This window comes from Eublepharis macularius, chromosome 2 (assembly GCF_028583425.1).
Source record: "Eublepharis macularius isolate TG4126 chromosome 2, MPM_Emac_v1.0, whole genome shotgun sequence".
Classification (NCBI taxonomy): Eukaryota; Metazoa; Chordata; class Lepidosauria; order Squamata; family Eublepharidae; genus Eublepharis; species Eublepharis macularius.
Window position 1 is genome coordinate 39,770,796 of NC_072791.1, and position 144,179 is coordinate 39,914,974.

Sequence of the window (144,179 nt, forward strand, 5' to 3'; positions counted from 1 at the left end):
TGGATCTTTCTTGTACAGCACTTTGTAGGGAATATTGTTTATTGCCCTACTCCAAACCCTGTTGCTGACATAACAGGCTGCCCCTAAAGCTTCAGCCAAATAAGTCACTGGCAAATTGGCATCTGTCAGCATGGCTTTCATGATTGTTTGCATTTTTCCACCACTGCGTTCCACCACACCATTCTCACTTGGGACCCCTGGGTTTGCCATTCTGTGAACAATGCCCTTTTTATTTAACCATGTAGAGAATTCATTTGTTTGGAACTCTCCACCCATGTCAGTTTGAATGGCATGTACCTTTTCACCTAGCTGTAATTCAGCTCTTTTGCACCAGTATTTTACTGTTTGAAACGTGTCTGATTTGTGCATCAGCACATATGCCCAGAGAAAACGGCTTTTATCATCACAGATAAGCAAAGCAAAACGTTTTCCTGAATGACTCTGAGGATATGGCCCTATCAGATCCATATGGACCAACTCTAAGGGCTTGTTTGACACACGGCTACTTGACTTAGCCACAGGATAAGCATGACTTTTCATTTGTTTGCAGACCTGACAGTCTAGAAAATGCTTACATGGTTTTACACTCTCCCCTGGTAACAGAGCCAATGTTTTTCTCAATGCTTCAAACCCAATGTGACCAAGCCGGTGATGTAAAAGATGCACATACCCCTCAAGGTCACACCTGTTGGACACAACTTGTGCTCCTGCCTGGCCATTCTCAACTGAATATACATTGTTATGCAATTTACCTTGCAGCAGATTCTTTCCCCCTTTAGAGACTGTACACCCATTCTGGGAAAAAGAAATGCTAAATCCTGCTTTTGTTAGAGCACACACATTTAAACAGGTTGCTTTCTAATGAAGGCGCACATAAAACGACTCTGAAGGTATAACCTAGGGAAGAAAAAGTTAGCTGCCCCTGGCAAGTCACCTTGGCACACCTTCCGTCAGCTAGCCTGACGTGAGGCAATGATGACTCATGGGCTTCCTCCAACATGGATTCCTCCCGACAAATGATTTGGGAAGCTCCGGAATCAAGAAGCCAGGAACCCCCGGCGACAGCTGACACCACAAGCCTTGCTTCACCGCTCCTGGTATCACCCCAGCTGTTGCTGGTTACTGGCTTTCTTCCTTTCCTTCGATGTGGGCATTCTCTGCGGAAATGGGATTCGCTTCCACAGGTCCAACATTTCCTTGTTGCCAACACGACTGGAGACGACTGTACAGCTTGCCTGTAGTCTGTTTGAAGCTTGCTGTCGGCCCCCTCAGAACACGCTATAGACTTGGCTGCATTCCCAGACTTGGCTGCATGCCCAGACTTGGCTGCATGCCCAGACTCAGATAACTGCTTGTCTTTTTGCCTCCTCTCTGTGTCCAGTAATTTTGCTATAACATAACTCCAAGTTAAATTATCAGTTTTCACCATCTCTAGTGTAGTTAGAAGAACCTTGTAATATGGCACAAGGCTAGAGAGCAAAATATACACAAGGTCTTGTTCAGAGAAAATCTTCCCTCGTAGCTCCAGGTCCCTGAAGCTCTGCGTCAATGCGGCTATGTGGTCTTGCACTGGTTCTCCAGGCTGCTGAACCCTCCGGTACAGGGCTCTCGTCAAGGCTATCAGGACTCCTGCCAAATCTTGCAGGTGCACAGCCTTGAGTGCACCTCAAGCTTGAGCTGTGGTTTCGTGTGCTATATGGTTTAGATGGCAGTCGGCTATACTCAACACGATTGCAGCCAGCGCTCTCTCATCTCTTGTCTCCTCTGCCAGCGTGGGGACGTCTGGAGGGTTGTCAACACAGACCCAAAGACCTTCCCTCTTCAAATAATGCTGCATGCGGAGGGACCACACCTGGTAATTCTCACCCGTGAGTTTCTCCACCGGCAGGGCTGTTTGGACTTGAGCCATCTCTGTTATCTGGACTGGCCCCGGGAGAATATCTTCCTTCTCCTCCTCCTCCACACTGCTTCCCTGCGAGGACAGCTTGCCGGGCACTCCTCCTCACTAACGCAGAACAGTCACTCCTGGACTTCACCGTCCACAGCCTCCAGCTCCAAGCCACAAAGGACTTCACAGCTCACAGTCCCTCGAACCTGCAACGCCCGCCACACGGTTCTGGGCCCATAACCCTGTTGGCGCAGCGTGGTGAGAACTGTAGCTGAGCTATAAATAAGGCTTCCACACACTTATAGCATTCAAGTGTATGTACAGTTTATTTACAGTGACTTATATACAGAATCTTGTTCTCAGTGTCAAAGTGCTTCGCCAAGCACCTAATGGAACAAGCTCCACTCCAGCACAAGACACTGCTGGCTTATATCCTCCCATAGCACCCCCCAGTGTCCAATCACAGCACATCAGGTGAGGTGACGTAGGTTTTTTCTCTGCTCTTGCATCATCCAAGGACCTGTCAAATAGATCTTTTACATCAGTAGTGACATGACAGATACAAACAGCAAGACATAAACATGCTTCTTGGCTCACTATGTCAACAGAGCCCTGCTCAGCATCTCCCTTTTGTCTTCTGCTCTGGCTAAGAGGCTAGGGCGCAGGTGCCTCCTCTGGGCCTGATTGCATTGCCTCGCTTTCAGAGTTCAATTTCACCCTGTGATGGGCTTGTAATCATGCACTCTGCCGCCATTCCCAAACCTCAACCCTCACCCAGTTCCTCTTTCTTGCAGCTGGCTCAGGCAGCTCAGTCCTCCCTGATGATGGTGTTGGACATGTATAACATACGTTCTGGTTGTTGTGGATTTTCCAGGCTGTATAGCCGTGGTCTTGGCATTGTAGTTCCTGACGTTTCGCCAGCAGCTATGGCTGGCATCTTCAGAGGTGTAGCACCAAAAGACACACTGTGTCACACTGTGGAACTTAGTCCAAAAATATTATTGTCTTTTTCAAAGAGGTATGTGCATTTCTAAAATGACTAATCTGGGTTGGCCTCACATATTCCTCATCTCATAGATGAAATGTGTGTCACAGGCATAGCTAGAACTATAAGCGAACAGTTGCTGGATATGATCAAGAAAGTCAGAGAAGATGCCTTTGCACGCAGAAAAGGGGCCAGACCAGCTCCATAACTAGACATGTCACAAAGAGAGTCTAGAGGCCTAGAAAAGAACAACCTTGGAGAGGAGTAGGAAACAGTTTAGATGTCCTTGTTTAAATTTAAAGAGCCGTCTAACTTGCATCACTATATAGAATGCATTAAGGCCCAGGTGCAGAGAGCATCTGAGAATGGCAGTAATGTCTAACTTGACAGAAATTGGCAATATTATTCAAGGATAGATGTTTTAGTTGAAGGCCAAAAGATACTCGTATGTATGAGAAACTTGTAATCACTAATTTTACATAGACTTTGTTAAGTTATAAGGAAACAAGAATGAACTAATTATTATTTTTATGTATTTTTAGAAGATGTTTCAAATATGGATAATTTTGTCTGGTGTTTGAAATTGTAAGATAATAAATTAGCCAAGAATGTGACCCTTTGAAGTGGGACAGACAGTTATTGTTAAGAGAAGGTTCTGAAAACCTGTAAATATGACAGGCTAAATTGATAGGGAGCGTCTTCCTAGAAGGGGCTTATTTACCTGTGACCTTCATATCTTTGGGTAAGATACTTTTTTGGATACGTCATCACTCTCCTTAAATGATCTGTGTAGTTATAATGGATGGCATGATTTTCTATTGAGTGAGCTCATATTAAGAATATTGAATAATTATGTTGTAATAATAAAGGCTTAGCATGAAAGCAGAGACTCCATAATTGTACTACTTGTGTACAATACCTGATAACGAACCTAAAATGTTATCTGTTGTCTACCTCTTGCCAGGAGTTAAATATAGGAAAGCTAACTAGACACTCCTATATCTGAATCAGGCCTGACCAGAGTCATCCAAGTTATGAGCACCCCATCCCTTCCAGTGGGTCTCAGAAGTGCAGAAGAGGAAGTGTGAGTTATTCTAGACACTTTTATGGGATGTCTAAGTACTGTCAAATTAGAGACTTGTGGGGTGGGGGACTTTGTACAAAGTCTACATGATCCTTTTCAGTGGTAAACCACTGATTTCAGTTAAGTAAATATGCTTAAGCTTGTAAATCAAGAATATTTTACATGGCACACCAAGTCATCTGAAGGGAAAGGGAGGCCTCCTAGCTCCAACTTCAAGCTAACTGTATTCAATAAATTGGCATTAAGGGAATAGTCAGTTGGTAGACAGGTGTGGAACTATCTAATTTGTTTACACCCAAAGAATCGCCTCAAATTCAATCTTTTTAATAGTCTAACAGTGCTATTTTTCATTTTTTAATCTAAAGGAAGGCAGATGGTTGTTAAATTATTGGTGGAGAGTCATTTCATTATTCAGAATAAAAATTGTTTGAAGGAATACATGAAGGGCAAAGGAACAGTTCTGTCAAGATGTTTATGTCTGCCTCTAATTTTACAAAATAGAACCAGCTAAATTTGAATTAAAAAAATGTTTCTACCTTTACGTGCAGAGCTAACAATCATTGGCACTGCATGGAATAGGGAAGTAGCAATTGAAACTTGACCCTGTATACCAACATTCTGAAAAATCCGTATGACAAAACTGTTTTTGTTAGTGTGAATTAATGAATTCTCGTGTAATGACAATATGCCTGTATGATACAAGAGACTTGTACATATAAAACTGCTTGAGAGCCCAGTTCACCTGTTGCAGTTAAAACACACACACTGTGCTTGTACACCCATAAGAACAAGCCAACGTGTTCATTTTTACAAATGAAATTGGGGGCCATTGCCTGGGTAAATATGGGGTTTGAGTCAAATGTTTATGTGATGAACGTAAAGAAGATGAAGTTCCCAGTTCCTTAGTCACAATTCCTAGTTCTTTATTCATAAATTCAAACACAAATATTGAGGAAAATTGAAAAAGCTCTGCACCCAAAAATAAGGTTTGGAGGAGCACGTATCATATGGCTCAATGTTCAGAGGACTCTGACCTCTAGGTGGATCTTTTCTGCTTCCTGCTTGAAAGCCCAGTTCTTGTGCTAGCGCCTTCGAAGTACCATTAGGACAAATGCACCATTAGGACAAATGCACAGGCAGAAATGGGGAGAAGGTGCACCCCCCAACAATCTTTGGATCATTCCCAGTCACACAGCCCTGCACTCCAGAGAATGTCCCCTACAAGAAGACATGCACTGGTATCCAATCCAAGTGCTAGTTCTGGTGCAAAGAGTTCTGGAACCGGAACATCTACATATCTTCTACATCCTGCCACATCTGAAGTCGTTGCTCTACCGCTGAGCCACAGCCCTCCCCTCCCCCGATCAAATTTCTATGAAACTTCTACTATAAATGGTTTCAAACAGAATGAATGGGGAAGCAAGAAACATTGTATGCTTGATTTGTATAGTCTGAAATAGAAGTTTTGTACCTTCTCCTATAATGAGACGGATAAATGACAACATGGAAGAGGATGCAGAGCGGTGTGAAGAACAAATACATCCAAGGTACTCGTACCTCATGTTTCCTCCACCCACCTGCAATTCACACCTTTCCTAGTGGTTCTAAGTGAAAAATGAAGTCTCTCCATTATGAATACATGTTATTTTAATGACTCATTCTAAAATTCAGATACACATAACCATACTTTGCATGTGGTGATTCCATGAAATTCCCATCATGTATTATGTGTGTCAGTGTTTTTTAAAAATGCATGTTTGGTGAAATTTAGTCCAAAAATGGTCTCTTCCAGGCCACTGGAAATTTCCTAATAGAGTTTCCCATAGGAAACAATGGCTGAATTTTACCAAATTTGCTCTGTATTACTGAACCGAATTGGAAAATGAATTTGGTATTTGGGGATTACTGATTTTTTTTTCCAGTTCATATTACTGAACCCAAATCAACCAATTTTTTTTTTCCTGTGCACACCCCTACACTGGACCGAATGCTGTCCAGGCACTTAATATATTTGTCCTAATTCATTGATTTCCATGGGAAACACATTTCTGATTGTAACTTCTTTTCTAATTTGGATGAAATTTTCAAGAACGGTGCCCTTTTCCCAGGGAATCTGTTCTGCTCAGTCTCAGACAGTTAGTTTTATAAACATTTCCAGGCAGAGGATGTGACAATAAAAGGCAAAACACAGATGAATGAAAGAAATGAATGGGATTTCTTCTATTTGTTTTTGTTCTTATCATTTTCATTTCCCTAACAAACAAATGAATGTTCCATGTTGTTCATTTTTTAATTGTTTGGAAAACAAATGTGCATCTTAAATCTTCACAACAAAACTTAAAATTGTTCAAATTCAGCTGGATCCTACCCCAATTACATATTGTAAAAATAGAGCAGTATCAAAAACAATTTTAAATCCCAATGTACAGTTGTTTCTCCCGTCTAGCTCCCTACCTGTAGGTATGACAAAAGTCAAGGACAATACCAGTGGGTAATTTCTAAAAGAAAAAGAGCTGAGTCAGAAAACAGTAAACACTAAAACCACTTATTTGAGGGCATGCTGTTATACAGTGGAGAAAGAAATAATCCGTACATACTCAGAGGTACACTTTCATTAGTTATTACCGCAGATAAAGTAAGGTTGTGTCTTCAATGGAATTTCAGTGGCTGCGTCTTAGTGATTCCTAAGGAATCAAAACAAGGTCTAAAATTAGAATTAATCTAATATGTACAGGAAGGAGGAAGGATCTTACTCTAAAATCTCAATACTAGTGCTTTTTGTGTGGGATTAGTTGGATGAATGACATTATTAGACAATATGATGGTATATTATTTTCTCTCTCAAGAGAGTTCATCACTTCATAAAACTGTCTTCCAAAGTAATTTACAAGACACTGTTTTCAACCCCCAGCCCCCTAATCCCACTTGAAGTTTAAAAAGAAAAGAAAATCTAGCAGTAACTTGACATTTCAGTGATTTATTGTCGAAGGCTTTCACGGCCAGAGAACGTTAGTTGTTGTAGATTTTCTGGGCTGTATGGCCGTCTTCTTGGCATTGTAGTTCCAGACGTTTCGCCAGCAGCTGTGACTGGCATCTTCAGAGGTGTAGCACCAAAAGACAGAAATCTCTCAGTGTCAATCTTTCAGTGACAATGCGAAGACCATGGCCGGAAAATCTACAACAACTAAAATTTCAGTGATTGTTTGAGAAGAAAAAGGATGGAACAAAAAAGATAAACTTGAATCAGTTGCTTCATTGTTGATGTGCATTAGACTAAGATGATAGCACAAACAGGTTGGCGGGGGGGAAGGATGTTCTCCCAGCCAATGTTCTGCTGATTGGGTGAAATTCTTATTCTAAAATAATCAACTAAAAATCTGAATCAGAACTTTAGCAACACAATATTTTTAGAGAGACAAAATTAGATTTAAAAAATCTAAATGAAAATCTTAATTTCCTTTCTACATTACCAAAAGCCAGATCAAAATTGCTTTGTTTTTTTTGGAAAGCGAAAACTTTATTGCATATGGCCAAATATTGTTACAGTAAAAAGGACTCTGTGTGTGTGTGTGTGTGTGTGAGTGAGTGTAAATACGGGAATTATCAGAGATTACCCCCTCTTGGGTGCACACCTTAACAGGGTGAGGAAACCATTAAAATATGAAAATATTAATAGAAAAGCCTAGCCCAAAGACACAAAACTATGATATACTACAATGTGAGGCCTTAAGCATGGCTCTAGCTCTAATTTTCATGATTGCCAGGGCATACCATTATACCCAGTAAGGAACAAACAGACTTACGTCAGCCTAGGAGAAAAGTAATTTTCTCCAACTCTGGACACAGGTTAAGACTAGGGTTGTTTTGGTGTGAAGAAATAATTTTTTTTGAAATTCACTTTATTAGATAAAGCCATTGATTCCTCTTATTCTTATTTTTCTCTTTTAAGAGCAAGATTTAACTTTGAAGAGAAATCAAGGTGCCCTTTTGTAGCTTCAGCCCTTGTAGTTGGTTTATGTTATACACTTCAGGGTATTGCTCTAGCAGGAAGACACAAAGGCTTGGGAAGATGTTGCCTGCTTACAGTGAAATTCTGAAATTTTCGCAGAACCCCTCCCCTCTTCAGATTTCTCTTTGATCAAAAGGAAATGATAACACACCTGAAAAAAAATCCCGGTGTGAGCAGAAAAATCTAAAATCGAGGGCGGGGGGGATTTTTTAAAAAATCCCAGATGATAAAAGGAGCACCAGTAGCTTTGACCCAATGCTTTCACTAACTGTTGCTACCCAACCATAACAGTTCACCCTGTATCCCAGGCTTGGTTGCTGTCAGGAAAAGGCAGATGGAGGGGGCAGGGCTCACCAGAACCAGGCCCACCAGCAACTACTGGGCGACTTCATACAATATGACACGTGTGACTCATCCAGCCCTGGCGGCATGCTATTGTTCAACAGCAGCCCCCCACACACACACACACACATACCCAAGCCAGTGTAGTGTAGTGGTTAGAGTTTCAGGCTAGAATGTTAGAGACCCAGGTTTGAATCACCAATCTGCTGTGGAAGCTCACTGGGTGACTTTGAACCAGTCACATACTCACTCCCTAACCTTCTTCTCAGGGTTGTGAGGATAATATGGAGGCAAGGAGAATGATGTAAGCTGTTATAGGTCCCTATCATGGAGAAGGATGATATATAAATGGAGTAAATTAAGAAATATATATGAAGATGAGCGGCAAATAAATGGTAAGTTGTTTGGTGAGTTTGAAGGAGAGAAGGATGTAGGGAAGGTTGGTCATATGGAGGGTGCCAGGAGGAGGGAAAGAGGACATAGTGTGAGGAAGGGGATACAGGGAAAAGTGCACCCCACACATGCCCTACGTGGCTCAGCTCAGCTGGCACCAGGCAACTGGGCCATAGAGGAGAGGCTGCCAGTGTGGTGGGAAAAGGGAGAAATGTGAAAATGGGTGCAAAGGTGAGTGGGGAGAAGAGAATGAAGCAGGAAAGGGGGGAGAGGCTATGGGAGCAAGGAAGAGGAAAAGGATGTGGTGGGGGGGAATGAGATGTCCCCTGCAAGAACTTGTGGGTCTCCACTTTTAGAATATAATGAGGAATGGCCTCAGGATCTAAGGCTCTACAGTGATACACATTGGGTCACAGGCTTGCAGAGGTAGCAGCCTATTAATATGGCCATTGGCATAGGTTGAAGGAAGTTAGCCGTGAAGGATATGTTTATGAAAGGTGCTGTTGGAGAGGTACAAAGCTCTATTGTGGTCCCTTTTAATTCAGCCAAACTATCAGGAGAAATTGGAGCTGGATATGATTCATGTGTCAAATACAGCATCAGAGTTGAAGACCCAGTCACAGAGTTTGAAGCTGACACCCGGGGATTGGCTGATTCTTATTCTTAATGTGCTGAAGGATTTAGTTATAAGCAGCAATTCAGGTAGTATTTCTCTACAGTATAGCTTTGCCTTGAGTGTTGACTAGATGGAAGATTCCTCAGCTTGCTCAAGTAATTGATCAAGGCAATGTGTGCAAGAGCGCCTCCCTGCTTTGATTTTTTGGTAGGGACGGCACTCCAAATTGCTCACAATATGATCTGCTGTTAGGGAAGGATTAAATTAATTTTCCAGACATTCAACCTGTGGAACATCTGAAAAAACAATTCATACTCTGAGCTATGTCTAGTTTGACCCCTGGCATTGGTAAGGCATATGCTGCAGCCTGTAAAGTAGATGCTGGTGTCCTGTTCTCAGACAGTAACATAGCCTTATGATCAGGATCTCAGGTGCCCACTGGTGGCAAGCAATCTCCCGGCAGTTTATCTGCTTGCCTGCTGGTCACTGGGACTGCATGTGCTCCCAGCGGATGCAATGATGTCACTTCCAGAAGTAGCAATATTGCACCATCCACAAGAGTGCATGTTCCTGTGCTTTGTTTGGCACTCGGAGCATACTCACGCAAAGTGCGTGCATGAAGAACACATCCCTGGTAAGTACCAAATCCTCTGCCCTTCCAGGAAGGTATAAACACCTGGAAACCCTACCTTACGAACACAAATTAAGCTATCCTGAGTTCCTGTCCTGACTTCCCCTTCAACAGGGTTGCCAACATCCATGTGGAACCTAGCATTTATCTAGAATTACAACTGATCTCTGGCTCAGATCATTTTCCTGTAGGAAATGGCAGTTTCAGAGGGCAAACTCTATAGCATCACATCCCCACTAAGCTTCCACCTGCCCCAAACCTCACTGCTCCTGCTGTTGCTCAGTGGAGCAGCAAAAGTCAAAGGGGGAATTGCCATTTCACAAATGGCACAATGGCCTCCATGGCATGAACCTGGAAATTATAGCACCTCATTGACAGGACTCTCTAGGATTCATCCTAAATTCCGTGATTTTACCAGGCCTATGTTGAAAGTAGTGTCACAGCACTGGCATGATACTATTGTCACAACTTTGCTCCACCCCCCATCTCTTCCAAGGGTTGCTAATGCTGGTTGTATTATTTTTCTTTTTTTAAAAAAATTTTTTTATTGGAATTAGAATAATATAATTTCACATTACAATCAATTCCCGTTTCCCAATTTCTAACCCCCTCCCTTTCCCCCCTTTTCTTTTGACTTCCAACAGTTTTCCAACCCTTTGCCCCTTTTCTCTTACTCATTTTAAATTCATCTATCTAACAAACATATACTTTCCCTTTAATCTAAGCAATAATTCTTTAACTATTTTTTATTACTCTATACCTTATCTTGGAATCCTTTTTTCCATATTAGACAAACAATTTGTCACTTTTTAACATAATTTCATAATTTCCTGGTTTCAAATATTTCTATAAACCATATACCATATAAACCCTATAACCCATACATTTATATAAGTCAACCAATTTAACTTATATTCCGTATATTACTTTGTATAACTATCCTCAAAGGTTATCAATCAATTTAATCCATATATTTCTTCACGTAGGTTCATTCAGTTTAACATATTACACGTTTATACCAGGAACGATGTTAATTAGTCGGTCCTTATAATTATTTTCTATCCATTTTCTATATATTTTTCTATATATAACATGCTGGTTGTATTATTTTTCATTGGTAAACTCTTAATATATTAAGGTAGACTCAGCATTTTCTGGGGTTTCAAGCCAAGAAAGATCTCTCCCAATTACTACGCAAGATCTTTTCCCCCAAGGGTTCAACCTAGGAACGTCTACTTGATCTATGGAATGTCCTTCATATTCCAGAGGTATAAGATGTTCTGTTATTAGCCTACTAGAGATGCATGCTTGCGATAATTTAGGAAGAAGAAGTGCAGTGAACCTTAGTTCCCCTGTGGGTGAACTTTGGGAGAGATGATCTCTGAGGTGACCAGACTTTGAACTGTTCAGGGCCTATGAAGAAGGATCTCTACTGTTCAGTTGAAAATGAAATACAATTCCTTACCATTAAGGCTACTGGATAGTTTTGCTTGAGCTCTACAAGTGGCCAATTATACAATACAAGTCAGTATAAAAGATTATGGTAGATAAACTGTACTTGAAAATGATTTTGAAAAGGATAAATTATTTCCTCCCCAGTACTGAATACAGCAAGCTGACATACAGAAACCCTTGTTAACCATTTGTATACAATTAGGCAATCACCAAATGAGATGTCAAGGAGGAAGGGTTAGCTAATTTGTTTTCTCAAAAATATTTCAGTGTACTGCAAAGCCATAACTTAGTTCAGAACTGCTTTCTGTGTCTGGAAAAAAGAGAGAGAGGCTATTTTACTGGTGTCTTTAATTCTCTTGAGGAAATGAATTGCCAAAATGGTAATGTTATTCTAACAATACAAGAGAGCCTGTGTGACCCACAAGACAGATACAATTAACAGAATAGAATGCCTTATCTTCCGTAAAGCTAGCTTCAGGTAGAAAGCCATGTTGCTCTGCAGTAGAACAGCAGGATTTGAATCCAGTGGCACCTTAGAGACCAACAAGATTTTCAGAATATAAGCTTTTGAGAGTCAAAGCTCCTTACACCAGCATAATGGAATTAAGTATTATGTAAGCATCTGGCAGAGGTGGAAGTAGGGAAGATCCTACTAGATGGCTAGCAGGAACTGGGAAGGTTCTAGTTGAGTTTGTTCCTCCTCTGCCCATAGGAACTTCAGGATTCTGGCACATAAGGAAAAGGAGTGTCCATGGGGAACACGTGAACTTTATAACATGTGAATCGGCACAATATGTCAAAGTCTACAGGCATTTCCACCTGTGCTCTTTGCCCTTGCAAGGTGCATTCTGTACACATTTCTATTATGTGGCCAGTGAATTGACTGAGAACAGATGGCAAAGAGGTCTGTGATGGTATTGTGTTAGGTAATGAATTTATAGCATTTACTGGAAGGACACTCAGGCATACGGAAGATGCAGATGGCCAGCCATCATTTTTTAATCCAACTTTTTCCCCCCTCCCCAGGAAGTTGTACAATTACACACAGGCAATCATTTAGCAGTTTTCAATATTAGGTGGGGAGAAAGCATCCCAGACAAGACAAGCTGCAAATAAGTCAGCATGTCCTGAATGGTTCTGTCATGATTATCATTGTGTGAGTAGATAAATGATTAATAAGCAGGTCTAGGTGGTGGTGGGTGTTAATTACAGTCCTAGCATGTGATAATGAGATTCTAATATCATGCAGTGCCAAGATCCTATAGCCACTAAGCCGTGTGTCAAGATGAAACAGTGGACAAAACAAAGGGTCATCAAATTGTGGTTATTGTTGTTGATACTATTATTTTTAAAGAAAAACTTGTCTTTCTTGACTACATGGGCTGTCTGTGTGCACGAGAAGGGGGGTGACTTCTACCAGTTCTTCCTTCTACTTGCAACTCTTTCCAGCCACAGATCCTTTTTTATTACTTTGATTATGCCTTTTTAGGTATATATAATCCCTTATAGAGTAACATAAGCAAGACGGACAGATCCCTTCTGAGAAGCCTACAATTTAAACAGGAGAAAATTGGGGGACGGTATGTGGAGATTATGTAATATAAAGTGAGCTTGAGTTTACACCACAGAATCAAAAGGATTCTTTCTCTGGATTGTACTGTGTGTTGGATTGCTTGTTTCAATGTATCCCTTTTCACACACCATTCACCCATCCCCAACTGCACACAGAAGACCTATGTAAGAGCTAGTAGGTGAAGTTCATGCCTTCTTTCTCACATATTGATTTTGCCATTTATATGGGAGAAGATTGAAATATCCAATCCACCTACAACATGAAGTAGTACAGAACAGGGAAACTTTATGACTTGACATTGAACTCACCCTCAGCCTCCATTTTCAGCTGAGGTAAGAGTGAAAGAATATAGAGGGAGTCAAAGCTGTTCATGGAATTGGACAAGGGGAGGAACAGAGTTATATGGATTACTGAAATGAGGACTGAGCATCATATGAGCAGTTTTGCCCTTTTCTTGAATGCTTTTTAAAAATAAATAAATAATTCCTTCCCACTCTTCTAGGCAGCAGGCTGAAAGGTTTTTTTTTTATAATAAGAGAGAATACACACCCATTTTTCCCTAATTTTTGAAGTTATTTAACCATGAATAAGACAAGTATATCGCAAAAGTGAAGAAATCACTAGTATGGAAAATTAACCAAGAAATACAAGAGAATTGCCTTTCAGTCTCCACTGATCTCACCAACTTCATCTGGAGAGTTTCCTACCCAGCAACACTTTCTTATTCAATGAATCTTCATCTGCAATGTGATAACTTACCATAACCCTTGGGCTGCTTTAACTATTCACATTTATTCAGGTGTTTCTCAAAGCTGTAGAGTGTGGAAGTCAGTATCCTGGAAAAGTTCTCCTTGATAGGATAGTGATAGGTGTGGAATGTTAACTATTACTTAGCGGCATATCTTTCACTATGAATAACCACTAGGCATTTCTGTGACGGAAAGCCCAATGTAGTGCATTGGGCAATGTTGTTTAGTAGAAATTGCAACTGCTAATGAAGAACACAAGTTGGCCCAACCAGTTTTTTTTCTTTTTTAATCTCAGCACTAAACAAGATGATAGGAAGGAATGGCATTCATGTCACATATGTTTTAGCCATAAAAACAGAAAACTGAGAAATCACCACTGTCATTCACTCCTTGGTATCATTTTCCTTTGCTCTGACAGATCTGTTAATATGTGTCATTTTTGTGGCATATTTATTATGATATGTTAAAAATATTGGACTGACAAGTGAGTAGGAGGGAAAGTATTCAACTGGAAAGTGACGGCAAGGAAGTGTAGAAAACTAGAGATGTTGCTTTGTCTCAGACTCTCTTTCAGCCAAAATGGATAGGAGTTTCCTCTGGTCAGCATGTTAACGATGGTCAGTCAGATATTTGTGGAACCTCACAAGGAGATACTAAGGCAATGACCTCCCTCTTTTGCTTGTTTCCAGCAATCAGAGAGGTATACTGTATCAAGCTGGGACTTCTATTTCACTGCAATGGTAGGCCTGCCCTTCATGAATTGGTTAACTGATAGACTAGTGTAGGTTATTAGTATGAGTGTTATATAGTGGTAGCAATGTGCATGGCTCATATGTGAAGGCACATATCTACCATGAGGAACTTACTCTCTAAAATTAGACAGAGAAGCAATAACAAAAGGAGGAGGGGGTGATGGCAGTGAGGATAAAGAGGAAAAATATGCATCCAGTTCTGTTAGACTTAATTAGGCTGGTTTCAGTAGGGAATGGGACTGAGGTACTGTGCCAAAGCTTTCATGTAAAAGATCAGGTTTGGAGGCAGGTTTAAAGGAAGTGAGAAAGGCAGTGGTTCCGGGAAGTCATCCCAGACTTCAAGAGCAGGACAGGATTAATGATGTGATAATCTGAAGGACAGAAGACCTTTGGATGGCTGAGGGCAGTGCAGCTGGGGGAGGTAGGGTTGTTGAGTCGAATTCACTTAATTCTCCTGCCAAATGTCTTCCTGAAATTCAACAATCCATTTCTATTCCTCTTTGTAGGAATTTGAGTCAGTTTCTAATAAATTCTTCTTTTGTAAAAAGGAAGATTCGATCAGACCTCAAAAAAGTCATGCAATGGTATGACTACACCACAATGGTATGACTACACCACAATTTCTCTGATAGCTCAGGGAGTTCTTACCTCCCCCACCGATTTATGTAAAAGATGGGATATTTTTCATCCTCTTTCTCACTGCTGCCTTTCCCTCCAGCAGTTTATATCTGTCTTCTCCTTCATTTTATCCTCACAACAACCCTGTGAGGTCAGTTAGGCTGAAAGTGTGTTACTAGCCGAAGGTCACACAGGAAGCTTCCATGGCAGAGGTGGGAGTCAATCAGTTCAGCATCATAACCACTACATCATACTGTCTCCATTCCCTACAACAACCCTGTGAGGTAGGTAAGGCTGAAAGGGCTGAAGGGCACATAGAGCACCATTGTGTGCTATAAACAGAAACTAAACTATCATGTGCTAAAAAAAACACTCCAAAATTTAATGAGAAGTCTTTTGAAAGAGGGGGAAAAATAAAAGGGGCCAATTGGTATATCTAAAAAGAATTTTTGGAAAAGAAAATCCCACCCCCCAACCTAGGAGGACAAAAGATCACAGGCAGGAATTTGTATGGTGTATAAGTACAGAGGGGCAAAGCCTTGGAGAATTTTGAAGGTAAGGACAAGAAACTTGTGCTGAATTCAGCAAAACATCTAGCTGTCTCAATCTGGACTCTTGTTTGTACATTTTTATCCCACTTTTCTTTCAAGGAGACAGATGAAGTTAAGAAGGAGCAACTGGCCCAATATCACCTAGTAGGTTTTATTGTAAACAGGGATTTGAAACCAGGACTAGACAATCACACTAATCTCTATAACACACACTCTCTCTGTCCAGTTAGACTGTGATAGACAGGCAGACATGGGAGAAAAAGTGGGTCAGTCCTGAACACATTGATGCTGGGACAGCACTGCACCATCCTATAAAACAGTCAATTAGAGAGAATCAAGCAATCAGTTGGAGGAGTGGAATTGGATTAGGGTTGGATAAGGGAAATGCTTAGTGGTACAGAGGTCAGGGATGCTATCAACAACAGTAGAATTGAAAGTCATGTAGTTTGATAAGATCATCAGAGACAGCTTGCACAGAAATGACAGAAGATATTCAAGGAGAGTTTCATGGAGAAAACCTAAAGGAAGAAGGGAAACCTGAGGAAGAGATTCCTCAAATGGAAAGCAAAATGGAATTTTACTTAGAAAGAGCAATTCAAAACAGTAAAATAGGGTACCCCAGATAAATTATGGTAGTTCCAGTATGAAATGATGTCATAATGGAAGGATGAGCTTTGTGGTCAGATTATGGTCAGGTGGTTACTAAGCCTTATTCTTGAGAGTGAGGGCCAAGCTACACATGACGAATGACACTTGAACAGCAAGTGTATTTCTCCCTGTTCACTTGCCCTCCACTCAGTCCACTTGCCGTTCAAGTGTCATTCGTCATGTGTAGCTTGGCCCTAAGAGCAACTACAGTATTAAACTAAGATCCAGAGGAGTTAGCCGTGTTAGTCTGTAGTAGCAAAATCAAAAAGAGTCCAGTAGCACCTTTAAGACTAACCAATTTTATTGTAGCATAAGCTTTCAAGAATCAAGTTCTCTTCATCAGATGCCTGATCCAAACTGGCCACATACAGAAGAGGAGGGGAGAGAGGGAAAGAAGGGGACATATATCACAAGGGGACAGGATGCAATTAGCGTGGAGGCAACCCAAACATTCCTTTGCTAGTAAATGTAAACATCTCCTTTTGGTGTGAAGTCAGTTTGCCGTGTTTGTTTGGAAAGTATCCAATTCCTATGTAGTATAAGCCTTCGATAACCACAGCTCTCCCTGCCAGATGCATCTGACAAAGAGAACTGTGGTCCCCGAAAGCCCACACCAGGCGACACTGGGCTCCCCCAGACCACACCTCTGTAAAGGAAATCTGTTACCTGTGATAATGTGATAACCATTCATAGTCTCTATTCAGTCCCATCTTGACAGAGTCAAATTTGCATATGAATTCCAATTCAGCAGCCTCCCGTTGGATTTTGTTTTTGAAAGGTTTCTGTTGAACCACAGCGACCTTTAAGTCTTTGGTGGAATGTCCTGGTAGATTGAAGTGTTCTCCCACTGGTTTCTGGACGTTTCCATTTCTAATGTCAGATTTGTGTCCATTTATTCTTTTGCGTAGAGGTTGGCTGGTTTGTCCAATGTACAGAGCAGAAGGACATTGTTGGCACATGAGGGCATATATCAGATTGGAGGATGAGCAGCTGTAAGACCCAGAGACAGTGTAGTTGATGCCATTGGGTCCTGTAATTGTATTCCCTGGGTAGATATAGGGGCAGAGCTGGCATCTGGGTCTGTTGCAGGGCCTGGTACCTGTGCTGGTGACTCTGCTGGCTGATTCATGATGGTAAGTGAGAAGTCGTTTAAGATTGGGGGGCTGTCTGTAGGCAAGGAAAGGTCTTCCACCCCGGGCTTCTGAGAGAGAGGTATCATTTTCCAGGATGGGTTGTAGCTCACTGATGATACGTTGGATGGGTTTGAGCTGGGAGCTATAGTTGACAACCAGTGGTGTTCTGTTGTTAGTTCCTTTAGGTTTGTCCTGGAGCAGACTGTTTCTGGGTACTAAGACACACACTTTGAATGCTTGCATCCTTTTAGATTACTAGTTTGTCCTACAAGAGATATCAGTTCTTTGGCTCAATATATATTTTTCATTCAGTGTTGAGTCAAATCCTCTAATCTACAAAGTACATGATAATTATAGATGCCATAAGAAGAATATAAGAACCAGTATTTAAAACAGCAACCCTCCCAAGGTCATACAAAAAAACCAGCAATGGGAACAGGATCCATTTGGCCATCATCCTACCTAAGAACCAATCCTGCCTTGCCTTGAAGAGTGCTAAACTGTGGAGCAGGTTCCTAGCAAATGGAGAAAATTACACTGCAGAGATAAAGGGACTTTTCAGAGTTTGAATTGCAAAATAACGATCAAAGCAGAAAGCTTTACCTGGGAATTGATGACTAGTAGCTGGGAGACTTCATTGCCGGAAGCTTTGCCTCAGGCCATTAACCTCCTCCAGTCATTATTTCCCACAGGAAATGTCTTATGCCAAAAGATGTCATTGCTAGATCCCATTTGGGTCTGATTTTTTTCTCTATACAACAAAATTTTATTACAAGTGTTTCTGCCTTAGCAATATGAGTGACCCAAACTCCATTTCAAGATATGGAGCTTTTAACAAGAACGATTAGATGTTTCACGATGACTAAGAAAATATAATTTGCATTTGTTAAAAGAAAGGTAGACATGTACCATTGCAAACAGCACATGTTTAAAGCTTAACTGTGTTCCCAATTGCACCCGTTTATTGGAACAGAAGTTAAAGTAAAAACGGTTGGAACATAAATGTTGGTAATTTAGATGCAATTTACTAGGCGCTCCAGCTCCAACAGAAATGAATGGCAATTGTTGTGCAAGAGTTCATCCTGCTAGACTTGCTACCTTAGGGACAAAGTAGATGTATACTAAATATTCAGATTCTGGTGGAAAAGGTTCTGGTGGAAAAGGCACTTTAAGGTTCTGTCTCCCTCTAATAAAGCTTACATTGTCACAATGTTTGATGCTCCACTAGGGCTGTGCACCAAGAAAAAAATTCAGTATAATTTCAGATCTGGACTTCAAGGTGGTGTGTGTGTGACTGACTATTTCCAGGTAGAATATTACCTGTTTGGGAGCCAAATCCTTGTGATTTTTCGAGTTCCCGAGGACTGGAATTATTATTTTCAATGGGGAATCTATTCAAGGGTCAGGGACAGCTGTATATAAAGATAATAGCAACTAGCACCAAATTTGCACCAAACTCAGTCCTCCCTCTAATCTAAGGACCTCCTATATTTCAAGCAGATTGGACAAAGGGGGTTGATTTTACAAATCCCTAAATAAGGTCCATCTCTCTGCACCACACACTTTTCTCTCTCCTGCCTAACATGGCAGCAGCCTATTATGAGAGCTCAAGCCAGCCAGCATCGTTTTTTTAAAAAGCCTGTCTGAATTCATTCCATTTTCCTACTCTTACAGTGACTGACAATAACAAATTTTTACCTTTCTAGGGAAAACTGTGTTTGCTATGCTTCCTTGTTGTGTCTGTTTAACAAAATGACAAAGGAGATTGGCAGTTTTTAAATTATTCCCTTTGGGGAGTTCAAGGGGGAAGGGTCTGGAGATGCTGTTCTTCAATCATATGACACCAAACCTGTATGGGAGCAACTACTGCTTATCCACTAAAGATCAACCAATTTTCAAGTGAATTGGATGAAGTGTTTGAACAAGGTTCCCTCAAACTTTCTACTTTCAGAGGGAAAACCCCACAGCGGAGGGCAGGAAGGAGAAGATAGCTCTCTGCAGCTTGTAGTTGGCTGCAAGTGCTGTGTTCTCCTCCCTTGCAAAGATCTGACTAGAAGGGAGAAATGTTTTTCAGAAAATCAATTGAATAAAAGAAAAACGTAAGCTCATGCTGCATGGCTGGTGTTACCATTCTAAAAAATCATAACAAACCAAAACAGGCATTTCCATGTATATCTTCAACTCAAGTGTTCTTCTTGAGTTTGCCCTTGAAGACCATCCAGAAGCTACAGTTTGTGCAGAATACTGTGGCCAGAAAGTTGACCGCAGTGGGTTGTAAAGACCATACCACCCAGTCTTGTTCTATCTACACTGGCTCCCAAGTTGCTTTTGGGCTCAATCCAAGGCACTGGTGTTGATCTTTATATGACTTGGGGCCAACATATCTTAAGCATGCCTTCTCTCATATGAAGCTTATCTTTGCAGGTCCTGATTTGGGTGCCCCCCACCAACAGTTAGAAAAGGCCTTCCCAGTTGTGGCACCAAAATTTTGTAACTCCCACCCCAGGGAGATTCATCTGTTTTCCTCTATCATTGTCTTTGCGGCCAGCGACTGAAGACTTTTTTTATTTTGCTTGGCATACCCCCCAAACTGTTATTGGCCCTCCTCCCTGTTTGGGGTGTTATGTATCTTTATAAGTTTTATCATTTTTATTAATTTATTAATAATTTTTATTAATTTATATATATGTATGTGTGTGTATTGAAATGTTTTAATGTTGAATGTTTGAATATTTTGATGATCTCCACCTTGTTTGGGTGGAAAGGTGGCATAGAAATGTATTAAATAAATTAATAAATAATGACCTACAGCTCCTGGGAACACACCTGAGCCCCTATTTTCTCATGTGTTCAAAGATGTAAAATAGAGCAGATTGTTCATGTTCTTTGAAATAGCTTCTGAATCGGAAGACACTCTGGGTTAAACCAATATATATTTTAATTCCAGAGACTGTGTTTTGTGTAACTTTCTTCTATAGAAAATATATGGGGTGAGGGCAGAGTTCAGTGGAAGACCATCTGCTTGGCATACAGAAAGTCCTGTAGCCCCTGAAATCCTCACTTCATGGGGATCCCTATTTTGATCCCTCATCTTGGTTGTACTGGAGTCTGCATCCTGTTGAAGTTAAGCTAACAGTAGTGGCTCATTATGCAGCAGCCATGCCAAGGACAAGGTGGTGAGTTGTGAAACAGCAATGGAATGCAGACCTGGTCCTCTCTAAAGCCCACCTCAAGCTGATTAGACTGGATGGCCATTCTCCCCAAGGAAACCTCCTCCCTGAATAATCTGACCCTAATGAATGACCCAGGTCTCCAAGACAATGAGCAATGGACTGACCCCAGCAAGTTCCTCCCTTTATCTTAGTGACTGTACAGGAAGGTTTCTGCCCTTTCCTTAATCTTGTTATGCACCCAGCCTTAGGTGTTTCTCCAAACCTCTTCCAAGGAGTATTTTTAACTTTCATGCAAACAATGAAAACTCTCTTTTTCAATATCAGCTTCCTCCCCACTTTAGACAGAATTAGGGCCAAACTACAAGTGACGAATGACACTTGAACGGCAAGTGTATTCCTCCCTGTTCACTTGCCCTCCACTTGCTCTCCACTCGATCCACTTGCCGTTCAAGTGTCATTTGTCACTAGTAGCTTGGCCCTTAGGTTAATGCAAGGCAAGATCTATCACCTTATCATAGACGCATCATCCTCCCAGACACAGCCATTAGTCCCTCCCAGTCTTTTGTTCACTTATCATTGCCCCAACTTATGACAAGCACATTCCAGATCATGAACATTTGTATTTTAAGTATAGCCCACAAAATCCCCAATATTTCACAGCAGTTTTCCCACCTACTTTCCCTATGTGGCACAGGTTCCTTGGAGATATGAGCCAATTTCTGTCTCTACATTCTGTTTTTCTACTCTCCACATCAGGACTGTACAGGATTCCCACCATCTGTAGGATAGGTAATATGCTTTCATTTGCCCACATCCTTTGTTTATTGTTTAGGTGTTAAGTTTAGCCTTTTTACTTTGTGTGTGCATGTGTGTGTTTGCAGGAATGTTTGGATTCTTGTGTCTCTCTCGCTGTTCCCCTGCTTGATCAGTTTCTTAATACTTTTATTCTGTCTTCCACCTGCTTATATCTGGGAACCTCTCCACTCAGGTATGAGGCTCTGTCCAGATCTGAGACCCTGGTATACATAGACAAGATCCCATAATTTGCCCAGCTACACGTGTCTGTAATTGCCACACTAAAAAGGAGGACAATCCAGTAGTCAAGGAGCAGACATGTGTAGACTATTTGGGTAGCAGGTCCCAGATTTTATCCCTGGCATTTCCAGTTACAAGGATCAGATAACAGGTGATGTGAAAGACCTCTACATGAGACCCTGGAAAGCTGCTGCCAATCTGAGTAGACAGTACTGACCTTGATAGATTGATGGTTTGATTCAGTATAAGGCAACTTACAGTTCTTAGAGTTTCAAGCTGACCAGACCTTAGAAACTATGTTAACTATAGGCCCAGTTCATCACGTAAACATTCTCAGGGCCAAGCAACAAGTGATGAATGACACAGGTTGGACACTTGTCAGCTTCCCTCAACTGCATCCTGGTCTTGCAGTTTGGCTCTCCAACTGCTGTCCAATGGACTTTTCAACTGTCACTTGTCCAACATTCTGCCAAGCTGCCTACATTTCCATTCAAAACTTGAGGGAAGCTGACAAGTGTCCAACCTGTGTCATTCATCACTTGTAGTTTGGCCCTCAGTCCAATTACTGTAATACTGTTAAGGAGAAAAGTACATGTGTAGATAAAAATAATTCTTCCTCCTGTTTGCTCAGCCATCTTGGTATTCCTAAGATATGCAATAAATTCTACAGAACTTCTATTTGAATGTTTCCAGTAATAATCCACAAAAGTACAGTATAGATCACTTAAGGTTTTTATGCACTGAACACTTATATAAGTTTTTTATGCACTTATATAAGGTTTTTATGCACTGAACACTTATATAAGTTATATATTTAAAGTGCTATTCTGTAAGTGCATGTGTATGTGTGTGTGTAGCCTTTTAAATAGCAGTCTTGTCTAAAGCTCTTCTTTTAACATTTCTTGTCTTCATTTCCAACAACTCCTGTGACAGCAGTTATTTAGCAGTTAGCATTTTACAACTGACAACCATCTTTTCATTGGTTATGAGGTATAATTAGCTTTTTAGCAGTGCTCCATTTAAAGATCTTTGTCAAAGGGTATTATGCATCAATGGTATTTTCAAATTCAGTTCAGACCCTGACAGTGCCCAGCAAAGCAGAGTTATGCCCTTCTAAGTTTATTGAAATCAATGCATTTAGAAGACTGTAACTCTATTTATGCACTGGGAAGTGCTTGATATAGAGTGTTGGACCACTGTAACACAAGGCAAATTTAAAATCCGTATAACTATGTCACCTGTTAATTGTAAGTAGACATTTATTATCATGCTATATGATACTCTTATGAGGATGAAAATCGTTTCTAGCAAGTGTTTGGGCCAGTGAAAACCTTCAAAACATCTGTTGGCAAGAATGGCATTAGAACAAACCCCCTATAATAAGAGATGAGTAAGATCTCTTTACCCTGACCTGGATTGTAAGCAGTCAGCCCAGCCTTCGCCAGTTGTACAGCAGTTGTCATATAGCTGCATGCCATATTAAAAGTGTACAAGCCTCTGGAGTTTAAAATGGTTCCTGCATAGCCACCAGAGAGCCTCTGCCATTACTACATCCCGCCTGGGAGAACCAGGCATGCATGGAATGCTGCCTTGGAATGCGAAGTGACCGCAGCTTGATTGGATCTACTATCTCGCCGGCCCCACCGGTGCCCAGAGCAACAAAGGACTCGCAGAGTCACCCCCACTTAGCACATTCCTTTCCCTCCTTCCGTGAAGAGATCTCCTGTCCATGATTGAGGAGCGAATCAAATGACATTCATAAGTATAGACAGTCATTCCTGGCACAATGTATTCCCTCCCTAAAAACACTTAACCTAGCTCCGGTGTACCTCATCAGCAAACTATCCTTTTTGTGCAGCTCTAGAACTAGTTTTACATTTGTATTTGCACACCCCGGCAGCTATCAATCAAAGTACTCAAGCCTTTGTTTAACCCAGGAACTGACCATTGGAGTCTTTGTCCTAACTGCTAGGAGGACTCTCCTCCACCTCAGGGCACATTTTACCTATAAAGGTAGAGCCCTGGCTTCATTCAAATCATGCTAGCTTCCAGGATGCTGCTCCCTTAGGGTCTCTTCCCTAAGCCTCTGTTCCTTGGAACACATTTCCGGATCCACAAGCGCATGCCTTGAGGTTTGCTCTAAGCCACTTGCCTTGCTGAGGACGCTGGATGTTTGAAGCTTCTCTCTCTCTCCTCACCGTGGACTGGACCCCCTTCTCCAGGATAGGTAGATATATTTACCCCTTCTCACTATTCCCAATTTCTGGCTACATTTCCTAGGACTGTGTGTGTGTGTGTGTGTAATTATTTTCCCCAGTAATTTGTGTGTATGTGCATGAAATTCTTGCGTTCAATAAAAGTTACTGTTTTATATTAAGCACCAGACTCGCTGTTCCATTGTAGGAAGGGACCTGGTACACAAAGGTGACAGATCCCAGTTACCGCCTCTTGTATAGCCATCTTCCTTGCTTGCTAATTCCCCCATAAATCATATTTATTGCAAGGAGACCACTTCAGGTAACAGGACGGCCCAGGCTAGCCTGATTGCATCAGATCTCAGAAGCTAAGCAGGGATGGCCTTGGTTAGTACTTGGGGTGGGAGAGCATCAAGAGATCCCAAGTTGCTATGCTGAGGCAGGCAATGGCAAATCAACTTTGTTTGTCTCTTACCTTGAAAACCCTTTTGAGGTTGTCATGGGTTGGCTATTACTTGACAGCACTTCACAAACACACACAAGATCCCCTCAGCTTGCCTTGAATTCATACTCAGACAGACCATTTTTTTTAGTAGAAATCATCAAAAATGTTTTATTTGAGCTCTTTTTCCAGTTCACGGATTGCTTAGAATATTCTGGCAATCCGATGATGTCATCTGGAGTACCACAGAATTCTAGTTGTAGCCCAGAGAACCTCATCTCTTCTTCCACTCCACTCAACTTATCTGCCCTTCTGATGCCGAGTGAGTTGGTGACAGCAAAGACAGCCAAGGGGAGGAAAAATTCTTCCAACATTCTAATTCTATCTCTTTTCCTTGCCCCTCTCCCAAAGGGCTGGAATAGATAGCACTGGAGGTGTCTGGTACCTTCTTGATTTCAGAAGTTCTAGGAACTACATTTTCCAGGAAACACAACCTACCTCAGATGGCTTGCATCCATAGTACCATGTTAATTCTGGAGGAAATGACTTGCAGAATGTACCAGGCTATATGGACACTATCCATTCCAGTCACTTTATGTAAAACAAGCAAAATGAGGACAGAAGAAGTAAGAAGGAACATTCTCACCCTCATTATTGGAACCTCAACAGAAAGGTTTAGAAAGCTACTTGGGTAAAAGCTTAGAGGCTATGGTCTATTTACTATTGTGTATAGCTTGTATTGCCTATGGCTGTAAATAGGATTCTACTGTGTAATTTTTGCATTATTTAACACGTTGTGTTAATACTTATGTTTTGCTTCAGTTCTGTTCTCAGATTCCTGGTTGGATCCAAATATCTACTATACAAATATTATTGTATAGTAGATACAATTGACTTACTTTGTGTGATCTGCACTTACTTTGTGTGATCTGCACTGAGTCCTAGTGAGAAAGATGACATATAAATAATGTAAATAATTAAAAACAGACTAAGACTAAAATATTGTGCATGAATTGTGAGGGGTCACAGTTGCATGATGATATTTTATTGATAAAAACATTTGGATCAGTTGGTCTTTATGGCTAGTTTGTTGTTGTTGTTGTTGTTGTTATGGATCTGCATCTTCTACATAGTTTTATGATTGCGAAATATTCCACAAATATGGATTATGATAACATTATAGCACATTATCTAAATCATTTCCTTGTATCACTAATAAAAAATACTGGACTTATTTGAGAGCTGAAGTTGGCAACTTTCAAAACTCCAAGAATGCTTGTTTAATTATTATTTGTTAATTCAAGTCAATCAACTAAGAAATGATCATGACATCTGTATAGAGCCATAAAGCCAACTACAGAAAGCCATCTAGATATCAAAACTTGACAGCTTGTATCCAAAATAATTTACTGGGTCATCCATCTCCCTTAACAATGTACTGATTCAGCTATTTCCTTTAGGTAAAACTCTTTCTGTTTCTCTTAGGAAAATGGAAGGAAGCCTGCCATTACAACAGCTTTTTGTCATACCTTTCTCTTTGTTTTCCTCCTGGTTAAATTGTGAAGATTAATAGCTGTACACCACCGACAGATCTTTTAAAGTGTTAAGCATCAGTGATAAGCTAGCCATCAGAGGATTAGAACAAGCTAGTGGGGGAAAAGTGTTCTCTTCTTGTCACAGACCAGTGATCCAGGAGATATGCAGATTGTGGTGCATGGCAGCTCCTCATACAGCTGCCAGGGCTGTCTCAGGAAAGAAAACGATCTGCAATAAATGACATCTTTACTTCTTAAGCTGTTTCAGTGGAAACCTGGAAATGGATCCTTAACCTAGCCAAAACAAACAGAAAATGATTGCTTGAGGATAATCAATGGCACCAAAAATGGCATGTTTTAGCTTTTGAAATACCCATCTTGGTAATTTCTATCTGTATTTCTCTATTTTGGACAAAATAACAGTGAGAAATTCTGCTCATAATAATTAACAATAGGCACATGAATAGTGATTTGTGAATTTGTAAATTTCAGGTGCTTTTAGGGTTTACCTGTGTTCAAGAAATCCCAATTCCTCCTGTCTAAATTCTTTTCTTAAATGAATGAGTTGGGTGGTGGCACAGAATTGGGCAACCCTATCCCACACATATTTTATACCGGCTATATATATGTCATTTTTAACATGTTCTAGCTAATTATAATGTTTCCTGAAGTGAAAATGGTAACAGTGATATTTGCAGATGACAATGGAAGACAGAAAATCCCAAACCAACTGGAAAAAAGCTCACTTTAATATTTCCAGTCTATGGTGCTCTTCTTTTTAGGGTTGCCAGGTTGGAAAATTCCTGGAGATTTCGGGGGTGGTGCTTGGAGAGGGTGAGGTTTGGGGAGGGGAGGGGCCTCAGAATGGTATAATGCCATAGAGTCCATCCTCCAAATCCACCATTTTCTCCAGGGGAATTGGTCTCTGTTGCCTGGAGATCAGTTGTAATTCTAGGAGATCTCCAGCTACCAGGCTGGCAACCCTACCTCCAGTTGGTACAGAATACCAGAGCTAGGTGGAGCATGCATGCCATACCAGTCACTCCATTGGCTACCAATCAGTTCCCAGGTTCAATCCATGGTGCCAGTTATCACCTATAAAGCCCTTCATGGCCTTGGACCTGCAGGAAAGAATGCCTCTCCCACCATGCTCCACCATGTCCGCTTCACTCATCTGAGCAAAGCCGATTTGATCTCTGTCACCTGGAGATCAGTTGTAATTCCGGGAGATCCCCAGCTACCACCTGGAGGTTGGTAACCCTACTTCTTTTGCTGAAACCTCTAGCAGTTTCCAACATGACTATAGAAACTTCACAGAAATTAGGAGTTTATCTCTGCTAATATTAATGGAAAAACATTACTAGAACATTTCTGAATAATCAGCACTACAAAAGAATGATCTGCCAGCAGCTGCAAGTTAGAAAAAAATGTAACCCCACCTCTTTAACAAGTATTAACATCGAGTTGACACTTCTGCCACCAATAATGTTCAAAGAGAAAGAACTCTGGGAAGCTTCTAAGTGTGGCAGAATAATGATAGCTATTTCTGGGTGTTTGCCTCCAGTTTCTGGCATTCTCTGAAGTCTGGAACTGATGACCTGCCTTCTGGCCTTCTATTAAAAAAAGAAAACATTTCTATTCTGGAAGGCTTTTCAATTGACTGATGGACTTTTACTGCGTTTTTATTGTTCTGCTTTTGACTATTTAAAACTGTTTTAAAAGTTTTGCAAGCCTCTAGTTAGGGCCAAAAGATGGCAGACCAAACAAGAAAAGGATTTATTGAGACACACAGAGCGGCCACTGCTTTGTATCTTTCTATCACTTCTCCCTCATATTGTCTGGGTAAACACAAAGCATCATATGACACTATCACATGGCACTCCATCCCCATATCATATCAGTGACTGTCAGCTGTGAGGGTGTAACAATGATTAAAGCAATGGTGTCATGTTGTGCATTGTGTTTATCTAGACATTAAAAAGGAAAGGGGGGCAGAGACACCTATCAATGACACATCTATGTGTCTAACAAGACTTTAGTCAAATCCTGCACATTCCTGTCTCGTATAATGTCTTTCAAAAGAAATGCTTATATCCTAGCTTTGTTGAAGAGAGAATTCCCTTTTTCTGGATGGCCTCCCTGTTTTCTTGAAAGATGCTTAGTGTATTTAATGAGGATTAGCAGGATCCCTGTATGGCATTTGCATGAAAAGTACAAATTTAACAGAAGCCCATAGGGTGTAAAAAGGACATTTTGGTAACTCCACGTGCTGGCGTTCATCACTAGTTCATTTTTCTGTTATTTCGATTACTATTCTTGTCACCTTTGACAAACTGTGGATTGCCCTGCTATGTTCTTCAAATGTTGCTACCTAGGACAAAGAACATACTAATCATTTGATGTGGGACTGAAGTATTGTTTTATGCTGAATACACAGATCCAGCAACTGATATGTGTAGACTTTCAGCTAACCTGGAAGAAATAATGGAGGCTTTTAAATAGAGGCATAATGCATAGAAAGGGGAAGCTGAAGCTTTTCATGGCATGGAGGTAAATAACATCACCTGGTATATCACATCCCATTAAGCATCTGTTAAAGGGATAGGACATATTTCCAAGCTAACTGACAACCCTAGATAAGCAATTTGAGCTGCCAAAGCAGTATCTTCACAGCAAAAAAGAACATTTCTGCTTCACTTCAAATCATTCAGATCCAAACTTGATGTGATGGAGACAAAGGCTCAGATCCAGATTAGTGTTTTCTCAGGCACAAGGATTTCTGTCTACTGAGCATGAACTTCCTACTTCCCTCTCTCATGGTAGTTCTCCACCCCCCTGACCCTGGGTCTCCAATAGGAACAGATTTTTGGGAGCATTTTGGGCTGCCCTGGGAGGGAGAAAGCAAGAATGCCATGTTCCACAGCTGAAAGACCTGTGGAAACGTTAGTCAGGATTCAAACTAAATTTCAGGTGCACAGGCCTGTTTCAGATAATGGATAACCTTTCTGCTCAAGTAAGTTTTCACTCATTGAATTTGGCCTTTAAAAGGAGAAAAAGTTGGGTACTTAGATTGTGTCCATTATTCTTTTAAGGGCACTAGCAGGGACATATGTCATTTACTTTCCCTGCTTCTGACCTAAATCCCTCCACCTCCACAGTGGGCCAGTAAGGAGGAGAAAGACAGTGTCTGGCTTTGCCCTGTTGGCCTGAGCATGGTGTAGCCAGCAGGGAGGAGAACAACAGCACCCATAGTGGTCTTGCAAGGAGGAGCATGGGCACAGTTGTTCCTGGCTTTGCCCTGCCAGCTCAGAAGTGGTGCAGCCAGCGAGGAGGAGCATAGGCACACTAGTGCCTGCTTTGTGCAGTGAGGAAGAGCACAGGCACAGCAGCTCCTGGGTTCACCCTGCAGGAGGGAGCAGGAGCATGGTAGTGCTTGATTTTGCTCTGGCAGTTCAGCGAGCAGCCAGTAGGCTTACTACTATTGCAGCCAGTAGGCTTACTACTATTGCCCCCTATTGCTGGCCAGTGTAGAAGCAGAAGAAAAATGGGGGATGTCATTGCAGTGATGCTGCATTAGATGATGCTCTAGCAATCCCCAAAATATCTATGGTAAAATGGCAACATGTGACATCATTTCCAGTGACTTGCTGTCTTGAGCAACACAACACGATACCTAGCCTCACCCCACAAAGCTCCCAGAGGTTACCATCAAGCTCTTTTTGTGGCCCTCCATCATATGAAGGTGATGTGGTGGCAGGAGCAGGCAGCACAGGCCTTCTAGTCTACCCCAGGAGACAGCTATGTAAGAAACCTTGTTTTGATGCCTGAAACTGTGCAGTCAGGAAAAAGTCAAAGCCCTACTACCCTTCCTATACAACCTCAGTCTAAATCAGGACCCCACATGGGTGTAACAGCTTTAAAAGATAATGAGAAGAACTAGTTATAGATCCACCAGGGTCTTGTCTGTTTTGTTAGATACATCTTTTTTCAGCCATGGAGACTCTTAACAGCCTTAAGAAGGTATAAACTGAAAACAGATTGGGAAAAATTCAGCTGGGTGGTCTGGCCAAAGGAGTGTGATTAAACTGGATCTTATGTCCAGTTATGAAGCACAAATCTCCAAAAATGAGGGAGGAATCTTTGGCTATAATGACCAAAATTGTTCAAAAAAAATTTTACATTAAGGTTTTTAATTAATTAATTAATCTGGAAAAACCTCAGATATACAGGCCTTTGTTTTTCCTTTTTCTCATCATTTTCTTCTTCTTTTTGCTTTTCTTCATGCAAATGTGAATTTCTTCAGAATTCAGTAAGCAATTTTAATCTTCTTTGTTCAAGAGATCATTCCTCAAAGGGATGGATTAGCAGACGTTTAGGTGGAGTGTGCAAGTTTTAAAAAACACTCAAACATATAATCCTGCTCTCTGGAGTCATCTGAGCTAATGGCAATGCAGGCAGCTTGTTGGGTGCAGCTCTTCTCCATTTTAGCCATGATAGCTGTGTTCATAGTATACCTCTGAAGACCAGATACTGGAAACAAACCATAGAGGACCTTCTTGTCTCACTTTCCAGGTTCCTAGAAGCATCTGGATTACTATTCTTGGGAAGAAAATACTGGGCTGGATGGATCCTTGGAATGGCTCTGTAATAAATCTCTTACAGTGCAATCCTACAAAGAGTTAGCCCAGTTTAAGCCCATTGAGTTCAGTGGGCTTAGATTGGAGTAACTCTGGTTAGGACTGCACTATTATGCTCTGACATTTGTTGTATCTTGAGGTTAGGAAGCTTTTTATATTAAATTTATTTATATCATACTGCCATTTTTTAAAAAAAAGCAATCTGCATATCCTTCTTAACTTTAAAAATACAAACCACCTCTGATCCAATCCCAGAATAGTTTCACCAATCAAAATGGAATCCAGTTCCATTGTTTTCATTAGGAATACTGTCTAATAAATCCTACAAAGACTGCAGACTAACAGTGAAATCCTAAGCAGAGTTACGCCAGTCCAAGCTCATTGAAATCAATGGGCTTAGACTGGAATGATTCTGCTTAGGATTGTACTGTAAGTCGAATTAAAGCTGCCCTTGTGGTCTCTCTGAGAATTAGCACCTTCTTCCCCACTCTGCCTGCATTCCAGGGAATTCATTTGCAAACAGACTGCTTTTTAAACATACGCCTCCATTTCTGACAAATACCATGATTAGAGCCACAGCTATTCCTTATTTATCTAGTTTTGAATTTTAATAAGCCAGAATGCCGTAAGTTCATGCATTTTTTAAAATGCACAAATGAATCATATTAATCCAATTCATAGGCCTGAGATAACTCTGGCAGGAGGTACATGCTAAATAACATTTAATTTAAGGCTCAATATTATGGGTCGCAGCCTTGCGGAATTAAGTATTTAGGAAGAGGCAATATTGTGCCAGCATCATGGTGCAGCCTATGGCGTTTGCCAGCTATCGCATAAATTGCACAACACTTGAACAGCATAATCCTAAGCATGCTTATGCAGAAATAGTTCAATGAGATAAGCAGCACTGTCCTAGCTATATCCATTTATACATGGATCCTGAACTTTGCTTCTGCTTGCACACCATTGCAGAGGGAGACCATGTTCCTCTGGGTTTTTCATCTTATTGAAAGGCACAGGTTATATGCATGTGAAAGTGCCAAGTTCTACTCATCAGCACGAGTTAATATCCTTCTCTCTTTGCCTCCACCTGCAGAGGTAAGGTAGGTGGTAACCAGAGACTGGACTTTTTCAGTGGTGGCACCTTGCCTTTGCATTGTCCTCCCACTTGACACTCACCTGCCACCTACCTTACCCTTCTTTATGCACCAGACCAAAACATTTATTTTACCCAACCTTTTAACTGAGGGGTTCCATCTTTTTAAAGTTGTTTTTACAGTGGGCTTCTAGACTGAGGTCTGCTTTATGGTTATCATTATAAACTGCTAAATGTTGTTTTAAGCTGTTTTTATGCTTCTGGTTTGCTTTTCTGCTTTTAATTAAACTAGTGCTCAAGGAGTGCTCTCTGCAATGGGAAAAGATGCACTGCAAGCAAAAGCAAGGCTCCTCGGAAGCAAGAACTACTTACTCTGGGATGCATTTTGTACAGGACTGCAAATCTTAGGGCTTCAACTTTCACCTCCCAAAACCCCCACTTGGCAGCCCTGGTCATGTAAGTGTGTTGATAATTTGTTGGCTTGATTGGCAGGTATTTAAGTATCACCTAAATCTCACAAGCATGGAAGATCTCAGGGGTGGTGAGACTTGGTAATATGACTGATCCACTAAGAGATATGACTGCCACATGGGATGTTCAAAGTGCCAATTAAATCATGGGTGTTTGCTGGTTTCCATCCATGCAGATGTATGAGACTAGGCAAGAATGCATTATTATCACTTCCAAATATCACTCAGTTGTTCTGAAAATAATCTATCTGGAGTTTTTTCTCTGAGCGCCCCTCCCAGTGGCATAGGTCCTATGGATGATCCTATGATCCTGAGATGTGTGTGAGAGTTCAGCAGCATGGACGGGAGTCATCATGTGAATCTTTCCAACACAATTAGGGCTATAGCTCCCCAGAACCACCCTGCTCATGTGATGGAAATTTTCACCCATGCTCTCCAGCAGACTGGGATTCAGGGAGATCTGCAGCCATCAGAGGTTGACAACCCTACTAACATACCCAATGTTGCCAAAGGCCAGAGATGACCAAATAGCAGTGATTTCTGGTCCATTCCCCCCCGTTCTGACCACAGGCTGCAACTTTTCAAAATATAACTGGCTATCAATTTTATCTTCACATATTTATAAATAACAACAACAACAACATTAGATTTATATAAGGACAACAACAACAACAACATTAGGTTTATATACCGCCCTTCAGGACAACTTAATGCCCACTCAGAGTGGTTTACAAAGTATGCCATTATTATCCCCACAACAAAACACCCTGTGAGGTGGGTGGGGCTGAGAGAGCTCCAGAGAATTGTGACTAGCCCAAGGTCACACAGCTGGCTTCAAGTGGAGGAGTGGGGAATCAAACCTGGCTCTCCAGATTAGAGTCCCGCGCTCTTAACCACTACACCAAACTGGCTGAATGTTAGCTTAGGGAAAAGGTTTACTTAGTAAAAGACATGTAAAATAGCTGATAAATGTTGATAGATCCAAGGACTATGCTGAGCAGGACTTTCCTCTGCCCCTACAGCCCATTGAGCCACCCTGAAATCTGGTTTCTGAAAAGCCAGTAGAACTTCAGAAATGGCATAGGGGGCAAAATGGAGATTTGTAATGGGAAGGCAGAACTGGTAGAAAATACAACCCTCTCTTCAAAGGATTTGAGTGCCCTTAGGTTTTCAAATATACCTGTCAGATATATGCTGTTATCTCTTTTATTGGGCATTCTGTCTGTTTTATTTTGTTTGTTTAGCTATTTATGTGCCAAAATTCTTCCCAACAATATGCTTATAACATTCTCCCCTCCTACATTTTATCCTCACAATAGCAACCCTGTGAGGTAAGTTAGGCTGAGAGACGGTCACTGGTCCAAAGTTACCCAGTGAGTTTCCTTGGCAGAACGGAGATTTGAACTTCTAGCACTTTTACAACTATGCCATGCTGGCTCTCTGCCTATCACATTTATATCCCAATCATTTCCCAATGAGTTAAGTGTACTTTCCCCCCTTCTTCTATTTTATCAACACAACAATCCTGTGAGAATGTGATAGACCTAGGCTTGCCAACTCTGAGTTGGGAAATCCCTGGAGATTTGGGGGTGGAGCCTGAGGAGGGCAGGGTTTGGCAGGGAAGGGACTTCTGGGGGGTACAATGACATACAGTCCATCCTCCGACACAGCCATTTTCTCCAGGGGAATTGATGTCTGTATCAGCTGTAATTCCAAGAGATCTCCAGGTCCCACCTGGAGATTGGCAACCCTACATTAACCTAAAGTCACCAAATGAGTTTCATGACTAAGTGGAAATTGAAATCTGATCTCCCCATCCCTAGTATGGCACTTTAACCACTATACTATTCTGGCTCTTTACAGAGTATTATAAAAAACTGATCCCTGTCTCTACAAGCAACATGTCAATATGTCCAAAAGGTGGGGGGGGAGAGAAAGAAAAACAAATATCAGTTTTATTTCAGTTGAGGATTAGGACTAAGGGATCAAGGGGCAGAAGAACCATCTCTGTTGCCACAATATTGTATCAACCAAGTACAATTGAAGCTCCAAATGCAAAACTGAATTATTCAAAAAGGCTTTTTTCTCAGATAGGAGGGTGGTGTTGTAGGGAGGGGGTCTCAGATGTTTCGCTAATGAGTTAGGAACCATAGACTTCATTATGCTGCCTTACATATTATCTGTTGTTTTAAATATGTACTCCTATATACTACCTGTGCTTCATGTTGTTAATGTCAGTACTAGAATTGATTATGTTCTGTTTCAGCAATTCTTCAACCCCATATTGGATCCTTCCTAATGCTATGTCTTTGTAAACTTGTATTCATTTAGCCTATGACATTATTTATGGAAATGTTCTTGACAGTGTATGAAAATGACTGCCCTTGTCCTTGGTACTGATTGTACTAATCTCACACTATGTAATCCGCCTTGAGTCTCAGTGAGAAAGATTGACTATAAATGACATAAATAAACAAACAAACGAAGTAGGTTTAATAATAATAATAACATTTGATTTATATACCACCCTTCAGGACAACTTAATGCCCACTCAGAGTGGTTTACAATGTATGCCATTATTATCCCCACAACAAACACCCTGTGAGGTGGGTGGGGCTGAGAGAGCTCCAGAGAACTGTGACTAGCCCAAGGTCACCCAGCTGGCTTCAAATGGAGGAGTGGGGAATCAAACCCAGCTCTCCAGATTAGAGTCCCGCGCTCTTAACCACTATACCAAACTGGCTGGCTGGTTTACAGATTTACTGTAAATCTTAAACAAGCACAACAGCTTCTGCCTCATAAACCATTCTAGAGTAGACCTATGCCAAACCTCCTCCCCTCTACTTCCTCTTTCTTGTCCTCCCATACATTCCAGCAGGCAGTGTTTCCAGCTCTGTTGTTTATAGCCACTACTGTATCTAAGATCTCCACAACTAGATAACAGGTTCAGGTGAAGTCTGAAAAACAGTGGTCTCAATGAAGAGAAGAAATTCTAGGAATAGAGGTCAACCATGGAGAATAGGCGGAGATATTTGAGAAAGTAGGTCATGTTGGAGTAGGTGAATGGGGTAGGAATGGAAGAGCAATTTTCATGGCTAAGGATATATTAGGCTTAACAAATATATTTGAAGGGAATTTAAAAACTGTTCCCAATAAGCCCATCAAAAATGAAAGGAATGGTAGGAAAGACAAGGTTGTGATTCTGATACAGTGAGTTAAAATTGAGAAGCAAAACATTTTCCAGCCTAAGTTTAAAACAACTTTTGTTTGAACTTGTATGCAAATTTCCTTGCATCTTGGTATTTTTAGGCTTCAAGTCGAGCGGCGCTTCTGTGCGAGAAAAGAAAGCAATTTGCGGTTCGGCGTTGAAACACCGCCACTTCCAGTTCATTTGTGTTTCATCTTGATTATCAACACATTTGTCTTCCTCTGTAATTTATTCATTATCTTTACCAGAGGAATAAGAAAAGGGAGGGAAAAGGTGTGGGGGGGAAAGGGTGGGGAAAGAAGTGTGCTTGTCAAAACGGGAAACAGATGCTCTTACAATGATTGGAGACAATTAATGTTTTCAATAAGTATCAACAGGCAAGGGCTGTGCTGAGCTGCCGATTTCAGCAGCAAAACAGATGTCTGAAGATGCAAATACAGATTTATTTTTGAAGGATGGGAGCCGGCTGTCTCTGGCTTGGAATGAGCTATCACGTTTCTTTTTTCAACCGTGGGTTGTTTTGCTTTTCTTTTGATCTAAACTGCAATGATACAATAGATCAGAGACCAAATAGCTGCCAATTTGCTTTTTAAAAATTGTGCATTTTCCCCCTGATCTACACATGCTGCAGAATGAGATAGTAGGACTTTATCATTATAGACTCTCTCTCTCTGTAGAGGGATGTTTGCTCTCCGGTATTTAAAAAAATGGCAGCATAAAGGGAGGCAGTTTCATGCAATGGTACAGTCCCTTCAGTCAACTCAAGATTCTGCCCTCTTATTCTCACCTAAATTTGCTGCATAGGCATCCAGGGCTTTGATCAATGACTTAGTACAGTGTCTGTATATGCACTTGTATAAATTCCATTAAATTAATTCTCTCTGTGCAGGTGGACAATCACCACACCTTCTGCAAGGGTAAATTTTTCAATCACCTTGCTACTGACACATGACTTGCATGGTGATATTGCATACCCACTGCTTGGTAATTGACCCTGTAAGCCATTGTTTCAATTAATTAATTTCAATGGAACAGGTTCTTACCCATGTTCTGCTTCTGTTCTTATACTATGCAAAGCTCAGAATTAATTTCTGTCACTTTTTTCTGCCTTTAGTTCAGTTCTGTGAAGTCTGGTAACTTACTTTTCTCCCCCCTCCCCCGCCAGCATACTTTGGTCTGGTAAGCATTCTGTTGATCCATCTAGTACATTTTTATCTTACCTACAAGTTAAATATAGTCCCCTGTGCAAGCACCAAGTCATTACTGACCCATGGGGGATGTTGCATCACGACATTTTCTTCACAGACTTTTTATAGGGTGGTTTGCCATTGCCTTCCCCAGTCATCTACACTTAGAGAGCCCCGTGGTGCAGAGTAGTAAGCTGCAGTACTGCAGCCCAAGTTCTGCTCATGACCTGAGTTCGATCCCAGCAGAAGCCAGGTTCAGGTAGCCAGCTCAAGGTTGACTCAGCCTTCCATCCTCCCAAGGTTCCTAAAATGAATACCCAGGTTCCTGGGGGTAAAGTGTAGATACAAGATGGATCTCCGAGCAGAAGAAGAAATTGTTGTGAGGTATGCACAAGGATGTAGAAGATACCGGATTCTTAACCCAAAGACTAAAACTATAAAAATCTGACACATTGTCTATGCTAATGAAAGGAAGATAGCAGACATTGGTGAAAGTGAAGTGGGTTGTATTATTTTGGGTAGTACACTGCTATCATGCCCTGTTGTGCCCTCCTACTGTGTAACCTAAAGCAGTTAAAGAAATAAAGTGTTTTTGACAGGAATTGTGTTTTTGTGATTCTCTGATGTTAAGTGAGAGTTGTGTTATTTTTCTGTGTGGGGGACTGCTGGTGTAATGTGTCATAATGTTTTGCCTACTTGTACTTTGAAAGGGAGAAAATAATTTTTAAAAAACTTTATTTTGTGTTGTTCGTGTTTTATTCTTTGTTGTGCAGTTGGTTCCCATCATAGGGAACAATGGGGAGGCTGGCCAGTCTTCTCTGTAGGTGGTGGGGGTGTCAGGGGATGGTTGTCTGTGTGTCAGGTCAGGTGCTCTTTCCCAGGGACAAGTTGGCACTCAGAAGTTTGCCCACCGTTGTGGCACGCCTGGGCTGTGCGGAATTGCCCTGGGAAAGAGAGTTTAGAAGTTCCCAGCATAGGGAACAAAGGGGGAGGGCTGGCCAGCCTGTTCCTGGGGTTATGGGTGTAGGGGTGCTGGGGGTGGATTTGGGTCTGTGAGGGGCTAATGTGGGGATCTGAGTCTGTGTGTGGCAGCTGGGGGAATTGGGTTTGTGTGGGGCTGTAGGGGATGGACTTTGGGGGCTGAGAGCACCTACTTGGGGAGGCCATGAAATGCCCCCCCAAGTGGGAGCTGGCTGAGCCTTGGTGGGGGGTGGGAGTAGAGGTGGGAGAAGGGACCCTGAGGGTTGGGGGGCATTTTGAATGCAAAATGCCACCCCTGGCAAGACAAGCCTCCCCCAGCTGTAAGTAGTAGAGAAAAGAGCACCTACTTGGGGAGGCCATGAAATGCCCCCCCCAAGTGGGAGCAGGCTGAGCCTTGGTGGGGGGTGGGAGGAAAGGTGGGAGAAGGGCCCCTGAGGGTTGGGGGCATTTTGCATGCAAAATGCCACCCCTGGCAAAGGAAGCCTGCCTCTTCATTTTTTCCCCATAGGGGGGTTGTTAGAGGGGAGTTAGAGGAAGGCCCCACCAATTTTGGCTTGATTCAGTGGGGAAATGCTTTTTCCCATTGAAAAGCAAGCAAAATGCTGCCGCGAATCGCCCCGAATTGATTCGGGGAATGCCAGGTCGGGTTCCCTGAATCAATTCGGGTTTCCCCAAATCAGGGTGATTTGGGGTGATTCGGGGTTTTTTCGGGTTTAATTAACCCGAACTGCACACCCCTATCAGCCACTGTCAGTACTTGGACAGGAGACCACCAAAAAAGACCAGAGGAAGGTGATGGCAAACCACATCTGTTCATCTCTTGGCCCGTGGATGGGGGTCACAAGTTTGTTGTGACTCGACAGCATGTTCATTTTCTTCCAAACCAAACATATTGATATGAAACAACATCTAGTGAGAAATATGCAAGAGGGTGGGCTTACTGAGTTGAAGTATTGACGCACAGAAGAGATGATCACTGATATACTCACTAAGCCACTTCCTAAAGATAAGTTTGAAAGTCTACACAAGAAATTAAACCTTGTGGACTCTGTACACTAGACCTTGAGAAGGGGTGTTGGAAATTAGACATGGGCACAAACCAAAAAAAAATAACAAACCAGCAGTTTGTGGTTCGGTGCCAACGACGATCCCGAAGTCGCGAACCGCAACAAACCTTTTCCATTGCTGAACTGGTTTGCAGTTCGTGGGACTCAGAATGGCCCCCGTTGCACTTAGAGCGCCCATATTCCTGGGGAGTGTTTTGCAGGCTCTCCTACAGCCATCATCCAAGTTTGGACAAGATTGCAAAAGGGATCTTGGAGTTATACCCTCTCCAATCCAAGGTCCCCAGGAAATTCCCACAAAAATTCAAGCTCAATTATACTCTCAGTCTCTCTCCCTAAAGGCTAGCAAGCGGCAAGCAAGAGCTCTGTCCCACTCCACTGCTCGCTGAAAGTGAAACCCAGCCTGGGAGCCCACGGCTATTTATAAGCACAGGTTCCATTGACCAACGCAGGAGGTCTGTGTTTGGCCGTCAGAGCTGCCTATCAGGGTTTGCAGGGATGAGATTGGAGTGCCCATGGTTACAGAACACCCCCTTCCTCCTCCCTCCCCTGGGTGTCTTCTTCCAACTTGTAACCGCTTTGCAGCTCCATGGTTGGAAGGAAGACCTGCCGATCAAGGTAAACTGGGCTTCCATTCGGGTTTCCAGGGTGACAGAAGGAGCGCAGACAGAGTTCAGGCATTCCCCTGGCTCCGTTGCTAGGGGAATTGATTGCTGGCACCTGACTGTCTGGCTTCCTGAACTGCGGCCGAACGCACCAAACCAGACCTCTCCCGAACGCTGGTTCATTTGCCGTGGACAATCATGAACCGCCGGATCGCAATCACCAATTTCGTGGGTTTTTGAAGTTCGTAATGCGGTTCGTGCCCATCTCTATTGGAAATACAATGTCTTGTGTACAGAAGGCAGAAGACAAAGAATACCTGCAAGGGACAGGGGTCTCACAGCTAGATAGATGGCAGAGTGGGATCCTTCTTTCCTCTCCTCTTCTGTCCTTCTTGCATGTCTCCAGATTGGTATTCTTAGGCTACTTCCTGCTTCCTGCTTCTTCCCGGAAATCCCCCCTCCCTTTTTACTGAGGTAGTTAGTATCTATTCTGTTTCTCTCCTTTCTGTCAAAGTTGTAGTTCCTGAATAAACTCTCTACATTCACTCCTTAATCAGACTCAAGATAATTCCTAAGATATACCAGAGCCTACAATTATTATCCCCACAACAATCACCCTGTGAGGTGGGTGGGGCTGAGAGAGCTCTGGAAGAGTTGTGAGTCTGACCCAAGGTCACCCAGCTGGCTTCAAGGAGAGGAGTGGGGAATCAAATCCAGTTCTCCAGATTAGAGTCCGGTCATTCTTAACCACTACACCAAACTTGTGGGAACAAAACAAATGGGAAAATTATGCCCACTCTGGGCCTCCAAGTGCCCCATACCTTCCCAGTTGGCAACCCTGTTCTGCTCCCAGGCCTTCCATCACCATTAATGTGAAATCACTGAACCCTCTTGTAAGTAAGTTGTGAGCTTGAAACTAGGCCTTTGAAGGAAAACAGTCTGGACTTAGGTTCAGAACTGTGTTGCTAGGTTGTGGCCTAGCTCAGATATGTGATTGTTATGCTGGTTAGTAATACTTCTGGAGCAGTCTCTAAGTTCCCCAGAGATTCAGCCTTGGAGAGAGTGTTCTCAGAAGGCTCTATGTTCACTCCCTAGATTTTTACAGCTGAAATGCTAATTAACAGCTCAGCCCTGACTGGCTCTTGAGTTGCTGGATGATTCACTGAGTCCTGAAAAAGATGGCTTCTCAGCTCACCCAGTTAGTCAGTTTTCTTTGATCAAGCCTCTCTATGCCAGAGAGAAGCTGAAAGCTGCATGGTTTTCATCACCTCAGCATGTTCCTATGCAGAACCAAGCAGGAAGGGGGCTCACATTCTAATGGACAGGTGAGATAAGGAGCAATGGATGCCATACAGAGATGCCTTGGTAGCTAGCTCTCAGGTTTTAGATGGGCAGTTTTTATTATGTAGCAACAGTAAGGTTTTCTTACTGAGCCTGTTCGTGGGAAGGGCAGGATAAAAATTGAATTAATAAAATAAATAAATAAATAAATTTAATTTTTGTTGCCTGTGTAAGAGTACCTTTTGCAAACACTAGTTAAGCTAAATAAAACTTAACTTTTATTTAAGATGAGTCTAGAATGCATGACTTGAATGTGGGTATACCCCAGACATGAACCCAGAGACTGGAAAGCCAGGCCTTTGGGAAAGGAAGTGCTTTCAATCTCACAAAACAAAAGAGAGCGGGTCCCACCTGCCTGATTGCTTGAGCGGCTGTGGTGAGTGCCCAGAATTAGGAGGAGAGGTGTTGCTTCCTGTATACCTCCTTGTCAAGAGAAAGTATTCTTTCTCATTCTCCCATTCTGCTTCCCTTCCCAGAACATACTTCTTTCTTCTTCCCTAAAGCAAAGAGCCAATAGTGGCTTTCATCCATGTCACAGGAACAGGAGGTGTTTCAAAAGAACCCAGGGAGGCATTGCCTTTTTCAAAGAGCACCCATTTGGAATCAGCTGTTGCCATCATAGGACAATACAATACTGGTTTTGGAATCTTCCAACATTTTGTGATTGACCCCTGTTCCCAAAGGAGCCATTTCATGATTATCTATGCACTCTGTGGCAGCCATTTTGTGATGGTGCCCACCAGTTGTTCTCCAAATTCCACAAATTCCACAAGCACTATTTCATATTACCTTTCATAGTAGTAGACATCCCATTGTGTGCACTGCAGACAGTAGAATCATTGCTATTAAACATTTTAAATGGCAGTGTCATCATACTGAGGGCCAAGCTACACATGACGAATGACACTTGAACGGCAAGTGTATTTCTCCCTGTTCACTTGCCCTCCACTCAATCCACTTGCCGTTCAAGTGTCATTCGTCATGTGTAGCTTGGCCCTGAGTCTCATCTTTATGTGCATGTAATATAACATCTGAAAGAAAAATGTGCCTGCAAATAAATATGTGTGCAAGCTTGCCTCACATGATCAGAATTTCTGAACAAGGCTACCCATGAGCAGCAAATGTCTCAGGCCCAGGTTGTTCTGAGAGCGTGAGAAGTCAGGCAGTCCACTTGCCTCAGTTTGCTCTCATTTATTTATTGCTATTTATTTATTTAATAATCTATATCCCACTTTTATCCTCAATGGGCCCCAAAGCAGCTTGCTATACAAAAACAAAATTACACCTGCGTGTAATGAATACACGGGTGTGAAAGGGAAGCAAATTTATTAAACAAAAGAAAGTGAAATACAAAAGAGAAACAGGTACATAAATTCAATAATCAAGACAGACGGTACATGCAAAGACATAATAATAGAGGAAACATACAGCACATAAGAACAACAACACAACAGAAGAAAGATACCACCTCAGTTGTTGGAGACCCCATATGACAACAGGCAGACTCCTCTGGCCAAGCTTGCACAGCATTCTACCAGTTTGAGTCTGTGCTGAAGTCCAACTAAAGTGGGGCCTACTGAGACTTATATAGGTTTAAACTACCTAGTTCCATCTGGCACCTTGATTCACTTCAAAAGGGGAAATGATTACACGGAAGATGATTAATTGTCAAAAACTGAGTTTCAATAATAATAATAATATTCAATTTATATACCGCCCTTCAGGATGACTTAACATCTACTCAAAGTATGTTACTATTATCCCCACAACAAAACACCCTGTGAGGTGGGTGGGACTGAGAGAGCTCCAGAGAGCCGTGACTAGCCCAAGGTCACCCAGCTGGCTTCAAGTGGAGGAGTGAGGAATCAAACCCGGCTCTCCAGATTAGAGTCCTGCGCTCTTAACCACTACACCAAACTGGCTAGAAATGCTTTTAATGAGGCTAGAAATGCTTTTAATGTCCAGGCCATCTTGATTGTCCAAAGCTAACTGATAAGCTAGGCGCCTGGCACTAGCCCAAGAGATGACTGCATGTAAGCATCCCTTCGTCAGGTGTTAATTTACTTACCGGGTGCCTAATCTAAATCCCTCCAGACATCGTGCCTGGGACAGGAGGATACTAACAAACAAGCAAGGTTAAAGTTTACATCAGCAGAAAAACAGTATAGCATAGCATGTATAGCAAGAAGGCATATTCAGGCTCTGGCATGAACTGGGCAAGATGGAAAGACTGTGGCACATCACTAGACTCCTTGAAATACAAAGGTCTTCTACAATTCCACTGCAAGCTGTGCAGGGGAGGCTTCTAAGTAACACTCCAGTGTCTCTGTCTCTGTTCAGGACCATGCTTCTGCATACTCATGAACCATGTTTGGGTAGTGTCTAATCTTAATGTGCAGAGGCTCCTGTACATGGGATCTGGCACTCTGCAAAATGGAAGGTTCCAAATTGCATGTAGAAGAGCCCCCATGTAAATAATTCATTTGAATATGTCAGTGATTCCACACACATTGGATAATGCACTTCCAATCCTCTTTATAGATCATTCAGAATGGCTTTTTTTGTGTGCAGAACAAAAAATCCACCACCAACGATTGATAAAGTGCTTTGAAAGTGCATTATCCAATGTGTGCGGAATCAGCCTGTGAGTGACAGGGGCACAAGCTGTAAAGTCCATCAGTTAGGCTTACCAACTTACCTGCTATAGTGAGTGATCTCCCTCTACAGCTCCTGCTCCCTGCTGCTAATTGAGTGAGCAGCTGAGAAAGAAATGGGGAGAAGAGGTATTCAACACAACATCATCACTTCTGACTAAAACCCAGAAGTGACGTCTCTGATGCTCTAGGATTTCACCCATCTCTACAATTTTACCATAGAGATCAACGAGCATTGTTGTTGACACATTGACATTATCTGTCTCCATGCCCCACAGCAAAAATCTACCATTGGCTCCCTTAACACATTATTTTATACTCACAGAAATGCCTTAATAGGGTACATGTGCATCAGGTTCCATAATCTTGACAGGAGTGATACGCTCTTCTTACTTACCTGCCTTTACCTAAAAATAATGATAAGATTATTATTGGGGGGGGGGGAATTCCTTTTTGTAAAACTCACTTCTTCAGATATAGCCATTGATTCCTCTTATTCTCTTTTTTCTCTTTTAAGAGCAGGATTCCTCTTTCATTTCTCTTCAAAGAGAAATCAAGGTGCCCTTTTGGAACTTCAGCCGTTGCAGTTGTTTTATGTTATACTAGCAACAGACCCTGTTGTAAAAATAAATACAAGGGGCTCTAGGGGCAGGGCCAAAGCCGCGCTGCCACCACGGAGGTGGCAGGAAGGCCACATGTGCAGGGGGGGCTCCTCCATACTGCATCTCAGTCCCTACCGGCTCTGCGGCCCTGCAGCCACTGCAGAGCCAGTGGGGAAGTGCAGTCCGGTCCCGCAGCCACCGCAGAGGTGGAGGGAAGGCCACGCAGAGGGGCTCCCCTGTGCTGTGCCTCCCCACCAGTTCTGCAGGCAGGCCTCTGAGGGGCAGCGGGGAGGCACAGCATGTCTCCCCCACACTGCGCCTCCCTGCCAGCTCCATGGCCCCTCCAAGGCCTGCTGCTAATAACTCTCCTTTTATCCTGGCACAGGCACACCGCAGGGTCCTCAGTGCGCCTGTGCCAGGATAAGAGGTGAGTTGTCAGGAATACAGATTTTCCAGAACCTCCCTTCCTGCCCCTCTTCTCTTCAAATTGCTCTTTGATCAAAAAGGAATTGATTAGAAACTGACTCCAAATTCCTAAAAAGAGGGAAACAAAAGGATTGTTGGTTTTCACGGCGAAACTAGGTAAAGAAAAATGAAGAGGATTTCTCTTAATAGCCCTAAACAAATCGTTGGGATTTTTGCAAGTGTCCTATGTTCAGTCATGAAAGAGTTAAATTGTTATTCTGTCTGTTTAGTCAGCTAGCTAGTTAGCATAGGACCATTTAAGCTTCAAATAAATGTTCCTGCCGTAGAAAGGAGAGTCTTTGGTCTTAATGAAGGAATCTAGGATTGTCTATTGGAAGAGCCAGTTTATTGGGGGCAATTAGCTAACAGTATATACTAAGGTTTTATTGCTTTTTGTTCACTCTCAGAGCCGAACTACAAGTGACGTCTTACACAGGTTGGACACTAGTCGGCTTCCCTCAAGTTTTGATGGGAAATGTAGGCTCCCTGGTTTTACAGCTTGGCTCTCCATTACAGCTGCAAGACCAGGATGCCTACATTTCCCATCAAAACTTGAGGGAAGCCGACTAGTGTCCAACCTGTGTAAGACGTCACTTTTAGTTTGGCTCTCAGTTCTGTTTGTGTGTTCAATATTTAGTCTCTACTTTTCTCTCTCTAAGCTCCTAGTCTAGCCATCAAGATGTAGTTAGTTAGCTATTCTTTATTTTTTTCCCAAATGTATCCTTTTCCCCCGTTATGTAGTAAAGTGTTTTTATAGAGCTAAAACCACAGAAGTCTGTCTACTTATTTCCAATGCTCTAATATCAAACTCTGCTACCTTATTTTTCTCTTTTTTAATTCCCTACCACCAACACAAATACATACATCCTACCACACCATTGAGCCTAAAGAGAGTTCCTTCAGCTTAAGTGGACTTTCCGCCAGTGGAAGAGTGATAATTTAGAGTATAACTCCTCTCCTTAGCCTGAAGAAACTTTCTATGGTAGAATGCATTCCCCTCCCTAAAGATTCTCCATCCCTAGTCGTTTTATTTTATTCTATTTTAGAATTATCTCCAGTATCCCTGATTATCAGCACAATAGGGGCTAGTTAGGTCCTTCGCCATTCATGAATCATCAAGATGATTTTTTTTAAAGGCAGGGAAATCAATAACAAATAGAAACACTCTAATTAGCAACAGTTGTAGCAGTGCTTTATTGCTCTGTGCCCCATGTAGCTTTCATCTTTCTGCTCTGCGCTCTGTCAATTTATTTTTTCCTTTCCCTGCATTTGTATTATCTAAAATGATCAAACTCCAAGTGTGCCCTGGAAAGTACACCAATTAAGAATCTCATTGAAGTCTGCTTAAGTATGTGTGTCTCCAGCGTAATTGGAATAACAAACACATTGTTGATAGGATACTATCTGGATTTCACTTTTTTTTAAAAAAGCTTTACCTTTTCACATACTTTTATTTTTTGTAATTGGTTTTATTCTTACTTCTTCACATAGCAAGAGCAGCAATGCTACAAACATCTGGGCTGACAGCTCTTCAAATCTATGGGGGAATTCTGCCTCCAGCTAAGACAATCAAAGCCTTACAATTAACTTCACAGAGGAAAGAATCTCACCCATCAAACAACTCCAACTTCCTTATGTCATTCTCTAAGAGATCAAGGCAATAATGCTCCAGTTGTTCACTTCAGATTCATCCCAGTGGAGTCAATGAAATTGTTCCAGAGAACATAAGTTGAGTCTGGAATCTGAAACTTGGTTCGCAAATGTGTGTGTATCAATTGATTTCTGTACATTAGTTGTTTATACTTTTAGAACCAAACTAGATAATGATGCAATGATCCATGTGCTTTCTACTCAGCTTTACTAGTTCCTATCTGCAGCAAACTGTTTTTTGTTTTTTTTTACAAATATGGACTGTGCTAGCATTTAATTATTTAGATATTTCTATTGTCAGATACGCCTCCAGCATATCTGTCATGGGTTATGGATTTCTTGCTGGAGTGTGTAGTGTGCCTCTGAGAACATGCCAAGGTAACCTGTTTTGCTGACTGGTTGCTAGCTGCTTATCTTGCAGGTGTTTGGGTTACCATTTCCTGGCCTGCCTGAGAACATGGCCTTGAAGTTGCAGCCGAGACCACACCAGCCTCCTAAGAGACTGAGCAGAGCTCATCCTTTCCCTCCTCCCCTCTCTCCTGGGTCCCTGGCTCAGCGCGCCAAAATCCTAATGGACTTTCTTTCCCAATGGGAGGGCGTGAACTTTGTCCTATAATTAACCTTGCTTTGCTACCTTGAGTCACTTCAGCCAATGATCCTGTCTGAACATCTTGATACTGGTATTCTTCTTTAATAAAGTATCTTTAACTCATACATCTGAGTGAGGCAGTGAAGTGTGTGGGGAAAATACCTGGCAAGACCTGACATCTATCCCAGTTTTCTCTTCAGTGGGGAACCAAAGCTGCTTACATCATTCTCCCCTCCTCCATTTTAACATCACAAGAAACATCCTTGAGGTTGGTTAGGCGGCCTCCACTATCTTGCCTCACCACACTGTAGCTTTCTTCCATCCACCTTAGTCCTCTATTAAATTCAAGTATAAATGAACACATATAGAGGGGAAATTGGTAAGACATATTGTGTGGGCTCCTGGACCTGGATAGCCTAGGCAAGGCTGATCTTGTCAGATTTTGGAAGCTAAGCAGTGTTGCCTTTGTTATTAATTGGTTGGGAGACCTCCAACAAAGACCAAGAGGCAGGAAATGGCAAACCACTTCTGTTAGTCTCTTGCCATGAAAACCCCACCAGGGGGTACCATAAGTCAGCTATGACTTGACAGCACTCTCCACCACTACACTGGTGGGCTAACCACAGCCCTCCACATGTTCAAGTTGCTATTTACACAGAAAACTACATGTTACACCAGAATGCATGCAACTGATACCTTACAAAAAGGGAGCGTATGGGTTGCACATAAGTCACTGTGCAAACTTGCAGAGGTTGGGGTGGGACCTGCAAATCAGAACCTCCCTAGATTCATTCACACAAAATAAATGTCTGCATAGTACCAATGTATAATGGTCAAATATAGATAACTCAAGTATTGTAGACTCAGTGTCTCGCTACACAAGAAGCATGGGTGCATATTTATCAAGTGCCAGGAGAAGCAATGTTAGCTGGGAAGTGTAGTTTTAAAAGACAGAGCCAGCGAAGATAGCTCTGGTGAGGACAGATTCTCTCACGGCCCTCCACTGCCTGTGGCATGCTGGACTGTCTCCCATTCCGGAGCCTTTGCTCTGCTTAAATCTTTGAATTAACGTCATCCAGCCCATTACTGACTCCATCATCAACAGCATCCTTGGAATTAGATGGAAAAGAAAGATAGAGGTAAGAGTGCAGGACTCTAATCTGGAGAGCCGGGGTTGATTCCGCACTCCTCCATTTGAAGCCAGCTGGGTGACCATGGGCTAGTCACAGCTCTCTGGAGCTCTCTCAGCCCCACCCAGCTCACAGGGTGTTTTATTGTGGGGATAATAATGGCATACTTTGTAAACTGCTCTAAGTGGGCATTAAGTTGTCCTGAAGGACAGTATATAAATTGAATGTTATTATTATTGTTGTTATTATATCATTTGCATATTAGATATACCACAGCCCAAATCTCCGGATGACCTCTCCTGGTACTTCATGTAAATATTAAACAACATGTGGGATAATATTGATCCCTCTGTGACTTCGTAGCTCAATGGCCATAAAGTAGAACAGGAGCCACTCAGTGCTACCTTCTGAGACTGGTCACCCATATAGGACTCAAACCACCATGACATGGTGCCTCTTAGTCCTAGGGTCAAGAGGCAACTTAGAAGGATATCATGGTTAATGGTACCAAAAGCCTCTGAGAGATCCAGCAGGACTAGCAGGGTCATACTGCCCAGTCTAGTTCTTGGTAGAGGTCATCAACCAAGGTAACAAATTCATTCTGTGTTCAAAATCCTGTCCTGAAGCCAGATTGAAATGGATTCAGAAAATCAGACTTTTCCAAGAACCCCTGGAGCTGAGAAGCAGCTACCCACTCCAACAGCTTGCTCAAAAATGGAAGAATGGAGATTGCTGCATGCCTTAAGTGACTAAACAGTAATTTATACTTTCTTTTGAATGACTGATTCATTATTTACAAGATTTAAAGGTTTTTTTTTTAATTGCACAAGTTTACACCTGTACAGCAAACATATTTAGGTCAGCTTATGTCTTTCAGGAAAAAATACATCTAAAGAAGTACACCTGAAAAGAAGATATTCATCAGACTGTAACATCTACATATTACTTTTAGACCCAGCTCATATAAGACATTTTCAGTATAATCCTATGGAATGTAATTGCATCATTGGCATGGCCTGTTTTGGACTGTTCTGTTTGCTTCTGTTTTGAACTGAGCCAAAATTGCCAATAAATTTTCATGAATATTTCTACAGTGCCAAAATCCTACCACCTTTCATAAAGATTGTGAGGACATCTTGTGAAAATGTTTACTTATTCCTTTGACTTACTTTCACTTGTAAGTGTCCTCATTTACCTTGACATCAGCACAATTACCTTGATATTGTTGTTGAAAGTTCAGTTTGAATGCTAGGCCTAGCAATTGCCATAGACCAGAGTTCTGACTCCGCCTCTTCAGCCACAGAAGCTGAAGACTCAGAGGAGGAGGAGGTTGAGTGCCTCCACTACAGGAGGTAGTTGACACACCTCCAGGAGACCATTTTCTTGTGCAACAGAAGCCCCAGGAGTCAGTGGCCATTTCCACACACATTGAATAATGCACTTTCAATGCACTTTAGCAATCCTTTAGACGTGGATTTTGTGTTTCACACATGAAAACCCAGTTCCAAATGATCATTAAAGAGCATTGAAAGTGCATTATCCAATGTGTGTGGAAGCAGCCAAGTATCAACCCCCTTACCTTTGGATACAGCACTACTTTTTGACTCCAACTTGGACCCCAAACCTTCTACCCCAGAGGCCACTACAGCACCTGACTTCTCTCCACAACTGACCCCTCAAGCCCCACAAAGTCAAGAAGTACTCAAACATGGAATGGTCAATTGTTAGCTGGTTTGACTCATAATATACTCATGGACTGTGATCACTGGAGTCAAATGCTCCATCAGAGTATTTCCATGGACAGAAGACAGAATATGGACAGCATATGATGAATCAGTCCAGCTGGTAATTGATCATCCCATGTTTAATACAAGAAAGGGAAGAAGCATAAACCTCTCTGTGTCATAATAACAGTGTAGAACATGGATAGAATTAAGAACTAAGCAGTCACAGTTAGGCCAAGAAAGATGGTCAAGAAAGGTGAATATGGACAAAGTTCACATAGCAATTGAAATTGCTACTTCGTATTGAAAAAAAAATCAAAACTAGACAATATTTCGTACAGAAAAAGTTCTGTTGTAGTGTATAAAGCACCATCCTATACATGACAAGCAAAAGAGAAGAGCAAGATCCAGGTCCAAAAGCATCTTAAAGACTAACTAGTTTTCCAGGGTATGAGTTTTCGAGAGTCAACACTCCCCTTGTCAGATACCTGATGATGGGAATTTTGATACATACCTTGGAAATCTAGTTGGTCTTTAAGGAGCTATTGGACCCGGATCTTGCTCTTCGATTGCAGATCAATACAGTTACCCACTTGAAGCTAAAAAGATCATTTGACAACTGTACTATTGTTCCTGGCTTATAAACTTAGAATTCCCAATAACATGAAGTTTAATGGTCCAAACACAAAATGCCTATTATAAAATACAAAATAACAATTATTGAATGTTAGTATTAGATGTTTGCCCTGTAACCAGGGACAGAATCATCCCTCATGTTATAAATTTGGAGGGCTTGCAAACCACCTATGATTATGCAACTCCCAAACTCACATTCACACGTGTCACTGCTTTGTCCCCTTTTGAATGTAGTTGCTGCCCAAATGCTTAGACTTCCTAATTAGTATGGGACTCTGGATCTTGAGAACAAACCTCTGGCTTTCTTTCCTCTTTCTCTCTGGACTCTTCCTTTCTCACCTGAGTGTGGCAACTTGATTAGAATTTAGGTAACTTGCTCTTTATTGGGTACTTAGTATTAGAAGGCACTTGCCCAAGTGTTAATGTTCCAAACTTTTTGTAGCACATCCCCACTTGGTCACAAAGGTCTTGTATCACGGTTATGTGGGTCTTTGGGGGAGGGAGCGCCTGCTTTGCATGCAGAAGGATCAGTCTCTAGCATCTCCAGTTAAAAGGATCAAGTAGTACGTGATGAGCCTGAGGGCCAAGCTACACATGACGAATGACACTTGAATGGCAAGTGTATTTCTCCCTATTCACTTGCCCTCCACTCAATCCACTTGCCGTTCAAGTGTCATTCGTCATGTGTAGCTTGGCCCACAGACCCTAGCGAGCAGTTGCCAATAGAAGTAGACAATCCTGACTTTAATACACCAAGGGACTGACTCAGTATAAAGCAGCTTCATGTGCTCTATGAAGTCTATGAAGCGTATACATTTCTACAGATGTGTAATATATATAAATATATGATGCAATTCTATGGAATTTTTTAACAAAATTCTTCTGACCTCATACACTGCTGGGCATCTGATCCCTTTTCTCTTCCTAGTGTAACTACAAACATAATTATTCCAGAATTATCCTGGATTACTACAGCCTTATCACATCTCTACCGATGATGATAAGAAAACAATAAAGCATTTTGAATCTTATACAATAGTCTGGAGGAATTAGATTTCAACGGCACGAGCTTGATTAAAAAAAAAATCAGAACATGCTCTCCGACTCTCAGATGTGCAGGCTGTAATAATTAATTACCTTTGATTTCCAGGAGATTATGTTGCTGGGTTTTTGTCAACAAGAGATTTACCTTTGGATGTGGTCTTGGCTTCTCTGATTACTTTTTAATTCAGAGAACCCAAGTTTTCGGCACATGCCCCAAAATGGGTCATTCTCTGTGATGTATCTCCCTCGGCTTGAAGTAATTAACAGCTACAAGCAGAGAAAGTGCCTGCTTTGCAATGGTTCTGAACCTTTTCAATTCCTCCCGTTGGCAGGGTTAGACACAATGCTGTCCAAGCACTATGCCACCTAGCTTGGACATGTCTTTTGAGATCATTGATACTAACTTGCAAATAATAGAGAACAGTATTCAGGTCGAGTTCTTAATTAGAATTCTTTGCAAAATCCATGAATAAAACTGAGTGTTTTGTTTGGCCAGTCCAGTGACTTTTGAAAACTTATACCATGAAAATCTTATTGGTCTCTCAGTGCCACTGGACTCAAATTCTGCTGTCCTTTTGTACCAGTTCACACTACCAGTGTTCTTATCATAATTAGAAACATATGGTTGAGATAGAGCTTATTCCAGCACACACTTGTAGTAACCCGATAGTGCCTTGCTTGAATTATGGCATCAGTGAACATGACAGTACCAAAAATGTGATGCAAATCCCCCACCCCCCCTTTCTTGTGGTGGATCACCATAAGCCATGCTACATCTCTCAGGGTAGTTCCTCTTTCACCAGGAAAAAGAGTTTAGCTATTTGGGTGCCATTGATACTTTTCTGTCCCCCTTTTAAATGAGCATAGTGATAGGGTCTCCATAATTAGAAACCATCTGCACAATACTCTCTTGTATTGATCTGTGGATTCAGGCATGCTGCACTACCATTTCAGAAACAAGGGACACTGGAAAGGTGATTGCACTGCAAGTTCTAAGTTCTTCATCTGATGACTGGGTTCTGGTTTTGCACACCAAATGATGCCTTGAAATCCTTCCCTTTATTCCAATATAACCAGATTGGCTCCCTACCTGATTGGCACAGGGAACTGTTTTGCCTCTGCCCTTTGCTAGGAGAACTCCTGAACATTGAAGAGAACACCTGAACATTGAAGTTGCCTTCGCCTTTGAACAGCCGACATTTGCTGCTGCACTAGCCCACCCATGCATCACTTTAAGATACTCCTGTGGAATTTGCTGGTCATATGGATCCAAGCAAGATCGGGGGGAGGGGCATATAAGATTGTACATTTCCCCCCTACTTCCTATTGCTGTAGAGCGGATTAAATGGTTGAATAGGCCAAGTCAAGAGAATGCTTAGTCTAGTGGTACTCATTCATGGAGAGCCACATTCATGATTATCATCAACCAAAGAGCCACATGACTTTTGCGTGCCCTGTGTGCCACCCCACTACATACACATGCAATCATATAAGATGTAACTATTAATATAATAGTAATATAATATTAATTTTTAATTACCACCACCGTTGAATCTTGTGTACCTGGAATGCCTCTCTGCCTTCCCCTCCACATGAGGCATAGCAGGTCAGGCAAGAGAGTAAGATTGCCAGGGCACCTGGAGGAGGGCCTGTTGGCCACGGAGAAAAGAGTAAAAGCACCACCACCCTACTGTGGCCAGATTGCTCTTTACTAAGGTGGCTGCTGTGATGGTGGGGGTGGATTTACTATCTCTTCTGTGCAGCCAGATTGCTTTCCTCCCAGAGCTCAGAGGGTGCTGAGAATGTAGTGGGCTGTAGAAGAGGACAGGCCCTTTAACTCCATCCCTGGCATTGGTCTCCTGGCTTGTAGAGGCTCACAGTTTGCTCATCCTCCAGTAGCTCCAGCAGCAGCTGTCTCAAGGTGGAAACCACCTGTCAAGCTCCATTGGTCAATGGCATTGCCCACTTCCCTGAAAGATGTGGTGTGTAGGTGCCACATTGGGGAACAATGCTCAAAAGACACGCGTGATTCCCAAGTCACTAATTATATTACTGGCTTAGGCTTAGACCCTAACTAAGAGAGCAGGGACAGTGTGGCATTTGCAGAAATGTATGAATAATTTGCAGGCACACTGGGACAGCCAAAGATGAAAGGCTGTTACCCAAGCCTAATACCTGATCAGCTAGAGGGATTTGGCAAAAGTACTCTCTTGGGGTTATGCAGTATTACTTGAACCCTATTGCCAACCAGCACTGGCAAATCTTGTGCCGAGGGCATGAGACAATCTAAAAGTTTGCATGTACCAATATTAAACAACCTTATTTGCATTTTGTATATAGGTAACCTCCAAAACAGATTCCCTTTGCCTTCTGTTAGGTTGCTTTTTCTCTCCCCTCTCCCCATCTTTCCTTGTTTCCTGTGGGCTTCATTCCACCCAGTTGCAGCTGCAGCTTCCTTTTACTGCTGGCTTCTTCAATCTCTACCCGCAACACTTTACTTTTCCTTGGGATCTTTTTGCTTTATCTGGGACAAATGTGATGTATCCCATTCAATGTATTCTGTCTGCCTCAGGACAGGTTGTATGATTTCTTTTCTGTATCTGGCTTAAACTTGCATTAGTACACTCAGTAAGTCCACACATTACTGTACCCGTTAAACTTTGAAATTTCTGGAGTATGGTGGGCTTAGATCTATAGCTGCTTGTGATACGGGATGCATGCAAGTGACTATTCCACTGTTTGCCTATGTGTTCTTCATTTTATCCTTTCTAGTTTGTGCTTTAGTCCCTTTAACTGAGCTTTATGACGTACCTTATAAAGGCTCAGGGCAGGAGACACTATGTCCTTTGAATTGCTTGTTTTCTAGGATGAGTTTTTCACAATTTGTGCCTTAGTCCCTTTGTGCCCTTTATTCTTTTTTCTTGCTTGTGATGAAACTCCATTCTAGTTCTTAAGCATTTTGTTTTTGATCTGCTGTTGTTTATGCTACGGGAAGTGGGAAGTCAAATATTTTATGGTGTTACTCTGTAGCACTTTTAGTATTTTTCCCCAGTGAGTGTTTTCATTGTCATTCCTGTGTGTGTTTATTGGTTTGTAGTAAAGCCTCAGTATAGTCCTTAATGGTCATGTCTCATTAATTCTTCGCTGTTAATGTTTTGTCTAGTTAATTCCCCACCATGTTTGTCAAGTCACTGGGAGGCAGTGAATCCAGGATTCTCCTTCCCCTCCACTCTAAAGTTGTTATGGGGGATGGAATTTCTTTTTCTGAAATTTCCATTTTTAGATATAGCAATTGGTTCCTCTTATTCTATTTTCATCTTTCAAAAGAGGAATTCTCTTAGGTTTCTCATTAATTTATCTTTGAGTTTTTTGAACCATGGGACAGTGTAGATTTTCTCACCTGTGGATTTCTGCTTGTTTTTTGGCCACCATAATATGACACAAAGGGAAAAAGCAGTCTGATGCAGCAAGGATATGTTCAGACATGTCTTGACTTGTGTTTAATCGTTTGTTTAATGACTCACCTTGTTTTTAATTTTTCCACTATGCTTGTAGGAAATAAAACAAATACATTACTCCTTAGAGATCTAAACTGAATTTTCCTCTACATGAAAGAGGAATTGATTTGAAACAGACTCAAATTCATTTTTTTTAAAAAGGAATAGAAATAGATTGATGGATTTCAGGGAGAAGTTCAGCAAAGAGGAATTAAGAGAATTCTACTTAACAACCCTACACCACTCCCACTGTCTTTTCCTAGTAGCAAGAAATAGCACCAGCCACAGGACCTCTGTATATATAAGAAGAGATTACTGCTTTGATATTAATCCTTTGGGTGCCATTCTGCACTCTAAGATGTACTCAGAGTACTGCCAATCAGGAAAGGAGTGCAGACATGTATAGCCATTTCAGCTCCTGCAGATTGGTGGCCATTTGTACAACAGAAAGAATCCTTTGGATACAAGTCCTTATTTACATGAAAGGAAGACATGTGCCATCGAGAAAAGGGGAGGTTGTCTTGAATTCACATACAAGTAAAACTTGCAGTATTTTTTTTAAAAAAACTTTTTTTAAGTGGGAATATCTTACATTCACGGCTGTCTTCCTTTTGCCTAAATCCTTTTTTCTGCCCTAAATGCCGCAAGGCAGAAAGACAGCTAACAAATGTTTTAAATAAATACATACATATATGTATAAAGTTTTGTAAATCATCTGCCAAAAAAGGGTTTAAGGCTTAAAAAATAACATGTATTAAATTTAATTTTGTTTTGATTAGTTTGTAAGGATTTCCTGACATCTTCTGATATAATTGATGACACCTAGGGTGTCACCAAAGTTGGGAATCATTGACCTATGAATTAAAAATTAGCATGTCACAGACAATGCAAGACTGGAACTCTTTTCTCTGACTCCTAGTTTTCTATGTGGCAAATGGATTTCCAGGAGAAGGAAGGGATTTTTAAGTATAGTGTATGGAAAGTGACTTCTGAACACTTGATGTACAAAAAGGAATGTTCCCCATCCTTACTCAAAAGTGGGAAAGTTTTTTAAAAATTTTTTGATTAAAATGACTTCTTACAAAGACATATTCCACTTCTCTTAAAAATCCAGATGCTGACAGATGAACAGCTATAGAGCTTTTGAAGGACTTTTCTGTCAAGTTAGAGCAGATATAGCTTGACCATCTGAACAGAATATGCTTTGACATTATGATTCCAGGTCAGAATGGACCCTAAAATTAAGATGACAGCCATACGAATCAGGAATAATTGTGAATATTAATTAAAACAAACATTTCAGACTCTTTGAAATCTGATGTAGAAAAAGTTTGAAGATTGCTGAACATTTCTTAATGAGGCAGAAAATAGCTCAAAATTCATTAACAGAATTGGAAACAAGCCAACTCCATGTGAAGTCTCAAAGGATGGTTTGGGAATATATAGCCATACTTGTTCTAAATTCAACTAATGTGCCTAATATTGTTCTCCACTGAATGAAATCCATATCCCCAAGGGCACAGAGTGAATTGGAGACTTTGGTAAAGAACAGATTGTAACCATAATATGCAAATTGTTTAAAAATCCTTAATAAAGATCTTGCAGTAAAGAACTGTATGGGAGCAGTGCTTTTTTGCTTTAAATCTCCAATTTGTAGTTTCTTCCATAGAAAAATGGCAGAAAACTGAGTCCTTCCTGTCCGTTGCAGACCCCCCGAGTTTGAAGAAGATTGGACCCTGTGAATTCAGTTCCATGGGCCCCTGACCAAAGTGCCCCCAGCCACTCTCCATTGTTTCCTATGGGGGGGGGATTCCAAGGCTTTCCAGGCCAAGGCAAACTTAACCAAACACAAAGGGCTAATGCATGGACAAAAACCGGTAGCAATGAAAGCTGAACTAACAAAGACCAACAGAACCAATGCCAAACCAGAGAATCCCAGCATCCAACCTGACAAACTAGTAATACCAAAGCAGCAAACCAGACCTGGCAATGGCATATGGCAATGAAGAAACACTTACACAGAGGCACACACAGTAATGCTGCCTCCTTCACCCCACCCTCTGTTGCTTGGGAAGCTTGCAAAGGGAGGGAAGGCAAGCTACTTTAAACTTTAAAATGCAATACTTTAAAATGCAATATTTCTGAATATATTCAGATTATTCATGACTGTAAATGCCTATTAATCTGAATATACCCAAATGAGCCAAATATATCCCGATATCCTCGAATAATAACAAAAAAGTTATTTTGGGATATATATTTGGCTCAGGAATGTCGAATTGTACACCGCTAGTAATATACATGCTTTCTTAGTTCCTGATAATAATTGAGCTGCAGCATTCTGCACCAACTGGAGCCTCCGAGTTGACTGGTAAGAAACTTATGTCAAGTGCATTACAGTAGTCAAGTGTCAATGTTACCATGGAGTGAATCCAGGTGGCCACATCAGCTGTGTTAAGGTAGGGGGACATCTTCCAGGCTAGACTGAGTTTATAAAGGCATTTTTTGCAGCTCCATTAACTTTCTTGTCTTGCAACAATGCTGGATCCAGTATAACCCCTAAGCTTTTAACCAAGTCTACAAGGATCAACTGAACCCCATCAAAAGTGGGAAGTGCAATGTCTTTCAACATCTCTGCCTTCTCAACCAGCATCACTTACATTTTGCATGGGCTCAGATTTAATTCATTTGCTTTCAGCCATTTGACTACAACATTCAGTCAATGACACAAGAATCCTATTGCAACACCATGGATTTGGATAGAGAGGCATAGGGCTGGGTATCATCCCTATATTGTTGACATCCAGTAGCTAACATCCATAACTATGAATGATTTATCCTAAAAGTTTTATATAGAAGTTGAATAACACTGGGGATAAGATTGCACCCTGTGAAACCCCACAAGCTAATTCCCACACTGAAGATAGCTGGTCTCCAACATCAACCCTTTGAATCTGTTCTAAGGGGCTGTATGTAACGAAAATCACAAGCTGTAAAAATCACAAAAATAACTGTTTCCGTGTCTTACTTGTGACACTTCAGAACAGTAATGGTAGTCTTGGCTTCATGGTAGTCATGAAACTCCTCACAGAAATTAATCAGGGTTTTTTTTTAAGTTCCAGCATTTACCACCAATGCAGCATGCGCTTACATTTCACTTTGAATCTGTACCAATTTCCTGAACAATTTCTTCCTTCCGAACATTGTAAGGGAGGAGCAAAGAGCACTCCCGGCCAATTCCAAGAGAGCTGCCATTCTCCTTCCTCTCTTCCCCGCTCCTTCCCATTCATCCCCCTTGTGGGCCGGAGAGAGATGGGTTTTTTTCTTCTGATAGTAAAAAAGCCTTGGCTTGCTCAGCAGCTCATAGAATTGTAAAGTTTTGCTCAATTTGCCTGAAATTCGGGGGTTCTTTGAAGGACAGGCAGAAGACACTCCACTGCAATTTTCATGACATTTGGTTGAAAAATTACTCTGCCCCTCAAATCCTCCCTAGGTGATAACGGAAGTACAATGATGGTGGGGGTTAGTCTGGGGGAAGCCTTCCTCAGTTTCTGAAAGGAAAGAAACAACAAACTACAACAAGGAACTTAAATGCAGAGTTTTCAGTGGAAAAGTTTAAAAAAAATATATTGTCAGTCATTGTAAGAATAGAGAAATGAAATGAGTACAAACAGGACTTTTTTTTAAAAAAAATGCTGGTGGAGGGCCAAAGCTCTCCTGCTGGTTGGTTGCTGCTTGATGGCCATTTTAGGAATTAGTAGAGAAAATGTAGTGCAGCTGCATAGAGAGATCAATAGATGGACTGTGTTCTGTGCAATTTTGGTGCAAACACAGCTGCCCCAGAGCCTTCAATTGGTCCCCCTCCCCTTCCCCATTGAAAAGGACGGCCACAAAAATCATGTGAATGAAAAAAAAACAAACTGATGAATTTCTTCCCTGACCTGGCAACACCTCACTGGAAAACCATAGTAAGTTAAACATATCACTCATCAGCCCCACATATGAAACCCTACTCAATATCCAGGTCAGCCATCCCACTAGTAACAACTCCATCTTTTCAGGTTTTAGCTTGAGCGTAGACCCCCATCCATCCTCACACTACCTCCAGGTACCAATTCAAATATTTTTCTTGGAAGCATGAGATAGAGCAGTGTAACATCTGTATATTGGTAGCATCCTAGCCCAAACCACAGGTTGACCTCATCCAGGAGCTTCATGAAGATGTTAAAAAGAATTGGGGACAAGATGGAACCTTGTGGGAACCCATAGGCCAAGGTCAAGTTCTAAGCAGCAGTTTCCCAGCAGCACTTTCTTAATTCTACCTTACAGGTAGGACCGAAATCACCACAAATGTTGTCCAGAAGGATAACATGATCAATGAGATCAAAATTTGCAGAGAGGTCCAGGAAAAACAACAGGGTTACCCTCCTTCTATCCATCTCCTGGTATATGTGAGGTTCTGCCAAATAGATCCCCAGTTACTTCACTGAAGAAACTTCAAGAGTCCAGTAAAAGTTTCTTTATTAGAGATCCATCAGTATCAGTGCACTCAGACTGCAGCATTGGCAGAAGTGACAAAAATGGGCAAAGCAATGTTAGTTATAGTTAGGATTCCCACTTTGGGGTAAAGACCATTAGAATTTAGGCATGCAGGGCCTCGGCGGTTGGAGGAGGTAGGGAAGGGGAAGACAAGGATGAGCTCATTTCATGTCTCAGGCAGATACGGCTCCAGCTGGCATTTCAAGGACACTTTCCCATGCCAGTCGAGAAAGTGAAAGCAGCCACCTGCAAAGATAAGCTACTCTTGGCAACATAATCATACAGTTACACAGATAGTTCTTTACACATTCTCAGAGGTCCAGAGTCCAGAGTACAGAGAATAATAGACATACATGGCAGATAAGCAGGGCACATCTGACAGTGTTGTTCATCCACCAGGGCTACCAAGACCATTTAAGTCCCATAACCAAGCATGAAACCATAGACCTTATAAATTTAAAATGAAAAGCCGTCTCAGAACAGTACAATAAGCAACCTTCCTTAAAAAAATCCAGGGGAGGATTCTAAGTGTTTTTTGCGTCTCTCTCTCTCTCTCTCTCTCTCTCTGTTTTTTTTTTAATTTAATCATTTTGCTTCAGACAACACACAAGTAAGCAACCTTCTAATTCCATCCCTAAAGGAGATTAATTATTTTCCATTGTTAAGTAAAAGGCTTTGCTGTGATTAAAAGAAATTAAAAGGCATTCACTAGTGGAATCACTCTAGTCAATAAAGTAATTAGGGTCGTGGCAAATGGAGGAAGCGACAGGCAGTGATTTCAGGGCTGAGAGTCAGTAAACTTTAACAAACTGATTTTCTCACTTGGCCAAATATGAAACTTGCATTGGAGTTTATTTTAAGCAATTACTTTTAAATATCTATAAAGTATATTTTATATCCCACAGACAGTCGCATATGTATGCAGGCATAACATCTGAAGAAATGGGCTCTAGTGCACAAAAGCTTATGATGGAGTAAGATTTGGTTTGTTTTTAAGGTGCTAGAAGACTCTTTGTTTATTCACAGTTCCATAGAATTACACCCTTCAAAATCGATGTCAATGGGCATAGAAGGTTATAACTCTGTTTAGGATGGCCTTGCCAGTCTCCTAGGCTTGAATCCTAACTAGAGATGGGCACGAACAGCAATACAAACAAACTAAAAAGCCACAGACAGCCCAATCCACTGTTCGCAAGCAAGCTGTTCATGAAGCCCCATTCCCTGCGAACATGTGTTCGTTCCAAGCCCTCTTCGTGGCGTTCGTCAGCCATTCATAAAGCAAGACAGTCTGGAGCCTTTCAATCAATTCCCCTGGCAACATAGGCATGGACTGTCTGAACTCCTTCTGGCTTTCCTTTGGGCTTGTAACCCCTCAAAGTAGCTTCCAGCAGACAGTCCAGTTTTTGCGACTGTGAAGAGAAAACGACAGGAAAGGGGGAGACCCATGGATCATGTCTTTTCCAGGGTCCAATCTCTCTGAAACTTGGGGAATCTTCAGCGGACAGTGAGGACTATGGCCCTTGCAAATTTGGTGGGTATTGGACATTGGGAAGGTCAGTTTATAACTAGACATGGGCACGATCCCAAAAAAAAATACCGATCAAACTGATCGTGGATCTGCACTGGTGATGACCCCAGATCACTGATTCACTCCGATCAAGTCCCGTTTCCGATCTGGGATCTGGAATAGGAGGGGCGCCCCCTCCCACACACTTAGAGCAGATGGGGAAAAAAGTTTTTAACCCAGCGACGAGCTGCTTCCCCTCAGGGAGGGGATGTTTCACACACACACACACACACACACACACACACACACACACACTTAGAGCAGGGGGGAAAGTTTTTAACCCGGCGATGAGCCGCCTCCCCTCAGAGAGGGGATGTGTTCACACGCACACGCACACGCACACACACGCACTTAGAGCAGACAGAGGGGAAAGTTTTTAACCCGTCCCTGCCTCTCCAAATAGAGAGAGAGAGAGAGAGAGAGACACCCCATCAACAAGTTTCAATCAGCTTTTTAAAAAAAGCAGGGATAGAATCCTCCATTCCTCCCCACCCGATTTTAAAAGCAAGCAGCCAGTCTTCCAAAAGCATATTTTAAACAGGAAGAAAGTAAAACCAGGATCCACACGGATTCTCGCCGATCCTATGGTTTTTTAAATAGGAAAAACACAAATGAAACATCAAATCACATATCACAGCCAGGTCCACAGACTGAAATATAAAAAACACAGATCCAAAAATATTTGGCGCTGCCACGGTGAAAAAACATGAATCTGAGACACGGATCCTCATGAATTCATATGATTTTTACATTGAAACAAAACAAAAAGGCTGTCATATTTTAGATCTTTTGGTCCTGTTTGTGGCATTGGACATGATCTGGGACAGTATACACTCCCGCTCAGCTCCTCTGAGCCCTCTATTTACCATTGACCCACTGGGCTGAGAAGCCAGGAGGAGAGAGAGATCTCTTTTCAGTGTTAACTCTTTCAACGCACTGAATGAACTCAGGACGGAGAGCAAAACAGCTTCAGTTGATAGCTGCGCTCAAAGCCAGGGGTTTTTGTTTTCTCTCTCTCTTAACCCCTTCGTTTCCCAATCACTTTGCTTATATTTTTCTCAGGAAGCCACCTTTTCACTCACAGCTGTTTGCTTTTCCTTGCTAGGGGAAATATTATCAAGTTTCAAACAGAGCTCAGGCATTCCCCTGCCTCCGTTGCCAGGGGAATAGATTGTTGGTGCCTGAATGTCTAGCTTCCCGATCCTATCACTATCGCCCCGTCCAGCCCCGGTCCAGCCCCCTCCCAACCGCTGGATCGTTTGCCTGGGAAGACAATGATCCACCAGGTCCCAATTGCGTAAATGTCATTATTGTGGGGGGTTTTTTTTATCATAATGCAGATCATGCCCATCTCTATATATAACCCCTCAAAGTCGCTTCCAGCAGACAGTCCAGTTTTTGCCACTGTGAAGAGAAAATGACATGAAAGGGGGAGACCCATGGACTCTCCTTTCCCCGGCTCCAGTTCAGCTAAGTCCCAAGGAGGCTGTTCTGGCTCCCACGAACCTCCAACTACAAACATGTTTGTGAACATGCCATGTCTGTCGATGTTCGTGAATCCCTGTTTGTGGATGGCAACGAACAACGAACATCGTGTTTGTTTTTTTTCCTGTTCATGCCCATCTCTAATCCTAACCACAAGTTCCACGTGTGCTAGATCATTTCTGCAGCAGAATGTGCTTCCTCTTCCTCTAATTCCTGTTTGTGCAGAGGCCCATTGAAAGGCATTGATTTTGAGCAAACAGAAGCTTTAGAGGGAGGGAAATTGAGCTCTCTGGCAGAGACTATTGCTCATGGCTAGTGCTCATGGAACCGATTCCCAGGATCCAAACTGTACTGTTTTGTTTTTTAAAATATATGAACCTGTCTTTTACCAAGTCAGATGATTGGTTCATCTGCCTCAGTACTATCTTTTGTGATTAGCAACATCTCCCATGGGGTCAGGCAGGAAAAAAGTCTCTCTCAATACCTAATATATAAGATCCAAGGTCAGGGATTGAACTTGGGAAGCTGCTGAATGCAATCCTGCCATCCCAGCCAGTGGCATAAGCCACTTAGGCTGGTGGCAGCCATTTGCCTCCCTGGAAGGATGGAGGCAGGGGGATGAGCCCTTCATACGGGGCTTAGCTGCTGGGGGCGGAGTTTTGCAGTGTTAGCTTGCCTTTCCGCCCCCAGAGCTCAGTCTTGCCTCGTGTTCGGCCCACCCTCCTCACCCTATTTCAGTGTGGGATTAGCCGGTCGCCTTTGATGGGGCCAGGTAGGAATTTTTTATCTCTTCCTCCCTTATTGGCATTGGGAGGGGAGTTTTTTCGCCTACCTTGCACTGAGAGACAGGTGGGGTTAATTGGCCAGGTGGGTCTGAGTTAATATCCCGGGTGCAGGATTTTAGATAGGGAAAATCTGTAGCGGGCTGGTGAGCACCCTTGGCACCTCCCCATTGGTGGGGAATTGGGGTCTTTCAGGTGCGGCTGGCTGCCATATGGCCCAGCTGCAAGGTCAGACGCCCTGCGTGGGGAACCCCTGGACAAGCCAGTCTCCCCCCGCTGCCGTACGACCAGGTGGGGGAGCTTTACAGGGGTGAACCACTCCGCCTGGCCAGGCCGGGTCCCAGCCATTTGTGGATGGCTCGCACCCGGGGCAGCGGGTGCTCACCCAGACAGGTCAGGGTGGGGTCCAAGAGTGACCCCAGGGCCTGACCTGCACCGCTAGTTAGGCCCTTGCCATAGTTGATGTTTGCTGTTGTCATTTTAATAAAGTGGCCCATTTTTATAACCCAAAAACTTGGTGTCTGTCTCTCATTCCGACTAGGGTGGCAAAGCATTCCACCTCTCAGACACAGCTCCTACCACTTAGGTTTTTTAAAAAAAAAATTAAAACGCAGGTATGGCAAAATGAATTTAATTAGACCAGTGACACTGGGGGAGGAGGGAAGTAACCCTTACTGTAGTCCATTTTTCATATTGAAATTGCCATCCTCAGCTATATTTCCACCCATAGCAGAAAAAGTATGCATTTCCCATGGTAGATGAGAAAACAGTTTGTTACATCTAGCATTAAATTCTAATGTTAAAAGAAGTTTGTGGAGAACATAGTGTCAAGCGAACACTGATGACCACTAATTAACTAGGGGAAGTTGTTTTGCATGTTTTGCATGGGATGTACCTCTCTCTGAAGAATTTCGTTTGTGGCTTGTGATCTGCTACTGCTAGATGCTCCATGAGAAGCTGAAGCCAGATGCCCTTTTTTCAAGTACCTCCGATACAGTGATAGCACTTGCACATGGAGCGTATCTAACTGCCACCATCCACGGTCTTGTTACCCTCTCTAATTATTGTATTGATAATTATGGAGAGCTATCCTTAAAAACTGCTATGATGTTCCCTCCTCCTCTTTCCTTCTTCATTGTCTTTAAACAGCAGAAATGGCACCAGTGGCATTTTTTTAAACTTCAGAAGTAACTATTTTATTACAGAGGTATTGGGGCTCATGTCCAGGAGATGAGCTTTTGTCCTTGTAATTAACTCAGGAAGGAGGCCATTTCCCTAGCTTTGAGATGTTAAGAGCCCCTTTACATCCTCTGTAAAATTTGTTCTATGTTGTAACAAACACTGATCATTGTTTGCGGCTAGAAACTGAAATGTTGGCAAATCCAGGAATGTTTGCTCTTAAGATGAGCTTTCATGCAAACAGTACCTGGAAACCTTGTTTTGCCTTTCAACAGATTTTGGCAATTGTTTTCCCTGAGTCTCATCAAGCTGCTTCTTCCCCTTGGCCTTTTGGCATCTCTGAGTATGAAAGCAAGGGGGTTTTACTGCTCCCTTTTCTATTTTCTGGAGCAGACTGAGACTCTAGAGAACTATAGGAGCGCGGGTGTAACACAAGAGATCCAGCACAACAGATGGAATGGAGGAACTTTAATGATGCAAACTAATTTTTTTTAAAAAACTCAAAGTCACAAAGGATTTCAAGCTGTTTATCAGTGGAATAATATTTGACAACAACAAAAAACATGTTAGTAAATTTCCAGAGAAAGGAATAGTCATCCACAGACATCGTACTTTTAAGGCCAACAAAATCTAATAATTATAGAAAGCTATCAAATTGAATCTAAAATCAAATAGTTCTTTAAAGGGCAATTCTCATAGCTAAAAAAAAATCCCTTTGTCCTAAATCCTGTGCCTAGCAGGCCATTACTTTCCCACCACAGGTGTAAATCTCTCCTACCGAAAGGCATGGAGATTCCAATAGTTGATGCTTGTGCCACTAAAAGATCTGGGTTTTGTGTTGCTAGACACACGCACACAAAATGGAAACCTTGATCAGCAAAAATTTCCATTCAGCTCAGCTGTATTTATGAAGCAGTTTGTGGGCTGTATCATGGATATCTCTGATCAAGTTCATTGGACTGAAGAAGGACAATGTGCAAACCATGAAGTGAGAGAGATAAAATGGCCACCATTTTCTCAGTGAACCTGTTTTTCTGTGACAAGTCTGTGTCACAAATGATAACTTTCCATCATGTTCTATACTGAGTATTGCTGCCTATTTTTCAGCACTGAAAGTTTGAGCTATGCCTTTTTATTTCTGCTCTGAGAGATAAATAGTGCTTCCTTTGCTCAGGCAACAGTGGTATCTACCTCTACCTCCTTTGGTATAGATTATTTTAATTTCTTTAAAAATCAATAATATGTTTAATTACCAAAGTACCATCCTCAGAAGAATTTTAATAGGTGTCAGCAGCTCAGCTGTTTTAAAAGTAGCATCAGGCACATGATTGCTTCACCACCATAACCCTTTTCTCAGGCTATGTGAATGACGCTCTGATTCAGGATTGAGCCTGCAGTGATAATAAAACGGGATGTTTCAGCTCTGTCTGGCTGCTGAACAAAGATTATAGTAGTCTAAGTAGTCCTTAGTTTGGCATCACTTTACACATGTGCAGTTTGGACAAAAAAAAAAAAACCAAGCCTGTTCAGCAGGCATTCGAGTCATTTGCTGTCAGTCAATCAAATTGGGTGATTGGCTCAGATCAGATCATCTCATTCAAACATGGAAAACTCAGCTGTCAAACACATTCAACATGAAATGTGTAGCATCCCTAATGATCATTCAAGAGCAGAGCCTTGGATCTCCTTGTCTTGCTACCGAACAGTAGCTGTGGCGGTTAGGGTTTCTAACCTCCAGGCAGGCCTAGAGTTCTCCTGGAAGTACAACAGATCTCCAGACTACAGAGATCAGTTCCCCTGAAGAAAATGGTAGTTTCAGATGGCAAACTCTATGGTACACTATAGATTCTTGCTGAGGAATACTCTGTCATTATACAGTGCCATCTTAAGCAAAGTAACACCCTTCTAAGCCCATTGTCACTTAGGATGGCACTGTTAGTTACACTGAGCATAAGATGATTGCCCCCTCTATAGTATTTATATTTATTTATTTCTAGGGGGGTTGCATAATGTAAAAAACAAGCCGAAATTACTCATAGAACTTGCTGGTTTGGCTCGTTAAAGGAGCTTCTGGAAAACTGAACCAAATCAGGGAAACTAAATTGAAATGAGTCTCTCCCACTAAAAAGTTTGTGTTTTTCATTTCTTCCAGCAGCAGGGAGGCACTGGGCTCATTTCTTTTCCTGAACAATGCCAATCAGATCCCAAGGGGAGAAAGAAATTGTGTTATTAATTAACTTTGTTGGCTGAAAGGTGGTGTGAAACCAATGTACGGGGCATGAATACATTTCCCCACCCACTACCTACTCCATAGCTGCCCAGGAAATAGGTCTCCCTCCCTGCCAATTCAGTCCTCGCAAATGGAGACCCTTCCCCTCTCCTCCTATCAGCTTTGGAAATGTTTGGGAGGCATAGGCTGCAATTTGAAAGAAAGTTTTGTGGGAGTAAGTGCTATTGAATAACATTGAACTTACATTTGAGTAGACCGGTTTAGGATTGCTTCCATAGTCTTTCAGGACTCTCTCTCTTTCTGAGTTAATTAGCAAATGTGTAACTCCTCCCTTTCAAAAACAATCCTACTTGCTCCCACAGTAAAAGGAAAACTTAGATCTGTTTGGGAGGGGGCGAGGGAAGGAATTCAACCAACAGTTCTGTCTGCCTGCCTCCTGCGCCTGGCTGATGGAAAAGCCTGGCAGCAAGAACTCTCCATTTTGCAGCAGAATGCTGATCATCAAAAGGAAGGATTTGGATTCGCTCCTTATTGTGGGAGCAGAGCACAAGGAAACATGAAACCAACAGGCAACAGCAGAATGTAAAGGTAATAAGTTATGGACACTACAGAATTTTTTTTCTAAAAAAAACATGAAGCAGGATTATTCCAGCACTATCCTACTCAGGAACATACCCTTTCTCCACCCACTAACACTTGCCTTCTACATGTCCATTGTTGTTGCTATGTGTGTGTTATTGTGCTTAAAGAAAAACTCAGTCAATCAAATCCTTTAGACTCATGAGGGACTAATGGTTGATGCTGTTTTTGGTTAAGGGTGAAAACAGCTGCCCCAGAGCCTCATTTACCCACCCACCCCACTACAAAGAAGAGTGAGCATTTGTGCATGTGCACGTACAATGGACCAAAACAAAAACATATATGCATCAATTCTAGGGTTGCCAGTACCCCACTGGGGGCAGGGGATCCCCCCACTCCCACCCTCCACCCCCTGCCCCCACTTACCTGACTGGTGGGGGGAATGTGCTTCCTGGGGCATGCTCCTGGGCCACACAGTGCACACTTGGACTGCACGGCGCACTCCTGGGCTGTGCGGCACACTCCTACATGCTACAACTGCCAAATTTGGCCCAAATTGCCCTGGAGCAGGCTTGAATCAGCCTGGCTGGGGCTGAATTGGCCCAGATCAGGACCAAATTGGCCCAAATTGGGTGGCTGCAGAGCGCAGTAGTGCTCTCATACACTGTAGTGGCTTGATCTGGGCTGAATCGGCCCGAATCACGGCTGAATCAGCCTGAATTAGGGCTGGATAAGGCCCAAATCAGCCCAAATCAGGCTGCTGCTGAGCGCAGCAATGCCCCCTTGCTCCAAAATAGCCTGATCCAGGCCGAATCAACCCAATTTGGCCTGATTTGGACCTCTGTGGAGCACAGGAGCACTCCTAGCATGGTCCACGGACTGCACGATGATGTCACTTCCTGGAAATGATGTCGTTGCGCAGGCCAGGAGTGCGCACGTGACCTGGGAATGGAAAGTAGGTGCCTGGCCTCCCATCTCCCACCTGGGAAGTAGGGGGACCTGAAAATAATAATCAGTTCCAAGCCTGGACTGGCTGAACTAAAACAAACTAGTAATGAAATGGGATGATTCCAGAACCCCTAGAACCAAAACTGAAATGGAAAATTTCTTGGTGCACATCGCAAATTACGTCATTTATACTCAGCCTTTCCCCCTCTCTGCCATGTTATCATCACAATAACTATGTGAGGTTGATTAGTCTGACAGTGTGAGCGGCCCAAGTTCACCTAGCAAGGTTCCATGGCTGTGTGTGGAGTTGAACCTGCATCTCTCAGATCATTGTCACTCAAACCACTACACAACACTGACTCTCATGAATCATGACCACATATCACCATATTTTTCATCTGCTAAGCCCATCTTCATGCAGTTATAAACTAATCTACACAGGCTAATCTAATTCTGTTTACGAGATGTGGTAACAGTAAGACCTGTAAGGCAGGATTCTAATTACATAAACCAGAAACTCCTTTTCACAGTGGCACTCCAGGCCATGCCAAACACTTCACTGATATTGAACTTGGAGTGTGAGGATACTTTTATGATCGCTTCCATGATCTATGTTGTTATACCATCATTAATTCAACTATTTATTTGGAAGGTATGCCATACTGCCCCTGTCATCAAAGGAGAGATCACCAATCTATTTAAAATGTATGGCAACTGGCTACTATAATTTTTTTTTATTTTTTTTTATTTTAATTACTAACATGAAAACTACAAAACTACAAACTACAAACAGAAAAAGGAAAAAAGAAACAAGGGGGGAGGGAAAAAACAACATAAGAACACAGACTACAACTATAAGTATTGAATTCCCTTCATAATACAATTATTTAAAGTTAAACTTTCTAATAGGCTATTAGATTGGTAGATCTTATAAAATACGAACTACAGTCAGGATCAGGTCTTCTTCCTCCCCCTGCGTCTCGGTCTCAGTTCTCTTTGAACAGCTACAATAGCTGCGCTCACTCCCTCCTCCCCACTCCCCCTTCAGATTCTGGATCTTCTTCTTGCTCGAACTCTTGATGATTAAGCACAAAATCCCTCAGCTGTACTTCCGATATTATCTTGTAGGCTTGGTCTTTATATCTAAACCAGATACCTTCCGGAAATAACCATTTGTATTTTATAGCATGCTTTCTCAGAAGAGCTGCAAACCTTTTGTATTTGAATCTTCTTTTCCGAGCTAGAAATGGAACGCCCTTCAATATCTTAACCTTGTTGCCAAGAAAGCCCAAGTCCACGTTAGTCGAATTATATAAAATGGTGTCCCGAGTCTTCTTAGATGAAAAATCAATAATAATTTCGCGAGGCAGCTGACGCTTCGTTGCATATTTTGAAGATGTCCGACAGACTTCCAGAATATCGCTTTTTAACTCTTCTTTAGTTGCCTTTGCGAATGATGCCAAAAGTTCCGACACCAGATCCTTTAAATTTTCACTTTCCTCCTCCTTAACATTCTGTAAACGCAATACCATCTTCAACTGGCTGCTATAATTGTTGAATGGAGCAGCAAAGTAGTATATAACAAGATCTATATCCACATAAAGATATATGCACACACACACAATATTACTTTATAGGAACAGCATTTCAGTGCACAAGCCCCATATGTTTGCACAAGGGATTAACAGCACAAAATTAAAAAAAAAAAGTTTTCTGGGAGTAAGCATCATTGAATAGACCCAAGTAGGATTCTGCGAAGACTTGCTTAGGATTACCCTCTCTTTTAGTATATAGTTAAGAGACCATGAGCAAAGCTACAAGTGACTTTCTTCACGTGGAGAACACTAGATTTTTCTCACAAGGTTACCTGGGAAGTGAAGTCCGAGTGGTCCTTCTCCTCTCTGTTAGAATCGCTGCCTGAAGAGCCACAAGAGGGCTTCGTTTGGGAGCGGGCAGCTGCTTCTTTCTCCCAGGGCATCCTGTAGGCTGCCTGCTCCCAGAGAGCTGCTCTGGAGAAAGCAGCAGCATCGGTGAAGTTTCAGCCGCAGTGACAGTAGAAGGATCTGCTGCAGTGTTCTCCACGTGAAGAAAGTCACTTGAAGTCACACTCTATCTTTGTCTGTTCCCACCCCAAAGCCTGTAACAATTCCCCATTACCATTAGGACAACTGGCAATGACATCAACGATAGGAACACACACTCTTTAAACATATTGCCTTGTAGAAAATGTGACAAATCAGCCATATAGGAAATGTTACCACCTGATCAAAACTTCTCATGAGATAATGCAACCTAAACAGACAACCCAGGCACAATCAAAGTGCAAAAAAAAAACATTTGTCAGGTAAGGAAGTAATAGGTTAGACTTCTCATTGGAATCAGCCCTGGTGCTCACTGACTCCTTATTCTTATGAACAAATCCCATCATTTAGGAGCATTTAAAGTAAAATGCAAGCCAAAGTTCTCTTATTTGAAAACCTGAGTTTGGAAAGTAGCATTAATCGGTTCTTTTTGTGTAAGCTATTGAAGAACAGATTTTACTAAATGGTGTGACATGCTTATTCAAATGGAATTTATGAGCAATTCTTTCTGCAGTGAGTGAATTATTAACGCTTTTGGCATCTAGTCTTTTTGTCTCCTAATTCAGTTTTATTATTTATTCTTCTAGGGCTAGAGGGTAGATTCTGAAAGAGATTCTTGCCCCTAATCTGTTGCACTGTGTTCTCACAGTCGTTTATACCCTCAAAGCTTTTCTCATTATTCACATTACAGGACTTAACATTTTCACAGAAGAACGTTCAGTGAATAAAAACTGGGCAAGACTTGATCATTACCAAATAATAAATTACTTGCAATTGTAAAATAATATCTTTAAAAAGCAGTGGAAAAGAATAATTAAAGGTGGTGCCTTTTATGTTCTTCCTCTTTTTCTTCTGTTAAATATTCATCACTAAATATTATTGTTGGTTTAAAAGACTGCCTCTTTTTCAGTACAAAGCAGCATTTCAAAGGGGATAGACCTTTCAATGAAAGGCTGGAATTTAGAGTAATGACAGAATGGTCAAGATAATGGGAGCAGGGGAAAGATTTGGAAATAGCTTGCTAGCAGCAGCTGAATACTATTTGGGTTGAGTTCGCTTTTTCCTTTCCTTGTACTTAACCAGGGTGTGGCCAGAGGTGAAAGCATGATTGCAAGCTAAAGAGAAAGAGTCAAAGGGGTACTGGTCCTTAGCACTTAGCCCATGACTTGCATCTAAGGCCTATGTAGGGTTGTCAGGTCCCTTTACCCTCCCAGCAGGAGAGAGGGTACCCGGCACCCATCTCGAGCTGATCTTCACTCCCATGCTTTGTGTGCACTCCCAACTGCAATGCAATGATGTCACTTCCGAGAGTAGATCCAGAGGAGTTAGCCGTGTTAGTCTGTAGTAGCAAAATAGAAAAGAGTCCAGTAGCACCTTTAAGACTAACCAACTTTACTGTAGCATAAGCTTTCAAGAATCACAGTTCTCTTCTTCAGATGCATCTGACAAAGAAAACTGATTCTCAAAAGCTTATGCTACAGTAAAGTTGGTTAGTCTTAAAGGTGCTACTGGACTCTTTTCTACTTCCAAGAGTAATAGGGTTGCCAGGTCCAGGTTGGGAAATTCCTGGAGATTTTGGGGGTGGAGCCTGGAAAGAGTGGAGTTTGGGGAGGGGAGGGGCCTCAATGGGATCTAATGCAATAGAGTCTACCCTCCAAAGCAGCCATTTTCTCCAGGGGAACTGATCTCTGTGGCCTGGAGATCAGTTGTAATTCTGGGAGATCTCCAGCCATCTCCTGGAGGCTGGCAACCTTAGGAAGTGACATCATCGCACAGGCCCCAGGAGTGCTCCTGTACTTCACAAATTGGCCCCACACGAAGTGTTGGAGTACTCCCAGGGCCTATCAAGCCACACTGGGAGCACACCCTGGGAGGTCTGTTCCCCACCTTTTCCCGAGTTGAGTGATGGTGGGGGAGGTGGGAGCGGAGAATTCCTTGCCTCCATCAGGGGACCAGGGACCCTAAACCTACGATTGCCAGTCCAGTGAATGAGGATACCAGAGGATGTTTTCTTGTGTATTTAAATTATATATTTTTAAAATTTGTTCTGTTCAACATTTCTGGAAGCCACTTTAGGTTCCTTTAGGGAGAAAAGCAGCACAGAAATGCATGAATGAATGAATGGAGACCTTAAACCCAAAATAGTGTGGCACAAATGCATGCGCACACACACCAAAAAGGCCTCTAAGAGACTTTTCAGATATACTGTTGTGATGGACTGCACATTTTTAAAAACCCAGAAGTGCTACACACACAGCTGCAGGACTGTTAAGAAGTGTTACACAAACAGCTGCAGGACTGTAGCAAGTCCTGCAGGACTGCAGGACTCGCTACAATAAGAAAAACTTCTACAGATATGTGAGAAGCAAACCCAAGGTAAAAGAGGCAATTGGACTGCTGTTGGGAGTAGATGGAGAAACTCTGATGCAGGACAGAGAAAAAGCAGACAGGCTTAATGACTTTTTTGCCTCTGTTTGCTCCCTGAAGAACTCAGGCACATGTAGAGATAGTAGAAAATGTGACAGGACACCTAAGTGGCTAGTTGGCATTGACAGATTGTGGAGAGGCACCTGGCTGCACTGGATGAATACAAATCCCCTGGGCCAGATGGGGTGCACCCAAGAGTGTTGAGAGAACTTTCTAGAGAACTTACAGAACCCCTGTCCATCATCTTCAAGGCCTCCTGGAGGACTGGGGATGTGCCACAAGATTGGAGAAGAGCGAATGTTATCCCAATCTATAAGAAAGGGAAGAAGGATGACCCGGGAAACTACAGGCTGGTCAATCTGACTTCTGTTGCTGGGATGATATTAGAATAGATTTTAAAGGGACCGATCTGTAAGCATCTGAAGGACCGCTCAGTGATCCGGGGAAGTCAGCATGGTTTTGTTCCTAACAGATCTTGCCAGACCAACCTGGTTTCCTTCTTTGATTGAGTGACCAGCTCACTGGATCGGGGAAACTTTGTTGACGTGATTTATCTGGATTTCAGTAAAGCTTTTGATAAGGTCCCCCATGACATTCTGATGGGCAAACTGGAAGACTGTGGACTGGACTATAGGATAGTTCAGTGGATAGGGAACTGATTAGAGGACCGCATCCAAAGAGTGGTGGTCAACGGCCTTTCATCAGATTGGAGGGAGGTGTCCAGTGGGGTGCTGCAGGGCTCGGTTTTGGGCCCAGTACTTGTCAATATTTTTATCAATGATCTGGATGAAGGAGTGGAAGGGCTGCTCATTAAATTTGCTGATGATACCAAATTGGGAGGAGTAGCAAACACCCAAGAAGATAGAAATAAAATTCAACAAGACCTGAATACTCTGGAGAAGTGGGAAGCTGTGAATAGGATGCAATTCAACAAAGACAAGTGCACAGTATTACATCTGGGCCACAAAAATGGGAAGCACAAATACTGGATGGGGGATACACTTCTGGGCAGTAGTATATGTGAAAGAGATCTGGGGGTAAGAGTGGACTGTAAATTAAATATGAGCAGTCAGTGTGATGCGGTAGCAAAAAAGGCCAATTCAATCCTGGGTTTTATCAAAGGGGCCATAGCGTCGAAATCGCAGGAGGTCATAGCCCCTCTCTATACTGCCTTGGTCAGGCCGCACCTGGAGTATTGTGTGCAGTTCTGGAGGCCTCACTTCAAAAAGGATGTGGACAAAAGGGTGCAGAGGAGAGCGACGAGGATGATCAGGGGTCTGGAGACTGAGCCCTATGAGGAAAAGCTGAGGGCCTTGGGAATGTTTAGTTTGGAGAAGAGGAGATTGAGGGGGGACATGATTGCTCTCTTTAAGTATTTGAAAGGCTGTCATTTGGATGAGGGCAGGGAGCTGTTCCAGTTGGCAGCAGAGGGTAGGACCCGAAACAATGGGCTTAAATTACATGCACAAAGGTACTGGCTGGATATTGGGAAAAACTTTTTCCCGGTCAAAGTAGTTCAAAAGTGGAATCAGCTGCCTAGGGAGGTGGTGAGCTCCCCTTCACTGACAGTTTTCAAGAAGAGGCTGGATGAGTATTTGTCAGAGATGCTTTAGGCTGATCCTGCACTGGGCAGGGGGTTGGACTAGATGATCTGTATGGGTCCTTCCAACTCTCTGATTCTCTGATTCTATGAATTAACCTGTCACAGAATCAGAGAGCTTTGAGTGACAAGCTACTCCAATGGGTCTGATTGGGTATTATGAGCTGGAAAGAGGAGGATCTGTTTTCAGTCCTAGCAGAGAGAGATCACATGTGAAGAGTTGGGAAAAGGAGTCCTTAGAGAGAGCAGTACCGACAGGAGAACTGGGGAAAGTTGGCAAGGAAGTTTGGGAAGTAGGTGCAGATTCCCAAATGAGCCAAAGAAAGAAGATAGGTCATCCAAGGAGAGGAGATTTTCCCTACCCAGTCAAACAGGGAGGTAGCTGTGGAGAGTGAAGAGATCCCTAGTCAGATGTGGTTGGAAACTGCCTGTAGAGACTTTCAGATTCAGTGAACAACTGAAGGAAGCCATTGATGTGTGAAGACAAGGAGATTGGAATACTAGAAACTGGGTACCAGTTTCTTAACTCCAGAAGAGAAAGAATCCTAAAGTAAAGTATACTAAAGTACTTGGGGGAAAACAAGGGGATCAAAAGCCTCCAAACATAAGAATTTAAGTATTTGTGAACAGCAAAAGAACTGAAAATCTATGCATGTTCTGAGTTTATCTCTATGAGGTAAAATCAGAGCATGCATATATCCCCACAATACAGCTGGAAAGCTAAGACTAAGAGGAGTGGTTTACACAACACCAACTGCTGAGCTCATGTCAGTAGGGGGTGTTGAACCAGCAGAGTGCTGTTTGCAACCCACCCACTTAACCACTATGCTGCAGCAGCTCTATGCTGACCTGGATGCCTCTAGTAACAGAGGCGAGGCAAAAGAAATGTTTAATACAGCATCTGGTCCGCTTATAAAACATTTTGACCTAGTTACATTGATGGATATTAACAGGATCCTGGGATCTGTGAAGGCCACTGTTTTTGCACTGGTTCCTTGCCCATTTTGGCTGATAAAATCATGCAAAGACCACATAATTGAGCCCTTGATGTCTATCATAAATCAGTCACTAAGTCAAGACGCCTTTCTCAGCCACTGGGCAGTTATCTGCCAACTAATTAAAAAACCATTCCTAGGGGGAAAATGATGTGGCCAATTATTGCCCAGTCTCTAATCTGCTCTGTCTAGGCAAAGTGATTCAGAGAGCTGTAGCAAGCCATCTCAAGGTTTTCTTAGATAACTCTGGACCCCTTTCAGTTTGGTTTCAGATCAGGCTATGGAATAAAGATAGCTCTGAAGGCTTTAGTCTGAATGTAGACAAAGTCTGTGTTCCTTTGTTGCTCCTCTTGGATCTATCTGCAGCTTTTGATACAGTAAACCATGACATCCTGTTAAAGTGCTTGGAAGCTGATGTAGGTATCAGGTGCCTTGTACTGGTTTAAATTGACTGGTTTTCCCCCTCACCATGACATCCACACATAGTACAACATCATGTCTACCAAGTTTGGTGTGCTGGTTAAGAGCAGCAGGACTCTAATCTGAAGAACTAGGTTCGATTCCTCACTCCTCTTCTTGAAGCCAGATGGGTGACCTTGGGTCAGTTACACCTCTTTTAGAGCTCTCTCAGCCCCACCCACCTCACAGGGAGATTGTTGTTTATAAACCGCTCTCAGTGGATGTTAAGTTGCCCTGAAGGGTGGTATATAAATTGAATGTTACATTATTATTACCCCTTGCCCTGCCTGAATGCTCCCTGGAGGGGTAAGTAGTGTTTTGTTATCCTTATCTGAAATTTATTCCTGTTCTCTCAGGTGAGGGGGCGGGGTAGGGGAAGTTGCTGAGTTTGCAATAAGGTTGTTTAACTTTGATTTGAAGGGTTCTTCTGTTGAGTTGTAGGGTCCTTAGTAGACAGGGACAAATTTTGGTACCATTTATTGGAAAAATATTATTGGTGCCATTTATTGGAAAGCTTCTTTATATCCCCATAGGAGATCATGGGCAGACATCTGATATTAATGGAAATGGAAATTTTCCCCAACATGACTTTCTGATACAGTAAAATACTCCAGACAATGAATGAAAATGATAATCATGCCCTTTCCAAAATTATAATACAGTTAAAATGATAATTTTCCAAATGTTCACCCATACAGTCAGTGCTGAAGTTGATCTGTGAATACAAAATGCTCCAAGTTATAGTGTTTTATAGTTAATACCCTCTTTGAGTATACTTTTTTTTAAAGTGACCACAGCAGGGCAAAAAGGTCTATATCTACCCCAAAGATGCCTCTAAAACTTGCTTTCATTGCATAAACTTTTAAAATAGGGAATTCTTCCTTCTTCCTTGCTCAGCTATAAGCAGAAGGTCAGTGAACATATGCATTTAAATGAAAGAAACAGTATAGCTAAAACAGGGAGTTTCTCATAATTGGGAATTACTAGCCAGACAATACGGAGAGAATGATACAAAGCTGTTGTTGTTGATCTTAAAGGCAAGTGACCTGTTTGGTTACTTGATGTTGATTCAGTCAAGAGAAGTAAATAAAGCCTTTTAGTTATACATAACCTTTTAATCTTTTGACTGAACACACTGGAAAAGTGGTTAGATTTGAATAAGATGTGATTTAACATGGATAGATGACTAGGGAAGGCAACTGCAAACCACCCCGTAACAAAAGTCTGCCAAGAAAACATCATGATGTGATGTCCCCCCATGACTCCGTGCTTGCACAGGGGACTACCTTTACCTTTTTAACATGAATAAACCCTGACCTGGATAGCCCAGGTGTGCCTGATCTTGCCATATTTCAGAAACTAATTGGATGGGAGACCTCCAACGAAGACCAGGGTTGCAGAGTCAGGCAATGACAAACCACTTCTGTTAGTCTCTTGCAATGAAACCCCTGCCAGGAATTGCCATAAGTCAGCTATGATGTGAGGGCATTCTCCATTCCTAACATGAATAAGTGCCAGGTTCTTCAGTTCAGTAACAAAAATGCAAAGCATACACACTGGATGAGGGATACATTTCTGGGTAGCAGTGTATGTTAACATGATCTTCAGACATAGGTCAATAGGGAGCAAAATATGAGCAGTCAGTGTGATGCAGCAACAAAAAAAAGGCTAATGTGATTTGGGGGTGTATTAGCAAAGGCATAACATCCAAACCACAAGATGTCATTGTCCCACTAAATACTGCACTGGTCAGGCCCCACCTAGAGTACTGTGTGCAGTTCTGGAGGCCTCCCTTCAAAAAGGATGTGAACAAATTGGAATGGGGGCAGAGGAGAGCAACTGGGATGATCAGGGGTCTGGAGACCAAGACCTACACGGAAAGACTGCGGGTCCTGGGAATGTTCAGTTTGGAGGAGGGGTGGTCAAGGGGAGACATGATTACTCTCTTCAAGTATTTAAAAGGCTGTCACTTAAAGGAGGGAAGGGAGCTGTTCCTGTTGGCACTTGGCAGCAGAGGCTAGGACTCAAAACAATGGGTTTAAACTACAGGAGGGAAGGTACCAGCTGGACATTAGGAAAAACATTAAGAGCAGTTGAGCAGTGGAATCAGCTGCTCAAGGATGTGGTAGGTTCGCCCTCGTTAGCAGCCTTTAAGGAGCAGCTGGATGAATAACAACAACAATAACAGCAACATTTGATTTATATACCGCCCTTCCGGATGACTTAACACCCACTCAGAGCAGTTTACAAAGTATGTTATGATTATCCCCACAACAACAAACACCCTGTGAGGTGGCTGGGGCAGAGAGCTCCTAGAAGCTTGTGACTCAGGTCACTCAGCTGGTTTCAAGTGGAGGAGTGGGGAATCAAACCTGGTTCTCCAGATTAGAGTTCCACTCTCTTAACCATTATACCAAACTGGCTCTTAGGGATGCTTTAGGCTGTTCCTGTCCCCCCATGTGTGTACATGGACACTGGTGAAACAATCTGAAAGATCTATATGCAGTCACACTGATATTGCTTTTTTGCAGTGCTTTCTGGGTTGCTAGGTCACCCCTGGAAAATGGCAGGGGGCAGGAGGAGTTTTGCTTTTGTGCAGGCATCAGTGTGCACGTTCTAACAATGTGATGACATCACTTACAGCTGTGATGTCATCACACCAGAACCACTCCAGTATTTGGGCAAAAACTCTATGGGTATTGCTCAGATTCCTGGGCTTCCACCAGTGATGTGATGACATCACTTCTGGGCATACAGGAAGTTACATCCTCACACTGTGGGTGATGTCATGACATCATCCAGAAAAGCCTGCCATAACAGGACAAGTCTCCTGTATCTTCCCCTGCTGGCCAGCTGAGTGGTGGCAGAGATTGTAGTCTGGGGCAGAGGATCCCTGTCCTTGGTGGAGGGGGGATGGCAACCCTAAGTGTATACACATACCTCAGTAATGTTGAAGACTTTTTAAAAGAGGAATGTAGAAGAGAGCAAAAGAGTTGATGGAAGTGTGGCTAACTGCACATGTGCAGCACTCTGCACAAAATCTGGAAAAAGGCAAGTAGAACAAGGGAGGATTCCTAATGCATTGGTCTTTCTTTGATCCAGAGGAGTTAGCAGTGTTAGTCTGTAGTAGCAAAATCAAAAAGAGTCCAGTAGCACCTTTAAGACTAACCAATTTTATTGTAGCATAAGCTTTCGAGAATCACGTTCTCTTCGTCAGATGCATGGAGGGCAGAAGGAAACAGGTCCTGGTAGTTTGGAATTCCAAAATCTAGGAAGAAATTCCGATGAGGTGGAGCATCTCTTGGCCTGGTCTTTGATTTGGGGGTATGCATGCTTCCAAGGTTGCCAGTACAAAAGAACTGATTTTTAAAAAGCAACATTGTTGCAATATCTCTCAGCCAGATTTCAGCATCATTTATTAATAATCCCCTATTTAAATAGCAGATGAATAATCAAAGAGAGATCATATGCTGCAAGGCCGAGGGGGGAAGAGTGGCAGGGAGGGAGTCTCAAGGGGCCATGCCCTCAACCATCCGTCACCAGCTGCAGCCTCTGTGCAGGAGACAGGCTCTTAATAGAAGCCAGCTAATTTCTTTAGAAATATCTCATTAGTCCCTCCCTTCCCAGGCTGCCTCTCTATTAAAATGTGATAAATGAATTCTGCCATTGCCAATTCCAGCCCTGTCTCCTTAATGAAATGAAGATGCGTCATGCTGGCAAGCACTCAGGATAGAAATAATTATTCATGGGCCAGCAGAAGTATTTCAATCACTGAACCCATAAGTGCTTTGCAGATAATAGAGATTGGCTCTTTTTTTGGTTGTTGTTCCTGAGGAATCTGTAGAGAGGGACCCATTAGCTCCTTAATAAAAACGTCTTTCACACTCACTTATTTGAGGAATTTCCCCCCCCTCACCCCATCCTTTATTAGAAAATATTAGTAACAAAGTGGTGCTGATGGAAGCAGGTGTACAGTGTGACAAGCCTTTCCCAATATGGAGTTTTACCTTCAACGTTTCATTTTTTTAAAAAAAATCAGACCTCATTGGGTTTTGTTTATATAAAGCCCCATAGTTCAATGGCAGAGCACATGCTTTGCATATTTAAGGACGGGTTTCATCCATAGCAACTTGGTAAGAAAGAACGTTGAGTCCTTATCGTGCACAGGAGGCAATACTGGGCCAAATGAGCCACCGGTGTGCCTCAAGTAAGCCAAACTGTATCACAGAGACAATCAAATATACTCCTTATAATCTCTTTTTATATTAATTTCTACTTTTGTCAATGGTTTTAGTTCTCAATTGTTGCTCTTATAGATTGTATTGTATAATGAATGCATTTGTATGATTTTTATATGTAACTTATACGGTAATTATATGTAGAACATACATGATTTATAGATATGCCATTAATATTATGTATCATGTTAATTTATTGGTGCACAAACAATATTAATAGATGGGAGGAAACAGAACAAGGTATGAAAATAAAGCTTCATAGGTTCAGTTTTCACAAGGGAGGACTGAAATAAAAATGGGGATTTAGGAACTGAAATAGTAACCATCCCTAGTTCACAGCTTCAGGGCTTGTTTGCAAGAGTTCAGGGCTGGTGCATAAGAAGTCATAATGAATTAGATTTTTAAAATAATGGACAAGACAAGTCCCTTTCATTCACTATCAAATAACACAACAAGAGCACAGTGGCTATGTTTTACATAAGCTGTATATCTGAAATGTGTGTTACTTTTGAAACCCAATGGGGAGATATCCATACTGGCTCAGAAATAAAAATTAATGGTCAGATTTTGGAGAAGAGGTAGGAAACAGGAAAATAGATTTGGGATGGACAAAAAAGTTGGATTTGGAGAGGGGGTTATAAAACCACATTTTATTTATATACCACTTGTCTTCCACCATGGAACACAAGAAGCTGTGTGCAGGGCTTCTAGAAGTTCTCCCATTCAGGCATCAACAATACCTAGACCTGCTCAGCTTTAGCATCAGTGAAACATAGCACCCTCCCCTTCCTGCATTCTTAACACACAAATATGCATTCCTAAAACCCTAAAACAGTAACCTTGTGATTGTACATAGGACTGGAGCAATAGTGCTTTGGTACATTGCTTCGTTATGAATTAGTTATGAATTAGTGAAATACCACACACAAAAAATCTTCAGCTGCAGGTACAATAACAGCAAGATTGCTTGTTTGCACAGTTTTATCAAGAAGTCTCAATAACATAGAAAGGAGGAAAGTTTAAGGATTAGTAAATGTTTCTATTTCTTTAACTTTTGCATTCATTTATATTTTTGCCAGTGGTTTTGGTTCTTCACTTTTCACTGTTATTTTTGTAGACTGCTCCCTATGTTCCTCAGCAGCAGCTTCACCCATCCAAACAGGGTCTCCTGCAGGTGCCACCCTGCACATGGGCAAAATCAACAGCAGCCTATACATGCCTTTCTCTGTGGTGGCCTCTACCCTGTGGAATGGCCTACCTGATGAGGTCAGGAGAACCCCCACTCTCCTGGCTTTCCACAAATGATGCAAAACTGAATTATTCAAAAAGGCTTTTTACTCAGGTGGGCTGTATTGTAGGGCGGGTTGCCAGTCCCCGCTCCCACACGCCACCCCCTGCCTCTGCTTACCTGGCCGGGGAGGGGGGGAATGCACCACCTGGGGCACACTCCCAGGTGGCGTGGCATGCTCCCAGGCACTGCAGCTGCCTGAGTTGGGCCCAATTCAGCCAGATTTGGCCCAAATCAGGCAACTGTGGAGCACAGGAGCACTCCCAGGACAGCATGCAACCCATACAATGATGTCACTTCCCAGAAGTGACATCATCGCACAGGCCAGAAGCATACATACATGGAGCATGCACGCAAGGGGGGACATGAAAGGTAGGTGATGGGCCTCCAACCTCCCGCCTGGGAGTCAGGGAACCTGGTGACTCACACTGTGTCATACACCTTGAGTCTCAGTGAAAAAAGGCAGACTATAAATGACATACGTTATTTATACTTACAATGGCTGCTGTTCATATGCATAATATATAATGCTTCTTTATTGAGATACAGATTGTAATAATTCCACAAGCTCACTGTGCCAGAAGGATCAAAGGTTTTATTGGCACAAAAACAGGGCCTTCCCTGCCCTCTGCTTTAGTAAAAAACCAACAGTCAACTAACAGAAGGGGCAGTGAAACCAAGCTACAGCACATGCTTTTTGGCCCTAAGGGATCAGGGGAAAATAACTAAACAGTTCAATAAGGGAATGTCACCAAATTCACAACTTGCCACGATATAACACAAATAATGTTGAAACACAGGTCTGTTTCACAGGAAAAGGTTGGTGCAAAGAAACAAAAAATAAAGAATGATAATAATGATAATAATAACTGCACTTATAGATTAGTGCCCAACTCAGAGCAGTGAATAAAGTCAGTGTTATTATCCACACATGCTACAGCTGGAGAGCTGGGGCTGAGAAGAGTAGCTTACCCAAGGCCATGTACTGAGTTCATGGCAGTAGTGGGATTTGAACCAGCAAAGTTCTGATTTGCAGCCCAACCACTAAACCACTATGCTAATGAGTTCAGTTTATATATGGGAAATTTTTCAGGTTGAAACAAGAAGGACAAGAAATTCAAAATCCCTTTTAAAAATTGCCTATTCTTGAAAGAACAGACATCTGCGTTAATGTGCTTTATGGAAAAATTAGTAAATAAAAAACAGAACAATGGAAATTTCCTAATTTGTTGATTCTGTCTTAGAAATCGGATCAGCTCATATGGAACTAAAAAATCCAGAAAGAAAGGCAGAAGAGGAAAAAATTGAATTCTGGCTGTTTTGGCCATATATCAAAGGAATTACTGATCAGATGGGAAAGCTTATGAAAAAGCATAACCTTCAAGCAGTATTCAGACCCACCCGAAAAATACAACAGATGCTACGATCAGCAAAAGACAGTAGAGACCCACTCACCTCTGCAGGAGTATACCGTATACCCTGCAGCTGTGGACAAGATTACATTGGGACCACAAAGCGTAGCATCCAGACAAGAATAAAAGAACATGAAAGACACTGCAGACTTGGACAACCTGAAAAATCAGCAGTGGCTGAACATAGCCTAACTCAAACAGGGCACAGTATCTTATTCCAGGACACCAAAATACTGGACAACACTTCCAACTACTTTGTCAGACTGCACAGGGAAGCCATTGAAATTCACAAGCATAAGCAAAACTTCAACAGGAAAGAAGAAACCTTAAGAATGAACAGAGCATGGTTTCCAGTTCTGAAAAACACCAGGCTAACAAAACATTCTATCCCCGACAGTAGCCCTGCAGAGAAGATTAGCACATCAAGTACCAATCCATATGCAAAAGAACCTCCTCAGGATACAGTGAAGCCTCCCGCCATTAGCATTCCACACCCTGGGAAACTCTGACAGGATGACTCAGCTCAACCCCACCCCTCCTGAGTAGATACAAATGACCTACATCTTTTCCACACTGTGACACTGAGAGATCTCTGTCTTTTGGTGCTACACCTCTGAAGATGCCAGCCACAGCTGCTGGCGAAACGTCAGGAACTACAATGCCAAGACCACGGCAATACAGCCCGGAAAACCCACAACAGCCATCGTTCTCCGGCCGTGAAAGCCTTCGACAATACAACAATTGCATAGTTTAATAGCATCCTTTTTCTTGCTTCTGGCTGTCCTTCTCTGCTCCTGTGAACAAGCTTCTGAATTTGAGTTTATAATACATAAACACACAACTCAATGGTGCTAGGAATATGCACACAGCCAGGTTTTGCTACAAGCACATGCACACACAACATGACAGCAAGTGAGCCTGCTGAGTTCCACTGAACATTTCATCTGTGGCAGGCAGTTTGTGGGTCATAATGAACCTGAGGTTTGGCTGACTTTTTTCTTAGCTCTTTGGTCTCAAGATGCCTCAAGGGCATCTCAGCGTGTTTTTTTCCTCCCCAGTAACTAAGTTAGACACTGCTATGTCTCCAGTTGCATTTGCATTCAGAACCGTGTGAGGTGGTTGCAGCATTTCCCAGTATGGGTACTTTTCAGAGAGAATGATGAGGGGGAGAAGGCAGTAGACATGAACTAAGTGATACAGCAGACCAAATACATCATCATAACATATATTAAATATCAACGCATGAAAGACTAAATAAATAGTTATCACCCAACCAAAAGGAAAACCAGATCTCCTCATTTCTTATTCCCTAAGTCAAGTGAGATTGATCTAACTAATATATTTAGAAAGCAAGACAGAGCTTGCAGGAATTGCAACAAATCAAAATACAAACCATTACTCTTCCAATTGCAGTGCGCAAACGCATTCAACCTTAAGAAAGAACACACTATGTAGAGTGAAGCGATGTACTGTTTTTTTAAGTATAAAAATGGCTTTTCCTGCAGAAATTTGCCATTGAATTGAATCAGGGAAAGGGTTAGAATGGGAGAACATTGTCCCCTTTCTTTAATTCTAATAAGCCCAGTTAAATGAAGCTCACGTCACTTTCCAGGTAGCAATATAGCCTCCCACAGCAGAGGGAGAGGCTAAGAAAGTGCATCCTCCATTTTCTGTTATTTGCTGTGCTACAGAAGACCATCATTTGTAAGCTGCTGAAGAAGGGACCCATAGAGGTGGTGACAGCAGCATTTAATTACTTCCCCTTAACATCTGTAAGTCTGCGGGAGAACCGATTTCACAAATTATGCAGGTATGAAAGTGGTTGCAGGACAGGAGGGAATGAAACGCCTCCACCACAGTTACTGTGCAGCTGCAAAGCTGTCTGGCCTTCTGCTTGGATCCATGGCAAGGGGAGGGATCATTCATGGCTGTTGAAAACGGTTTGTCTGCCTGCTGAACATATTCACCATGAAATTCTCGGTACTGCCAGCAATATGATGGAACCATATTACTGACACTCCCCTCCATTTTTCACTTAAAAGAACTACATCTTTTTTCCAACCTATCTGCGGGATTTTTTTAAGAAGCAACATGAGACCCAGACATTTGGTATTGACTCCATTTTGCTCTGACAAGAGACGTTGGTAATCATTTTATGCGATCACTATAATAAATAGAAATGTTAACAGAGTTTTTGTCTATTCTGGTCGGTTTCAAAGCAAGGATTTTCCTTTATTGTTTCTCAGTGCTTGATGTGAAATTGCAGATATCTTTTTTCCAACCAAAATAATGACAATAAGTAGTAAAACTGACTTAAAATTGATGCCTGTTTTGCCTATAAATGATATAAACATTACACGGAAGTATATAACAATGATGCAAAACATATACATACAGTACAAATGCAGTGAAATGTTGTTAAAATGTTGCATACGAATAAATACCATTAACCAGCAAAGAAACAGACATGATAAAAATGCTCACAAGAAATATTTATTTACTGAAAGAACTACAAGAAATGAAAAATGACATGGTTGTACACTGTTAAGAATGAAGCTACTTAGGACTGGTTATCCCAGCAATGTGAGATACATCAAGTGTGAGTCAGTTTAATTAAATATTTAGCAGTTTACCTTCACTATTTGGTGAGAGTAACTCATCAGAAAAATGAAAACAGGCAAAAGCCAATGGTAGAAGTATGGATCTTCCGAGTAAAACTTCCCTATCCCCACATGTTTTCACTTGGATAATAAATACTCTTCTTCACTTGCACCAGTGACTTTTGCCTGAATTTTCATTCTCTTTCATTCACACAACAACCCTATGAAGTAGGTCATTATAATTCCTGGTCTACAGGTAAAGAACTGATACCAAGAGAAAGCAGTTTTCCCAAGGCCATGCAATAAAACTGTGGGAGAATGCTGAACAGCTTTGTGGCTGTGCAGTAGCTGTGGTGATGTAGTTTCATTTCCTTTTGCCTTTCAGCAGCTTTCCACCTGTCTAATAGGTGATATCAGTTTCCCCCCAGGGTCAAGGATAGTTGTTTTCTTAAGACCATGAAATAAAACCATGGGCGCAATGATAGTTGAACTTCTGCCCTGAGACAGCGAAAAGGGTCTTCTTTTCCTATCTTTTACACTGTTTGTTATACTTAACAAGAATGGAACCGTAATGAGAATAGTATAATTCTTAAAATAAAATGGCTTTATTCATCTTCAATGTACGGCTTGTGCACTCCAGAGCATTAATTGCAGATGTGGATGTGAAAAGTAAGCAGTCGTTTTCCAGGACACATTGCAGCTATTAGCAGCCTGAGAAATTACCATTGCCTCAATCACTAACATTTCTTCAATTAGTACTAAGGGGGAAATGAGACATTTTTCTTTGTTAATGCATCTGTCTCTTTGTCCCTTTGCCCATCCATTTTATTCTTCCTGTTCATGCTTCAGCCAGGAAGCTTCACCCAGCACACTTCCTGCTTCCATCCACTAAGGCTAAAAACATCAGTGCTTTACTTGACCTGTTTCTCAAGGAGATTGATTCATCCCAAATTGTACATAATTGTTGAATTTGATTCTTGGCTTCCTCCACTGGGATTCTTCTGTGTCAAACAGTTATTGAAATTGATTCTAATGGAGTTTGCCAAAGAAAACTTTGTTGGGAGGACATAGGAACACCAAAGCAGTTGATTTCCAATCCTGTAATGGGAGATGGGAAATCTAAATGTACAATGCAGACCACATAATGTAAAATAGCAAAATACTAGTAGGGCAAGCAGATACAAGGAATAGTTTTCCTTGCAAGGTTTTCCAGTCTGTCCCAACATATTTTGAATACCTACTTGGATTGCTTTAGGATGTATCTGGATTTGCTATACTTTGGGAAGCTGCTGTAATACACAGAATTCTAATCCCAACATGGATATTGTTGTCGTACTTGAACATGTGAAACTGCCTTATGCTGACTCAGACCCTTGGTAGATCAAAACCAGCATTGTCCCCAGCTGACAATGATTCTCCAAGGTCTTTGGTGGAAGTCTTTCTTGTCTTATTTGTTTGTTTGTGTTTGTTTATAGTCTACTTTTCTCACTGAGACTCAAGGCAGATTACACAGTGTAGGTCAATACCAGGTTTTGGGGGATGTTGGGCAGAGAGTGCCCAGAGGTTCTTCTATACCAATACTAGGCTCCTCTTCTTGCCCTCTGCCTGTGCATCCTTCCTTTACTACTTTGTCAGACTGCACAGGGAAGCCATTGAAATTCACAAGCATAAGCAAAACTTCAACAGGAAAGAAGAAACCTTAAGAATGAACAGAGCATGGTTTCCAGTTCTGAAAAACACCAGGCTAACAAAACAGTCTATACTCGACAATAGCCCTGCAGAGAAGATTAGCACATCAAGCACCAATCCATATGCAAAAGAACCTCTTCAGGATACAGTGAAGCCTCCCGCCATTAGCATTCCACACCCTGGGAAACTCTTACAGGATGACTCAGCTCAACCCCACCCCTCCTGAGTAGATACAAATGACCTGCCAACATCTTTTCCACACTGTGACACTGAGAGATCTCTGTCTTTTGGTGCTACACCTCTGAAGATGCCAGCCACAGCTGCTGGCGAAACGTCAGGAACTACAATGCCAAGACCACAGCAATACAGCCCGGAAAACCCACAACAACCATCATCCTTCCTTTGTTCACTTGCAGGATCTCCCACCACCTTCAGTCACAGCTGGCCACACAACCTCTCCCTGATGGAGTTGGTGTTGGAAATAGCAATGTGTGGTGTACAAGAAGGAAGAAGGGGGCAGCAAGGATAAGTTAGTTAGGATAGTGAGGGCAGCAACTCTCTTGTTGCCTAAATGTCATTTCCTTGTCTTGTCTCCTGTTGGGCTAAACAGGGTAATATCCTCCTCCTTCTCTCTCCTGCATCCACTCTCTCTACTATGTAGTCAGATAGATGGCATCTATCTCTGTCTCTCCTCTCTACTATCAGATATGTAGTTCCTAAATAAACTCTTTTAACCTTCAATCAGTACTGCATAACTACCGCTGTGTTATTGAGCATTCCTGCTACAGTTAGGTGACGGACACAGTGAGGAGTGCCACTGCCATGGCCGCCAGGAATGCTGATGCTTTGTGCTCCACCCACATGACCTTGTCCAGCAGCACTGGAGCATATGCTGCACATGCAGATGGGAGCAGAGATGATAAAGTGCTCACTAGCAGGCAATGGAAGGATGTGAGTGCAGGCATCAGAGGAAGATAAACCAACAGAGAGAATCACGGAAATAAATCTCAGAAGAAAAAAAAGCAAAGCACCATGAAAAACTAACTAGACTACAGGAATATAGAGAACCTTAAAGCCACTAAAGTGAAAATAATTTCAAATTATAGAATACATTAGACATACAATAGACTGCCGAACAGTAACTCCAGTAACTGATAGGTAGCCAGTGAAGTGACTGCAGAATGGGAGTGATATGCATGCTCTGTCTAGTTCCCAATAATAATCGAAGAGCAGCATTCTGCACCAACTGGAGTTTTTGAGTTTATTTCAAAGGAAGACATATGTAAAGTGCATTATAGTAGTCTAATCTTGACATTGCCATGCCGTGGGCCCAAGGGCCATATCAGCTACGTCAAGGTAAGGGGCATCTATTATTTATTTATTTATTTATTTATTCAATTTATATACCGCCCATCCCAGGGGCTCTGGGCGGTGAACAGTTAAAATTGATAAAAACAAAAACTAAAATCAATATACAAATAATAAAACAAATTAACAAGGTGCAGTGGTGGGGATCTGATCCTTTTAGCTGGATATTATCTGATCCTTTTAGCTGGAGATGCCGGGGACTGAACCGGGGGTTCCCAGATCTGACTTTGCAGACAGTGGAGAGACAGTTGCTGTTGGCATTTTGATAGAGACAGTGCATTGGAGCTTGAATTTTCTTTGTGTGTGGTGGGATAGGGATCTACCCCTTCAAGTTCCAGGGCTGCTGCCAGACTCTGGGCCAAGCTATTATTTATTATTGGTACCATTCCTGCTGCCTGCTCAGGTAAGGTTTCTGGGAGTGGTGCGGTAGGGATCTACCTCTTCAAGTTCCAGGGCTGCTGCCAGGCTCTGGGGCCAAGCTATTATTTATTATTGGTACATTTCCAGGTCAGGTCAGGGAGTGGTGCAGTAGGGACTTGACTTGGATGATGGCTGGAGGAGAACCTGCTGGCCCCCATGAACAGCCAACCACGAACATGTTCATGAACAAGTCCATGTTCGTGGTTGTTCGTGAGTTCCTGTTAGTGGAATGCAACGAACAACAAACATAGTGTTCTTTTCCCCCCGATTTGTGCCCTTCTCTATCCACAAGCAGTGCAACTAATCAACTTGCTTCTGATAACTCACTGCTATAAAATGCATTGCTTTGCACAAATGTGTTTGGAGGTGGTGACCACATCAACTATACGTGCACAGCAGATACTAAGAAAAATACGGATATCCAAGATACTCCACTGATTTTTCTGTAGATACTCAAGATTATGAGGAGGTATGAGTAATTGGGTTTTCCACATACCTGGTTGTGCTACCTTCTTTGCTCATGAACCAAGTAATCAATGAAAAGAGCAAATAGCTCTTTAGTGCATCTAAGATAGATAACTCTCCCAGGGCCAATTTACATTTCATACAGCAGACCCATTTTCCTTACATGTACCTGCATTAGCTACCGTGTGTAGAGTGGAAGATACATGATGCATGTCTAGGGATCTGGAGCTAATCATAGCTCGCCGGCACAAGTTCATTATATGCCCCCCTACACACCTCTTTGGGAGATTTAAAATGTTCATTAAGTACACACATTTGCCACATAAAATGTCAATCAGCTTTTAAATGCTCCTTGCCCCTCCCTTGCGAATGGTCTAATTGTTATCTGTTATGCTTTTTTCCAACTCCACTAACTCCATTAAGCATTTTAAATGAGGCATGATTAAAAAAAATTAAAGACTCCATAGGACCTGGGCTACACATCCCTTTCCCCACTGCTGCTTATTTTAAGTGTTACTTCTACTGGGGTTCTCTCTCTGTGGAAACACATGAATATCCACCAGCTCTCCTCTCAATAAACCCATTTTATTCTATGGCTAAAATAGTAAAGATTGCTTTGGGAGTGTTCCTTCCATAGTCTCAATTTGAGCCTCTGATCCATGTGTGCAAAGATTAGAAATTTCCACGAAGACTCTAGCAGAGAAGATCTAGTCAGGGGTTTATCATGGCTCCATTATGACATGTACAAAAGCAGTTGTGGAAAAGTGTAAGTCTTTCTGTGGCACAATTAGGGTTCTAAACAGAAGCTCAGAATTCAGAAGTAGAAGCTCCCCCTCCCTTTGGGGTGTCACTGTCATCTCTATGAAAGAGTTGGTGGTCATCTTTAGGCTCCAACACTTAAAAAGTTTAGCCCATTGGATCAATTGCTACCCCGACTTGGTTATTGGAACCACTAGTACATCACTTGCTCTCTACATATTGCCCTTCTCCCTTGCCAATTGGACCAGAATCAGCAGTGAAGGGATTATGGATGCAAGTGTTTCTGGAGAGAATGATACAGGGAAAAGATACATCTATCTGTCTATCTAATTTCTTAGTCTTGCTTGCTGAGCTCAACAAAAAGCCCACTTTTGATTTTGCTTCTCCTTCATGCCGTTTTATGTCATTTTCTATTTCCTCTCTCCAAATGTCTCCCATTAAAATTAGTGCCGTTTTCAATATTTTTGCATCCATTGCATATAATAACAAAATAAGGTGCACACACACACACATACAAACAAGCACAAAAATGGAAAGAATGGAAAGGCTTACAATGACAACACATGAAAACAAAAGGAAACATTCAACCATTCCTATGCACTACCTATGCAATATATTTTTAACACAGGATTACTGTTGCTTGCTGCTTTCTTAGAAACAATTTTCTTCTCTCTAGTTAAATCACAAGTCTGTTCCACAAATCCTACCTAAAAATACTCTGTTGTATCTGTGAAGAAGTCAAGGACCCTTCAGACAATGAGATTTTCATTCATATTTTACACTTAGATATAGAACCACAGAGTCACAAAGGTCCTTCTGTTCAACATCTTTTTTAGTGGGAAATGCAGCTGGAATGTAGTGTGATTAAAAGATGTTGGGGGCCTTCAGGATTGTCAAGTTGGCACTTTTCACAGGCATCTTATTTGTATCTCAGAGTATACTCATCTTATTGAAGTGGGCAGGGGCAAACGAAAGAGATAAGTACTGAACAACTGCCCTTCAAACTGACATCCATTCATTAGACATGATTGCTAGCATCACTGAGGATAATGTCGTAATAGCTGATAGACAGAGAGGATCAATGTCTCTTGCTGTAACAAAAAATGTGGCATGTTGTGTGGCAGTAGGAGGTAATCATCAGCCGATGATAAATGAATGTCCAAGGCCGCTCTCTCATTATCTTTCCTCTCAAGAGGCCACAAGTTAAAGCCCTTTAGTGAAATTTCTTGTGCGCTGACTCTAGGGACTCTATGTGAGGGCAAGAAAATTGTTGGTAGCACAGCAGGGGATGATTGATACCTATACATCAGTGATAACAGGATAAACAGGTACCTAGTGGTAGAAAGCCCTCCAAAATGTACAGCATGAAAGGCTGATGTTATAAGAGTGATAATACAATGGATAGATTTACAGCTACAATACAAATGAAGCCATATTGGAATCTCCACTATCATTCAAAGGGCATGTATATTATTGCAGCATTTACCCCAGGAAAAAAATGGCTTCAATCTCGCCTCACATTGAAATTAGGGATGTATGAATAGACCATATTTCAGTAGTTGGGGGTTTTCCGGGCTGTATTGCCGTGGTCTTGGCATTGTAGTTCCTGACGTTTCGCCAGCAGCTGTGGCTGGCATCTTCAGAGGTGTAGCACCAAAAGACAGAGATCTCTCAGTGTCACAGTGTGGAAAAGATGTAGGTCATTTGTATCTACTCAGGAGGGGTGGGGTTGAGCTGAGTCATTCTGTAAGAGTTTCCCAGGGTGTGGAATGCTAATGGCGGGGGGCTTCACTGTAACCTGAGGAGGTTCTTTTGCATATGGATTGGTGCTTGATGTGCTAATCTTCTCTGCAGGGCTATTGTCGGGTGTGGAGTGTTTTGTTGGCCTGGTGTTTTTCAGAACTGGAGCCCATGCTCTGTTCATTCTTAAGGTTTCTTCTTTCCTGTTGAAGTTTTGCTTATGCTTGTGAATTTCAATGGCTTCCCTGTGCAGTCTGACAAAGTAGTAAAGGAAGGATGCACAGGCAGAGGGCAAGAAGAGGAGCCTAGTATTGGTATAGAAGAACCTCTGGGCACTCTCTGCCCAACATCCCCCAAAACCTGGTATTGACCTACACTGTGTAATCTGCCTTGAGTCTCAGTGAGAAAAGTAGACTATAAACAAACAGATGCTACGATCAGCAAAAGACAGTAGAGACCCACTCACCTCTGCAGGAGTATACCGTATACCCTGCAGCTGTGGACAAGATTACATTGGGACCACAAAGCGTAGCATCCAGACAAGAATAAAAGAACATGAAAGACACTGCAGACTTGGACAACCTGAAAAATCAGCAGAGGCTGAACATAGCCTAACTCAAACAGGCACAGTATCTTATTCCAGGACACCAAAATACTGGACAACACTTCCAACTACTTTGTCAGACTGCACAGGGAAGCCATTGAAATTCACAAGCATAAGCAAAACTTCAACAGGAAAGAAGAAACCTTAAGAATGAACAGAGCATGGTTTCCAGTTCTGAAAAACACCAGGCTAACAAAACACTCTATACTCGACGGTACAGGTCAGGCCCTGGGGTCACTCCGTACCCCGCCCTGACCTGTCTGGGCGAGACACCCGCTGCCCCAGGTGCGAGCCATCAGACAATGGCTGGGACCCGGACTGGCCAGGCGAAGTGGTTCACCCCTGTAAAGCTCCCCCACCCGGCCGTACGGCAGCGGGGGGAGACTGGCTTGTCCAGGGGTTCCCCACCAGGGCGTCTAACCACGCAACTGGGCCGTACGGCAGCCAGCCACATCTGGCAGACCCCAATTCCCCACCAATGGAGAGGTGCCAAGGGTGCTCACCGGCCCGCTACAGATTCTTCCCTAACTAACACCCTGCCACCGCAGAGGCCAAGCCTCTGCTTAGGCCTCGGCGCCCCACAAGTGGCTTAAAGCCAGGCGCAGCCCTTGCCGCAGGTCGTTCAAGAAAATGGCATTACCACTGTTGGATAAGTGTACCCCATCCCCTCGGTAGAGGTCTGCAGATTCGGCCCGTATCTGCGGATGGGGCAAATAGACCCCAAGACCCTCCGACAGTGCTCTAAACAGAGCTCTATTGGCCATCCGCCTCGCCCGTTCCACAGCCCTATGGTCCAATGCTTCCCGCCACACACGACGCGGAAGCATCGCCGACCAAAAAATGAGAACACCGGGCCATCTTCTCGTAATCTCACGGAGGTCGTCCCGCGCTTGGCAAGACAGGGCCACGCCTTTCATGAGACCCAAATCGTTGCCACCCAAGTGGACAACAAGAATATGAGGGGGAGGGAGACTCCGACCCTCAAACAACAGCGGCAGCAAACCTGCCCAACGCAGGCCTCTTCTGCCTCGCCATTCCACTGTGGCCCAACGGCTGAGTCCAAGCTGGGACCCGATCCGCGTCCTCTTCGCTTGGTGCGCCGCCCAAAAGACCATACTATGGCCACATATGAGGATGCGTATCCTATCGCGCCACGCCACAGCACCTGAAAGAAAAACAATGTCAGCATGACTGCCCACCAGCCAGGGGGCCTCACATAAGACTTGTAAGCGGTGGAGCGCCACCGCCCCACCTTCTGAATCTCGGCTCCAGAATACCCCATCGCTGCAGCCGTGGAAGCCGCACCTATACGAAAAGAGTGGGTCCCAAATTTGACCCCTTCTAGCCCTAACTTTGAGAGAGCCCTGCCAGTGACAGCCCAAAACTGGTATTTTGTAAGCGGGGAGCTATTCTCATGGCAAAACAGTGCCCCAGGCGCTGAGCCCCGCGCTCTCAAATACTTCCCCAAAGCCGCCACCGGGCACAAATCCTTAATCGCGCATCGCCCTATTGACAAGTCCACCCCTTTATGCATCTGGTCGGTCTTAGAACGCCTAATGCGAATCTTCACCTGTTCTCCCTGAATTTCAACATCAGAAACGGAGATGGCGCGACCAGAAACATCCCTAAGGGACTGGGGAACGAGCTCGCTGACCCTAAGAGCTCCAAAAAACGCAATCAAGGAAGCGGCATGAAATAACAGCTCCTCAAAAGGGGAATTGCAGACCACCGGCCACATGGCCCTCAAACCCTGTAAAATACTAGGGGAAATAGGCTGCCTGGCGTCCCTCGTAACGGCAGCCTCCCTGGACCAACCCTCCAGCATTTTCCTAATGCGGAAGTCGCCCGTGGGGTCAACCAGGCCCCGAGCCTTCGAGGCAAAGCCCAAAGCCGCAAGCTGGCTACGAATGTATTTAACTCTGTGCCCCTTACCTTTCTGAGCAACACAAAATTGGGCTGCATGCTCAACTGGAATTGGCCAAATCTGCGGAAGACCAGACTCCCGCCTGAAATCCGCAAAGTACCTCACCGCCCTGTCGTAGGCTCTCCTGGTACTAGGGGCCAGAGCTAACTGGATAGCCCTGAATGCCTCGGATTCCCAATCCTCCATAGCTCCAAAGGAACCTGGGCGGGCAGCAAATCCGCCTCTGGGGCAAGCTGTCGAAACCGGTCCATCTGCAGACGAGATAAGGCGTCTGCCACTTCATTATTTAACCCGGGTACGTGTCTGGCCAAGAACAAAATATTAAGGCGGAGACACCTTAAGGTGAAGGCTCGGACCAGCTTCATTACCCTGGGGGATCTAGAAGAGAGGGAATTCACGACCTGCACCACTGCCATATTATCGCACCAAAAGTGCACGGAGTGGTTGGCCATTTCCCCACCCCACAGGTAAACAGCCCCTAGAATCAGGAAGAACTCAAGAAAAGTAAGATCCCTGCACAGGCCAGCTTCCCTCCAGCTAGCAGGCCATGGTGCAGAACACCAGTGCCCCCTGAAATAAATTCCCAAACCAATGGAGCCCGCTGCATCGGATGAAACCTGAAGGTCACCCTCTAACAACAGCTCTTGTCTCCAAAAAGAGACACCATTGAAATTGCCCAAAAATTGGGACCAAACTTCCAAGTCCTGTCTCATACCTGGAGAAACCCGAACCCTGTGATGCGGAAGCCGAAGTGACCTCATTGCATCACAAAGGCGTCTCAAAAAGGCTCTACCTGGAGCCACCACCTTGCATGCAAAGTTAAGATGGCCTACAACCTGTTGGAGCTCCACTAGGGAAACTTTCCGCTTGCCCAAGAGGGCCTGCAAACGAGACCGCAACTCCTGGAGCTTTACCAATGGCACCCGCGAAGTCTGCTGCACGGTATCCAATTCTATCCCTAGGAAGGTCAAAAGCGTCGTGGGACCCTCCGTCTTTTCATGTGCTAAGGGAACACCCAACTCGCCAGCTAAACGTACAAAATCGTCCAACAGACGAGCACACTGACCCGTGCATGGGGGCCCAACCAGGATAAAATCATCCAAATAGTGGGCGGAGTCACGGCAGCGTTGCCTGTGACGTAGCGCCCACTCAAGGAACGTACTAAAACGCTCAACACTGCGCAGGAAACGGAGCAACCCATGGGAAGGGCTCTATCCATGTAAAATTTGCCCTCAAAGGCAAACCCCAGCAGTTCAAAGTCATCAGGGTGCACAGGTGGAAGGCGAAATGCGGACTTGATGTCGCATTTCGCCATCTCTGCACCCCGACCGCAACGTCTAACCACTTTGACCGCCTGGTCAAAGGAAGTGTAACGCACCGAGCAAAAATGCTCAGGAATTGCGTCGTTAACCGACCCACCCCTAGGGTAAGACAGGTGGTGAATAAGCCGGAATTCACCTGCTGCCTTCTTAGGCACTACCCCCAAGGGAGAAACCCGCAGATGAGGAACAGGAGGGGAGGGGAAAGGGCCTAAAACCCTGCCCTCGGCACATTCCTTCTGGATCTTTGCCCGCACAACATCCTCCATGCCAATAACTGAACGCAAATTGGCTGACATGAAGGCTGTTCTGGGGCCTTGATAAGGAATACGGAAACCAAACAAAAAACCTTGCAACAGAAACTGGGCATCCACCTTGTTAGGGTAGTCAGCCAACATGGCCTCAAGGACCCTCACTTTTATTGGGCTGGGGCCCTTTACTAGGCCCCTGTTGCCCTGAGGGGCCACCCCCTTTCTTTCCGAATGGCCGCTGCCTCTTACAGGCATTGAGGGCATGCGGACCTCGGCAGGTCGGGCATTCATGTCCAAACCGACAGTTTTTACGGTTGCAGACCCCTTTTGAGGTAAACTCAAAGCAAAGCAGCCGGGGCTGAACCGACTGCCCCGCCGAGGCGCGGGAACCGTAAGAACCCTGGGCAAACCCCCCAGAAACCTGTGAAGAACGCTGCACAATATGACCGCTATCTGACCTATCCCCAACTGAAGACTTAACTGGGGTCATCAGCTGCAACCACAGGTGCTGGTGGACTTGATCCCAAGGCAGAGATGGGTTCAAGGCCGCCCGCATCCGGAATTCTTCGTCATATTGCAGCCAGGCTGCTCCTAAGAATTCCGTGTGAGCCCTATAAATAATGTCCATGTACTGGAACAGTGGCGCCGCTCTCCAAGGGTGTGCCCTGGCTATAACCCCCGCATAAATGAGAAAACCAGGGAGCCAATTGTGCCAAGTTCTATCTATTTTGCGCCTCTTGATGCGCTCTTTGTCCCGGTCCTCAAGGTCCTCTTTATCCTTCTTCTCCAGATCTCTGAAGAGAAGGGTAAAGACATCTACATAATCCCCGCGCAGGATCTTCTCCCTAGTAGCCGGGGTAAGATGATCGCCTAACGGCATGGCTGTGTCCCCAACCGGGAGGGCCTTATAAGGCACGGAACCATAATTGGACCAGGGAACTCCATAATAAGAGCCCCATGGCGGAACCATGCCCATGCCTTGAAACTGTGCCGGGGGGGGCGCCCAACTAGCCGCCCCAAGCGGCTGCCCAGTGACAGCCGGCTGGCACCAGTTGCCCCAATCCTGGAATAGACTGGAACCAGATGGACCCCCCGAGGAACCGGAGTGCGTACCCACCGCATGCGGTGCATTTTGCTGCGCCTGCCCCCAAGGCCAAGCGCCTGGCTGCTGTGGCCAAGAACACTTACCGTCACCCTCGGGCGGTTGCACCACCAGCGCCACTTGTCCAGGCTCCTGGGTCCAAGTCCCCTCTACCTCCGCGGCTGCCGACTCCACCACCTCGTCCTCAACGATATTACCAGCCGTAGAAGTCGATGGAGCCGAAGCACCACCAGCAGATGCCCCTTCTAAAGCCGCTAAACGAGAGAGAATATCGTTAAGCGATGCAGTCTTAGACGCAACCCTCACGGGTCTCTTACTCGCCGGTTCCGCTGACGGAGCGGAAGAAGCCCGTGCGTGCTCTAAAGCAGCAATCCTGGCTAAAATATCATGTCTCGCGGAAACATCGTCCTCCTCGTCAGATGATAAGGCGGCGGCCACGCGCTTAGGTGGGCGCTTTGCAGGCTGCTTGCCTTTAGCCACACCTGCACCCTTCTTGGGCGGCATCCTAAATCAAATGAAAGCCGTGGCAGTTAAAACAGGAAAGTTTGTTTACAGCTAAGCCACTTAAACACTGCGCTGAAGCGGTCTACAGGGGGGGGGACCCCGCCCCCTGACAAAATAGCTAAAAAGCTGGAACAGATAGGGAAGGCTCGGCAGGCCGCCTTCCAACCTACAACACAGTAGCGTTATTTGACCAGAAAACTGGTTCCCAGCCAGACCACTTAACCACCGTGCCCAACTGCTCAAACAAAGGCCCAGACACTAAAAATTCACCCCCCGGTACAGCGCACGGCCTTGCAAGAAACTCTCAGGTACCACCGGCAGCTATAGGGCCCAGAATGTCCGCTAGGGGCACCCACCCAAAATGGCCGCCAGGAGGCTAGACTAAATGGCCGCCGCAACAGCCGGGGAAAATTAGAGCCAGCTATTACTTAGGTACAGGGAAGCTTCCCCCAAATGCACACCCGCCTAACCTGATTGAGGAGGGGGGGGGGCTCCGAGAACCGCCTGCCGTCCCGTACCCGACGGCGAGCCGCGGCAGCAGAGGGCAGGAAAATGCACACCCACCCCAGAGCCCCCGGAGGCCCGGTAAACGGCAGGCGAGGAGCCCAGTCGCACTTAGGGGGCCGACGGGCGCCGCGTGAAGCGCGGCGCGCAGACGAGGCGCCGCAGCGCGGCCGCGCCGAAACGGCAGGCACGAGCGCTCCTTCCCTACGGTCCCTCGCTCCACTAACGCTCGCCCGCCTACCCCTTCACAACCCCAAGGGCGGGGGGGAAAGAAAGCCGCCCGCCGCGCCCACACCCGGCGCCCAAAGCACCGTAAGGCGGAGGCTGCAAACGCAGCACAAATGCCCCCACCCCAGAAAGACCCCGAGCCGGGCAGCAGCAGGCCACACGGCCAGTCGCTGTAAAGACGGAGGGGAGCAAGCACCACCCTTCCTCCCTAGCAAACCCTCCACCCAGCCGGGAAGAAAGCGCGACGATCCGCCAGGTCCTGCGTCGGCTAAGGCCTCGTGCCGGGGAGCAAACAGCAACGTGTTGCCTCCACCGAGCACGAGGCAAGACTGAAGCCACGGGGGCGGAGAGGCATAAAAACGCCGCGAGACTCCGCCCCCAGGCTGAATCCCCGGATGAGGCTGAAGCTGTCTGCCTCCATCCTTGCAGTGGGGCAAATGGCTGCCACCTGCTTAAAAGAGGGGCGAGCCCCAAGCAGGATTGGCAGTATTTTAGTGTTTATATGCCGTGTGCCATTTTATGCCACACAAACTGACATCAGCTTTAACAAAACATTACTAGGAAAATGTGTTGTTTTGTTTAGGGAAAAGCTGAATGCAATTTTCTCCAGACAACAATAATCTAAAAGAAAGAAAGAAAGAAAGAAAGAAAGAAAGAAAGAAAGAAAGAAAGAAAGAAAGAAAGAAAGAAAGAAAGAAAGAAAGAAAGAGACTCCAACTTTGCCATCAAACCAAGTTAGTTATGAAATTTGCTAATATTCCTAATTGAAAATATGGGTGGTTTGGGTTAGGTTGTTTGTATAACTCATTAATGACAGTAGTTCTTATGATATACTGAAGAATACCCTAGATGTAGGTAAAGGGGGCTTATTTGTTCTTGGGCCAGAGGATATGAAGAATGGTTTTGCCTTTAATTTATATTCATGACATTTAATGACCCATTTCCCCCTCAGCTGAGAACATTAGCTAAAGCTGTTCTTCAGACGTCCTTACATTTTGAGTCTAAATTGTTGGCTTCCAGAAATACTGTATTTTTAGTGGTAGTGCTACAGCGATGGAACTGAAACTCTAAGCATAATTGTCTGAAACTGTCCTTATTATCTTGCAAAAGCTAGATCAAGTTTGTCCAATAACTTTAAAGGAACAATATTGATAGTCTGTGAGGATCTGTTTATTTGGTTATTTTTCTGCTTTCTCCAAGGGATTGGGAGGTCGGAGTCTGAAGGCTAAGGTACATGATATGTTTACAATTTGTCTCTCAGTTCACCACGTTGATCAGAGCCACACATCAGTTCCAAGAATGTTGCTTTAAAAGCCGTGGAAGCTGATTTTGCTGACAAAGGGCAGCATAGGTGGAGGAGGGGTCTCTCACTTTCCCCTAAGATCATTCCCTGATCTTGAAAGAAAAAAAAAACAGTGGGTAGTTCTTTGCATAAATTTGGAGATGCACACAAAGTATTCTGAGCGTTCACAGCTTGACATAGACTCCTCCACGGAAATTCCTTCTCTGGAACTTGTCTTCAAAGGTGATTGGCTGGGAGCACTCACAGCCTGCGCCTTGGCAATGATTGAATTGGGAGAAATGCCATTGCCTGAGAAATCAGGAGAATTAAAAAAAAAAAGACACCTACTGCTGCTGATGGTAAACACTCAAAAACAACATAGAATTTTCATAGGTGCTTTTTTTTTCATAATGCCTAGTAAGAATCCTCACTTTGTGTTATCATTTTGAAAAACAGTAACAATCCCAAACAGTGGTTTTCATATATAGTTTTGGCTTGGGAATTTTGGAAATAACCAGCACTGCCTTTGAAAGGCCTTTACCAATATTCTCTCCTTGTCCTCCTGCCTATCCAGATAAGCAATCAAACCAATAAATCTGTTATTCAAGTATGGGTCACTTTATATGTTAAACAAACTAGAGTTTTGTTGGAGGAAAACCTCAAACCACCTCTTGTTTCACATGTGACTGGAAACTTACCTTTAAAATGGGGTGTGTGCGCAAATCATCTCCCGTATCCATGTGAAGGCAGGGGCCGTCTCTTCATCCCCTCCTTTCCACCCCATGCCCTTTAACTAGCAGAGACAGGCCATGAGGGGAGGGCTATTTGCCTCACTCCCTGGTTCCATGAGTCTGCCCAGATGTGATTAGATGATATGGGAAGATCCTTGGCAGATGTGTGGAAGAGACATTTAGGCAAATAGCTTTTCCCATACAGCCCTTCTCTGCTGCTAGTTGAAGAGCATGGGATGGAAGGAGGCACCTCCTGCCTCCGCATGCACACAGAAGATAATTTGCACACATACCCCATTTTAAAAGTAAGCTTCCGGTTACATGTTAAACACAAGGTGGGTTGGGGTTCCCCCCCCCCAACCAAACTTGAGTTTGTATAATGTGTAGAGAAGCCATAGATTATCAGCCAAGATTAAAATAAATGTGAACATCCAGCAGGAAAAGAGTGAAATGTGGAAGTTTGATAAGAAACCAGTTTTCAAAGTTATGATGTCTCCAACCTTGAAGCAAATGGATGACAGCTTAGCAGCTTTAGCTATATTCAAGTGTTCTTGACATTTGTCTTACACCTCAACCCACCCCAGTGTAATTCAAAATCAGTGTCACAAACATCAGAGGCCCAAGGCTAAAGCAGAAGGTTCATGTTGAGTTAAAATTGCCTTTCACAGCTCCTAGCTATAGCATTCAATATTCAGCCCTCCTAAACAGATACAGTACTACACTTCATCTCCAAAGTGTTAATGTACAGTGAAGGGTAAAGTCATCACATTATATTAACACTGTCTCTTAAACGAACAGCTCCTCTTGACAGACTCCATACAGCACATACAGCACTCATTTAGCAGCATCGGGACAAGAGCTTGCATTATATAAGAAAGCCTAGATTCCTATTTTATTACCAAGTATGAACATGAAAAGCAGTGGTATAACTTTGCGTACTATTTTAAAATGATCTTTGCCAAGGGCTTCATTTATGGTAATGGGTAATGGATGAAATCCCTTGAGCTTGATCTGTAAAATTGAAATTCTCCAAAATTTGTTTAAAAGCTCAGGTCTGAATTTTGGAAAGCTTGTTAATGCCAGGCATACAACAGAGTTTCTAAATGTCCCCTTTCACACATAGAATTCTCCAAATACTACCCACATTCCCCCTTCACTTACTTGATTTGGAGGGGGCAGTTTGTATCTGCGTCAGGGGAAGTAAAAAAGAGAAATCTGCAGGCCTGAGGAGTCTCTCTACCTCCCTGACCCCAGGAATGCTAAGAAGCTAAACCTCAAGACACTGAGAGATGTAGTATGTTCAGGATCCCTGTGTCCATATAGCATGTTGTATCTTTACCCAGTCCACTCATGATCTGCTGCTGGCAGATCTAGAAAAAATGGACAATGCCACTTTCTGGAAGCAAGTACACCAAGCACCCCGGACTTGCCACAGACCCCTTACCTGCAGACTGACAGCACCCCAGCAGCAGACGCAGAGAGCCTAGAGGAGTTGATGCAGCTCCAGCCAGTGGAGAGGGAGGGAGAAAAGGAGCCAGATGGAGAAGCCAGCCAGGCACCTGCTGCCCAGCCAAGCCTTAAAGGGCAAGAGGCACCTGGGACAGATGCCAGGACAAATGAGCTAGATGCCCCTGCCCAAGTCCTGGGGGGAACCAGCAGCCAAGTTTACCCCGGGGAACTGGTCAGAACCCAGGAGGTCAGGATGGCTCCTCATGAGCAGAGGCAGCCAAGCCGCATTGCCTGGAAAGACCCTGCCAGCCCCACCCTGCAGAAAAGGATAAGGGGGCAAGGAGGAATGAGAGGAGGAACACCTGAGGGTGCCACCACCTGGATTACATCTAGCCCTAGCCTGCAAGAAAGGAGAGCAAGGAGAGACTGGGAAGAGAGAGGAAACACATGAGGCCATACCCAGCTGGAGGACATCAGGGATAGGGCAGAGCCTGGGAGGAAGGGAGGGGCAAGTTGGGAGAAGCCCTATAAAGGCAGGCTCAGTAGGGAGCTTCTGGTGGGTTGTGTAGGAGTGGTGATAGAATGGTGAAGGGGAGGGGGGTTGGAAGCAAGAAGCAAGGGTGGAAGGGTTCTCAACAGGTTGAGCAGGCTTGCGAGTGGTAGAGAGGGAGCAAGGGTGATGTGTACCTCCCCTACGTCCACAGAGCTGGAACCTGTGCTGTCCCTGTCTGTGCCTGGGAGCTGTAGTTCAGGCCCACTGGCGCTCTGTGTAGCCATGCCTATGCTAAAGCCTGACTGCCACATTATAGTTTGAGATAAGAGTTACTAGTACTCAGGGGTCATTTCATAGAAAAGGAGCTGCAGGAACTCAATTAGCATATGCCACACCCCTTGATTGGGCCAAAATTGCTGGAATTTGGCTGCTGCAAGATGGGGGAGCATTCCCCCACCTGGCAGTGGCCTGATCAGGGCCCTTTTGCCCCCAATCCAGGCCGAAACAGGCTCAAAATGGCCATTTTTTGCACATTTCAGCCTGGATAAGGGTTGAAATGGCTGGGACTGGGTCAATGCCGGGAGAGGGAAGCTTCCCCCACCCAGCACTGACTGAATCCTAGCAGAAAATGGCCCAAAATGGCAGAAAATGGCCATTTTGGGCCTTTCAGGCCCAGATTAGGGCCAAAATGGCCTGGATCGGATCAGAGCAGGGTGGGGGGACACTTGCCTTCCTGGCACTGACCTGGTCCTGGCTGTTTTGGTCCTGATTTGGGCCCAAAATGGCCAAAATTTGCCATTTTGGGCCTGTTTCGGCCCGGATGATGGCCAAAATGGCTGGGATTGGGTCGTTCCCCGGCAACGACCCAATCCTGGCCATTTTGGCCCAGATTTGGGCCATTTTGGCCCCAATCGAGGCCTAAATGACTCTAAAGTCAGGTGGGCAGAGCCCACTTGGGGGAACTGCCAGAATGCTGTTCTGGTGCGTTCCCCCTCGAAATGATCCCTGCTGGTACTACTTATTATGGAGAAGGAGATATGAATATGGCAGCATCCCCTTTGTCTTATATCTAGCATGGTTCTACCTTAAGATTACGAAGAAAACAACATCAAAAATATTTAAGATTTTATGATTCTGCACCAACAGAAGCTGTACTATATATGACTGCTGTATGAAAACAATTTAGCTCTCTCGAATGAAAGTCACGTTTCATTAAAATTAGAACTATGACTTGCACAATTTGAGGGGGCAGGGTGATGCCTGATAATTAAAAATAGTTATGTTCATCATAGTCCAAACATTTAACCAGAACTGAATTTGGAGATAGGTTTAGTTTATAGTCAACACCTAGGGCACTTGACAAGCTATCTAGATGACGGATTACAGCATCTGAGCATGTCAAACTATGCAGTTTATGCTACTTAAGTACCATTTATGCCCAGATAACTGGGAAACTAGACTGATTTCACATGCATTTTGAAGCGAGCATGATACCAGTTAAGTCCACCTTAGGATATCTCCAGGTGGGGGTAAAAAGCAAGTAAAACAACCACATGAAGTGGTGCCTAGAATTTATTAGTGGCTGTGATTAGATGGTAACAATTCCCACCTCCGTTTATTTTGAATGGTTTCTTTTACATTATTTTACACATATTTTGATGCCATTTAGGCAGCACATATCATTTGTACACCATTTATACGCAATTGATGCAAACGTTACAATGAAAAATGCAAAAAAAATTAATGGGGAAAAACTGGGGTTCTGTAAGAGAAATTTGTATGAAAATAAAAATGTAGATTCTTTTCTCTCAAAATTAAAATGAGATCATTCAGATTGTATTATCAAAGTATAGGCCAGGCAAGCCCAATCTTGTCAGATGTCAGAAGCTAGTCAGCCTTGGTTAGTAATTGGATGGGAGACATCTAAAAAAGACAAGGGTTGCTATACAGAGTCAGGCAATGGCAAACCACTTCTGTTAGTCTCTTACCTTGAAAACCCCAGCAGGGGTCGCCATAAGTTGGCTAAGACTTGACGTTACTTTCCACCACAATCATCAAAGCGCCATAAGCATAAGAGGCTATAAAATATTGGTAAGAGTCTGCCTTTTTAAAATTTAGCATGTTTAGTTGGTACAGAATGTGGTAACTTGTTTCTGACAGGGGTAAAACCACCAAAGATCAAAGCAGACAAGAGATTGCAAGAGCTTTTAATGTATCTCTCAACAAGAACTCTTTCAGGTAAAGTAGCCACAGAGTAGAGGGATTCAATCAAAAGTTCATTGTGGGAAGTGGGCATTTAAACTTAACCCTTGTGCTATTTATCTGATCTCAAAGGACTTCCTCAGAATTTCTTTTTTGCTCTGCTGTGGGAACATGATGGTAATATGCAAGTACCTATATATTTTCTCCAGCAGGGCAAATAGCAATTCTGAGAGTTAGACACAAGATAACATCACAGATGGAAAAGGTTTACCCCATGCCACAACTCTGAACTAAATCACTCTTCAACTGTTATCTACAGATAAAAATTCTTCAAAGATCCATTCATGGGTGTCCATGCAAGTCATCTTATTTGGCCATAAAAGCACATCACACCAATGTTCTAACATCTTCTGGATATAGTTTTAGATACCAATTTTTAACAACAACAAAAAAACCCTCCAGAATTACTCTGGGATGGATCCAGCCAGATTTTTGACACAGTCTTAGCCCTCCTTACCACAGTCCCCATTCCACGTACTTTTTGTCCATGCAGTTCCCACGATCCCCAGAACACTCATCAAATGGTGATACTTTCTTCACCAGGAGAGAAGCTGGTTGGATTCAGCCCTTCCTCTTCCACGCCCATTGCAATCCCCAAGTCCTTATCAGCAACCAGTTTTATAAGAGAGACATTTTGAGCAGGGGAGGGAGAGCGGCAGGCCAGGAAGTCCCTGTCATCCTCCTAAACAGGCTTCTCACCAAGTCTCGTGGACAGAAACACCACTCTCACAATACACTTCTTTTGGGATGGCAACTGAGGGAAGAAATGGAAGCATATTTTCCTCAGTGATTATTACTTTTTCCTGCATCAGTAAAATATTGTTTATAGAAAAAATGGCAAGTGAGAATCCAAGTGACTAAAACAAAGATTTAATAAAAATGTATTTCATAGTCATACTCTTACTGTAAACTGGGATTTAGTGTCTGACTTCAAACATACACTACCATGGTAATTTGACTCTTTCAAACAAACATATGTCTCTATTATTTTTGCTTGCACAGCTGCTGAGAGAATAGGCCCCTTTATCATCCAGTGGAGCTGAAGCTGTTAATTATCTGACCAATATAGCAAAGTGTTCGCTGATCCCAATTTCTGAAAAATAATTGCTCAATCAACTTTTACTGCGATGGGTTGCTGTGATAGGCTTTGTACCACAGACCAACATTTCATAAAGCATGTTGCAGAAAATACACTGGGAAAGGAATCCTGCAGGGAATCCTTAGCAATTACAGTGAAAGACTGTTGCTCTGAGCTAAAATAAACAAAACTGTTCACAATAACTTCTAGCTACCTGGAATATTTCAAGATATCTCCAGCTCATGATAACAAAGTCTGGTAGAATAGCCATCCCCTACTGGAATAAAAATGGCTGAGATTTGGAAATCAATTAGCATGCATTCTGAAAAACTGTATGGAGAGCAGCATATTTGGAGAGAGCGAGGCAATATGAGATCACCTTTTCCATACAAGAGCAAATCAAGTAGGACCCAATGGGTCAGGTAATTGAAACAGCATATCATATCCATAAACATTGCCCAAACAGATGCATGTCCAAAATTTCCTTGATTAATCACAATAGAGATTTTGCAGTCAACTTGTGTTTTGTAAACAACTTGTGGAGTTGCACTTCCAGTTCAGAATTTGTTTTTAATTTGTATCAGAAATCTACTTCTCTGTTCTTTTTTTTTTATTATTGGATTAGAAACATATAATAACAATTATAATCACATTCTTTAATTTCTTCTAATTCTAACCCCCTCCCTTCCCCCCCCTATTTGTTGACTTCCAACAGTTTTCCAACCCCCTATCCACTTTCCCTCTACTCCCTTCATACCTATTTTATTTATTTATTATAAGATACTTTCAGATTCTTCTAAGCACTATTTCCACTTCCTTTCACATATAGATTGTCATATAAGTTGTCATATAAATAAAAACCTCTTAATCTATCTTCTTCATTAAAACTACTAATAATATTCATTTTGATAACCTGTGTTTTATCTTACTCCTTCTATTCTCTTCGATATGGGACAAACAATTTGCCCCCCTTTATACATCAATTCCAATACTGCTATACACATACTTATTATACACACTTATTGTCATTTGCTTAGGCTTCTATTCTATATATTGTTCTTTATCTATACATATACCATAAGTCTAACAATTAGACCTATCTTTAAATTTACGTATGTATGTATATATTCACTCTATGTTATACGGTTATCTTTCCAAAAAATATAGATTAGTTAATTTCTATCCCATTAATTCACATAGTATCAACACTATTGCTACTTAATATAATACTTAAAAATCATATAAAGTTGCTTAGAATTTTTCCATTAACTCTCCACCCCCTCGGTATAGTCACTTCTCTCCTCCTATGTACCTCAATAGTTTTCAAACTGCCACAGTTCTCCTCCCACCTCCCATTTTTTCACCAGATATTGTTTCAGCTTTCCCCAGTCTGTGTTAAACTGTCCTGGATCAAGGTCTCTCAGTTTTCTTGTCATCTCCACCATGTACAGCAATTTGTAAATCCAGTCCTCAATAGTTGGCACTTCTTGTACTTTCCACTTCTGCGCATACAAAAGTCTGGCTGCTGCCGTCATATAAAATATCAATGTCCTATGTTGTGCTGGAATGTCTTCCATTCCCAAGTTCAGTAGCAGGAGTTCTGGGTTCTTATTAACTTGAAATTGTAAAATCTCACTCATTACTCTTATTATTTCCCCCCAGTACTGCCTAGCTACCTCGCAAGTCCACCACATGTGATACATTGATCCCTCATGTTTTTTACATTTCCAGCATTTATTAGACATATTCGAGTTCCCTAGCGCAATCTTCTTTGGCGTCAGATACCAACGGTAGATCATTTTGTAAATATTCTCTTTAATATTGGTACATGTCGTGATTTTCAATGTATGTTTCCACAAGTATTCCCACGCCTCCATTGTTATTTCTTTGTTAAAGTTTATAGCCCACTTCACCATTTGCACTTTGACTATCTCATCTTCAGTATACCATTTTAACAACACTTTGTAAACCTTGGAAATTTCCTTTTGGTCTTCTTGTAAAATTACTTTCTCTAATTCTGAGTCCTCCATCCTTATCCCTCCCTTCGCACAGTCTGAGTAATAAAGATCTCTAACTTGTCTATATTGAAACCAGTCGTAATTTGGAGACAACTCTTGTTGCGTTCTTATTCTTATTTTAGAAGATTCTATTTGAGTTATCTCCTTGTACGTTAAACACTGTTGTTCATTGTCGACCGTTCTTGGATCTATTACTTCATATGGAACCACCCAGGAGGGAATTCCTTCTTGTAGGTATTCTTTATACTTCTTCCAAATTGTAAAGAGGCTTCTCCGAATGTAGTGATGCAGAAACATAGAATCTGCTTTTACTTTGTCATACCATAGGTATGCATGCCATCCAAATAATTTTTTGTATCCCTCTAAGGCCAGCAGTTTGCGATTTTTCAACATGGTCCAATCCTTCAACCATACCAGACAGGTTGCATCATAATAAAGTCTCAAGTTGGGCAGTTGCATTCCCCCTCTTTCTTTTGCATCCTGTAACACTTTCATTTTCACTTGAGGCTTCCTGCCTGCCCACACAAACTCTGATATTTTCCTCTGCCATTTATCAAATTGCTTGGAGTCCCTAATGATTGGTATCGTCTGTAACAGAAACATAACTCTTGGTAACACGTTCATCTTAATTACTGCAATTCTTCCCAGCCATGACAAGTTCAGTCTATTCCATTTAATCAAATCATGCTCTATTTGAGTCCATAATTTCTCATAATTATTCTTGAATAGATCTATATTTTTTGCAGTCAATTCAATTCCCAAGTACTTCACCTTACTTGTTACCTCACAATCTGTTATTTCCGTTAATAACTGTTGTTTTTGTTTGGTCATATTCTTACATAAAATCTTTGATTTCTTTTTGTTTACATAGAAACCTGCCAAGTCTCCAAACTCTTTAATTTTTTCTATTACCTTAGGCATGTTTTCAATTGGATCTTCCACAATTAACATTATATCATCTGCAAACGCTCTGACCTTATAGGAAAAGTCTTTTATCTTTATACCACGGATTGCATTGTCTTCTCGAATCTGCATCATCAAAATTTCAAGAACCAAAATAAACAACAATGGGGATAGCGGGCAACCTTGTCTTGTACCCTTTCCAATAATCAGTTTTTTAGTCAGCTCGTCATTCACCACAATTGCTGCACTCTGGTCTCTATAAATTTCTCTCACTGCTCTTATGAACCTTTCCCCCATTTGTAGCTGTTCCATGGTGGCAAACATAAAGTCCCAGTTCAAATTGTCAAATGCTTTTTCAGCGTCTACAAAGAAGAAACCAACCTCCTTATCACATCGCCTGTCATAATATTCTATAGCGTTTATAACTGTCCTTAGGTTGTCTCTAATTTGTCTATTTGGTAAGAAGCCTGCTTGTTCTTCTCCAATAACTTCGGCTAGCCATCCCTTTATTCTCTCCGCCAAGATCTTTGCAAAAATCTTATAGTCATTATTGAGTAAAGAGATAGGTCTGTAGTTTTTGACATTGGTCAAGTCCTGTCCTTCTTTGGGGATCAATGATATATTTGCTTCACTCCAGGTATCTGGGATCCTTTGGTCCCTCAAAACACCATTGATCACCTCTTTTAAAAACGGTACCAGTTCATTGGCCATTGCCTTGTAAAACTTAGCTGTAAGTCCATCAGGCCCTGGCGCTTTTCCTAAGTTTGTTGACTGTATTGCCTTCCTTATCTCTTCTTCTGTTACTTCGCTGTTTAGTTTAACTCTCCACTTCTCGGAAATTACTGGAAGCTTCATTTTCTCCAAATATGCGGCTATCGCATCTTTATTCACTTCTTTCTTATCATACAATTTAGTGTAGAATTTATAAAAGGCTCTGCTAATAGCGACCTGTTCCAAGTGTACTTTATTGTCATCACATATTTTATTTATTATCTTTTTCTCCTTTCTTTTCTTCAATTGCCATGCCAAAAATTTCCCAGGTTTATTCGCCCCTTCAAACGACTTTTGATTCAGTCTTTTAAGATTCCATTCCAGTTCTTTATTGTTCATAGCCGTCAACTGCTCCTGAAGGATTTTAATATCCTGATATATTTTCTTTTTCCCTGGTCTTTTCTTCAGCTGTATTTCTTTGGCTTTTATTTTTTCCATAATCTCCTGTCTCTTCTCCTCTTTTTTCCTTCGAAGTCTTCCATTTAAGTCCATTAATACACCTCTGATTACTGCTTTATACGTGTCCCATACCTTATTGGTTGGTACTTCTTGATTCATGTTGTACTGTATGAAGAATTTAGTCTCCCTTCTCAACATTTCCATATTTTCTCCCTCTTGCAACAAATCCTCATTTATTCTCCATCCTTTTCTCTTAATTCTTTTTCCAAACTTCCACATAATTGGGTTATGATCTGAGCCTACCATAGGGATTATTTCTGCTTCCTTAGTCCAAAGTACTAAGTCCTTTGAGGCCCAGATCATATCAATACGCGATAAGGTAGAATGTCTTGCAGAGAAAAAGGTATATTGTCTGCTTACGGGATTCTGCGTTCTCCACACATCTTCCAACGCTTCCTGTTGCATTAATCCAAAAAAAGTCTTTGGTAATAGTCCTCTTTTCTTTTGTGTAGTGGCTGATTTCTTATCCTGTTCCAAATTCGTAACTCCATTGAAGTCTCCTGCAAGTATTATCTGATCATATGAAAGTTCATCTAGTTGCTTCTTTAAATCCTCAAAAAAGCACTCTTTAGCTCCATTAGGTGCATATATTCCAATCACCAACACTTTCTTTAAATTCCAAATACATTCCACTGCTATAAATCTGGCTTCCCCATCTCTAATTATCACCTTTGGCTGCAGCTCTTCTTTTATATATAATACCACTCCCCTTTTTTTCTTTTTTGAGGCCGCTACAAATTCAATGCCCAATTTACTTACTTTAAGGTATTTTACGTCCTGATTTCTAATATGAGTCTCTTGTAAGCAAACTATATCACATTTCTGTTTTAATAGCCAGTGGAAAATACTTTTTCGCTTATTAGGTGAGTTGAGTCCATTTACATTCCACGATAAAACTTTGCACTCCATATTCAAAGCCTTGTTGTTGGTAAGTCTTTTTCATTGTCCGTCATGAACCTTTCCATTTCCAATTCAGATCTGATGCGCTTTCTTACTCCTCCAAATTCAAAAGATATCCCTTCCGGTAATTCCCATCTATATCTTACTTTCATGTCTTTCAAAGTCTGGACTAACACTTTGTATTTTTTCCGGTCCAAGAGCACCGATCTGGGTAACTCCTTCATAATGATAATTGTCTTGCCATCAACTATCAGTGGATCTTGAAATTGCTTGGTCACTATCATTTCCCTTACATTCCTTGTCGTAAATTGCACTATCACATCCCTTGGTACCTTTCTCTGGGTCGCAAATCTGGAATTTATTCGGTACACCACATCCAGGAAAGCCACAACCTCCTCCTCCTCCTTTTCCAGGTATTCAGCTAACACTTCAGTCACCTGTTCTTGTGCTGTCTTTCCTTCTACTTCCGGCAAACCTCGAAACCTCAGCTGCTTCTCCATGTATTTACTCTCCGCAACTGCCATTCTTCCCCTCATTACTCTCATATCCGTTCGCTGCGTCTCTGTAAGATTGTCCATCGCCTTCTCCACATCGTTAACTTTTTGCTGCGCTGCCTGCAAGTCGGTTTGTATCGTCTCCATTCCCTTTTTTACTTCTGCCAGCTCATTTTTAACTGTCTCTTTGACATCTTTAACTTCTTTCACCAACTCCAATTTTGTTTCTTTAAGCTCCTTTAGCATTTCACAGAATTTTTTGTCCAAGTTCTCTGTGGCTGCTTGCCACTCTTTCTTCGACATCGTGGGGCTTGATTTACCTCGCTCCCATGAGTCTGCACGTTTTCTTAGCTCCGTGGCATCCAAATTGATAATCCTTTTAACTAATTTAAAAGTCCCAGTCCTTTAAATAAACAAAAATCGCTCCGAAAATCCAAAATGTCGGGCGTCTTTTCTCTATGGTTTCTCTGTACCCTTTTGCAATCCAAGATGTCCTACTTCCGCCCTTGCTGAAGCCAAAGCCCTTCCCTGTTCAAAAATGGCGATGCCCTTCTTCCTGTCTTCCAGTAGGGGCCGTCTCCTTCTGACGACTCTATCACTATTACGTACTTCCTGTTTCCCGACTCTCCGCTGCAGCTCTCGCAATGGTAGAAATTTTCCCACGGCCTGCTATCGATTCTCAACCACAGGTATGATAAACAAATGTCCCTTTTCTTAAATTACTTCTTTTTACTTAGTCCTTTTTCCAATCTATTTCTTGCCGGGTTTCCCCCTCCTTATATTAAGTCTGTTGCAGTTTAAAAAGTCCTTTTAAAACTTCGTTACTCTTAACAGTCCATCCCAATTCAGGAGATAGTGATCTTTACCTTTTCAAACGTCTTTCTGGGTTGTAATCACTGCTTCAATCTTAAGTTCTCTTTCCGTTTGTCTTCCCCCTGTTGAAGCTTGGGCACAAAGGTCTTATGCCAGCCGCACTGGTCCCGGGTCTGCCGCAGAGATCTATGCCGACCTGTCGAAGGGTGGGACCTCAAGGGTCGAGAGAGAGTCCTTAGCACAGAACCCCCCCTCGCCCGAGATCGATGCACCCTGAGGTCTTTGAGCGTTCTTTGCCTGTTCTCCGCCTGAGAGCAGGTGGCCGGGGGCTATTTGTGCCCCTCCGGCCGCTGAAACGGCAGCCCGGTCAGCTCTGCACTTAGAGCTGCGTTAGACCTCCCTGGATCCCAAACCGGAAGTCCTCTACTTCTCTGTTCTTTGAAGTCATTGTCCCTTGGGCTATCTTAAGTGGAGATCATGAACCATTACTCTACTACACTTTCTTTCTTAAATATTTGAAAAAAGATAAAAATACTACTAATGCATACCCACCACCCTTCACCTAGAACATGCCCAGCCCTAAGGATTTGTCCTTGTGACAGAACCCTAAGATTCAAGATGGCTCAAGAGCACCACCTAGAGCATCTAGGTTCTGGGACCCTTAGGGCTTACATGAGAACAACACTTTATCTTCTATTCCACATTGGGGCTACCTGGCCAACTTAATCCTTTTTTGACAAAAAGTAACCAGTTTGGGTCAGAGTCCCTTCTTGTCATGTAAGTGCAGCACCATTAAAATGGCAGGGCCATCATGAAATAATTTTCTGATTGGTAAATAGTCTTTGACATCAGAGATGGAGCTTTTCTTGGGATTGGTTAGATCTGCTAAACAGTTTCACTAAGGAGGCTGGCATAGGTCAGACTCTATTGACTATAAATATCTGGATGCTCTGGACTTTTCTTTGTCCCCACTTTGGAACATCTGGACACCCCAAGGCCAGAAGGCCAGAGGTCAAGGACTCCTTCACTATCTTGGTATTGCAAGGGACTCTGTACATGCTCTAATGAGCCTGTTGCAACTTAGGTAAAGTGTATTTAGCAGAGTTAGTTCATTATTGTTTTATTTGAGAGACTGTGTGTTGTGTGATAGCATACTTTTCTCTTTATTTTGTATTTTTATATATATCAGATCTTTACAAATAAATTTTCCTAATGATAATTTAGCAGTAATTAAACTGCTCTCCTCACTGTCAACGTTTCCTGGCCTGTCAAATTTTTCATAGGCCGGGTACCTCAGGTTTTGAAAAATTAATTTAGGGCCTCCTCCACAGAAAATTTTTGGAAAACACTGCCTTAGACTATAAATCTACAGATAGAGAGTGTGTATTTTCATTTCTGTAAGATATGTAGATAAATAAAATTTTAAATCCTAAATCAGTACTTATGTTTAATGAGTAGAGCGGAATTACAATTTCTGAGTGCACAGATGACTTGTTAATGATTTCCATATACAAAAGGCGATGGGGGGGAGGGGGTGCGTTTAACGAGTGCTTCTCTTGATAAGAACTTATAACGGTTAGGATGTTTTACCTAGAGATCAAGCAATTATGAACTTCTCTCAAATCAAAGATAATGAAAGCTCACAGACTCACCACAGGCTGTTGGCACTGAGGGCCAGGCTGCGGTGGAAGCTTGGTCACCAACAGGAGGAGCACAGGAGGTCCTCTTCCAGGCTGGCAATGTGGTTGGCACCATTCCAGCATTGGATCAGCAGGAGGAGACGCTCTTTAAGGGCTGCCAGTGGGCTGTCACAACTTTAGGGGTTCAGCAGTTTTGAGGCATTGAGCTGGATCTGGGGGGGGGGGTAAGTAACGCATTTGGGCAGCTCACCCTTTGGACTGGGAAGCAAGGGCCAGCCAGCATGGCTGGAGGCAGGATGACACTTGCTGTCCGCGTGTCCAGCATGGGGCTGAAGAGTGATGCATCAGACAGCAAAGGGTCTTCTGAAGCCAATGGGGATCCGTGCCCATACCCTGGCCAGTGCTCCAATCTGGCTGTAATCAATAAAGTTGTGGCCATTCTAACCAAAGAGATGTGTCTGTGTATCATTTGCCGGAACCCAGACTGAGCATAGCACATAGGTGACAATGTAGTGTCTATATTTATTTTGTAAACCCAAAAAAGTTGAGGAACAGATGAAGTCTGTTTCAGAAACATATATAATCCAAATAAAGCAATTGTTCTTTAATAGATAATAGATGTATATCTATTAAAGAAGACAACTTTGTAAGTAGACATGGGCATGAATCGAAATACGAATCAAATTTTGTGACGAATCAAGCCGATTCATGTTTCACAAAATGTGTTTCTTGGGGCCGTAGTTTTCATAAAATTCATGACTTTTGGGGCCGATTCATTTGATTCGTGAATGATTCATGATGCCAGACAGGTTGGCGCCAATCCATTGATTCCCTAGGCAACGTAGACCCATAATATCTGCAGACCTTTTGTTGCCATTTGAAACCCCAATCTTAGTCCACATAACCTTGATAGGCAGCTCTCCCTGCCATCTGGAGAGCTTCCATTCTGCCCTATACAGCAAGGAGCAAGGGGGGTTAATCCCCTAGGTAACTGAGGAGATGGGCCTTCTGTAGCCATGGGAACCAATCTCTTCCCTCCAAACCCTGTTAGGCAGGTCTGTCTGCCAACCAGAGACCTCCTGTTCTGCTCTTTGTGAGCATTTCTTATAGAAGGCACAGCTCTGTGCCTTGTGCTTTTCAGTTCCAGTAGAAAGAGGGAGAGAGAGGACCTGTTGCTGGGATTTGGAGTGAGAATGGAATTGGGAGCTTTTGGCTGGATTTGCTGCTGCTTTAAAAGAGTCTGAAAAGCCTCTTTCTTATTTTCAGTTCTTGGCCTTGCTGGGAAGGTCATTGGGTGAGGGTGCCTTCTTTCCTCCACCCCACCCAGCCCGTGTCTCAGGGCATTGCCTGGCTCTGGGGCCTAGCTTGACTGAGGCCTTCCTTTCTTTTCTTTAATTTTCTTTGCTTATATTCTTATTTAGAGCATTTCTTCTTGCTGGCTTGTTGGGTGAGGGTGCATGGAGGAGAGCCTGCTCTGGGTATGAAGGGGGCCATTGAAGTGCCCTGGGTTCTGATGAATCACAAAAATAATTAATCATTTTGCGAAACGGGACAATTTCATGAAAGTTCGTGATTTGTGGAATGCGACAAAACATGAAACGCTCATTTTGTGCTGTATTTGTTCATTGAATGTCCTAGCTGTTGATCTTATTGATTTGCACTGTGTACACCACCTTGGTTCTCAGCAAGAAAGGTGGACTATAAATAAATAAAATAAACAAACTTGAAGATGGGTCTAGAAAAATAGGACTTGGGGGCAGATTCAAACCTGAATAAAGGCAGTAAGCAGAGTGGATTTATCTGATTGCAAATATGAGTGTAGATATTTGTAATAGTATCTTTATTTACAAATGTATAAATAGAAAATAAGGAAGGTAAAGAGGCAGTCCTATAAGACAGCAGATCCTGTATCATATCTCCAATATAGTCCAATGTTTCTCCTTTGGTCAACTCTTAGCTCTCTTTGGGCCAAAATATGGGGTTTTTTTCACTAGATAGGTCCCCACAACTCAACTCATTTTCCCTGCAGTCCCACATTAGTTACAGAAATGTTGTTTTAAATATCAACCTATTTAGGCTTGATCTCCTGTGTGGCATGGGGGTGGGTGGCAGGAGGGGCCCTTGATTCCCCCACACTCTGTTACTCTGTTTTCAGATACTGAAAGGAAGTTATCAAGGGTATCTTGATAACAGCAACTGAAACATATCTTTGAAACAGCACCTGAAATATTTGGAGCATGTGCCACTCCAAGTTACATAAATAATTCCCTGGGGAGTGGGGGTGAGGAGTTATTTCAGCATCTAAAAATGGAGGGGAAAGGCAACAGCTCTCCCACACAATGGTTCAAGCCTCAAAGGAGTCCCTCTGATCATTAAAACAACATTCCTGCAGCTAACTGCAGGGGAGACAAGTTTAATTGGGGGAACCGTCCCAGACTCATCTAGAGCAAAAATGTACCATGTATTTTGGCCCTTTGTCAGGCTTTCCTGTGCATTCCAAAAAGCTGATTAATTTTTCTCTGTCTCAGCCACATACATCCTTCTGTTCCCTCCACTCAAGGTTTGTTGCCTCTTCTGTTCCAAGAAACGTCTTGTTCAGAGTTATCAAGAGATCAGCTCCTAACAACCAGCTCTTATTGATGAAATAATAAGCTAATCATTTAGGTATTAGCCTAACAAAGGAATAGTCAGCTAGCTGCCTGAACAATATATGTTGTTTATCTTAATTTACTTTTCTCCAAATTTTCCTATTCAATTATTTATACATTCATTTGATGTACTTCTGCTTTCTCTTCTTGTCATTCAATATTGTTAGCACACTTGAAAGATTTTTTTAGATAAATAAATTCATCCTTTGTTCACCTTGTCTTTTATTCCAGTCAGATGTTGTAAGAAGTCATGTTACAAGACAAAAATCTAACAATTAAAAGTGAAATAATACTTGTCTAACTAAAATTACCCTCTGGCTATCTGGGGGTTATTAAAAAAGAAGGATAAGGAATAAAATATTATGAATAGCAATTACATACAATTTATTTGCAACTGAAAACAATTATTCAGATGAAGAAAAATCTTGCACCAAACATATGCTAATACAGCATTATGGGAATAATGTTTGAATAATTCACTTCATTTACAAAATTCATGATCAAGTTCCTTAAAAATCAAGTTAATAATAAAAAAATTGATGAAAAGGGATGAAAATAAACTGCTGTTTGTCTGGCAAGACTGCCATTTTATATGAGAGAATAGAGGACAGACATGTCTCAATGCTTTTGGGAGGGGCAATATTTCCAGGTTCCCAGAAAGATTGGACCACAATCAACGGGTTGAAATTAAATCAAAAGAGTTTTGGGCTAAACAGTAGGAACCACTTCCTGACAGTTAGAGAGGTCCATCAGTGGAACAGACTTCCTTGGGAGGAAGTGGGCTCTCCATCTTTGGAGGTTTTAAGCAGAGGCTAGATGGCCATCTGACAGCAATGCTGATTCTAGGCAGATCATGAGAGGGAGGGCAGGAAGGTTACATCAGTGCTTAGTTCTCATGGCCCCTTCTTACATGTACAGGGTAAGGCCATTCGCCACCTTGGGGTCAGGTAGCAGTTTTCTGCAGACCAGTTTGGCTAGGGATCCAGGAGGTGTTTTCTGGGCATAGAGCAGGGGTCATTGGGTGTGTGGGGGTGAGGTATTTGTGAATTTCCTGCATTGTGCAGGGGTTTGGACTAGATGACTCTAGAAGTCCCAACCCTATAATTATATGATTCTAAGGTTGAAAAGCTTCCTCCTTTTGGACATGATAAAAATTAAACTCTAAAATAATGGGAACTTTAACATAATTTGCTGTGGTGAACAGCTAGATAATGATGTGTCAAAATAATCACGTGGTCTAAACATGGTGGAGGGGGGTATCAGACACTACCACCCCCTTACCTTAATTACTCTTCTGAAGCTTAGCATATTTTTATTAATTAGTGGAACTTGCAAGTTAAGAACACAAGAGCAATAGCATAAGACCATTGCTGGACCAGAGGAAAGGTCTATCTATTCCAATATCCTGTTTACCACAGTGGCCCCCAACCAGAGCATAAAGGCTGAAACTCTCCAGCAACAGATATTGCTGGAGGTTGTTCTTAGCTAATATGGCTAAGACCCATTGAAAAACTATGAATTTGTCTAAAGTCATCTAAAGGTGGATTTATATACAGAGAACGTAAACAACAGAAAGGACTATATAAGAACATAAGCAAAGCCATGTTGGATCAGGCCAGTGGCCCATCCAGTCCAACATTCTGTCACACACAGTGGCTAGAAATCCAGTGCCATCTAAAGGACTGTCAGTGAGGCCAGGACACCAGATGCCCTCCCACTGCCTTCCTTCCAGCACCAAGACAACAGAGCACCACCTCCCCACAAAGAGAATACCATCTATCTCCTGTGGCTAATAGCCACTGATGGACCTCTGCTCCATATATATGACTGTATCACTTCAAAGTGCAGTGAGGGACTACAATTTTAAAATGTCACCTTAATAATTCCCTGTAAATGAGGAACTAACAAAGCATACAAAATACTAAGTTTACAACCTTTCTCCTTGACGTTTTCTTTTCAATTTTCAGTGAGGGAGTATTAAAAAGTGACCTCTCCACTTACAGTCTTAAAGTGGTAACAGCCCATTCATCCACCTCAGAAACCTACTGCCTCATTCTGCATGTGGTTCTTAAGCAAACAGTGGGGGCAGGAGTGGGGGCAGCCACTGTGCACAAAGACTAGAAGGCCCCCTACTAAAAAAGGAGACCTACACCAGAAATGGTTCCTAGAGACCAGGAGAAGCAGGCATAGAACAACAATTGTTGGACAAAACTAACTTCAATACATCACAACTGTAGCCCTGGATTGTTGTATGGTTATCTGTGGACACTAGCATGTTGAATGTGAGGTATTTGGGGTTTATCTCTACTGTTGTGGGAGCCTATCTCCATCTGGAGCAGGATATAGGGTGAATACACTATTCCAGTACAGATCTGGAAGATATGGGGGTGGGTTTTAGGGTTTCTCTTAGGTCGCATAAATTGGTTTTATCAAAGATGGTCAGGAAGGATCAAGCAAGGTTGCTCATTGCCTACCCAATCTCCATAACATGCCTACAGTTGATGATCTAGAGCCCTCTTCCTCCCCCACTTTCTCTCTAATGCTATGCAATGCCAGATCAGTGAGACCCAAAACTGGCTACCTCTCATGCTGCTGCAACAGGAGGAAATTGACCTGCTTGCATAACCAAGACATCATTGGAAGAAAATGACATGTGTGTGTCCCAGACTCCCAGCTAATGCTTATCACACCATTTGGTCCACTTCTGAACCATTTTAACCTAGTTACAGTGATGGATATTGACAGTATCCTTCCATCTATGAAGACCATTACTTGTGCACTGGACCCTTTCCTTTTCTAACTGCTAAAATCTTGTAAAGACCACATAAATGAGTGTTTGATGTCTATCATAAATTAGTCACTAATTCAGGGCACTTTCCCTTGGCCACTCAAAAATGAGGCCATCTGCCCACTATTTTTTTTTAAAAAAAAAAACATCCCTAGACAACAACGATGTGGCCAATTATTTTCTAGTCTTCACTCTGCCCTTGAGAAGTAGCTGACCAATTCCAGGTCCTCATAGATAATTCTTGTGCTCTAGACCCTTTTCCATGAGGTTTTAGGCTGATCTATGGGAATCATATGGTTCTGGTGGCTTTAGTTGATGACCTGCATCTGGATATATACAAAAGCCATGTGTCTTTGTTGCTCCTCCTGGATCTATCTGCTGCTTTTGATACAGTGGACCATGCCATCCTGCTAAGGCATTCAAAGGCAGAAGTAAGTATCAGGGGATAATAATAACAACAACAACAACATTTGACTTATATATGGCCTTCAGGACAATTTAATGTCCACTCAACGCAGTTTACAAAGTATGTTATTATTATCGCCACAACAATCACCCTGTGAGGTGGATGGGGCTGAGAGAGCTCTGGAAGAGCTGTGACTGACCCAAGGTCACCCAGCTGGCTTCAAATGGAGGAGTGGGGAATCAAACCCAGTTCTCCAGATTAGAGTCCTGCCGCTCTTAACCACTATACCAAACTGGACTTTGACCAGTTTAAGTCATTCTTCATGGATTGGACTCAAAGGGTTACTGTTGGAGACCAGCTATCTTAAATGTGGAAATTATCTTCTAGGGTTCCAGGGAACACAATTTTATACTCCATGTTATTCAACTTCTGTATAAAGCCTTTAGAAGAAATCATCCATAGCTATGGAATTGGATGCCATCAATATGTAGATGACACTCAGCTCTATATCTCTCTATTCAGATCTCGTGGTGATGCAATAGCAATCCTGAGTCCCTGATGGACAGCTCTGGTCAAATGGTTGAAAGGAAGAAAATTGAAACTTAACCCAGACAAGATGAGAGTGATGCTAGTTGGGAAGGCAGAGATCTTGAAGAACATTGTGCTTCCCACTTTCAGTGGGGTTCGGTTGACCCTGGCTGACCTGGTTAAGAGGCTAGGGGTTAAACTGAATCCAGCACTGTTGCTAAAGAAGCAAGCAAATACAGGTGCAGCAATCCATACTAGCTTCAAAGCTGACCCCCCCCCCTCCTACCTTGACATGGCCGATCTGGCTACCTGGATCCATGGCATGGTAACATCAAGACTTGATTATTGTAATACACTCTATATAGGTCTCCCTTCAAAGTCAACTGAGAGACTCCAGCTAGTGCAGAACACTGCAGCTTGTTTACTATCAGGAGCTTGGTGGAGCATGCATATCACTTCCATTCTGCGGACACACCATTGCCTACCCATCTGTTACCATATTAAATTCAAGGTTTTGACCATCACATACAAAAGACCTTCATGACTTTAACTCCTCATATCTGCAGGACCTCCTCTCCCCATGCTCCATCACAGCAGCTTCACTCATCTAAACAGGGACTTCTGCAGATATCACCCTGCAGTTGGGCAAAATCTACAGCTGCCGGCACATGTGCTTTCTCTGTGGCAGTCCCCATCTAATGGAATGGTCTGCTTGAGGAGGTCAGGGACACTTATGCTTTCCTGGCTTCCTGTAATCTATGCAAAACTGAATTATTCAAGAGGATTTTTTTATGCAGGTAATATGGCTATGCTGTATGCAATTGTTCAGAGAGATTCCTTGGTAAAGGGATAAGGACAGTAGACTATTCTACTAGGTACTGCCTGTTGATATACATTTCCATGTTGTTTAAGATGTCATGCTAAATTACTTGGGCTTTGTTTTAGCTGTGTTTTCATCTATGTTTTATCTCCATGTTTGGATTTATGATTGTTTTCAAACTTCTGTAACCCATACCCTGTTGTATTTGTTCACTGAATGTCCCAGAGCAGAACCACAAGTGACAAAAGGCACAGACTGGACACTTGTCTGCTTCTCTCAAGTTTTGATGGGAAATATAGGCAGCTTGGCGGAATGTTGGACAAGTGACAGTTGAAAAGTCCATTGGACAGCAGTCAGAGAGCGAAGCTGCGAGACCAGGATGCCTACATTTCCCATCAAAACTTGAGGGAAGCGACAAGTGTCCAATCTGTGCCTTTTGTCACTTGTGGTTCTGCTCCCAGTTGTTGATCATAGTAACTTGCACTGTGTAATGTGCCTTGAGTCTCAGTGAGAAAGGCAGACTATAAAACAACAAAGAAAACAAATGTGCAGACTAATATAAAGCCAGTTCCCATCACCTCTCTTAGTCTCTTGCCTTAAAAGATCCAGCAGAGGTCACCATAAATCAGCTATGACGACGCCAGTCATATATAAGCTTGTGCAGATATCCACCAATTCCCCCTCAGGCTTTGGGAGAACCCTGAAAAAGGTGCCAGTAGTCAGTACCAGTGAGCACCATCACAAAAAAGTCCTGATCCCGCCCTGACCCCCCAGCTGTCTTTTTCCTAAAACTAAACATCACAATGTGGGCCCATGAAATGTGGGAACATTTTCCTCAGAAGCATGGCCATGAGGACAAGTTGACAGTAGATTGGATAGGATAACACACATAGCAATGCTTTGTTGCCATGTAGCCTGTCAGAAATATAGAAAGAACTACTCACTGGTAATTAATATTCCCTAGTCCTTGCTGAAGCCCAAACCCTTGGAACATGTAATTAGGAGCCAGCAGATAAGTCTGTTTCTGTAGTACCGCATGAAGATTCAGTTCTACATTACTGTGCATGAGTGGCACTGAGGCCAAGGAAGACTGAGAGATTAGATAAATAGACCTAATCCACTTTAGCTGCATTTATATATTGATGTGTTGTTGTTGGACGAGAAATATCAGAAGCCTACATCTATTTCATGTACACCATCACACAAATATTAGCAGAGGAATATATTCTAAATATCTTTTCCAACTGTACTGGAAACCTAAATGAATTAGCAGTACAAGGAAGCAGTGAAGCAGAAAGAATCCATGGATTTTAACTGTCAAACTGAATCTGCTTTTAAGGTGTGGAATAGATGTGGCTCAATTAGGCAGAGAGGCCTAACACAAATTTTTGGTTAAAAAGCAAACAAGCTGCCAAAAGACAGAAATAAACTGGAGGTGTACATGTAAATGTCCATTCCTCATGATGAAACCCAGAGTTCATTTTCTGTTTCCATTCCTTCTGACAAAGCACTCTATCTTATAGGATCTCTCTTCCATCACCAATCATTTTAACATTGCATTGAGTATGGTGCCTCTTCTGTGTGATGAACCCAATGAATGGACACTTGCTATAACCCCCACTAAATGGCAAGGCAGTACTATAAAAAGCTAATACAGCCTCATTTCTCTAGCTAACAGGCAGGTATTGTAATACTATTCAGTTACTCCAATCTAAACCCATTTCAGTCAGTAAGCTTGGACTGGAATAATTCTACGTAGAATTCCACTGTACATCAGTTTTTCCACAAAATTTTCTTTAATTACTCCAGAGTAATCTCATAGATTCCAAAAGATTTGCTTCTGTTTGCACACACACAAAACCCTCCTCAGTATGGATACAAGAAACAAAATTCTCACAAAGCACAAGACAAGACAACAGAATATAGCCTGTAGGTTGGTAAAGAAAATAATTTAACTGGTTTTCTCCTCTGGGATTTGTTAGTCAGTCTCTTCTTCATTGATACAACTTTGCTTTGGAGAGGACTGAGCTAACCATTAGCAGTAATACACTGATGATTAAAGTTGTATCCTTAGAAACATATTGGACTAACATCAACATCTGACTACTTTATTTGCCATTGTGGTCACATATCTGCCTCATTTCTGCTGTCTTCCAGGAGGTCAAAAGTCAACAAATAGTAACTAAACTAGATATTCCTGTTGTAACCAGCACTGACGCTCTAGCATTTATGACTGGTGCTTCTTCTAGCTTTGTTTTATTTTAAAAATATCATAAAAGACAATATAATGTTTGCTGAGAAACTGTTGAATGGATTTCACCCCCAAAAGACTGCTATTATTTGTGCACAATTACTACATATCTTTCTGTTGTCTCTGTGCATTGTGAATCTAGTCAAGTGAGTTATGAAACGTCAACTTGGTGTGGAGGGAGACAAGTGACACCACCACCAAATGGAAAAGGTATGTTTGATCTTTTGTATCAACTTGTCAACAAATATAAAAGCTTCTCTCTTTTTACTTGCGGATATTTTCTTTTCCTCTGCATCTTTGTTATCTAGCCTCTTGCCCTGTTTTCCCATCCTCTCCTGCCCTCTCTCTCCTCTTTTTGTTTAATAAAATTGTTACCAAAGCACACCAGCGTGATGTTTCAAATTGCAGGAACAGAAGAGGAGACAGAATTATAGGTTAATGGAAGAGCTTTACAAACACTTCAAAAGATTTCTAAGGGGAAAAAAATATTAACAAGATGCCAAAGGGAGGGAGATAGAAAGAGCCAAGCACAGCCATTTCTTGGAGGCCAAACAGATTAAGGAAGAGGTGTTCCAGAGAGGAGAAGCAGTGTGGAAATCAATTACTTCATTACATTTTCATTCCACTTTTTCTACACAGAGCTCATGGTGATATGTTATTTCCCCCTCATGAGGGGAACTTCACAACTAACTACACGAATTTGTGCAAATGAACAAACTTATACGCGTTTTTCCATTAACATTGAGTACTCGCTCACACAGTCACACACGTCTCTGTCCCAAAGGTAGATGGACACGGGTTTTATCCCAGGTCCTCTGAGACTGGGGGTTGTATCCCATGTCACACTTCATCTTTGCACATGCGAATGGGAAGAGGAAGGCAGCTTACTTGCTTTTCCCCACCAGGGCTTATTCTTTCAGGCACAGCCATGCCGGGGCTCCTTTGCTGGAGGGCATTGCAATGGGAAGACTGGCAAGGCACTGCAGCTTGCAGCTTCCTGCCTGCTTGCTCACTTTTTAGTTTCCTCAGTTGACTTGCATAGACTCCATTGAAATACCTTAAAACACAGAAAAGTTGCAATGAAAATGCATAAGAGCATTAGGGAATCTTGCTCTGGTGCTGGAATGACAGCCCCCAAAGTGGAATGACAGGCCCTGGGACCAGAAAAACTGCTCTGGGAGTAGAATGTCAGCACTTGCAGTGGCATGACGGTTCCTAGGACTGGATATACTGCCCTGGTGCTAGAATGACAGTCCCCAGAATGTAATAACAGTTCCCGTGACCAGCTATGACCAGGTGAACTGCTCTGGGGCCATCAGAGTGGAATGATAGTCCAGAGGCAGTCTAGGTGGTTCCAGGGACTGTTATTTCATCCCCAGAGCAGTTTAGCTGATCCCAGGAACTATCATTCCACTCCAGGACCATCATTTCATCCCCAGATTCAGCAAGATTCTCTAACTCTATTCTGTACTTTCATTGCAGCTTTTTCTGCACTGCAATGTATTTCAATGGAGCCAATGCAAGTCAATTGGCATTCATGGCTTCTATTATATTCAATAGACCTTCAAGTATCTCCAGTTGTTCTCAGTGGGCATTTTCGTCCTTTGTTTTAGTACCACCTCTCTGATGAAGGAAAGGGTTGCAGTGATTTCAACCAAGTAACTCAACATTTACAAAATTCATCCTGTCAAATAAAACGTTAAATCAAGCAGTATGATGCAGTCTTGGATCACACTCTCCATTTCATCACAACAGCCAAGTTAGGTGTAACAGATGAAAAGGTGGGAGATTGACAAGCAAGCTATCCCATGGAATAGCAAGGTTTTTAAAAATTGTGAAAAAGAAAATTCATGTTAGAAACAAAATGAAGTGGTTCGTGGTTGCTAGAACTTATAACAGAACGGGAGGAGATTTGAAATGCAGTATCCTCAGTCCTAGTCTAACATTGCAACCACACCACATTTGGAAGGGGGTGGTGATTAAACTTTCCCCCATTTATCTCTTTTCCACTGTCTACTCTTCCCTCCGGGCAATTGCCTCCCCCCCCCCCCGCCATTCTTCTGCTGCAAAGCACCTCATCTTGAGTTGCTCGGTCGACAGGAAATGGCTTCCAGGGCTTTCATTATTCACAATTTAATATGATGTGGAGTTTTAGTAACAATCTTAAGTGTCCATTTGACCACTCTGTTTATTCTGGGTTGTAAAGGCTTTCCTGCAAGCTACAGCAGGTGGAAAAGAAATGCAGGCTTTCTTTTTCTCACACCAACCAGAGGCTGCAGACTCTCACCTAATCCACTGTTGCACTTAAATTTACCTTTTTGTTTTTACATCAGTGGATATTGTACAGCAATAAATGATTAATAATTCATAATGCAACTGCCAGGTCAAACACAAATGGGTTCAAAAGCTTACTCATTGTGGACTTCTCTCAATTGTGTCTTCATGCTGACATTTAAAGAAGAGAGAATGGCTCATCGTTTATTTGATTATTTATTCAGCTTTCATAATGAATGTTCTCCCCTCCCTCTTTTTTTCTTAGCAATACTGCCTCAGCTTCATTAGGAGTATGGGGGTGGTGGGCCTATAAAGTGGTACAGTTGAGTGTGTCCTCCTTACTCCTGGAAAAGAGAGAGTTGCAAAAATATAAACCAGTGTTAAGTTCTTGCTTACTCAACCAGTTTCGGCTAGCAGGACTCTAGGCAGCACACGGCACAGTGAAAGGAAGTTATGCAGAATGTTTCTGAGTGAGGAATGAATGTTATAATAATAGTATAATATTAATAATAATAACAATAATGTGCTTATATATTGCTTCTCTAGACAGATTAGTGCCCACTCATAACAGTGAACATATTATTATTATCCGCACAATACAGCTGGGGAGCTGGGGCTGAGAGCAGTGGCTTACCCAAGGCCTCCTGCTGAGCTCATGGCAGTCATGGTTTCTAGCAGAGTGCTGTCTTGCAGCCCAATCACTTCACCACTATGCTGTTCTTTTCAATGAGATGTTCTTTTCAAAGAGAAACTGAATCATGTATCATAACCTCAGCTACTCCCCTCCTTTCATCTTTGAGGAAATATCTAATCTATAGGGTTCCCAAGTGCTTGTTGGTAGCAGGCAAACTCCTGGGGGTTTACCACCTTGCCTGCCAACCTGTCGGTGGGAGGTGGAAAGCTCCCAGAGGTTGTCTGCCACCAGCAGGCACCTCAGGAACATGTGCCGTGCACGTGCTCCCAACAGGCATGGCAACATCCCTTCCAGAAGTGATATCATTGCTCCAGCCACAGAAGCATTACTGCACTTTGTTGGGACCTATTTGGATCCTAAATGGGCCAAATGAGCCCCACATGGAGCATGGGAACACTCCTGTAGCCAGCGTGATGATGTTACCTCCAGTGGTGATGTCATCATGCAGGTGCCAGAGCACGCACGCTTTGCGCATGCACAAAGAGTACCTCGCTGCCATCACAAGGTAAGTGCCAGTCCCCCCCCACCCGGGGGGAGGGTACAGGGACCTGGCAACCCTACTAATTTAACAATCACTTAGAACTTTGAACTAATTCCACTGGGCCAGCTGAGAAACTGCTCTTGCTTAGAAACATTCATTGCTTCTTCTCTTCCCATTTCTCCTGGAAATAGGAGGAGGAGGCTCCAACTGTATAGAGAACAGAGAGAAGAACAAACAAACAAAGGGTAGCAAACTGTCATTTCCATGATAGGAATTCATGACTCTGTAAACTCTGGAAGGCTAATGGTTTCCAGGTGTGTAGCAATGAGAAACTCATTGCTAATTAATTGGCCACCTGGCCCAGTTTTTAAGCAACACTGTCTGTTGAAGAATGGAGCCTGAAGATTACAAGGTCCACTATACAAATGTCACAAGTAACAAGGTCAGCATCAATTAGCTGCCAATTGATAAGTAGAGATATCCAAGGCCAGCATCATGGTCAGCATTGCAATGCACTTTCCAAGGCCCATGCCCTGGCAGGAGCCCCTTTACATAACCTAGTCCATATCAGCTTCACGTTTGTAAACCCGTATCATACTAATGTTTGCAGTTCAGCATAGCCGCCTTAGCCTATGTGTTTTCTAAGTAAATGCAGTCCCAAGCAGTCCATCAACCATACTATTCAGTGTCAGATTACATAAAATGTTTCCACATGATTATCTACTTAGCTATATGATTAAAAGGACAGTGCAAAGATGAGTCACGTGATCACAGAGACCCCACCACTGGCTATGATTTAAGCAGTTTCTAAAGGATTCCAATTGTTTTATTTTATTTTTTAAGACAGTCGTGACTTGATGGCACTTTCAACCACCATCACCACCTCAAAAATACTTCTGCCAAAATTAATGGAGAAACCTAGTTGCTGGAATGTGGAACTGTGACACCACCATATCCAAAACATGCCTGGCCACTAATCTGTCATACATCTAAAATTCTATTCAAAGTCTGCCACATTTCTTTTGCTTAAACACTCTTCTGCTTAAACATTTCTTCTGTCAAACACTCTCAGCCTAACCTACCTTACAGGGTTGTTGTAAGGATAAAATAGAGGCAAATGATGCAAGCTGCTTTTGGTCCCCATTAGGAAATAAGGCAGGGTATAAATGAAGTAAATAAATAATGTTAGGTTATGGGGTAATAACTATTCATCACAGTTGTTGTGGAGGGAAATGGGAGAACCCATCATGGCCATCTCATGTTTGTTGGTAAGAAGTCAGTATATTATAGTGGTTAGAGTGTCAGACTAGGAGGTGAGACAAAGGTTCAGATCTTCACTCCACCATGGAAACTAACTGGCTGACCTTGGGTCTGTTGCTCTCTCTCAGCCTCATTTCCCAAACAGGATTATTGTGGCAATAATGGAGGAGGGGAGAACAATGTCATAATCTATTTTGAATCCCCATTGAGGAAAAAAGTGGGGTATAAAAATCTAACTAAATAAAATAAATAAGACAAGACTCATGTTGGGTATGAAAGTAGTCTTGATGGAAGCTACTGTGATAGAACTGAATGCCTGTATTTTATATGCCAATAACCAACTGGCCCTGATCTGAGGGTACTTAAATCTGAAGATTGGAGCCACGAATGGACAAGATAGATCTTCCTACAACCTGAAAGTGCCACATGTTTGCAGAAAATTCTGAAATCTTATACTCACACAAACACAGACACATGGGGGGTAAGAAAAAAAACAAAAAGATAAAAAGAGCATCTGTAGCTTTAAGAATCATAAGCCCTTTGTGGCTGTTGCTAGGCAACCATAATAGTTTAGCTAACCTTCCAACTTTGGTTTCTTCAGTAAAAGGCAGGGGGAGGGGCAGGTCTCTTCCCAGGGCTGTTTTAGACTTTGAGGGAGGACTGATTGGGGCCAGACCCAGAAGTAACCACCAAACAATTTGATACCACATGATTTGTATGACTCACCCAGGTAGGGTTGCCAGGTCCCTATACCCTCCTGGCAGGATGAGGGGGGAGACCTGGCACTTACCTCGTGTCTTGTGCTTCCATCTGACACTTGTGTGATGACATAACTTCCGGTAAGTGACATAATCACACTGGCCACAGGTGTGCTCCCATGCTTGGCGCAGGGCAAATTTAGTCCATTTGGGGCCAAAGTGCAGGAACATACCCACAGCCAGCACATGACTTCAGGAAGTGACATTGTCATACCCCACCACAAGTTCTCCTGCTGCATGATTTCCTGGGTTGCCTGTCAGTGGTGGGCGATCTCCAGGTGACTTGCCACCAAATCCCCAGGACATTGCCCCCCACCAGCAGGCAACTGAAAAGCTTACACTCAGGCCTACACCTAGGCCTGGCTGCTTGCTACTGTTCAACAGCAGCCCCCCACTCCAGCCACTGTAACATAGTGGTCAGAGGTTCAGAAGGATGTAGGGAAAGGTGAGCATATGGAGACTGCTAGTGTCATGTAAGCCTGCCTCCAGTACATGCCATGTGTACATTATATGCCACTTATCAATCCTCTAACTTTGTCCTAGCCTGCTCCTCCTCTAGGCCAGGAGTAGTGTAAACTGGATGTGCAGTTTGATGGGGACCCAGAGGAGCTGGGCTTCTTCATTGTGCAAGCCATGGAATTTTTCCAAGAGTGGGGCCACACCTTCCCAACTGAACATAGCCGGGTAAACCACCTAGGGTCCTGGCTGGGACGGGTTGTGGCCAAATGGTACGTTACTCTATATGAGGCCCAGGCCGCCAAATTGATGAACCTTGATGTGTTCATGAGAGCATTGAGAGCCTAGTTTGAAGATCCCCTAGAGGAGGAGTGGGCTAGGACAAAGTGAAAGAGGATTAATAAGTAGCGTATAACGTACACATGGCATGTACTGCAGGCAGGCATATATGACAGCTAGGAGGAGGGAAAGAGGAAATAGTGTGGAGATAGGTTTGCCAGGTCCCTTGAGGCCCCTGGCAAGGGACTGAGAACCTGGCGCTCACCCTCTGTGCTTTTCAGTGTCTCTTGTTGCACGCATGCATAGCATGTGCGCACACTCCCAGCATGCATGATGACATCACTTCTGGGAAGTGATGTCATCATGCGGGTCAAAGGGTGGCCTGGCATGCGCTCCTGCGCTCGCCAAAGGGCTGAATCCCCCTCCCCCCGTGGGCCGAATTCGGCCCTAAATGGGCCCAATGTGGGGCGTGGGAGCACACTGCGGTGGGATGTGGGGACACAATGTGCCTCCTGGGGGCACACCGTGCTGCTGGCCAGGGAAGTGGGGTCAGGGGGGAGGATGTGGGAACAGGGGATACAGGGAAAAGTGAAGTACCCCCACAAGTCCTTGCAGATCTTCCACTTGTTGGAATACAGTTAGCATGAGAGCTTAGACTGTCACAAAACCGCCACAAGAACTGGCACTGGAATCAACTCATTGCAATCTGGTAAACAGGGGAGACAATGAGAGGTCTTATTCAGGGCTTCAGGGCCAACTGAGACTGAATATTCATTAGCATTTGCTTCCACCTGCCACTGAACAGCTGCCTTCTAGCAACAATGGTCAATATAAGCACAGGAAGAAATTTGATTGCACCAATGAGTCTAGGAAGAACAAATAGGTAGGTATGTGACAAAATAAAATATCTCCTTAAGGGAAGTCAGAGCTGGGGTACCAAAAGTGTTTCTGTTCAAAATAAAGCATTTGTGCAGCTTTGCAGAATCTGCTGTAGAGCACCAGTTATTCTACCTCACAAGAATATATATGAAAATATATCCTTAGGTCTATGAAAAATTGACTTGACATCCATACAGATGATTGCCGATGTGCTTTTCCATGCAGAACAGTAGAAAAAGAGCCAAATGTCATGAAGCAATATTCTTCTGGCTTTCTTTACATCATCATATGCCCAGGTTATCACGCTGCTAACCTAAGGGAGCTGTTAGGAGCATTACTTGAAATCAATGCCCTACTTCAGCTGGCTTTCAGCAGTGATCACGTCTGAGAAGTTATGTCCCCTCCCCCCTTAAAATGTCTAGCCTTCAGAGTATCTGAAGGTTTTCTTGGCCATATTTGCTATATTGGAGTGTCATTCAAAAGGCTAACCCAATCATACTTGGTTTTTCACAGCAGGTGCAAGCTGCCATTCTTGCTAGACGGGGAAGGTGAAGATCCAGTCCCCAAATTCATATATTGTGTTGCCAACAACAGCAAAACAGCTGTGTGTATCTGTATAGAAGAGGGGACCTGTGAGAAACTCATAGGAAAATCCCCTCACTGGTCACTGCCTACTTCCTCTCATCCTCGGCTCTCAGCTCACCCTTTAGCCCCTCTCCCCAATTCCCACTACTCTGTCCAACACCCTCCCCATTTGTGGTGTTCTTCCCACCTCACCCCCTCCTCCATTCCAGGACTCTGCTCACTCATCCCCCTCATTCCTGGTTTTCCATCCACCCACTACCCAGCCGCCATTCTTGGCACTCTGCCCACCATTTGCCATTCCCATTCTGGCTAGAGGCAGAATGGGAGGGGCAGCAGTGAGTCTGGGAACCTTTCTCTTTTGCTGGCACTGTACCCTCCCATCTGCCCCTATACACTGCCCATCCTCCAGACCATAGACATTAGGCCAGCCACATGCCAGCCAGCCTGCCAAGCTGAACTGCTACCACTGCCTCCCTGCTATATTAGCTCCCCCCAACAGAGACATGTCTGCAAATGCACAGACAACACTTCTTTGCTTGAGGAAATTTAACTCCCCGCTCCATGCACATTTTAAAAGTTTTTTTTCTGCAGACCTGAGTGGTCTCCCAAGTTTGCAGAACTATCTGTTTAGTGCCAGTGTGGCCCCAATCTACATATTTAAGTATCTGCAGATGGGACTGCACTTGGCTACTGAAATATACAAAGGGATCTCCCCACAAAAATCAATGGGAGGAAGAGCTGCTACAGGCCTGGGTGGTAGTGGTGAGTTTTGGGAGTGCAGAGAACCTCAAAAAAGGAGGCATGTCATTCCCTCTGTCTTTGCTTCCCTCCCCCAACCACCCTTCCCTGTTAATCTGCCCCCCTCCCAACCACACTTCCCTGTTTATCTTTAACCTCTACCCCCCCACACACACACACACCATTCCCTGTTAATCTTTCCACCCTACTAACCCTCTTTCTGCCCTGACTTAGATAGCCCACGTAAGCTAATCTTGTGAGATCTCAGAAGCTGACCAACTGTTTTCAATCCGGCTGGGTTGTTTGCGGAGTGCCCTCACCTATTCTCCTCTCCCCCCATCCCCTCAGAGGTCATCTTCTGGTAGCTGTTGCTGTTCCACCCAGCAACACCATTTTACAGGTGATTTTAGCTGTTTAAAAATAGCCACAAGGCCCCGATCCTGATCATGTGCACAGTGATCTGTATTGGGGTCTTGTGACAATTTTTAAACAGTAAAAATCTCCTATAGGGTAGCATTTGGTTTGGAAAGGCCCACAAGGATTGCAAAGGGCTGGGATTCCCTCTGCCCCACCGTTGGCCTACTTTGCTGCTGCTGCTGTCAACAACAATGGAAGAAGTAAGTTGGGGTGTGTGTGTTAAACCTCCAACGTACTTTTTAAACCTCTGACATTTTTCTGCAACCCGTGGGAGGTTCCCCAAAATTGTAGAAACACTTGTCTCCAAGTGACCCCGATCTATAGGTGTAAGGATATAGATTTTTTAAAAATCTATAAAAATCTATAAAAAATCTAATGTTTATTTTATGTTAAATTTTTAAAAAGCCTCATACAGAATAGAAATAAACATACAACAAAAATAGTGAGAAATTTACACTCAAGCATCCATAACATGTTTCCAAATATCTAAAAAATAGTAACAAAGCCCATTGTGGGGAAAATCACAACGATCTCTAGAAATGGGAGGGCAGGCAGGTGGGCATTGCCTACTCCTCCATGACTGATCTCTGCCAGGTGAAGGCAGGGATGGGTGAATATTGCCTCCTCCTCTGCACCTGATCCCAGCCGAGCGAAGGAGGTGTGGGCATTGCCACCTGTGCCTAATCCTGGCCGGGTGAATGGGGTGGGTGAGCATTGCCTCCTGCTCTGCACATGATCCTGGCTGGGTGAAGGGGGGCAAGCTATTGTATTCTATATGCCATATGTTCAAATATAGATAAGGTGTTAAGGTCTTCCATCTATTGAGTTATGGGAGGTGGACATTTGTGTCCACTCTGAGACTCTCTTTCTCTTTTTGTTTGCAAGTCAGGCATTGGCCAATTCCAGATGGCCCTCCGCATCCCGAAACGTCGTGCGGAAAATGCGAAATATCGCGTTTTCTGTGTGACGACGCGCGACGATGCGCAACGTTTCGGGATGCGGAGGGCCGTCTGGAATCGGCCATGGTCTCACAACCAGTGGGAGATTGGGGGGTAGGAATATCCAGATTGCAGGGGGCATGATGGATGTCCATGGTAAAATGGTTGTTAATTTTGCTGTAAATTCAACCTGGAAGTGACATCATCACACCAGGGATGACACTCTAGTCTTTGCCCAACCCTCTATGGTTTAACCATAGAATTTTAAGTGAATGCTGGCATGATGATGAAATCACTTCCAGGTCACATTAACAGTGACATTAACACATCAGGGATGCCTATTGTACACATCCATTTTACAAGGCTTGTCCTCCCAGCACCCAGCTGGGTGCTATTTTTAAAATTGGAGCAAAAGGAATTCTAAGGGAGTGCTTAATTCTGCCTGTCTCTGAAAGTGATAACAACAGAAGAAAAGTCTGCTGAGTCAGAGCAGTAATCCATCTTGTTTCACACAGTGGCCAACCAGTTGGCCTGGAAAGCAGGCAAAGTATAGGGGCCAAGGTCTTCCCCGCTGCTACCTCCCACTACAAGTATTCACAGATTTGCTGCCTTGGGATATGGAGGCTCCCTTCAGTCACAATGGCTCATAACTATTGAGGGACTGCTTCTCCATGAATCTTTCTAACCCCCTTTTGAAAATCTATGCTTGTGGCCATCATTACCTGCCTTGGCAGTGAATTTCATAGTTTAATTATTCATTGAGTAAAGAAGTATTTCTTTTTGTGTACCTACTACTCAAGTATTTCATTGGGTGCCTCAAAGTTCTAGTATTATTCTATACCCCATGCATAATGTTATAAACGTCTATCACCTCTCCCCTTGCCATTTTTTCCCAGACTGAAAAGTCCCAAACTTTCCAGCCTTTCCTCATAATAAAGGTGTTCCAAGTCTCCAACCATATCGGTTGTTTCTTTTGCATTTTTTCCAATTCTTCAATGTCCTTTTTGTGATATAATGACTAGAATTGTTCACAGGATTCTAAATAAGGCCGTGGCTTAGCTATATTCAAGGGAATTACAATATCAGCCATTTTATTGTTAATCCCTTTCCTAATAATACCTAACATGGAGTTTGCTTTTTTTCACCTCTGCCATACACTGAGTGAACGTTTTTATTGAGCTTTTCACAACCTCAAGAACTTTTTGAATCTCAGTCTCATCCAGCTCAGACATGATCAACATATATTTAAAATTAGGAGGTTTTGTTCCAATATGCTTCATTTTACACTTACCCATGATGAAGTTCATTTACCACATGGTTGCCCACACAGCCAATTTTGAGAGATCATCCAATGGCTCTTCACAATTCACCTTGGTGTCAGATAAGCCTCCATCATATCTGCCATGGGTTGAATGTTCCAGCATATCTGTCAAGTGTTATGAGTTTCTTGCTGGAATAATTAATATACCTCTGAGAACATGCAGAGTAAAACCTGTTTTGCTGAATGGTTGCTAGCTGCTTATCTTGCAGGTATTTTGGTTACGACTTCCTGGCAAGCCTGGGAACTCGGCCTTGAAGTTACAGGAGAGACTGCATCAAGCTCCTAAGAGACTGAGTAGAGCGCATCCCTTCCCTCCTCCCAGGCTCTGTGCGCCAAAATCCTAATGGACTTTCTTTACCACGGGGGTAGGGGTGGGGGGGATTTTGACCTAATTAACCTTGCTTTGCTACCTTGGGCCATTCCAGCCAATATTCCTGTCCTAGCATCTTGATACTGGTATTTTTTCTTTAATAAAAACCACTTTAACTCATACACATCAGTGATACAGTGAAGTGTTTTGGGAAATACCTGGCAAGACCTGACACTTGGTTCTAAGGGAGTACTTAACTCTGCCTCCCTCTGAAAGCAATAGCAGACCTATCGGGGTTAATGTGAAATTTCTGTCCCCAATATAAGACACTACACTGTTATTGGGAAAAAAATAAAACCAAATGCTGAATAGTGTTTTTTTTAATGGAATTACTGAGTAGCTGCACCAATTCCTGGGAGAATGCAGTGCGGAAGCAACACATGTGATGTGGATTAAATAGGCCACTGTGCATGTGAAAACTGTTGCTCTAAATTGGAAGCATAAATTTTTTTTCAAAGTTCCTTTGAATAAATTACCTCTGCCCTACATTTTTCAAATGTGTAAGGTTTGGAGCAGAGGGGTTGACAAAAGTTTTGAGGATCTCTGTCTGCACTGTTTGCTGTTACCTGTGCTGTTACTGATGAGAGCCAAAGCTTCCCCCCCTTCTTAATCTGAGGCAACCTGCTATGAGTCAGTCTCCCCTCTCCCGTTTTCTCCTCCTTGCACTTAATATAATATTGAATTAGACAATTTGCCAGAAAATAGTCATTTTTGGTATTGGAAGATAACCTGCATTCAATTCTTGGCACTGAATACTTGACAGAGTCCATGAATGAAAGAGACTTGCCCTCGTCTAATGCTTCACAGACATGAAGCTTGTAGAGACCTGGGCCGTTTCCCCACATCTTAAAAATAATGCCCCACTCACGGAATGCTGGTGGCTCTTTCGCGCAATTTCGCACAAGTTATAACTGCTTGCCTCCGTTTTGGAAACGGTGATGTTAGAAATCATGCAAAAGGGGGTGCTATTTTTAAGACATGGGGAAATGGCCAGGATAAGAAATCTGCATCAGGGTGATCTTAATGCAAACTCTCTGTTTTGAGTAACTTATAGCTATCACAGAAATACCCTAGAAATATCACCCTATTTCTAGGGTGTGCAACTGCAGTCTGAAGATGGGGCTAACACGGTGAAACATTCCTTCATACAGAAAAATTCCTTGCATTCAAAAAGCCAGCATGTCACGGAGGAGGTTAGGCGACAAACCATTGCATGCCAGTTTTCTGCGTGTAGGGATTTTTCCTCTTAATATTCACTCAGAAAATCCTAGAGTGTTGAGTTTGGTTACTCTGTCCAAAAAAATTCCTCACATCCTGTCCTAATAAGCAGGGGTCTTGGCTCTCATGAGAGTCAAAACAGCAGCATTCAATGAAGCTGTTTAAATGTCATTCAATGGGGTGCCTGCTTTAAAATACCCTATGCCTGGCCAACTCCCCATTCTTTTCAATATCCGCACTGTGTGTATATTCACTACATGGATGGCATTGGTAAGTGCACATCGCAGATTGGCATTATTATTATTATTTTACCCTCCTACCTCCCAATTGACACAGCAAGCAATTCAGAGAAACAAACATTTCTGCAGTAGAGCAGCAATTGCCTGTATTTTGCTAGGAATTGTTCAAAACATACCTAACATACAACACACACACACCTCCAAAAAATTGTTTGTGCCCAGGGGAGTTTGATCAAAGTGAGAACTCAGATTGCTGAAAATAAGCCAAGAGTTTAGTAAAGTTGTTCAATATCTTGAGATTTCTTATTTTCCATAGGTGTTAAGTGTCTTAGCAAAACTGGGCCACTTCAGCACCCATTACAGATGTTAACGAGCTTAGCAAAGCTGAATTGTCCTGATTTTTAAAATTTTATTTATTGCTGTTCTGCCACTGCTAGTCTTTATATCTTTGTATTGTGCTTACTGGATATTCATATCTTTTTTAAAAAAATCTGTATAACATCTATGATATAAATGGCCTGTTGTCATTTGATAGCCTGAGTTCCTCTTAGCCAACTTCATAAAGGGGAGTGAGTATGCCATTGTTAAATGAGTGTTAAATAAGTGTCAAAGAAGAAAGACGCTGACCAACACTCACCTGCTGGAGCTAATAGGAATGAATGAGCACAGGAAATCAAATATACATAAAATGTAATCCAAATCTGAAGCTTATTCCAATTATGTTAAAGAGATATGAAGAAATATTGTAATGGTTCCATACTTGTTGTCCATGCTTTGTTTATGGGATTTTTACTTTCCTCCACCAATTTGCTGTTCATCTTTCAGACTATCTGAGTGAATGCTAGAGCATCACCTGGCATGATGAAATCACTTCCAGGTCACATTAACAGTGACATTAACACATCAGGGATGCCCATTGTACACTTCCATTTTACAAGGCTTGTCCTCCCAGCACCCAGCTGGGTGTTATTTTTAAAATTGGAGCAAAAGGAATTCTAAGGGAGTGCTTAATTCTGCCTGTCTCTGAAAGTGATAACAACAGAAGAAAAGTCTGCTGAGTCAGAGCAGTAATCCATCTTGTTTCACACAGTGGCCAACCAGTTGGCCTGGAAAGCAGGCAAAGTATAGGGGCCAAGGTCTTCCCCCGCTGCTACCTCCCACTACAGGTATTCACAGATTTGCTGCCTTGGGATATGGAGGCTCCCTTCAGTCACAATGGCTAATAACTATCCCCCATGTTATTCCCAGCAATCTTATCCCAAATGTTATTCAACCTCTATGTAAAGCCTTTAGGAGAAATCATTTGTAGTTATGGACCTGGATGTCATCAATATACAGATGGTATCCAGCTCCATATCTCATTATCCAAATCCCCTGGTGATGCAAGAAAGGCCTTAAACCACTACCTGACAGCTTCTCTTATCTGCCCCTCTGCAGTCAGGCAAAATCAACAGCTGCCCCTACATGCATTTCTAATGGTACCCTACCCTTATGGAATGATTAGCCTGAAGAGATCTGGAAAGCTCCCACTCTCTTCACTTTCCACAAACTATGCAAAACGGAATTACTGAGGAGGGTTTTTGTACTCAGACAATAGGCCTGTACTGTAAAGAAATGGTTCAGACTATCAGGTGCTTTGGTAAAGGAAACAGGAACTGTAGGCTATACTTCTATGTACTGCCTTTTGGTTTGGATATGCTGCTAATGGCTAGTTTTTGTGTCATTTAATAGGTCATCTCTGTATACCTACATTTGAATATATGCTTCTTTTCAAATTTCTGCTATGCATACCCAGTTGTATTGTTTATTGAATATCCTAGCTGTTGATTGACTTACACTGCATAATCCATCTTGAGTCTCAGTGAGAAAGGTGGACTACAGGCAGGCAGGCAGGCAGGCAGGCAGGCAGGCAGGCAGGCAGGCAGGCAGGCAGGCAGGCAGGCAGGCAGGCAGGCAGATAGATAGATAGATAGATAGATAGATAGATAGATAGATAGATAGATAGATAGATAGATAGATAGATAGATAGATAGATAGATAGATAGATAGATAGATAGATAGATAGATAGATAGATAGATAGATAGATAGATAGATAGATAGATAGATAGATAGATAGATAGATAGATAGTGTCAGGCGGGAGGGCGCCCCCTGGCGGCAGGTTGTAGGTCAGAGCAGCAGGGGGCACCCCCGGCGGGTCCGTGCTGGGGCCAGGCGCCTGTGTGGGCCGGCTTGGCCCTTGTCAGGACACCAAAGGGGGGGTGGATGAAGAGGGGTCCCCAGTAGGCCTCAGCTAGGCGGCCTCCGTCTGGTCTGGCTGGACCAGCCAGCACTTGGCTCCACCTGTCCCAGCACACTCCTTTTCTTCAGGACTGGCTGGCCTCGCCCCTGCAAACGCAGTCGCGAGCAATCCTCCTCGGCCTCTGGGCTTCCCTCGCCCTAAATACCCTCCCTTGTTAAGGCCACCTCCACCCTTCCCATCTGGTCCCCGCCCCTAGAGCCATCCCCACCACCTGCGCTAGGTGCGGCCACATCCGCTGGCCCCACCTGGCCTGGCCCCATTGGCCCTCCCGTCTCTGTTCCCGCCTGTCCTCCCCCTGGCCCTGCCCTCGGCTCAGAGCCAGCTCAGGGAGCTGACCGAGCAGGCTGCCCGTCAGCCCTCTGCTCCCGCCCCCTCCCGGTGCCTCCTGGGCATTGTAGGCCGGGTTGGCCTGCTGCGCTGGAGTGGGCGTCTGGCCGCGGCCCGCCTGCCTGGCCCGTGGGGCCGGCCTCCTCGCCTGGTCCCGGCACTCCTCTCGCGGCCCTCTCCTTGGCGGGCACCGCGGCCTCCGTCTCGCCGCTCCCCACCTCGCCTTCTGGCCGCCGTCGTCCGACCTCGGGGCCTCCGCGGGCAGCCCGGTAATGGCGGCCGCAGCCGTCGGCTCGGGTTGGGCGCTTTGCCTCGCCCCATGGTCGGGCGACTGCCCGCCGGGCTGGCTGGCCTCCTCTCCCTCGTCGCTCCTGGTGGCGCGGCCCCCGGCGCCCTCTCCGGGCCTCAGGTGGGTGCCAGTGGGTGCAGGGCTGCCGGCGGGGGTGGGGGGGCCCAGACTTAGGGCGCGGGGCCGTCGCCCTCAGACAGACAGACAGACAGACAGACAGACAGACAGACAGACAGACAGACAGACAGATAGATAGATAGATAGATAGATAGATAGATAGATAGATAGATAGATAGATAGATAGATAGATAGATAGATAGATAGTCTGACTTTCTCTGAGAAAAGCTGCCATAATAGGTTCTTCATGTAAACTAAAGGCTCACAGATTAATCACCAAAAGTCCTAGAGAACTGATGAACAGATACTGGAAGAGCTGTGGCTTCTGTGGATAGTGCTGTGGATAGTCATTCTGCTCCAGTCGCAGTGATGAAATTAGGCATGATGCTAATTCTCCATTGGCTTTTGCTTTGGTAATATATATATAGGTAAAGATAAAGGTAGTCCCCTGTGCAAGCACCGAGTCATTACTGACCCATAGGGGTGTTGGAATATATGTGTGTTGCAAGGTCTGACATTCAGTCATTATGGGGTTAATGTGTTTACCTACCATGCTATTGTTTAGATTGACCTGGAAGGGGAACCTGGCTCGAAGCCAGTAATCTGCAAGCCCGGGGAAACTGAAGAGTGTTTGTAAACTGTTATTGGTCAATAGGTCAGGTGACTTTCTTTCTAGGGTCAAGAAGATGGAGGAAGAAGAAGATACTTCATTCAGTAGTATCCCAGCTCTTTGTTTGTAACAGGCAGTAAAGATGTAGCTTTAGGCGTTTGTTATTTTGTAGACATCCTGTGAACCTTTTTCCTTTAGAAGTAAATGATTTTTAAAGGTAAACACGTGTGCCGACTCTCTATTGATCCAGTGATCCATCAAACCTGTAATTTAAGCGTATTTTAACCTTTTTCCCCAACAAGGGGGACATCACATCATGATGCTTTCTTGGCAGACTTTTTATGGGATGGTTTGCCATTGCCTTCCCTAGTCATCTATGCTTTACCCCCAGGAAACTGGGTACTCATTTTACCGACTTCAGAAGGATGGAAGGCTGAGTCAACCTTGAGCCGGCTATCTGAACCTGGCTTCTGCCAGGATCGAACTCAGGTCATAAGCAGAGCTTGGGCTGCAGTACTGCAGCTTACCATTCTGTGCCACAGGGCTCTTCAATATATATAAATATATAATATATATAATATATATACGTATAATAATAATGTAATATATAATATTTATAACATATAATATAATATATAAACTAATCCTTGGCCTCATGAGACATTCAGAAAGAACCTAGTCCTGGCACCAAATGGCAGGGAGAGAATTATGAACCAAAATGAAATCTTTTGGGCAACAATCTCTTTCCCCATTCTGTCACACCTAGCCAAAATGGTTTGACTGGAATGAGAACAAGGAACATTAGTCCAGATGTCTTTGCAATGAGAATGTGTTCCCTCTTCCTTCCAATCTCTTTTTAAATACTAACATTTCTGAAAGCGGGCACTTTTCATGGGGGTCTATGCAAAATATTACCCCAGTTTTGGTTCAGCAGCACTAGTTTTAATCCAAAGTGTATAAATCTTTTAAACATATCCTAGCTGCACCCTCTGCTGGCAAATGGAAATAAAGCTGAGCTATGCTCACTGAATATGTAATGCAAAAGCACAGGTGTGGTCTGCCCTTCAGAACTTGTGCAGATGTAGAAAGTTTAAAATGGAAACACACAATGAATGCAAAAATAAGCACATAAGCACATACTATAATACTGATATATCTTCCCGGATGTGATTTAAAAAATTACAACAACTTGTACACATACATTATTTGTGGCAATTTCCAAAAACCCTTTTGTTCCCTGCTTTGGTAACTGGACCAGTTCGGCAGGATACTTGTTTTGTCATAATGATAACCACAATTCTTATGTTGTGTTTTGATTCTGAGAAACAGTTATTACAAGTCAGCTATCATAGACAATTGTACCAGTTATCTCTGGAGAGCCCACCTCAACTGATATAAACTGGGGCGACTCTGTTCCCCAGCTCACTCTTCGTAGTGATATCGACCATATCCTCCATGCTGTAATATTTTTCACTTGTTATCGTGTGACTGTTCCTTGTTAAAGATAGACCGCATTCCAGTGCCCAATATCCTATTAATGGCAAAGAATCCTTTATGATAGGGGGAATGTACACAATAACAAGAACACATTGTTACAGCTGGAGATGGAAGTAGGCAGGTCCCCAAAAGAAAACTGACTGGAAAGAGGGGAATGTGATATATAGGCTGTGCTTTGATCCCAAGGAGGCCCTGCTTCATAGTATCTGTTTTCCACCTTACTGTAAGTTGTAGTTATAAGAAGGGAACAGGAATTATTTTAGGAAGCCTAACATAGCTGAATATTAGTAAACCTGGTCACTCCATTTTGGTCCCATATATAAGTATTTTGATTTCTCTTTCAGAAACAGAGATGAAATCAAGAGTTCCAATCCAAAATGCTTTTGGTTCCCCTCCCTCCACTAGAAACTACAAAAAAGCAGAAAAGTGCTACAAACTTTCTGAGCAACAAAGAAGCCTTTAATTAACTAGAAGATCACAATTAGAGATGGGCACGAACAGCAATATGAACAAAAAAAGCCACGAACAGCCCAATCTGCTGTTCACGAACAAGCTGTTTGTGAGGCCCCATTCTAAACGAACAGGTGGTCGTTGCAAGCCTCGTTCATTGCTGTTCGTTCATCAAGCCAGACAGTCTGGCACTTGCAATCAATTCCCTTGGCAACTTAGGCAGAGATTGTCTGAACTCTGTCTGAACTCCTGCTGTTGCCCTGGAAACCCCAATCTAAGCCGAATTTAACTCAATAGGCCGATCTTCCTTTCAAGTGTGGAGCTCCAAATTTGTTACAACAAGGGAGCAAAGACCAGGGGGGAGGGAGGCTCCCAGCTCTGACTTTGCAGACAGTGGTGAGACAGTTGCTGTTAGCATTTTGATAGAGAAGGTGCATTGGAGCTTGAATTTTCTTTGTGTGTGGTGGGATAGGGATCTACCCCTTAAAGTTCCAGGGTGGCTGCCAGGCTCTGGGCCAAGCTATTATTTATTATTGATACCTTTCCTGCTGCCTGCTCAGGTAAGGTTTCTGGGAGGGATGCAGTAGGGATCTACCTCTTCAAGTTCTAAGGCGGCTGCCAGGCTCTGGGGCCAAGCTATTATTTATTATTGGTACCTTTCCAGATGCCTGCTCAGGTCAGGTTTCTGGGAGTGGTGCAGTAGGGATCTTGACTTGGATGATGGCTGGAGGAGAGCCTGCTGGCCCCCACGAACAGCCAACCAAGAACATGTTCGTGAACGGGCCCATGTTCGTGATTGTTCGCGAGTCCCTGTTCGTGGATGACAATGAACAATGAACATCATGTTCGGGTTTTTTTCTGTTCGTGCCCATCTCTAATCACAATTATTAAAATCTCTCAATTGCACCAGTCCACATATATGGTCAATAGTTAAAGCAAAAATACATGATTTATTCATACTGCTTTGTCTTTTTCATCAGTTTCCCATTATTTTGTGGACAGTTGTGGGGATATTGTTCCCATTCAAAAGATTACAGATTAGCATTATTGCCTTTGATCTGGGATCACACTCACTGTCACATCACTTTCTACTGCTTTAGGTTTGGGGCCAGGGCTCAATGGTTGAGCATCTGCTATACTTGAAGAAAGATCCACGCTTAGTCCGTGCCATGTCTAGTTTGTTTTTAAAGAAACTGGGGTTAAAATTTGTTATTCCTCATATGAAGTACTGAATCAGACCATTTGTCCATCAAATTCAGTATTTTCATATCAGACTGGCAGTGGGTCTCTCCAGGGTCTTGGGCAGAGGACTTCCACATCACCTATTATTAGATATTTTAATTGGAGATTCTTGGGAATGAACCTGGGACCTTTTGCATGCCAAGCAGATGCTCTACCACTGACCCATGGCCCATCACTCATCCATCTCCAAATTTCTTCCAGATACCTGTTCATGGTTTCCACAGTCTCCCTGGGATCTTCTAGAAACACAAGATAGAGATGATAAAGTGCCAACCATACACTGGTGGCACATAAATATTTGTCATGCTGAACCCAGCTTTATAAAACTGGATAGAACACTGGAAATGGGCAGCTAGAAAACATCTGAAAGGGATTCTAGAATATCCAGACCTAGTCAGTTTTGTTATTATTTGACTATTATAATTTGCCTAAGACAACCATGGATTTCATTTAAAACACAAACACTGTATCAAAGTAGATTCATTCTTCTCAGTCCCATTCACACCCTCTGCATTTCCATACAGATCTTTCATTGTCATAATGTGTCATAGCATCACCCTAGCTGACTTCCAAAAGTGAGCATGAAAACAGTGATCTTTTCAGAGACTCTCAGACTCCACTACGAACAAAGCTCTAAGAGAGAAAGTAAAAACAGGAGATGCATCCTCATCAAAGTAGAATAAAAGTAAAAGTTGGTTCCACTATTTATTTAAAAGAGGATAGCCAGATCACAGGATTTAAAGCTTTTATGTTCAATGTATTAATGCCAAGTGGCTTGAAAGTCATTTTATCGACTTTGACAGCAGAGAGACCATTTTGGAACAAAGAAGGACCTGCTGTGAATGTACAGAGAGATTATAGCCTGTAGACATTAGGAAAAATGTTTAGGTTTGAAGACAGAATATAATTCTAAAACTATTCCATGCCTGTAAGATCTTTAAACAACAGCAATTTTTCCACCACTCCCAGATTCTATGGGTATACTATTCTGAGGCTGGCGCGGGGTGGGGGGGGGAGTTGACCAAATTTTGGCTACTGCAAATATATTCAAAGAGAAAGTGACTTGTGGCATCTGTAAAGTAGAATCTAGTAGACCTGTTTATGTACAGCAATTTCAGAGATAGGATGCCTATGTAACTGGCCCCTTAAACCTGAATTAGTGAATTAGAATTGGATTAACAAAGTTGGACACATGCATCTGAGAAACTGTGAAGGTCAGTAAGTTAGAGAAATTCATATAAGTTTCAATTCTCTGTGCTGGTACTAGACAGGTAAATGTACTGATTATCACTGTAAAGTATGTAGGAGATTTATGGGGAACCTTCACAAGCAGCAATTAATGGTCAACATTACAGTTCAAAATCTGATGTAGTGTACAGGGACTTTTGGTTTCTGTAATTTGTGTTTAATTCTCTGGGTATTAAAGGTTTGGGGGATTGAGGCGCTCCCTGTCTAATTAAAATGGCAGGCTTGGGGGGAGGGAAGTTAACTAGAAAAAGAAGCTAGAGCAATGGCAACATAGGGAGACATCAGCTGGTGTGTTGTGGTTTATGTGAATTTACAGATCACCATAAAAAGTTAAGGGACTCATATCCAACATCTGAACTGGTATGGTCAATATATGAGCACAATATTCTATCGTATATGGTGGACATGCAAGAAGGCAAGAAAAGATTGGACAAAAATGCAGTATATTAACTAGACATGAGAGTTTGAGGTACGTGCACGAGACTTGTGCATGGGAGGCAGATGGGCAAGGCGGGGTATTTGGTGGCCAAAGGATGGCAAAGGCAGGAGGAGGAGGAGGACTGTGAGGTAGATTTGCTTGGAGAAAGAATAAGGTTTGGAGAGTAGGGGACAAACAGGAGGACTGCGCACTGGCTTCAAGAGAAAATTTAGCACAGAAGGGCAGGCATTAGAAGGAAAGCAGAAGACAAAGTCCCAAATAGCATTGCCAGATCGCCTTACCCTTCTGGCTGGAGGGGGGAACCTGGCACTTATCTTGGGGGAACCACCTCGGGTGCATGCAAAT